This window comes from Aquarana catesbeiana, linkage group LG02 (assembly GCF_042186555.1).
Source record: "Aquarana catesbeiana isolate 2022-GZ linkage group LG02, ASM4218655v1, whole genome shotgun sequence".
Classification (NCBI taxonomy): Eukaryota; Metazoa; Chordata; class Amphibia; order Anura; family Ranidae; genus Aquarana; species Aquarana catesbeiana.
In genome coordinates, this window is record NC_133325.1 from 136,539,219 (window position 1) to 136,646,102 (window position 106,884).

A 106,884-nucleotide genomic window follows, 5' to 3' on the forward strand; every position below is an offset into this window, starting at 1 on the left:
CAAAATCAAGATTTTTTTTCTTTTTCTTTTTTTTAAAAAACTGTCATATTAGCAGGTTATTTCTCACACACAGCATATGCATAGCACATATTACACCCCAAAAAACATTCTACTATTCCTCCTGAGTATGGTGATAGCACGTGTGTGAGACTTTTACACAGCGTGGCCACATACAGAGGCCCAACATGCAGAGAGCGCCATCAGGCGTTCTTGGAGCATAAATTACACACATAATTTCTTGACTACCTCTTACATTTTTGAAGGCCCTGCAGAACCAGGACAATGGAAATGCCCCAAAAATGACCCCATTTTGGAAAGAAAACAACCCAATGTATAATCTATGAGGCATATCGAGTCTTTTGAACATGTCATTTTTTTCTACAAGTTTTTGGAAAATGTGTAGAGAAAATGAAAACGCATTTTTTTTTTTTTTTTTTAACACAACGTTGTCCATTTACACAATGTTTCTAATACATAGCATGTACATACCAAAAATTACACCCCAAAATAGATTCTCCTACTCCTCCTGAGTACGGCGATACCATGTGTGAGACTTTTCCACAGCGTGGCCACATAGAGGGGACCAACATGCAGGGAGCACCATCAGGTGTTCTAGGGACATAAGTTTCAAATCTAATTTGACAACCTATTACACTTTTGTGAGGCACTGTAGTGGCAAAAATGTGTCATGGATGATAACTGATGTGGCATGGATGAGCATGAATGGGGATGGCTGAGCATGGCCGGGTACGGCTGAGTACGGATGGGTACGGCTGAGTATGGCTGGGTATAGATGGGATGGCTGGGTATGGCTGAGTACGGATGGGTATGGCTAATTATGGATGGGGGTGGATGGGATGGCTGAGCATGGATGGATAGATGAGTATTGCTGAGGATTGATGGATGGCTGAGCATGGATGGATGGATGAGTATGCGGAGTATGGATGGCTGAGCATGGATGGATGGATGAGTATGCTCAGTATGAATAGCTGAGCATGGATGGATGAGTATGCTCAGTATGGATGGCTGATCATGGATGGGTGAGCACGGATGGGTGAGCACGGATGGGTGGATGGATGAGTATGCTGAGTTTGGATGAGGAAGGATGGATGAATGAGTATGCTGAGTATGCAGGTATGCTGAGCATGGATGGCTGAGTATGCTGAGTATGGACGGGTGAGCATGCTGAGTATGGACGGGTGAGCATGCTGAGTATGGATGGGTGAGCATAGATGGATGAGTATGCTGAGTATGGATGGGTGAGCATGGATGGATGAGTATGCTGAGTATGGATGGATGAGTATGCTGAGTATGGATGAGTATGCGGAGTATGGATGGCTGAGTATGCCGAGTATGGATGGGTATGCTGAGCATGGAAGGCTAAGTATGCCGAGTATGGACGGGTGAGGATGGATGGATGAGTATACTGAGTATGGACGGATGAGCATGGATGAGTATGCTGAGCATGGACGGATGGATGGGTGTGTATGCTGAGTATGGATGGGTGAGCATAGATGGATGAGTATGCTGAGTATGGATGGGTGAGCATGGATGGATGAGTATGCTGAGTATGGATGGATGAGTATGCTGAGTATGGATGAGTATGCGGAGTATGGATGGCTGAGTATGCCGAGTATGGATGGGTATGCTGAGCATGGAAGGCTAAGTATGCCGAGTATGGACGGGTGAGGATGGATGGATGAGTATACTGAGTATGGACGGATGAGCATGGATGAGTATGCTGAGCATGGACGGATGGATGGGTGTGTATGCTGAGTATGGATGGGTGAGCATGGATGGATGGGTATGCTGAGCATGGATGGGTATGGATGGCTGGAATGGGCACTGAGCAGCGCTGTGGGCACTACACATCCAGGCCACAGCGCTGCTGCCACCGATCTCTCCCCTCTCCCCTCGCACTGTACCAATAGGTACGGGGAGGGGAGAGAGGAACCGGACGTGATGGCGGTTTGTTTACAAGTGATCGCTCCGTCATTTGACGGAGCGATCACGTAGTAAACCGCCGCTATCAGCGGTCGTTTACCGTGATGCGCCAGGTCCACGGATGTTCTTGGGTTCGCACCCCAGGGTGCGCGCGAGTGGGATTCTGGGAGGACGTCATAGTACGCCATCCCAGAGTTATCCGACCGTGCTGCAGCCGTCATTCGGCTATAGCGCGGTCGGCAAGTGGTTAAATGCAAAATCAAAAATGTATTGCAAATTGTCAATCATTAGTTGTGGTGGCTGCATTCATTTTCTTTTTTAGGCTTTTTCCCCTGGTGATCTTGCCAGTAACACACTTCCTGTATTAGCGTGCCCCCACTCTGGATGTAGGAAAACGTGGGCACAGCAGACAGCAGCATTGCTAATCTGGAGGGGGAAGGGGATTTTAGATGTACTAGCAGATTTACATACACAAACCAATTGAAGTGTTTCACTTCACAGCCTTGTGGCTACATAGAGGGAAAATCACTCCAAATTCTATGCTCTCTTCACACAGTTAAAAAAAATTAGAAAGCTTTTGTTGGCGTTGGGCTTTAGGGTCAATTCAAACTATGTGCTTTGGGTTGCATTGCTCAACACAGATCAAATGCAAATCGCAATCCCTTGTTTTCCAACTAACCCAGTTTACACTAATGAGCTGCAATGGTGTGTGATGCAGAAGAATAGAACGTGCAACATTTAAACCTGTTACAGCGCATTACATCAATGCATTAAGATAAAAAACAGTTAAAAAAACACTTTAAAAAACGCATGTCAACACAAATGTGTTTAATGTGCATCGACATGTGCTAAACACAAAACAATTGGTTTGAATCCACTTTTTAAGAGGCAGAATAGTCCAGGAAGTGGGATATGGTCCCAAGAAAGCGACAGGTTGGAGCTATAAACAAGTATTCTGGATTAGGAGTCCTGACACTTTACGCTAAAGTCAGTGAATCGAGGAAGACCGTTCCAAAATGTGTATGCTCAGTATGGATGACTGAGCATGGATGGATGAGTATGTATGGATGAGTATGGATGGGTGAGCATGGATGGATGGGTATGCTGAGTATGGATGGGTGAGCATGGAAGGATGGGTATGCTGAGTATGGATGGATGGATGGATGAGCATGGATGGATGGATGAGTATGCTCAGTATGATTGGGTGAGCATGGATGGATGAGCATGGATGGATGGATAAGTATGCTGAGTATGGATGGGTATGCTGAGCATGGATGGATGGATGGATGAGTGTGCTGAGTAGGGATGGATAAGTATGCTGAGTGTGGACAGGTGAGCATGGATGGATGGATGAGTATGCTGAGTGTGGATGGGTATGCTGAGCATGGATGGATGGATTAGTATGCCGAGTATGGATGAGTATGCTGAGCATGGATGGGTGAGCATGGATGGGTGAATGAGTATGCTGAGTATGGATGAGTATGCTGAGCATGGATGAGTATGCTGAGCATGGATGGGTGAGCATGCTGAGCATGGATGGGTGAGCATGCTGAGCATGGATGGATGAGTATGCTGAGCATGGATGTATGGATGAGTATGCTGAGCATGGATGGGTGAGCATGGATGGATGGCTGAGTATGCTGAGCATGGATGGGTATGGATGGCTGGAATGGGCACAGAGCAGTGCTGTGGGCACTACAAATCCAGGCCACAGCGCTGCTGCCACCGATCTCTCCCCTCGCACTGTACCAATAGGTACGGGGAGGGGAGAGAGGAACCAGACGTGATGCCGGTTTTTTTAAAAGTGATCCCTCCATCATTTGACGGAGCGATCACGTTTACCGTGATCCGTGATGCGCCGGATCCTCTGGACCCACCAGTCACAGATGTTCTCAAGTGCGGAATGAGCATCAGAGGCAGTTCAATTGGTAACATGTTACTGTAACAGTGGGTGGAGGAATCCTCTCCCCGCACCTGCTGTCACATTTTGAAAACAGCGCGGCTGTGCGAAGCTCCGTGTCATTCACTCACAGAGTTCTGCAGACATGCTTGTAGTTTGAATGGGCTGCAAAGATGTTAATCAGCAAGCTTGTAGTTCATTAATTCTTTGTAACAGAAAACCCAATGGGAATACGGGCACAAAACTAGAGGAAGACTGTGCCAGAGCCTGACACTCCACCTACGATCTGCTGAACGCAAGCACAGTGCTCTGCAGGCTCCTTTACAAAAAAAAAAAAAACAAGCAAATAAATAAATAATAAATGCACATTTTTTTACCTGCAAAATCATGTGTATTTAATATTTTTTTTAAAGGTGGAGGATCTATTGTAGGTTTGCCTACTCCATATAAAAGGAATTGCATTATGCCTATAACCAAAAATAATAACACAAGCATGAGTCCGTCCCAGTGCAGTCTGGGTAACAGAGCAAGGCGGAGAGATTCCACACTCCTGGATGGGTCCCAAATACAGTTCACACTCCCACAATAGAAACACTTCATGTTAACATTGATAAATGTGGCTCTAAAAGGGTTCTTGTCCTTCTGCTTATTCCAGTTCATACCGCATTTTCACACAGCTCAAATTAACAAAACAACAACCAATCACAGCATGGAAGAAAATCTTACAAATTACATTAACCCAAACTCTAGGACCCCAAATTAGTAAGTGAGATCTGATCTTCATTCTACTTAAAATCTAAGTCCGGTTTTAACAAAATAGCAATGCTGGTACCAAAAGATGAAAATTAGTTGCCTAAAAAAAAAAAAAAAAAATACCTCTGTAAAAGTGTGTGGTGACCAGGGTGGATACAAATCAATGATTTAAAAAAAATAGAATGTTTTTTATTTAAATCTTATTTTTTTGATTTTTTATCAAAATTTAATAAAAATGCATTTGGAGTAAAAAAAAAAAAAAAAAAAAAAAAAAACTAAGAAGGTTTCCATTTAAGATACATTAAAAATTTAGTTTATTCAGCATGATATGGAGCTTAGTTATGTAGCATGAGGCTGTATATTCTGTAATATTTACATTTTTGGTAAACTCATTCAATGAATCCAAGCTCTGCAAGCTGAGATAACATGCACTGCATTGATGCATTCACACAATTTCACAGTAACCATGAGATAAAACAAAGTTCAGCAATATTCCTTTAACCCATTGTTTTGCAAATCTATGTACACTACAAATTGTATGATTTAATCAGTTCTGCTATTGCTGTTTTACTAACCTGACCGCTTATTATTCTAAATAGGAAACCTTCATTTTGTTTGCAAATATTAAAGATTCTAACTACCAGCAAGAATAAGTCCTTACATTTAAAGAGCACCTGTCAGTCATTTCAGATCCATCATGGCAGTGCCTGTTGGCAGTAGCAGGTGAGTGAATGCCCGCCTTGTCCCTCAACTTGTGTCACTGCCTCATCACCAGCCATCCCATTAAAGTGAATGGGTCTGTCGGTGAGTCAACAGCGGGGTCAGAGGAGGATCTTCTGTGGGACTGAGATGACAGTTCCTCATTACAAATTATGATTTAACTCAAGCCTTTTTATTAGTGATTTAAATCAAATCCACCCTGGTGGTGACGCCTCACTTTAAGGTCTTCAAGAGATATGGTGGCTAATGCATCTTCTAAAAACTTGAATAAGAGAAAATGGGAAGCAGCTGTTACTGACCTATGCTTGGCTGTCAGGCAAATTCAAAGCATGAGTACTTCAAAGTTCATGTCCTGGGAGAAGTTTGCACATTCAGGGCTTCTGACTTTTCCTGATCTGCATCTTTATTCTAGGAGGGTGAGCTCAAAGTATTTCTATTCTAGGAGGGTGAGCTCAAACTATTTCATCTAGTAGGCCAGCAATGGACGCCCCCATCCTAAAGTGTCTCACAAGAGTTTCACTTTACTGAGGAATCTGACTTCCTGACTGACTGGCCAAACCGTAGGCATTACTGCAGTGAAAATAGAGAGGAGTGAACTGACAAAATAAAACACATGAGGGTTTCTGACACTTTAAAAACAAAAACAGATTTACATAGTTAGTGATAGGGCTGAAACAACTAATCGATTATGAAAATAATCGATTACTATTTTCATAATCGATTAATCGGCCAGTAACATAATGGGGTTAAAAAAAAAAAAAAAACTAAAATTAACCCTTTATAGTACAAAAAGAGAAAATAATCGCTACTGTAAATATTACTTTCACAGTTCTACAGTAAAAAAAATAAACCCTTTAGGAGTAGTGATTGTTTTTTTTGTACTATAAAGGGCTAATTTTATTTTTTTTAACCCCATTATTTTACTATAGTCTTAGACCTGGTTCATATCTACAGTATGTGTGTTTTTTGGTGCTTTTTGCAGAAACGCACTACATTTCATTTACATGATTTCCTATGGGACACATTCACATCTATGCTTTTTTCAGCCACTGCATGTTTGGAAAGGGTCAGGGACTTTTTTTTTTAACGCAAAACTGTGATTTTTTGGTTCAATATACTTCAATGGAGAAGCTGCAGAAAAGCATGTAATGCGTTTTTGCAGCAATTTGTTTTTTAATCTGCCCAACAACAAATTGTCCAAAAAGATGCAAAAATGCAAATTGCAGCAAAATCACGTGTGCAAAAATCAAAACGCACTGCAGAAACAGATCACAAGCAAACTGCATAGGTTTGTACCAAGCCTTATGCTGGCCTCACGGATCAATTTTCAGACGAGAATATTCATATGAAAAATCTTTGTACATTCGCTGAATGAAAGAATGTTGTTTGAAATTTTCACTTGCTTTTAACATTTCTGTTTAAAACAAATGTAATCTCTGAACGAAAACCTCATACACTGTCTGAAAATTCCTTTGACCAAGAAGTTTTCTATTATTTCCAAATGTTCCCGTCACTGTGGTTGAAAATGAACATCGATTTGACCCCACTAATGATTAGAAAATCGAAAACGAACGTTCTTAAATTTACATTTTTTTTTTTTGAAGGAAGACATTGTTTGTTTGTTTCTTTTAATACAAAAATTTGATCTCGGAGTCTGATATTTACCAGATTCACTCTTTAATAGTATATACAGTATATCTCTTTTTTTTAGCAGCTGAATTAATAACAGCAGTGGTTCTTAATCTCAGTCCTCAAGCACCTCCAACAGGCCATGTTTTGGGAACTTCCCTTAGATTAAATACCTCTTATCAATACCATGTCATTGATATTGATTTAAAGCAGCTGTGCAAAGTTAAGGAAAACCTGAAAACATGGCCCGTTATGCAGCGTACACACGGTCGGACTTTCCACGGACTTTTGACAGACTTACGGATTCGTACGTGATGACGTACACCGGTTTTTGTCCGTCGGACTAGCATACAGAGGAGCGGATTTCTGGGTCCGGCGTAAAGATTTGAAACATGTTCCAAATCTAAAGTCAGTCAGATTTTCGTCTGGAAAAGGCCGCTGAAGGTCAGATGAAGCCCACACACGATCGGATTGTCCGTCGGACCAGTCCGGTCGAAAAGTCTGCCCGTGTGTACGCGGCTTTAGGGATACTTGAGGACTGAGGTTGAGAACCACTGACTTACAGAGTATGCATCTTCAACGTCTGGTATTCCTTGCCTATTTTCTAGTTTAAAGTTGGTGCCATGGCTGCTGCCCCAGGTTTCCTGTTTCAGGGTGGCTCCTTTCTCTTGCAACATACTATGAAGACACCCTTGCATGTAGCACTAGAGCTGTGTCTCCCTACACTGTGTGCATCAATAGACACACACAACCCCCCTGCCTAGGATAGCAAGACACTGCAAAGAAAAAACTACTGACACCAGCAGTGGAACTACCAGGGTCACAAAGGTCACACTTGCAATCGGGCCCTGGCAGTTCGCCAACGTGCTTTGAGAGAAGGACCCCTTCATGATTTCTTGCGCCGGTGCCCCAAAAGTTCTAGTTATCCACTGCTATAATCTCCAAAAATGCTTAGGTAAGAATCTTAACAAATAGTTTATTAAGGAATGTTTATTTTATTGTGTTCAGAATGTTAAACTAAAAAACAAGAGGGTTTTCATAGATGGAAAGTTGAAAAATATACTGAAGGTCCACTTTAAAGACTGCAGCAATAAAATGTACTAATATTTTCTATTTATTTCAGCTTTTTATATAGCGATGACATTAGTGATGCCAGTCAGTGCTGGCTATCACTGCTGCACATCAATGCCACCCATCTGTGCCCACCAGTGCTGCCCATCCGTGCCCACCAGTGCCGCCCATCCGTGCCACCTATCAGTGCCCATAAGTGCGGTATATTCGTGCCTCCTCATCAGTGCCACCTAATCAGTGCCGCCTCATCAGCGCCCATCAGTGAAGGAGAAAAATTACTTATTTACAAAATTTACTGCCAGAAACTAAGAAAAACTTTTTTTTTTTTTCCAAAATTTTGGTCTTTTATTTTTGGAGCGATTAATTACCACCAAAAGAAAGCTCTATTTGTGTGAAGAAAATGATACAAATTTCACATGGTTACAGTGTTGCATGACGGCGCAATTCCCATTCAAAGTGTGACAGCTCTGAAAGCTGAAAAATGGCCTGGGCAGGAAGGGGGTGAAAGTGCCTGGTATTGAGGTGGTTAAAGACCTATCCTGAACCCCATATCCTATAACTATCCCTCCTGTACAACTTCTATAGAGGTTTCACCTTGTGATAGCCAAGACACCCCACCCCCTCGCTTCCCGGGCTTACTTGGATGATCGGTAGCCCCGAGAACCAATCCGGCAGTTGCAGCGGCTTGTAACAGAGATGAGCGGAGGAAAGATGGCCTCTGCTCGTTTCTATGATCTAGGAGGACCAGAGCAACGTCATGATGTCACTTCCTGTTCCAGCCCAATGTAAACAAGGCTATTTATTTTTAAGCATTAGATGTTTTTTTTTTTTTGGAATGAATGCTTTACATTGTAGAGGAGAGAGAGTGGGGTCTTATTTTTATTATTGACCACCAGATTTCTCCACAAAGAGGACCTGTCACTGATCATTTCTGTCACAAGGGATGTTTACATTCCTTGTGATAGGAATAAATGGGATCAATTTTTTTTTTTTTTTTTTAAAGGGACAGTGTAAAAATAAAAACATAATAAAATAAATAATAAAAAAAATTAAATAAAAATGTAAAGCACCCCTGTCCCCCCCGTGCTTGCGCACAGTAGTGAATGCATCCGTAGGCCACACCCATATATTTAAATAGTATTCAAACCACACATGTGAGGAATCACCACACGTCAGAAAGAGAGCAATGATTCGAGCACTAGATCTCCTCTGTAACTCTAAACTGGTATCCTGCAGACGTTTTTAAAGTGTCGTCTATGGAGATTTTTAAGTACCGTAGTTTGCCAACATTCCACGAGCATGTTCAATTTTTTTAAGCATAACATGCTAGGTATCTATTTACTGGGCGTAACATCGTCTTTCTTATTTTACAAAAAAAATTGGGTTAAATATTGTGTTTTTTTCATTTTTGTGTGACATAAAAAATTGAAACAAACAATCTCCATTTTATTCTCTAGGGTCTCTACTAAAAAAATATACATATAATATTTGGGGTTTCTAAGTAATTCTCTAGGAAAAAAAAACAGATTTTTAAAATATATGAGAGACGTGTCAGAATTGGTCGGGTAAGCGAGTGGTTAAACTCTCCTATCCTTTACAGCCAAGGAAGCTGCTTCTGTTTGATCTGCAAATGCCATGGTACTGCACATGTGACCAGTTATGTATGACACCAGACATTTGAAAGTTTGACAGCTTGGTTAAAGAAATAAGCGAATGTGACAGTTAGCAATCCTGGCATTCCAGGAATGTAACTTTTTTGAAACTGTTAAATTGATGGGTTTAGTTATGCTTTATGACTTAGTGCTGTTCAGGCAGAAGAAACAGAACAGGAGCAATGCTGGAGACAATTTACAGCACACACTCATTTTGAGAGCATATTTATTAATGTGGAATGTATGTTCCTTTCTAAAGAACTTTATTTTATTTTTTATCAAGTTGTTATGCGTAAAATTCCACTTTAAGGCTGCATTCACACCTGAGCGTATCGTTTTCAGGCTTTTTGCGGGGCTTTTTTTTAAGCTTTTTTTTTTTTTTTTGCAGCTTTTTTACAAGCTTTTTCAAAGCATTTTTGCAGTGTATTACAAGTGATTTCACAGCTTCAGGTTTTTTTTTTGCCAATTTAAGCACTAGGGGAAGGAGAGAGAGAGGAAATTAGGGGTGGAGAGATGCTATTTGAGCATTTTTCAGATCGTTTTTCTGCTCAAGTCAGGCGTTTCTATTGAAGTCTATGGGTCCAAAAACACTTGTAACCTGCCAAAAAACTAAGCTCACGTACTTTTTTTTAGCTTCAGGCGTTTTGCTTCAGGCGACAAAACACTCATATGTGAACAGGTGCCATTGAAATAAATGGGATTTTGCTTGTTGGGCATTTTGGAACTTTTGAGATGAGCGTTTTACAAGCTGAAGGCGTGAATGCAGCCTAAAACATAGCGCTTTTGGAGCCTGTGTGCAATATATCAAAATAGGGACCACAACTAAAAGCAAATAAAAAACAAACAAGCAAAAAAATAGGTCCTGCTTGTACTTTAAAGCTGGTCACACACTGGAAGATTTTTGAACAAACGTTTGTGGAAAAAGTCTCATAAGTATATGTGATAATGGCAGCAGAGACATGACAGATGCCATCTGAAAGTACTTCAAACTTCTGACTGCTCTAAGGCCCCTTTCACACTGGGGGCGCCAGCAGTAAAACGCCACTATTTTTAGCGGCGGTATTCGGCCGCTAGCGGGGGGAAAAAGGGTTAAAAACGCCCATAAGTACGGCTACAGCTGCGCTATGCCGGCGGTATAGCCACGCTGCCCCATTAATTTCAATGGGCAGGAGCGGTGATACACCGCTCCAAGGATGCTGTTTGCAGTTTTTTTTTCCTCCTGCCAGCGCACCGCTCCAGTGTGAAAGCCCTCAGGCTTTCATACTGGAGACACACCAGCAGCAGTTCCAGGTCAGTTCGCAGGCGCTATTTTTAGCACAATAGCGCTTGCAAACCTCCCCAGTGTGAAAGGGGCCTTAAAGTGGAGCTCCACCAAAAAAGGGAAGTGCCGCTTGTTTGCACCCTTTCCCTCTCCACTCTCACATTTAGCACTTTTGGGGGGGGGGGGGGGGGGTGAGCGGTTTTGACAGGTACCCACTCCCACTTCTGGGTCAAATTGCTGCTGCGATCTGTCAGGGCCCTCCTCTTTCCCCCCTGCAGACTTTTTACACTATGAGCGCTGCACTATTATTTATATTTTACATGTTTACACAATTTGTATAGTGAGTGTCAGCTGCTTTCTATTATCTCAGAGCGCAATTTTCTATTTTCTTTTATGTAATTGTATTGCCAAAATTAAGATTTTTACATGTATACAAAAAACGAAAAAAATTCCCCTGAAGCCGAACAGGCTAAGATGCCCGGCGCCTGCACCCAAAGACGCTTGAAGAATCGGCTTGGGTGCAGACATTGCTGGATCCCTAGACAGGCAAGTGTCCTCACATTAAGTCAGCACCTATGGTATTTGTAGCTGTTGACTTTTAAATTTTTTTTTTTTTTTGGAGCTTCTCTTTAACCACTGGCCGCCCACCGTGAAATGACGGAGAAGTGGTGCGGCTCTCGTTCTGGGTGGATGCCATAGGTCGCACCCCAGAATGGCAGCTGCCGTGCACCGATCGTGGCCGCGGCAAGTTGCTAGGACACAGCGCAACCCCAGATTTCTGTAAAGAGCCGATGGCGCAGCTCTTTAACCATGTGATCGGCTGTGTCCAATCAAATGCGTTAGTGCCTTTAATCGGCTATCCTCGCCTCACACTGGCAGAGTGTGTGGCAAAGAATGCCAATCAGCGGTATCTCCTGGCAGGGGTAACCAGGGCAGGTAATCAGGGCACTGATCATCAGTGCCCTGATTACAGGAAAGCCCCAGCAGTGCCACCAATCAGTGCCCACAAGTGACGCCAGTCAGTGCAGCCTTTCAGTGCATGCTCATCAGTGCCACCTATAAGTGTGGCAATTATAGATAGTGCCTCCTCATCAGCGCACATCAGTGAAGGAGAAAAATTACTTATTTACAAAATTTACTGACAGAAACATTTCAGCATTTTCGGTCTTTTTTCTTTTTTTTTTCTGTAAAAAAATTAAAAACCCAGCAGTGATTAAATACCACCAAAAGAAATCTCTATTTGTGTGAAGAAAATGATTCAAAATTAATTTGGGTACAGTGTAGCATGACCGTGCAATTGTCATTAAAAGTATGACAGCGCTGAAAGCTGAAAAATGGCCTGGGCAGGAAGGGGGTGAAAGTGCCCTGTATTGAAGTGGTTAACCTCCAAATCGAGGGGAGTGTTAGGTGGGCTATCAGACTTTTGATATAATAACAAACTGAAGCCAAACTCCAGCTGACACTTTTTAAGTTTTTTAAAATTGTTACAGCAATTTTATTTCCTTTTGGGATAAAGATTTTACATAAATAAGTAAAAGTTGATCATTGTAAAGGACCCCTGTCAGTAGTAAATGGTTTGTCTCAACCCTCTAACTGCTATATTAGCAGGACAGCTTGTTCTTTTAAAAAACAACAGACGTACTGCCTGGATCCCCAGGTGCAAATAAAAGAAAGAAAGCCTAAAAAAAATAAATCTAATGCAGCCATCATAAGCTGCAATATAATACATGTTTACTGGAGTCAAGCCATCAGACAGCTGTAAATCAGTGGTCTTGCTATCAGACAAGTTTCTTTGGTTGAATATTCAAAACTAAAAACTAAATATAACATCATGTAATATATAAAATAATGATTACACAGAGTTGTCACACATACATCACCCTCTGTAACATTTACAATCCGGTATGATTTTACTGTGCAAATTTAAAGATACAGAGCCCTAAATACCAACCCATTGGTTACACAATGACATTTTTCCAATACTTCTAAATGGGTCAAAAACAAAATCTCCCATTGGACCAATACGTTTACAATGCAGATGTGTCATACACACCCCCCTCTATGATATCTTACAATACGGTATGATTTTACTATGGAAATTTAAAGATACAGAGCCCCAAATACCAACCTATTAGTTATAAAAGCAACACTTTTCAAAAGTTATAAATACTTCAAAAATCCCATTGGAGCAACATATTTACATTTACACCCCTTCATACATAAGTCTAATGCCGCGTACACACGGTCGGACTTTTCGTCTACAAAAGTCCAACGGACGCCGACGGACTAAAGCTGGCTGGTAATCCGATCGTGTGTGGGCTTCTCCGGACTTTCAGCAGACTTTTTCAGCCTCAAATCCGACGGACTTTAGATTTGAAACATGCTTCAAATCTTTACGTCGTAACTACGACGGACCCCGAAATCCGCTCGTCTGTGTGCTAGTCCGACGGACAAAAACCCATGCTAGGGCAGCTATTGGCTACTGGCTATGAACTTCCTTATTTTAGTCCGGTGTACGTCATCACATACGAATCCGTCGGACTTTTGTGTGGTCGTGTGTAGGCAAGTCCGTTCGTTAGAAAGTCTGCTGCAAGTCCGCCGAAAGTCCGCCGGAAGTCTGTCGGACAGGCTGTCGGACTTTTGTAGACGAAAAGTCCGACCGTGTGTACGCGGCATTAAGGTTTTATGCCCCCCCTAAACAGGGAGTGGATTGTTCAGGGATGATGTGGCTGAACTTATTCTGTTGAATATAACTGTTGAATTTCTGTAGAATTGGCTGATTTACTGCTTACGAAAATGTTACCCTTTGTTTTTCTTGCCTTTTTTTTTTAAATAAATTTTTTTACATTTTTCAATACCAGTGTTAATTTTGACCACAAATTTTGATCTAGTTTTAGTTTTGACTAAAATGCCATTTCATTTTAGTCATCTGAATTGTTTTAGTTTTAGTCTAGTTTTAGTTAACTAAATAACATAAGATTTTAGTGGACTAAATCTATAGTAGATTTTATCAACTAAAATGTAATGACCGAGATTACATACCTGTAGGGTTGCCACCCTTCCGGGTTTTCCCCCCCGACAGCCCAGGTTTGGAGTCGGGTGCCCTGAAAGCTGGGACCGGATAGCAACCTTTAACCAGCGCATGCCGATGTACGTCGGCAGAATGGCACTGGCAGGCAAAAGGGCGTACAGGTACGTCCCCTTTAAGAAGCGGTGTCACGAGCGCAACACCGGAGGACTCGCTATCCGCCGGGTACCCGCGATCATGTCATGGAGAGGAAGAACGGGGAGATACTTATGTAAACAAAACATTCCCCGTTCTGCCTAGTGACAGGACAGTGATCTACTGCTCTCTTTGATCAAGAGCAGTGATCACTGTCCTGTGTGTTCAAGCCCAGCCCCCTCACAGTTAGAATCACTCCCTAGGAAACACTTAACCCCTTCACTGCCCCCTAGTAGTTACCCCTTCACTGCCAGTGTCATTTACACAGTAATCAATGCATTTTTAATCGCACTGATCGCTGTATAAATGACAATGGTCCCAAAAATGTGTCAAAAATGTCTGATGTGTCCGCCATAACGTCGCAGTCGCCACCATTACTAATAAAAAAAAGTTAAAAAAAAAAAAAAAAAAGTCATAAACCTATACCCTATTTTGTAGACGCTATAAATTTTACGCAAACCAATCAATATACGCTTATTGCGATTTTTTTTTTTTTTTTACCAAAAATATGTAGAAGAATACATATCGGCCTAAACTGAGGAAAAAAATATCGTTTTTTTAATATATTTTTGGGGGATATTTATTATAGCAAAAAGTAAAAAATACTGTGTTTTTTTCAAAATTGGCGCTATTTTTTTTATTTATAGCGCAAAAAATAAAAACCGCAGAGGCAATCAAATACCACCAAAAGAAAGGAGAACCGGCAGCGGAAGAAGACATCGGTGAAGGGAGATGAACCGGAGAATGAAGTCATCGCCAATGGGAGAAGAAATCGAAAGGAGAAGAGACGCCGGCGCTGCTTCAATAAATTACTTTGTCAAAAACCTGAGTACTGTTTTTTTAATTTTGACTCTTTTTTGGGGTGAATGAGTAGGTGTACAATGTACCCCATACTCATTCACATAGGGTGGGGGACTGGGATCTGGGGGCCCCCTTGTTAAAGGGGCTGCTTCCAGATTTCGATAAGCCCCCCGCTCGCAGACTCTGAGAACCACCGGGCCATGGTTGTCTGGAAGAGGCCCTTCCCCCCATTAACATGGGAACAAGGTGCTTTGGGGTGGAGGGGCGCAGGCACATGGCCTAGTATGGTCCGGGGGGGGGCGCTCGCCATCCCCCCTCCCCTTTCATGACCTGCCGGGCTGCGTGCTCGGATAAGGGTCTGGTATGGATTTCAGGGGGTACCCTAGAAACGTTTTTTTTTTTTTTCATTTTGGCGAGGGTTCCCCTTCAAGATCCTCAGCGCACAAGCCGCAACATCATGATCCGATTTCTGGTGCAACTTCTATTCAAATTAATGGGTTCTCATAGGGAACCATTGATTTTTGACATGTCAAAAAAAACGCTTGACGAGGCTTAACGCAGCTGTATCCAGAGTTAAGCCGCATTTAGCAGCTTTTACCAGCGTCAGACATTTTTACAGCTCTAACGCCAGTCCTCAGAACGCGCTGGCCCTGGGTTTTTTTTTTGCAGCTTGAAAACAACTATGCCACTTACAGCTCCTAAAAGCCTGTGTGCGCATGAGGCCACAGAACAACATGGAGTGGCGTTTTTAGGCTGCAAAAAAAAAAAAGTCTGACACTGCTAAAAGCAGCTGTAAAAACGCCCTGTGTGTATGAGGCCTTATGCGTGAAGGGGTGTAAATGTAAATATGTTGCTCCAATTGGAGATGATATTTTTAGGTATTTAGAACATTTGAAAAGTGTCGCTTTCTAAACAATAGGTTGGTATTTGAGGCTCTGTATCTTGAAACCACCATAGTAAAATCATACCGTAATGTAAGATATCATAGAGGGAGGGGTGTGTATGACATATTTGCATTGTAAACGTATTGGTCCAATGGGAGATTTTGTTTTTGACCTATTTAAAAGTATTGGAAAAATGTCATTGTGTAACCAATGGGTTGATATTTGGGGCTCTTTATCTTTAAATTTCCACAGTAAAATCATACCGTATTCTAGGATATCATAGAGGGGGGTGTGTATGACACATCTGCATTGTAAATGTATTGGTCCAATGGGAGATTTTGTTTCTGACTCATTTTGAAGTACTGCGAAAATGTCAGTTTGTAGCCAATGGGTTCGTATTTGGGGCTCTGTATCTTTAGATTTCCACAATAAAATCATACCGTATTGAAAGATATCATAGAGGGGGGTGTGTACGACACATTTGCACTGTAAATGTATTGGTCCAATGGGAGATTTTGTTTTTGACCCATTTAAAGTATTGGAAAAATGTAATTGTGTAACCAATGGGTTGGCATTTGGGGCTCTGTATCTTTAAATTTGCACAGTAAAATCATACCATACTGTATGCCTCGTACACACGTTCCGAATATCATACGACCGATCGTACGACCACCCTCGCTTAATAGTCGCAAGCAGAAATTGAATAGCTAAATAAAGTCACGAAAATTCTTGTACGACAGACAAAAAAAAAAAAAAAAAAAAATCAGAAGTGATGTCATGTGTTTTAATGTGTTGTACTGGATTTTATTTTCGGACGACAACTATACTGACTAAATGAAAATCGTACAATCTGGAATCGTATGAGGAAAATTTTCGTGTATGTCCGATCGAATAATATCGGATGAACGGTCATGATCGGCTGTCGAAAGTAGTGTACACACAATCCAAATATCGTACGATCGTTCCTCGGATGACTGTTTTCATACGATATTTGGATGGTGTGTACGGGCCATTAGAGAGGGCGACGTATGTGTGATAACTCTGTGTAATCATTATTTTATATATTACATGATGTTATATTTAGTTTTTCTGTGTTGAAAATTCAACCAAAAAAACTTGTCTGATAGCAAGACCACTGATTTGCAACTGATGGCTGGACTCCACTCCAGTTTGTTTGCCTTTGGGTTTAATACCACAATAATGCATGTGAGTAGAAAACATTGAATAGTATATGAAGAATGATACAGATGTGCTCTGCATACAATCCAGTATACAGCCCCGTCAGTCACTGTGTTGTAGGCCATCAAATCCATGCTATCACTGAGCTCTCTTTATTTCTGCAGGCGGATCTCTCCAGTCATATCATTACTGCCCCCTGTACTCCCTCACTGCACTCCTCTGATATTCCTCCAATACACTGACAGCGCTCATTGCCCATCACAGCCCCTCCGTTATGTCATTACCGCCTCTAGTTCTCCCCGGTGCTCCCTCCGTTATGTCATTACCGCCTCCAGTATAAACACTACTCTGCTCACCTCCTTGTTGGTCCCCCTGGCTCCTCCACGCTGTCTGCGGTGTCACACTCTTTTCCTTCCGCAGCACTTTCTCTTTCAGTTCCGCATAGACTCACAGTGCCCAAATCCCGCCTTCCTGGTTATAAACATAAACACTCCTCAGCTCTGTGCTCCTTCCCTGTCATGGCCATGTCTGTGCTTCCCTGAGACTGACAAGTTCTATTCTACGAAAACTAAAAGAAACATTTATCTGAGGGCAAATAAGAGATATATTTTCATTAAAAAAAATAAATAAATGTGCACATGCATGTCTGAAACGTGTATACATAGTGGACACAGTAGAATATGTCACCTATGGATTTAAGAAGTGTATTTCTGTTTCCAGGGTCCTCCATTTGCAGGAACAAAACTTCAAAACATATGATTAAAGTTAGGTTCACGCTGTGTTTGCATAGTTGCCAACATTGCAAAAAAAAAATATGTGGGCGGATAATAATAATTGGGGGGGGGGGGGGGGGCATGCGTTTGTAGGCGTGGTTTACGTGGAATAGTGGGTGTGGCTTAAATGGGCGTGGCTCGAAGGGTGTGTGGTTAGAGTCAGAGATGAATAAGGGATGGAAAGGGGGAGAGAGGAATGAAGGGACAGCAGCCCCAGATCCTACATAACAATAGAAATGTGTGTATTCTAGAAAGTTTAACAATCAGCAGATAAAGATACTCCAAACACCTGGTGTTAGCGCTTCAATCATCCCGGCACCATTATTGTATTTATTTCTATTATTACATTGTAATATAAAATCAAATCATTCAACTCACCATAATGCCGAATCAGTGGGATCCCTGAGCGTGTCACTAGCCACGTTTCCTGCCACCAGCAGAGTCCGTCCTTGCATCAGGGGACCCCAGCAGAGTCCGTCCTTGCATCAGGTGCCCCCAGCAGAGTCAGTATAGACCCCCTCAGTGCAGACCCCCCTCCATCAGTGCAGACCCCCTCAGTGCAGACCCCCCTCCATCAATGCAGACCCCCTCAGTGCAGACCCCCCCAGTGCAGACCCCCCTCCATCAATGCAGACCCCCTCAGTGCAGACCCCCCTCCATCAATGCAGACGCCCTCAGTGCAGACCCCCCTCCATCAATGCAGACGCCCTCAGTGCAGACCCCCCTCCATCAATGCAGACGCCCTCAGTGCAGACCCTCCTCCATCAATGCAGACGCCCTCAGTGCAGACCCTCCTCCATCAATGCAGACGCCCTCAGTGCAGACCCCCCTCCATCAATGCAGACGCCCTCAGTGCAGACCCCCCTCCATCAATGCAGACGCCCTCAGTGCAGACCCTCCTCCATCAATGCAGACACCCTAAGTGCAGACCCCCCTCCATCAATGCAGACCCCCTCAGTGCAGACCCCCCTCCATCAGTGCAGACTCCCTCAGTGCAGACCCCTCTCCATCAGTGCAGACCCCCTCAGTGCAATCCCCCCCTTCATCAATGCAGACCCCTCAGTGCAGACCCCCCCTCCACCAATGCAGACCCCCTCAGTGCAGACGCCCTCAGCAGACCCCCCTCAGTGCAGACCCTCCCTTAACGCCCCCCAGGCCCCAGCAGTGCATATGTCCATTACAGAGGCCACCGGTGTTCGTTTGTCCTCCGTACTGCGCCTGCGCAGTACAGGGCGGACACTATCCGATGGGGACAGTATTCGACAAGACACAGGCGCCGTGTGTTCAGTGGAGAGGGGAGGGGCCGATCCGTGCGAGAGGAGAAGCCGATTCATTGGCTGCACGAGCCCCCTTCCTCTCTATACTGAACACAAGGGGGAGCGATCTAGCTGCGGTGGCGGAAGTGGCCGCCATTTTACTGAAGCCTGCTTGCCAAAAAATGTAAAATGCAAACATTCCCGATTTCCCTGGGCAAATCCCGATTCGGGACAGCCTCCGATCGGGACGAGGGTCCCAAAAATCGGGATTGTCCCGGGAAAACTATGTGTTTGCCCTGTGTTTGTGTGGGCACAGCAGCCCAAATGGCCGCTGTACCTGCAGGGAATGTGAGGAAAAATTCCAGATCCTTTTTCTAAAATGCAGACGCAGAGAACCGCATGGTGCAGCATGTGAGGAAATGAGGGCTGATCAGTGAGGGGCACAGTAAGTACATTATTTACACTGATAATCAGTGCCACCTATCAGTGCCCATCAGTGCTACCTCATCAGCACAGCCTCATCAGTGTCCATAAGAGCTCATCAGTGCCCGTGGACTCGATGTCCACCGGCGACCCACGATCGCGGTGAGGAGAGGCAGAACACAAGGGGGAGCGATCTAGCTGCGGTGGCGGAAGTGGCCGCCATTTTACTGAAGCCTGCTTGCCAAAAAATGTAAAATGCAAACATTCCCGATTTCCCTGGGCAAATCCCGATTCGGGACAGCCTCCGATCGGGACGAGGGTCCCAAAAATCGGGATTGTCCCGGGAAAACTATGTGTTTGCCCTGTGTTTGTGTGGGCACAGCAGCCCAAATGGCCGCTGTACCTGCAGGGAATGTGAGGAAAAATTCCAGATCCTTTTTCTAAAATGCAGACGCAGAGAACCGCATGGTGCAGCATGTGAGGAAATGAGGGCTGATCAGTGAGGGGCACAGTAAGTACATTATTTACACTGATAATCAGTGCCTCATCAGTGTCCATAAGAGCTCATCAGTGCCCGTGGACTCGATGTCCACCGGCGACCCACGATCGCGGTGAGGAGAGGCAGAACACATCAGAACACATCAGCTCATCAGTGCCCGTGGACTCGATGTCCACCGGCGACCCACGATCGCGGTGAGGAGAGGCAGAACACAAGGGGGAGCGATCTAGCTGCGGTGGCGGAAGTGGCCGCCATTTTACTGAAGCCTGCTTGCCAAAAAATGTAAAATGCAAACATTCCCGATTTCCCTGGGCAAATCCCGATTCGGGACAGCCTCCGATCGGGACGAGGGTCCCAAAAATCGGGATTGTCCCGGGAAAACTATGTGTTTGCCCTGTGTTTGTGTGGGCACAGCAGCCCAAATGGCCGGGAAAACTATGTGTTTGCCCTGTGTTTGTGTGGGCACAGCAGCCCAAATGGCCGCTGTACCTGCAGGGAATGTGAGGAAAAATTCCAGATCCTTTTTCTAAAATGCAGACGCAGAGAACCGCATGGTGCAGCATGTGAGGAAATGAGGGCTGATCAGTGAGGGGCACAGTAAGTACATTATTTACACTGATAATCAGTGCCTCATCAGTGTCCATAAGAGCTCATCAGTGCCCGTGGACTCGATGTCCACCGGCGACCCACGATCGCGGTGAGGAGAGGCAGAACACATCAGAACACATCAGCTCATCAGTGCCCGTGGACTCGATGTCCACCGGCGACCCACGATCGCGGTGAGGAGAGGCAGAACACAAGGGGGAGCGATCTAGCTGCGGTGGCGGAAGTGGCCGCCATTTTACTGAAGCCTGCTTGCCAAAAAATGTAAAATGCAAACATTCCCGATTTCCCTGGGCAAATCCCGATTCGGGACAGCCTCCGATCGGGACGAGGGTCCCAAAAATCGGGATTGTCCCGGGAAAACTATGTGTTTGCCCTGTGTTTGTGTGGGCACAGCAGCCCAAATGGCCGCTGTACCTGCAGGGAATGTGAGGAAAAATTCCAGATCCTTTTTCTAAAATGCAGACGCAGAGAACCGCATGGTGCAGCATGTGAGGAAATGAGGGCTGATCAGTGAGGGGCACAGTAAGTACATTATTTACACTGATAATCAGTGCCTCATCAGTGTCCATAAGAGCTCATCAGTGCCCGTGGACTCGATGTCCACCGGCGACCCACGATCGCGGTGAGGAGAGGCAGAACACAAGGGGGAGCGATCTAGCTGCGGTGGCGGAAGTGGCCGCCATTTTACTGAAGCCTGCTTGCCAAAAAATGTAAAATGCAAACATTCCCGATTTCCCTGGGCAAATCCCGATTCGGGACAGCCTCCGATCGGGACGAGGGTCCCAAAAATCGGGATTGTCCCGGGAAAACTATGTGTTTGCCCTGTGTTTGTGTGGGCACAGCAGCCCAAATGGCCGCTGTACCTGCAGGGAATGTGAGGAAAAATTCCAGATCCTTTTTCTAAAATGCAGACGCAGAGAACCGCATGGTGCAGCATGTGAGGAAATGAGGGCTGATCAGTGAGGGGCACAGTAAGTACATTATTTACACTGATAATCAGTGCCACCTATCAGTGCCCATCAGTGCTACCTCATCAGCACAGCCTCATCAGTGTCCATAAGAGCTCATCAGTGCCCGTGGACTCGATGTCCACCGGCGACCCACGATCGCGGTGAGGAGAGGCAGAACGGGGAACTATGTAAACAAGACAATTCCCCGTTCTGCCAGATGACATGACAGAGATCTACTGTTCCCAATGATTGGGAACAATGATCTCAGTTATGTCCCTGGTAGCCCATCCCCCTACAGTTAAAAACACACTTAACCCCTTGATTGCCTCCTAGTGTTAATCCCTTCCCTGCCAGTGTCATTTTTACATTGATCGGTGCATTTTTTTAGCACTGATCAATGTAATAATGTCACTGGTCCTCAAAAAGTGTCATTTGGGGTCAAATTTGTCAATGTCGCAGTCCGTTAAAAATTGCAGATCGCCTCAATTACCAGTGAAAACAATAAAAAATATAAAAGTCCCTAAATCTATCCTGTAGTTTAAGTATATATATTCAATTAATATACGCCTATTGCGATTTTTTAAAATTTTTTTTTACCAAAAATATGTAGAAGAATATATATCGGCCTAAACTGCTGAATAAATTGGTGTTTTTTTTATATTTTTTGGGGTATATGTAATATAGTAGATAGTAAAAAAAAAAAAAAAAAGTTTTTTTTTTTTCAAATTGTTGGTCTTTTTTTGTTTATAGCACAAAAAATAAAAACCGCAGAGGTGATCAAATACCACCAAAAGAAAGCTCTATTTGTGGGTAAAAAAAGGATGTCAATTTTGTTTCGGTACAGCGTCGCAAGACTGCACAATTTTAGTTAAAGCGACGCAGTGCCATATCGCAAAAAATGGCCTGGTCATTAAGGGGGTAAATCCTTCCAGAGCTGAAGTGGTTAAATCGGAACGGAACTCAATGATTTAACAGTTTCCCAAAACAATTACATTCAAGGCATGGTGTTGATAACTGTCACGTTTGTTTGTACTGTCAGTCAAACTGTCAAACCATCATATTGCTGGTGTCATAACTGATCACATGTGCAGCACTATGACAACTGCAGATTAACAGAGGCCAAGATGGCAGCTTCCTTGGCTGTAAAGGAGAGGAGGGTTTCGTTCTGATTTAGAGCCAGTTCACACCTTGGCTGCACATGAATCACACCAGAACGTGTTGTGTGTTCTTGTGTGATTAAGACCTCATGCAAAACACACTCCATTTGTGATCTGCAGTGGGTGTCAATAGAAAGTTAATGACACCCCAAACGCAGGTCGTAAACGCAGTGCGTTTACCTGCACCTGCTTGCAATGGATCGCATGGTACTTTTGCACCATGCAATCTGATTACAGTGCATTTTAAAAAATAGTACATATACTACTTTTGGTGCGGTGCAATTTTAGCCCATTCAAAATAAATGGGGTAAAATCACAATGCACAGAACCGCATGTGAATTGCACAGGAATGCCAAGCATGTTCCTGTACGATTCATGTGTGGGGTTGGTGTCAACCAGCCCTTAAAGCTGAACTCCAGGTATGATATGTATTGCATAGTTAAAGCGGAGCTCCACCTAAAAGGGAAAGCTCCGCTTGTCTGCCTCCTCCACCCCTCCGCTGCCACATTTGCCACCTTTTTGAGTTCGGCCCCCCTCCTCCTTCGTGCAGCCCGACCATTCACAGAGCTCAGCGCGCTTCGCGCATGCGCAGTAAGAAACCGACTGTGTAGCCGCAAGGCTTTACTGCTGGTTTCCCTTAGTGGAGATGGCGGCAGCAGGAGCCCATTGAAAAATCGGCTCGGGTGAGGACACCACTGGATTCCTGGACAGGTAAGTGTCCTAATATTAGAAGTCAGCAACTACAGAGCCTGGAGCTCCTTTTGAAAGTGATGGATCACTTGCTCCTGTGAGGGTGAACAGCAGCTGCTAGAAGTCTCTTAGCAACCTCCTAGCAACAGGGCAAGATGAGATGATGCAATCTCTGGGGGTTTCATTTTCCCAAAGAGAGACCTCCCCCGAGGCAGGGAGGGAAGGAATCTAATGGCCACACATCCACTCCCTAGACTTTAGGGTAGGCTCACCATCCTCAGCGAAAAAGGAAACACATTTTTAAGTGCAGGGTGACACATGTGGAGAGAAAACAAATGAGCCAAATAGAAAAAGTGTCAGTGCAGGTTCATTGGCAAGGCCTTGTGGCATGGTAGCAGAAATTGCCCCAGTCTTGGCCAAATAACTAACCCATGAGATGTAGTGCAGAAGAAAGCTTACCGCGTTTCCCTGAAAAGACCGGGTCTTATATTAATTTTGGCAACAAAAGACACAGAAGGGCTTATTTTGGTCTTTCCATTTAATGTGCTGTCTTCCCTCCCTTCCTTCCTGTCAGGAATCCCCAGTGTGAACCAAGTTAAAATGCTTTTAAAATCCTTTAATCCACTCTATTACAGTAGTATATAGTTTACAAGGTGTGTGTTTCTGTAATATAATTGTGCCAAATATCTTCATTATAGCGCTGCTCGGCACTTCCGTGACCCGCTGGACCTCTCTTCCCCATTCTGAGCACTGCAGAGGGGGGCCAAGATCCCCTGCTGACAGCTGGAGAAGAGGAGGAGAACAGCGGGAGGTCAGCTGAGCACCGAGCGGCACTGCAACGAAGGTACTTGGCACAATTATATTACAGAAACACACACATTGTACATTACATACTACTGTAATAGAGTGGATTATAGGATTCTACAAGCATTTTAACCGATTCAGCCCCGGAAGATTTTACCCCGTTCCTGACCAGAGTACTTTTAGCGATTCGGCACTGCTTCGCTTTAACTGACAATTGCGCGGTCGTGCGACGTTGTCCTTTTTTTTCCCACAAATAGAGCTTTCTTTTGGTGGTATTTGATCACCACTGCGGTTTTTATTTTTTGCGTTATAAACAAAAAAAAAAAAAAAAAAGCGACAATTTTGAAAAAAAAAAAACACAATATTTTTTACTTTTTGCTATAATAAATATCCCCCAAAATATATAAAAAAAACCTATTTTTTTCCTCAGTTTAGGCCGATATGTATTCTTCTACATATTGTTGGTAAAAAAAAGCGTATATTGATTGGTTTGCGCAAAAGTTATAGCGTCTACAAAATAGGGGATAGTTTTATGGCATTTTTATTATTCCTTTTTTTTTAATTCACTAGTAATGGTGGCGATCTGCGATTTTTATCGGGACTGCGAAATTATGACAGACACGTCGGACAATTTTGACACATTTTTGGGACCATTGGCATTTTTACAGCGATCAGTGCTAAAAAAATGCATTGATTACTGTAAAAATGTCACTGGCAGGGAAGGGGTTAACCACTAGGGGCGATCAAGGGGTTAATGTGTTCCCTGGTGTGTGTTCTAACTGAAGGGGGGAGGGGACTGTGTAGGGTAAGAGATAGATCGCTGTTCATACTCTGTATAAACAGACGATCTGTCACTTCTCCTCTCAGAGAACCGGAAACTGTGTTTACACACACAGATCCCGGTTTCTCCGTCTTCCCCGAGCGATCGCAGGAGCCCAGCGGTGATCGCGACTGCCGGGCACTAACACTGGCTCCGTGGGCGAGCAGTAGGCGCGCGTCCCTAGTGGCCAAAGAAGGAAGCGACGTAAGATAACGGCGATTCGTGCAGCCGAGCCATGTTGCCGCAGTACAACTGCGGTGGGTGATCGGCAAGCGGTTAAACTAGGGCTTATTTTTGGGGTAAGGCTTATGTTGCAGCCCTCCTGGAAAATAACAGTAGGTCTTTTCAGAGTAGGTCTTATTTTTGGGGAAACAGGGTAGTTGCTGTGGCATTATACAATTTCGCACAGTGTTGTCCCAAACCTAAAGTGCTACTCCGGCATTCCCGGGACACTTGACACCACTGCCTGGGGCCCTCTGCCTTCCCAGCCCCTGACCAGACAAGGGAGCACAGTCTGCTAAACGTTGGCTTCATAAGAGTCAGATACAGTTTTTTAGTTTTTTTCTTTATAAATAATCATTTGAACTTCAGTGGAAGCCATATGAAAGTAGATACAGTAGTGCTGTCTCAAACCAGGAAGCACTGGGCTCCTGAGAACGCTCCACGTCAGGGAAATACTACTGACTTATGTGGGGCACGTTCCCTCAGGACCCCCATCATACACTTGACACCAGAACAAGTGACCCCATTGGAAGATTTCTCCTCTATTTCTTTTCTGGGGGCAGCTCAACATTTGGGATTGTCTAGTCTGAAGCAAACAAATTCACACCGCTCCAGGCATGCGATCCCATAACAACCTACACCACGCTAAATCATACAGGTGCTGGTTCTGCAGACGTGATTAGCAATCAAGAAAATGCTGGCGGCCGCTCTCTGATGCAACGCCTAGTGCAGAATCAATAAAATCCAAACTGTCAATCCACAGATCACAGGGGTACAGGAACAAACAGCTGACACTTAAAGGGGTTGTAAACCCTCGTGTTTTTTCACCTTAATGCATCCTATGCATTAAAGTGAAAAAACACCTGGCAGTCCCAAGCCCCCCCCCGTTTTACTTACCTGAGCCCTGGAATTTCACCCGGCGGAGATGCGCTCTTCCTTTCCCCCCGGAGTCCCGGCTCTTGATTGGATATATTGATAGCAGCGCAGCCATTGGCTTCCGCTGCTGTCAATCAAATCCAATGACGCGGGTGCTGGGGGGGACGCCAACTGCTGGACTCTGGGGGTGAGCCCACAAGGTAACCCCCCCTGGGAGAGCACTTCTCCTAGGGGGGGTTAACTGATGCGGGGAAGAGCCGCAAGAGCCGTTGAGGGAACCCCAGAAGACGAGGTTTGGGGCCACTCTGTGCAAAACGAGCTGCACAGTGGAGGCAAGTATGACATGTTTGTTATTTAAAAAATAATAAAACTCGAACCTTTACAATCACTTTAAGCCATGATTAAGCACCTTTTAAAGGTGTGAAATGCGTCAGTGATTCGTTTCTGTACCCCTGTGATCTATGGATTGACAGTTTGGAATTTATTGATTCTGCACTAGGTGTTGCATTAGAGAGCGGCCGTCCAGCATTTTCTTGATTGCTAATTTGGGATTGTCTCTCACAAAGGTGACAAAGATCACCGGGACAAATACAGAGACCGAATTTCACGGGGCAATTTTCTCTCGCTACTATATACACACACGCATTTACAAAAAAGAGAATGTTGTTTTTTTTAGATATATGTTGATGTAGTTTCTACTTTTAATTCTGACCAATCACACAGTGGGGGTTATTTACTAAAGGCAAATCCACTTTGGTGCACTGAAAGTAGAGCTTCCCCTCATTTCAGATCTACCCCTCAGATTTACAGTGACTGCACTTCCAAGGGCACTTGTAGTGCAAAGTGGATTTGCCTTTGTAAATAACCCCCAGTGTCACATGCCTCCCAACTTTTTCAGGTGGGAATGAGGGACACCTATCGGCAAAAGTATTCAGGCATAGGACACACCCCTTGTCACGCCCCCTTAAAGGGGAATTCAACAAAAAAATAAGATTGGTTAAACCCACAAGTGCTTTTTTTACCACTACTATTCCTTTATTTTGGTTTTTGGAATTTACAAATACAGCAATTTAGAAATCAGATGAAAGATTTAGTGCTGGAAAACACTTTTTGATAGATAAAAAGTGCATTTTATATAAATCTATATAGATCAGACCAAAATGAGGGACAAATGAGGAGGAATGAGGGACATTGCTCCAAATCAGGGACAGTTGGGAGCTGTGGTCATACAGCACTGTGAGGGTGGCAATGGCTGCACTCCCAGGCAGTACTGGAGCTGGGTGACCTGTATGTGTCAGGGGTGCGGAACTGAAGAGCGCAGCCGTGGTAGAAGGGGGGAAGAATTAGAGTGTGCACCGCCGTGCAGCGCGGGAGAGCAGCGGAGGGTGTAGCGGTTGTTGGGGTCCTCGGCTGTTCTCTGGATGACAGTCTCTGTCCGGGCACAGCCATGCTGCTCCCTTCAGATGTGGCCAGGCTAGTGCTGGGTGAGTGTGTGTTCTGAGGGGGTCCTCCCCGCCGCCATAGTGTATAGTTGGGTCATGTAGCCGCAGCAGGCCCTGCTTTTCGAGGGACAGGCTGAGCTGCTATGGGCTTGTCCCTGGAAATGTCCCCTAGATTAGTGTCATTGGAATATAAGGGGCTTCCTCCAGCTCTTCCCATCCATTTACAATGTAAATATCACAATATTAGGGTGACTGTGTCACTGGGTAAAGTTTTCTAGAATCCCAGAATGGAGTGACACTTACCTGGACCGCCACCTTCCCTCTGTGGAAGAACGGTCTTCTGCATCTGACACTTCTGGGAGTGTCGTGTTCCTGGTCCGCCACCATGATTCCTTCCATGACCCCCCATATCACTACAGGGGACAATAATGACGCAGGGACTGGATATTGGAACTGCACCGCCGGGGACCAAGCATCTGACCCTAGCAGAAGTGTCCAATGACAAAGGGTCTTCAGCCACTGCAGAGCAAAGAGTGGCAGTGGGGAAGGTAAGTACACATCATTCCTGTTACAGGCTGATCGATTTTAAAGTGAAAATAAATGCACATTTTTTATTCGAAAAAAATCTGCATTTTCTTCATCTTTCTCCTAAGGAGCCTGCAGAGCGTTGTACCTGCAATCAGCAGATCGGGGCTGCAGTGCTGGACTCCCAGGATAGCTGTACCTCTGATACGGTCAAGAGGATCAATAAACCATGAGAGTAATCACCAGCACCCTCACAGCTCATTGAGAACCATCAGCCTCAGCAACTTGTAGTCCATTCACAGGAAACTGTCACTGAATGACGAGGCGGTGTGGGTGGAGCCCTGGCCAACCAGGCTTTTTTTTTCAAATTGTGACAGCGGATGCAGGGAGAGGATCCCCCACCAGCTGTCACAGGGAAGGAGAGGGGTGCACACTGAACATGTTACACATTAAGCCTGGGTTCGCACACATGCGAGGCGGGAACCAACGCTATTCCAGTGCGGGTAAAAAGGTTCCTGCGCCTTTTTGTGCAAATCCAATGCAAGTTCAGCCATACAAACTGACTTGCAAAGACATTGCATGTGATCGACACATTAATGCGGGTGCCAATCACATGCCATGTCTGTGTTCGCATATGTGTGAACCCAGGCTTGGGGTCCTTTCACACAGGTATTCTATTCGTTTTATCAGTATAGTCACCTTTTTCAAAGAAAAATGGATTCAGTTTTTCTCTTTTTTTTGTATCCACTACCAATACAAAAACGTACCGTTTGTCCGTTTACATCAGTTTTTCATTTGTTCTGCTTTTTTTCTGGTACAAAAATAGGGCTTTGATTCTTTTAAAAAAACGGATGTGGACGAATGCAGATGTTAAAAGATGATCAATACAAATGCATTAATGTCCGTTTTTTAAATCTGTCAATGGATAGATGAAAAATGGACAAATGGAATGCCGTGTGTAAGGGGCCTTAGAGTTCTTCTGTAAGCAGGTAGATGTTTTATTGCAGAAGAGCTATGTAATGTGTCTTCTGCAGTAAAGTACACCTACCTCCCTGCTCACAGCAATCTCAGTAATGGAAACTGAACTGTGCATGTGCGGCTTAACTTACAGCAGTCATATCCCTGTGTTCTGGGATGACTTATTCCCGCCCCTGTGTAGGAATGACGTCATCCAATGAAGGTGGCCAAAACCGGCACACAAATGCCAACAAAGGAGCATTGGAGGTGAGTATTGACTCCTTTAGACCCCTTTCACACTGCCAAGCGTTTTTCAGGCACTACAGCGCTAAAAATAGCACCTGAAAAAAGCGGCTCCATTCACTCCAGTGTGAAAGCCCGAGGGCTTTCACACTGGAGCGTGCGCTGGCAGGGCGTCAGAAAAAGTCTTGCCAGCAGCTTCTTTGGAGCAGTGAAGGAGTGGTGAACTCACCGCTCCTCCACCGCTGCTCCCCATTAAAATCAATGGGGAAGCGCTGCGATACCACCGGCAAAACGCTGCTCCGGTGTTTTGCGGGCGGATTTAACCCACTTTCGTCCGCTAGTGGGGTGTTAAAACCGCCCCGCCAGCGGCCCAACAGTAAAAAAAAGCTCTGCTTTACCGCTGATGCCCCCCCGCGGCTCGGTGTGAAAGCCCTCTTTGTTTTTTTTTTCCAGCAACAGTTTAAAGTGTATTTTTTTTTTTTTCCCAGCCACAGACACTTTGCGGAATAATGCCCCGTACACACGGTCGGACTTTGTTCGGACATTCCGACAACAAAATCCTAGGATTTTTTCCGACGGATGTTGGCTCAAACTTGTCTTGTATACACACGGTCACACAAAGTTGTCGGAAAATCCAATCGTTCTAAACACGGTGATGTAAAACACGTACGTCGGGACTATAAACGGGGCAGTGGCCAATAGCTTTCATCTCTTTATTTATTCTGAGCATGCGTGGCACTTTGTCCGTCGGATTTGTGTACACATGATCGGAATTTCCGACAACGGATTTTGTTGTGGGAAAATTTTATAGCAAGCTCTCAAACTTTGTGTGTCGGAAAATCCGATGGAAAATGTGTGATGGAGCCCACACACGGTCGGAATTTCCGACAACAAGGTCCTATCACACATTTTCCATTGGAAAATCCGACCAAGTGTACGGGGCATAACTGTCATTTTTTTTCAGCAATTTAAAGCGGAACTAAACCATCAATTTAAAAGTTAAAAAAAAAAACAGTTACATTCCCAGCACACCAGGATTACTAACTGTCACATTTGCTCTCAACCAAACTCAAATAGCTCCTTACCTTTTCAGCCAAGGAAGCTGCCATCTTAGCTACCCTCTGTTTGATCTGCAACTGCCATGATGTTGCACATGTGATCACTTATGACAGCAGCCATTTGATGGTTTAACAGTTGGGATGAGAACACAGTCAAATGTGACAGTTAGCATTCCAGGAATGTAAATGTTTTTTGAAACAGTTAAATCGATGGGTTTAGTTCTGCTTTAAAAGGCTCTCCTTTCCCCTTTAGGGCTCATGCACACAGGCATATGTATATTTTCTCGAGGGACTGTAGGTTCTTACTGGCAGAGCTATCAGAAGATCCTGCGTAAAATATGCACCTAAAGTACTCGTGTTTTGATGCATTTAGACACTTTTGTGTGTAAAATATGCAGGTCTGTGTGGCTCTGGATGTAGCTGTGTACTTTTTTGTGTGCAGCTAAACTCCGCACACATTTTCACATGTAGGGCTGATACACAGGGCATACATGTAGTTTCTGCATGAAAGAGGTTTATTGCTATATGTTCTTGCCTTTGATTATGTTGTCTGATGGAATTGTTGATGTCTGTGTTGTCCACTATAGATGGACATGACTTGTCTTGACCTAAATAAAGAATTTCAAGAAAGGTTTTTGCTGGCAGAGCTAGAAGATCCTGCATAAAATACTCATAAAATCTGCCAATCTATGCATGTAAAATCTGCAATCTGTCCTACTTTTTTGTGCGCAACTAAACGCAGCGCACATTTTAGTATGTAGAAGCAACTGTGTGTATGGGCTCATTGATTATTATAGTGCTGTGTTTAGATGTATACAACACTAAAACACTGTCCACATCTAAATACAGCGTTTTTTTTTTTTGTCTGAGCGTTTGAATGAGCGCTTGCAGACAAGGAAGCTGTCATCTTGGCCTTTGTTTGAACTGCACCTGTAGATATGATCAGTTGTGACACCAGCCATTTAATGACTCGACAGTTGAGAGCACAGGCAGCTCTGACAGTTCTCATTTTCGGGATGACTAGAGTGTACCTCTTTTGGGAAATAGTTAAAGCAGAACTATACTCACCTTCAGTCCAGCTAAAGGACCTTTCGGAGCTTCCTGCTGGCTGCTGACATCTTTGGGCGACAGGTTTCTGGATCTCGATCGCCGGCCGCTGTCATTGGCATGTAAAATGACGTCGCTCCCGTGAATGTGCGGGAGTTAATTCAGCTTAGACATTGCTGAATTTGTACAAAGAGTTGCACTGCACAGGGTCAGTCAAGCATGCAAGTAACTTTTATGCTAATGTGACAAAGCATGTCTCTTCTGCATTAAAAATTCTGCCTGTTTGCCCATTTTTAATTTTTTCCCATAAAGTTCCACTCCTAAATTGATGGATTTAGTTCCGCTTTTAATGGCTAGTCTCATAACTAGTCACATATGCACCATGGCAACTGCAGATCAGGCAGAGGCTAAAGTCTCGTACACACGGTACGATTGTTGGCCAACCGAGCGTCTGATTTTTGTCAAAAGGGAGTGTGCCAGGATATTGTCTTGCATACTAACGGTACACAATTGTCATGCCACAATCACGAACGTAGTGACGTACTACGAGGAATTTCACCTCTTGTGCGACACCCTTTGAGCCCCTTCTGCTAATTTCATGTTTGGTGAGCATTGATTCCGAACGTGCTTGTTTGTACTTTCGACTTTTGTGTGATGGATTTTTGTACTGACAACACGAAAATCTGACGCTGTCTGACGAAAATTTACTAGCCTGTCATCCAACGTTTGTAGGCCGAACATTGGACAACAATTGTCAAAAAGAGCGTACTAACAATAAGATTTTAGGACAACAGTCTGTTGACAGACAATCAACTGCCAACAATCGTACCATGTGTACGAGGCTTTAGCACCTTCCTTGGCTGTAAGGCTGGGTTCACACTGGTCCGACAAACGCTCCGACATTGGGAGCTCATGTCGCATGACGTGTGAAATTTAATGTTTCCCTATGGGAGCCGTCCTAACTGGTCCGACACAAGTCGTTCCGACTTTAGAAATGCTCCCTGTACTACTTTGGTCCGACTTTGATCCTACTTCAGTCTATTGACTATCATTGAAGTCGGATCAAAGTCGGATTGCCGTCTTGCATGATCCGACTTTGGCACGCGACTTGTGCTCAGATGTTCTTGAGGGGGAACTCCGCGCCAAATTTTAAATAAAAACCCGGCATGGGTTCCCCCTCCAAGAGCATACCAGGCCCTTGGGTCTGGTATGGACCTTGAGGGGAACCCCCTACGCCGATAAAAACGGCGTGGGGGTCCCCCCCAATCCATACCAGACCCTTATCCGAGCACGCAGCCCGGCCGGACAGGAATGGGGGTGGGGACGAGCGAGCGCCCCCCCCCCTCCTGAGCCGTACCAGGCCGCATGCCCTCAACATGGGGGGTTGGTGCTTTGGGGGAGGGGGCGCGCTGCGGCCCCCCACCCCAAAGCACCTTGTCCCCATGTCGATGAGGACAAGGGCCTCTTCCCGACAACCCTGGCCGTTGGTTGTCGGGGTCTGCGGGCGGGGGGCTTATCGGAATCCGGGAGCCCCCTTTAATAAGGGAGCCCCCAGATCCCGGCCCCCCACCCTATGTGAATGAGTATGGGGTACAGCGTACCCCTACCCATTCACCTAGGAAAAAAGTGTCAATTTAAAAAAAAAACACTACACAGATTTTTAAAGCATTTTATTAGACAGCTCCGGGGGTCTTCTTCCGACTTCGGGGGTCTCTCCGGTTCTTCTCCACGCTCTCCGGATCTTCTGCCGGGCTCCTCCGCTCTCTTCTGCTCTTTTGCCGCTCTTTTGCTAAAGCGGAGGAGCCCGGTCTTCGGTCTTCTGCCTTCTGCCTTCTGCCTTCTGCCTTCTGCCTTCTGCCTTCTGCCCTCTTCTCCTGATGTTGACACGACGCTCTCCCCGGCTGGAATGCTCTCTGTGCGCTCTGCTCTGACTTATATAGGCGGTGACCCCGCCCCCTTATGCCGTCACAGTCCCTGGGCATGCTGGGACTGTGACGGCATAAGGGGGCGTGGTCATCGGGTGATGACCACGCCCCCTAAAACGTCACAGTCCCAGCATGCCCAGGGACTGTGACGGCATAAGGGGGCGGGGTCACCGCCTATATAAGTCAGAGCAGAGCGCACAGAGAGCATTCCAGCCGGGGAGAGCGTCGTGTCAACATCAGGAGAAGAGGGCAGAAGGCAGAAGGCAGAAGGCAGAAGATTGAAGATTGAAGACCAGGCTCCTCCGCTTTAGCAAAAGAGCGGCAAAAGAGCAGAAGAGAGCGGAGGAGCCCGGCAGAAGATCCGGAGAGCGTGGAGAAGAACCGGAGAGACCCCCGAAGTCGGAAGAAGACCCCCGGAGCTGTCTAATAAAATGCTTTAAAAATCTGTGTAGTGTTTTTTTTTAAATTGACACTTTTTTCCTAGGTGAATGGGTAGGGGTACGCTGTACCCCATACTCATTCACATAGGGTGGGGGGCCGGGATCTGGGGGCTCCCTTATTAAAGGGGGCTCCCGGATTCCGATAAGCCCCCCGCCCGCAGACCCCGACAACCAACGGCCAGGGTTGTCGGGAAGAGGCCCTTGTCCTCATCAACATGGGGACAAGGTGCTTTGGGGTGGGGGGGCCGCAGCGCGCCCCCTCCCCCAAGGCACCACCCCCCATGTTGAGGGCATGCGGCCTGGTACGGTTCAGGAGGGGGGGGGGCGCTCGCTCGTCCCCACCCCCATTCCTGTCCGGCCGGGCTGCGTGCTCGGATAAGGGTCTGGTATGGATTGGGGGCGACCCCCCACGCCGTTTTTTCGGCGTAGGGGGTTCCCCTCAAGGTCCATACCAGACCCAAGGGCCTGGTATGCCTCTGGAGGGGGAACCCATGCCGGTTTTTCATTTAAAATTTGGCGCGGAGTTCCCCCCTAAAGATTCATACCAAACACAGTGCCGGCATTGGCGGGGATCCAAGTCGGATCCCCGTTCATTGAAAGTCGGACACATGCCGGCTTCATGTCGCAGGGCAAAGTCGGATCCAAAGTAGGACGGCTGTCGTGTCGCACCAGTGTGAACCCAGCCTAAAGGATAGAGTTATGCTTTAAGGATTTGTTTACACTTTGCAATGACCTGGATAGATCAGATCACCAATTGTTTTCTATGTGCCTTGTTTACACCACAATGCTGAGGTGAAGTGTGGTGTGCAGACAATCATGCTGCATTTTTCTACTCTGCACTGGATGTCACTGCAAAGCAGCGCAAAACGCCATGCTGCTGTGCAGTGACACTTAAGAAATGTCTCTATCTGACACTTCAAGTAAAGTTGAAAAAAAAAACATACAGTGTGCTGAAATGTGCATCGCTCTGCTCCCTGCCCAAGCTAATGCTGCCCCAGCCTGGACAGAAAAATGCTGCATTTTACTGCATTTTACTGTGCAGGCTATTGTGAACATAGCTTAAGCTCACCCCCTTTGTTACAATCTGATTTCCTTTAGATCTAACAAGTATGTAGTGCAAGAACTTGCCTGATTGCATACAGATGGATTGGATAGTTTAGGTAGTTATTCATATTACATAAATTTGATAGATCTGAGGTTGATTGTATAGAAGATATAGGGGCAGATTGTAACCTGTATGGTTATAGAGGCCATAAAATTGTTATTTGGAGCAGTAACAATTGTAGTGTTTTACCTTTACTTTAGACCTAGGCATGGAGGAGTGGACAGCCTGTACAGATGGGGAGTCCTTGTTTACGTTCCCAATCTCTGGTCACTTGTGCCTTTTTTCCTTCAGTTGGTATATGGGGCAGTGTGCTGTGGCTCTAGGTCAGTGGCTTTCCACTACCAAAGAATAGGTGGCTGTGAACTGTGGTCCCTGATATTGGCACATATCAGTGTTTAAAGTCAGGAAGCCAGATCAATGCTGACTACAAGCAAGTGCATGTAGACAGGAAGTGGTGGAAAGGGTTTGAAGGAGATCAGCAGCATTGTCGTAAAAAAAAAAAAAAAAAAAAAGTGATCTCCTTAATGGTACACATTGCTTTAGCAAACTTAAAGGCATAATCTAGCTAGGTGAGCAAAACAGTCTAAGCAGACAAGGGGCAGCAGTATATTACAATGCATCTGCTGGCATCCCCGAAACCTGCCTAATATACTCCCCATATTGTTTACTTTCGCTTGTCCCTAATAGCTTCTGGGACACAAGAGGGCATGGCTGTTCATTCTCAATGTTATGTGCGTCCTCCCCTTCTCTGGTGTATAGGCACCCCGTGCTCTCCAGCAGCTCAGCATTACATTACTGGCATAGGGAATGTGTGCACATGCCCATTTTCTCAGCAGGGCGTATCTAAGGCCAAAGAAATTGGTTACCTCTGTTCACTGGCAGGTCCCCTCCAGTCCTTGTGACGACTTATGTTTCTGCATGTGATTTGAGTACCATTTGCGATGTCAGGAACACTGTTCAGCTGAAGTTGGTGCAGAGCTTTGTAAACTCAGTGTTTCTACTCTGCTTTTACCTGGCCATGCCCCATGCATTTTTTTTTTTTCATCATACATCACAGGACACAGAGCAGCTTTAGTAATTACTGTCAGGTATGCGCTACCTACACTTGATTAGACAATGACAAGAAAAGACAGAAGACCCCCTCCTAGGCAAAACCCCTCCCTTGTAATAATCTTTCATTTTTGTTTTGTTTTTTGCCAATGTCTGAAGGTGATGGTCAGTGCATTCCAGCTCTGCTCAATTTACCAGATTCTCAGCGGTTCCAACAGGGAGCAGGAGACAGCTTTTACTATATCTGGATCCATTCCTACAACTTCCCTGCTCAGAAGAATGGTATCTGGACCCCGCCTGGACAGAATCATTGTGGTCGATGGTGGCCTCTCTATAGCCATGTGCTTTCTAGGCATCGGTGGACATAAAGGATGCCTACCTACATGTCCTGATCTTTCCTCCTCATCAGAGATTTGTGGCCCTGCCATTTGGCCTGTCGGATATCCCCAGAGTGTTCACCAAGGTCTTGGCTTTGATTTTAGGCCATCTGCAGACCCAAGGGCTATCTATTCTGGAGTATCTGGATGACTTGCTTCGGAGGGAGCAATCCGCTCTTCTTTTGGAATGCAAAGTTTCTCTCAGTTTGTACTCTGGAGAGGTTTGGCTGAGTTCTCAACCTCCAAAAATCTGCATTTATCTTGGTTCAGTGATTGGAATATCTGGGTCTGATCCTAGATATTGCCCAGGCAAGCATGGTTCTCTCTCCAAAAAAATGCCTTGTGTTACGGACTCTGTATTCTCTCAGGACACTCCCTCGGTACATTTTTTTGCATGCATTATTGGGGAAACATGGTTGACTCATTCGAGGTGGTTCCTTTTGCTCAGTTCTATTCCAGACCCCTGCTAAGTAAAGTTCTGCTGCTGTGGGACAGGAGAATGTTGTCATTGGACTCTCAAATGCTCTGTGTGGGGGGGAGGGAGCTGGCGGGAGTACTGGTTGGGGGACTCCAGAAGAGGAGGTTCAGGGCCACTCTGTTCTAAACGATTGCACAGAGGAGATAAGTATAGAATTTTTTTTATTACAACAAAAACAAGAAAAACTAATCTTTAACCGCTTGCTTACTGGGCAGTGGGCACTTAAAACCCCCTCCTGCCCAGACCAATTTTTAGCTTTCAGTGCTGTCACACTTTGAATGACAATTGTGTGGTCATGCTGCACTGTACTCAAGCTAAATTTTTTCATTTTTTTTCACACAAATGGAGCTTTCTTTTGATAGTATTTAATATCACTGGGTTTTTATTTTTTTGCTAAACAAACAAAAAAGTCAAAAATTTTTGAAAAAAAAAGAAAACGTGTTTTAATAGTTATGAAATTTTGCAAATGGGTAATTTTTCTCCTTCATTGATATTCACTGATGAGGCTGCACTGATGGGCACTGATAAGAAGGCACTGATGGGTGGCACTGATGGATGTCACTGATGGGCACTTGTAGGTGGCACTGATGGGCACTTGTAGGTGGCACTAGTAGGTGATACTGATAGGCAGCACTGGTGATGACACACTGTGGGCACTGATGGGTGGCACTGTGGGCATTGATGGGTGGCACTGGTGGGTACTTGTAGGTGGAGCTGGTGGGCACTGGTAGGGGAGGCTAGTGGGCACAGAAGCCTCTCCATGATCGGGACCGATGTCCCTCTCGCAGCCACCAGTGATCGGCTTATTTATTTATTTTTTTTCTCACGCTATCAGTGTGAGGAGAAGAAATAGCCGATTACCGGCTCTGTTTAGGTCATATGATCAGCTGTCATTGGCTGACAGCTGATCACATGGTAAGGGGTCGGGATCGACCCCCTTACTCAGATCTGTAATCAGGCGAGGCTCATAGGCGCGGCTCATAGGCGCAGGCCGCTCAAGCATGGGAGGACGTCCATGGACGCCCTCCCGGCAAATTAAATCCGCGCTGTAGCCGTCTTTCGGCTATAGCTCAGACGGCAAGTGGTTAAGGCTTGTACACACGATAAGAAAATCGGGTGAATATTTTCGTCCAAATAATTTACATACGATTTTCGTATAGTGTATACACAACTTTCTACAGCTGATTCAGACTTTTCGTACAAAAATTCCAGAAGGGACAAACTCCAAAATGTTTTTTGTTTGGGAACAGAACGAACAATTTTTTATTAATGTGTACTAGAGCTGCACGATTCTGGCCAAAATGAGAATCACGATTTTTTTGCTTAGAATAAAAAGATCACGATTCTCTCAGGATTCTCGCAACGTAAAATCTTTCACATTATACAAAGAAAAAAAAAAAAGGGCTAACTTTACTGGTTAGGTTTTTTTTTTTAATTCATTAAAGTAATTTTTTCCAAAAAAATTGCATTTGAAAGACCGCTGCGCAAATACAGTGTGACATAAAATATTGCAACAACCACCATTTTATTCTCTAGGGTGTCTACTAAAAAAAAATATATGTTTTTTTTTTTCTACCAAAAAAAAATTATTTAAACTTGAATCCAACAAATGTCAGAAAAAGGTTTAGTGTTTAAGTGGTTAAACTTTTCACTTACACAGGAAGTCTATTCCTTTGACAAATTGTTACAATGTTTATACTTAAGTTCAACTGATTAAGAATGTTATGTTTCTTGGCAGACTGTTTTTCTCTTTCTTTCTTTTGAGCACTGTGGCTTCAGAAGAGCAGAGAGAATTCTTTGCATAGAAGAATTGTGAAATACTTTAGTCAAGATCGCGATAACGATTCTTGACGATTAATTGTGCAGCTCTAATGTGTACTGTTTTCGTACAAGAAAAGTCATAAAAGAAAGACTGCGTATGATCATAAGCAATAAACAACAGAAAAAAGAATGCCTTTTATCTTTCATCGGTTTTGATTTTCTGTGAAACAACGAGGAAAATCGGATGATTGTTTGCCCGATTTTCTTAGTGTGTGCCCCACTTTACAATCACTTTAAAGAATAAGTTCACCTTTTAGATGATGCACTGTCACATTTGGAAAATGGCTTGGCTGTGCAGTGCTCCACAGCCGTGTATTTAGTTCATAGGAATCTGTGTGAATGAAGAAACTACGAGTCCTGTCTTCCACGGCGGCCGACGGACTTCTAGTAAAATGAAGTGCGAGCACGCTCCTAGTTTATTCATACTGCCTACAGCTCTTAAAATGACACTCCATACAGAGGTAGGGCCACAGAGGTGAAGGCAGTGTGTGCAGGAGCCTGACATTGCGTCCACGATCTGCTGATCATGGGTGCAATACTTTCCTGGCTCTGTTTTAAAAAAAATAATAAATGCACATTTATTTTTTTTTAAGGTGTTTTTTTTTTTTTTTTTTAACTGCAAAAATGTGTACCGAGTTTTTTAGCACATTTTTTTGACTGAAAAACCCACCCTCGGCTTATATTAGAGTGAATGTCCCACTTAAGAAAAAAATGTCCCGAAAATGGAGCCGAAAAGGGGGTGGGGCCATCCCGCTGGGTGCCGCACATGTATCCGCCTGGCGCCCCTGTCAGTTTCCCCTCCCTCCCATGCTGTGTGTCAGATCTGAATCGCCATGCAGCCACTGAAACGATGTCCTGCCTCTTGTGATAGACGGCACACTGATCCAATGCTAGGAATCATTGTGCCGTGTGTCGTAGGAGGCGGGACATCGTTACCGCGCCTGCACGGCGATTTAGATCCAGCTTTGACACACAGCATGACATCTCATTACCAGGCACTGGTAGGCTGTACCTGATGGGCACTGGTAGGCTGCTTGTCATGGGCACTGATAGGCTTTACATGATGGGCACTGGTAGGCTGTACATGATGGGCACTGGCAGGCTGCATTTCATGTGCACTGATAGGCTGTAAATGATGGGCACTGGTAGGCTGTAAATGATGGGCACTGGTAGGCTGTAAATGATGGGCACTGGTAGGCTGTAAATGATGGGCACTGGCAGGCTGCATTTCTCACCCTAGGCTTATACTCGAGTCAATATGTTTTCCCAGTTTTTTGTGGTAAAGGTGCCTCGGCTTATATTCGGGTCGGCCTATACTCGAGTATATACGGTATGTGTTTATTTTTTAATGAACTCCTGGCTCTTTTAAGTGGATCTAAATGTCGGAAAGGCGGAAGCAGGCATTCTGATCATGTGACCACTGTGTTTAGCAGTCGCAGCGTGGAGAAAAACTCTGGTTAGTGTTAAAGCCAACCTGCTGGGAGGCCGCAATTATGCGCCAGGTCAGCAGGAAGTGATTACTTAGCCTTTAATCTTTAATGTGTTTTGTCATGTTAGAATCAGCTTTGCTGTACAATCACTAAAGATATATATATTTTTTTTAGACCTCATACATATGCTGTGGAAATGCCCCAAACTCATTAGATATTGGAATAATGTTTTCATGACCATCAATACTATCTATCAGATTCAGGTGTCTATGGATCGCTTGCTGTGATGAGGTCTGGACAAGGACTTGTACTCCCCTTCTGTATACATTGCTCCTATTAGACTTCTTTATTTGGCCAGAAAGCTTATAGCGAGGTATTGGTTGTCTACCCAGATTCCGGCGAGCAAGCAATGGATCCAAGCAGTTAACAACATTCTTTTTTGTGAAAAGAATACCTATTATTATCATAGAAAACCACCTAAGAAGTTAGAAAAAATATAGCAATGTTGGTTTGGGTGCCCCAGAATTAGCTCCTCCACAACTGGTCCTCACTGGACTACTACAATGTTGATAGCCCAGTGCAGATGTTCTTACAGTTTAAAAAGGCATGCAATGGTGGACACACGTTATGGCAAGACGCAGTGGACAAGCTGCTTTCACGGTAGAAGGTATATAGCTATAGGGTCATATATCTGAAGAAGAATACACTGGTATAGTCAGGTTGAAATTATTTACCTTTTTGTTTCTGCAAAAGCCAATATGGAAGATATACTGTGCATTTATATAAGATACAATATAAAGTCAAAATGAATATTCCCTGTATATGTAAAGTTGTTTCTTGGATGGACTGTATATATGCATATCTGTATTGGAAGTGCCTTTTGCTTTTGTCGCAATAAAAGCCTTTTGATTTAAAAAAAAAAAAAAAAAAAATTTTTTTTTTTTTATCTGATTTTTAGGTTACTTGCAGCAAGAAAAGCTGTCATCCACCTGCAGAGCCTACATTGCAGAGTCACCCCACCTCAAAGAATATGCAGACCATCACACGGATGATGGGGCCATCCCAGGATGTCTGCTGGTAAAAGCTAGCTCAATATAATGCTTGACAGTCTCTTAGACTTTTTAAAATGTATTGTATATTTCATCAGAAGTTTTTTGTTTTACTGTAATGAGCAAAATATGGACTCATTTGTAATTTAATCTTTACATGTGTCTACTAGAGTTTATATTGCATATGGTATATAATTGATCTATTCATATCAGATTTACTATCGTTTCTCTGTTGACGATCATGTAGCTTAGCTGCTGCAGCATAGAGCACACCAATAACACTAAATGGCCATTTATAGACACTCTGGAGTCTGTAGTGCATGGTGAGAAATAAGAAGCATACTTGGGGTTTATCGAGGCTTTTGGGAAATAGCAAATCACTCTTATTCCATAAAAAGAGAGAAGTGCAGCGCCCTTGTCAATCAGATTATATTTTTATTAATTTCGTATTGCAAATCTTTGCTTTATTATACAATCCCATGATATCATGGTCTAGTAGTTTACTCTCGTAAAATCAAGAGTTAGGGCTGCAGTTTTACCGCCCCCTCCTAACACAGTGGCTGCAGGGGGTTATACACATGCTGTAGGCAGTACCTCTCCTGAATGCAGCTCATTCAGGTGAATTGGACTGCGCTGCAACTGTGGTGTGGTGGTGCAAGATTTCTGGGTTAAGGCCCCTTTCACACGGACGGACCGTCTATCCGTTTTTCTTCCATCCGTCGACGGACGACAATGCATTCCTATGGGCAAACGGATGACCATCCGTTACCATCAGTTAACCTCCGCTTCCGTTTTTATCCGTTTTTTTTAACGTACAAAGCTACGTCCAGATCCGTCAAAACGGATATTAACTGACGTTAACTGACAATGTCCGTCAACGTCCGATCAGTTAAGATCCATTTTGAAGAAATTATTCAAAGTTCATACTTTGACAAATAAAAAAACAAAGTGAAAAAACTTTATTTTAAAAGGGTTATGCAGAATAATAAAACTAAAACTGTTTTGAACATATCATGTGCTTTTGTGTCTTTTTATGCTATCAAAACACAATGAAATACCCAAATTAATGAATTAATAAATTTAAATTTGCACTGCATTATATATATATATATATATACTGCCATGAAACTTCTCCTGATGGAGATAGAAAGTAGTCAGCAAATTGTTCACGCATGGCAATGTAGGATGGGTGGAGCAAGGCTTTCTGGGTAATTTCCTTAAATGCAAAGAAACTGCTGTAAATGGATGAAAACGGATACAAAAACGGATGAAAAAACGGATGTAAACGTATACCTTAACGGATGAAAACGGATATTAACGGAACAGAAGACGGATGAAAACGGAGATTAACGGAACGGATGAAGACGGATGAAGCAACGGATAAGAACTGATACGTTTTTAACGTGGCTAAACTGATGGTGCCTGTGTGAAAGGGGCCTAAAACAGGTGGCAAGGAGGCAACAAATCAGCCTTGCAGCTGCTTGGTAAATGTCCTTTGAAAAGTGATCTACCTTGATCGCTCTACAGAGGGCAGCACAACTATAAACTACATCCATTACTGGCTGCGTGTTTGTTTTAGATCATATAGTTCATCCACTCCACAGTTTCTGTGTTAGGGTGACACGATTTATCTTCTGTACCTATTGGTCTGATTTTCATAAATATTCACTGTTGTTGGAAACGCGTAAGAGTTATCACCTAGGATATTCAGGTGGAATTTGTCTCTAAATACATCTGGAGTCTGTAGAGCTGCTGGAATGTAGCATATAGTGGGCTTATTCAATATAACACCGCAAAGTCCTTGGTATCTTGTAAGAATCCATTTTCAATAAAATAATGTATGATGTACATTAAACATCAGTTGAAATACACTCTGGAGTTATCGTTGCAAACGTTAAAATGAGAGCAATACATCTATGGCCATATAATTCATGGTTAACTCTAAAGTAATAACCTGTAAAGGTTTTTAAAGTGTTGTCTATGGAGAATTTTAGTTACCATAGTTTTTTTGCAATTCCACAGGCGTAAACAATTTTAAGACTTTACATGTTTGGTATCTCTCTAGATGCAGACTAGAATACTGCAATCACTGAGCAGCAAATGATATCACCTGAGCAGCAAATTATATCACCTGTTACGTATTTCAGTTATCTTGCAAACCTGGCCTATTAGTGGGCCCTCAGAACAGGGTTGATGACCGCTGTTTTAGATTACCTCTCTCTATGGGGTTGGTTTACTAAAGGCAAATAAACGGTGCACTCTGAAGGTGCAGTTGCCCCAGAGCTTGGTAAATGAGGTAAAGTTTCACTTTGTAAAGAATACTCAATCATATGCAAGGAAAATAAAAAAACAGCAATTTTTTCTTGCACATGATCGGATGATGGAAGTCAGCAGAGCTTCCTCTCATTTACAAAGCTTTGGAGCAATTGTTCTTGCAAAGTGTACAGTCCTATTTGCCTTTAGAAAATCATCCCCTATGTGTCCTGTTGACAATAGTCTCATCAACACAAAGAATGGGTGAAAGTTGAAACTTTTGAGTTGCCACTGGAACAGAAATACAGGGAAGTCTTTTAATTGGGAGACTTGTTGCAGTGACAACTGTCTAAGAGGGAATTTCACTCACTTTAGAGAAATATTGTCTCCTTCCTGTTTTGTATATACAGGACAGAATGTTAAAGGAAGCCTCCCCAAGGGGACTAAAACTTTAACAGTGTTTTTATCCATGCTATACTGGATCCAGAGCAAAAAAAAAAAAGAAGTGGCTTTAGATGTATGTTAACAAAGTGTCATTGATTCAATTTTAAATTATTTTAGAAATGACGTGAAAAGTGCATGTCAGCAAAACTTAAAGGGTAAGTTCACCTTTACAGAAAAATCTGTAAGGTGAACTTACACTAGACCCCCTCCCCATCGCCCTTGGTCCCGCAGTACCTGAAGCTGGCGATCTCCCGCACTGACACATCGTAAAGCCGCTTTACTGATCCGGGGATCAGAAATCCCCCCCACGGCTTAATCTCCTAAATGTACCTCGTAAAGGTACAGATAGGAGGCATTCTAATTTGTCAGCACCGTCACATGGGCGGCGCCCACCAATCAGAACCTGTGTAGCCTGTCCTGTCAGTGCTGGAGAAGAGGAGAGAAAGCCGAGGGGATTTCATATCCCCGGATCAGTAAAGCGGCTTTACGATGTGTCAGAGCGGATGATCACTGGCTTCAGGTACTGCGGGACCGGGTGTGATGGGGAAAGCGGGTCCAGTGTGTGGTCGCCTTACAGATTTTCTGTAAAGGTGAACTTGCATGTTAAACACCTGTGTGCACAAACAATGAGCTGATTTGTTAATTAGGTGCATGGATAAAACTAGGCATTTAAAGTACCATAGTGAATGCTGTGCCAAAGCCCCAATGCATTTTTCCCAAGTTCTTTCTGACCAAATATGCATCTCTGTGCATTATCTTGTTTTCTAGTCCGTCTTTGGGAAAAATCTCACCACAATCTTGAATGAATATATAACAATGAAAGCTAAGGGTGAGTAGTAAATGTTTAAATTGTCAAATTGTGTGTGTGTGTGTGTGTGTGTGTGTGTGTGTGTCTATATATATATATATATATATATATATATATATATATATATATATATATATATATATAATTACAGAGCCAAAGAACAAAAAACAATGAAGCTTTCAGAGGTTTAAACTCTGAGAACCATTCAACCAGCTGTAAAATGTATTTTCTACTATATAAATAGGAGATGTCTTGCTGTGTGGCATTCTTGGGTTTAGTGGATAATATTTTGACAAAATTAAGTCCATTCATGTCATACTTATTCAGATTTTTTTGGGTGTCGTCTGTCTTTGTTAATCTGCACATTGGTAGGATTGCATTAATTATCTGAATTCTAATTCCTATGTAGAAGAAAAGCTGTTCCGGAAATGTTATAGTATCACATTCACACTTGATTTCATCAGCTCTATGTATAGTGCATAGCCATTCATTGTGAATGGTACCCCAGTACACTGTACAGTAGAGGGTGACGCAATGCACCACAATACACATATCTTGCTTTGTGTTCTGCTACATTACTAATAGAGGGTCATGTGTGGTTTCTTGTCAGTTGCAGTGTGTTAGCAGCCTATTCTTAAAGTGGAACTTCATTCTCTCAATCAGCATTAACTATTTTGAATCTTTATGCTGCTAGCATTTGTAAATAGATTAAAAAAAAAAAAAAAAAATATCACATTTAGTTGTTTTAAACTTTATTTTTTTTTTTTTTACATTTCTTCAGTTACTTCCTGGTTTCCATGCCTAGACATGTGATTGCATACTTCCCTGGAATATTCAGGAGGGATTCTTACAGCTAAGCACATTCTCCTGCCTGCATGTTTGAGCTAAGGGTAGTTGGATTCCAGGAAGTAAATTCTACAGGAATCATCTACATGAAGTCCTGCCACACTTCCCTGCTGTCCACAGTGGTTCTTATTCATGTGATAAAAACATTCAGTCTGCTGCTCTTCCTGGCATTCCCCTGGTCAACTTTCTGGTTCACACTATGACCTGCAAGTGAATCGCACAGGAACTGCACTGCATTCCTGTGCAAGTTGCATGCGATTCAGTGGAGTGTGACTTGAGCCCATTTGCTTTTTGAATGGGCCCAAATCACACCGCATCACACCTTAGAAGTGCAGGCACCTCTTTTGGAGCCACACCATAACCGCATTGCATGGTAATTTTTTTTCTACCAATACGATCCGGCACAGGCAAATCGCACTGCGTTTAGGTTGGTGTTCACTTTGTATTGACAGCCACAGCGAATCGCAAACCCAGTGTGATTGCAATGCGGTGCAGGAAACGCATATGTGTGAACCTAGGCTGAAAAAAATAGTATTTCTTTCTTTTTCAAATGAAAATGATAAGCTGGCATTTACCAGGTTTTGTTATTAACATATATCACAATGTACTATAATGTATCATTTTATTTTTGAAAGAGTAAAAACAAGTAAAAGAAGAAGTTAGGAGCGGTCATTCTTTACTGTAAACTGCATGTAGAGTACTATTTTTCTTCAAGTAGTGCTGAACCATTAGGTTCTGTTAAAGTGTATCAAGTTTTTACTGCTCGCTGCATCTTTTCTAGTTAAGTTCAGTCTTCCATATGTTCTCGTGACCATTATCGTCACAAGTGAAAGTGAGGGAAAATCCTACATTTTAATTCTCACCAGAACAAGAATGGAGGGGAAATTTTCCAATGACATCGGTTTGACAGGAGACTTCCCTCACTTTGGAGATATTCTTTTTCGCTCCCTTTTTGTTTTACAGGACATAAAGTGAAGGGAAATCTCCTCCAATAAGACAAGTTTTGAAATAATAAAAAAAAAAATACTTGACAGGGGTTTTATCCATTCCCTCCTGTGTCCAAAATGGAAAAAGTTGTGGCTAGAAATATTCTTTAACCTTTTAATAATGACATTTAGTGGGCAGCAGCTATTTCATTGTGTGGTGGGTGTAGTTTTTTAGTTTTTAATTTTCTTTTTCTTTTTTTTTTACATTTTATTATAACTTCTGATTTATCTTTTAATAGAGAATGAAGCAGATATACCATTCATGATGTCCTCTCTGTGGAAAAAACTTGACCTCACTTTGTCTCAAATCAGGTATAAATGTATTAAAGTGTTTTAAAAGGATATTTTTTTTTTTTTGTATGGGCTGAGTATATTGGTGGCACTATGACCTATTCATACAACAGAGATGTGTCAGCCTTGATTCACACTTGTGCGGTGCAGGCCATTGCATGTGATTTGCACAGGAATTGCTCCGCATTCCTGTTCAAATCACATGGATGTCTGTGCAGTGCAATTTGAGCCATTCGTTTTGTATAGCTCACATTGCATCACATTTGCACAAATGGTGCAGGTCCCTTTCTTTTTGGTGTGCCTGAATCGCATCACATGGATGTGAACACCCATGAGATCTGATTCTGGCAATCGCACTGCATTTTGTGACCTGTTTCAGGATGTCGTTAACACCCGCAGCAGATCGCATGCAGTGCAGTAAACGCACAGGATTCGCTGCGTTTCCTGCATCTCATCAGTGTGAACTGAGGCTAAATAATAATCTGTATAGTTGTTGCAATTGTAAAAGAAATAAAGCCTATAGCTATGTTTTTTTTTTTTTTTTGTAGATATTCAGCAATTTAATGACTAAACATATATTGTGTAACTTGGGCCAGGCAAATCCGTACGTCAAGCAGTGTTAAACCCAAAAGCAAACATTTATTATGTTGCAACTTAACGATTCTTACATTCTTACATGTCTGAAGAAAATTAGACAGAGTGAGCAGACTTTACTGGTACCAGGGAAGGACAAACACTACGTAATAATACTAAATCTCTTTATTACAAAAAAATATTTGTACCTTCAATTAAAAACAAGAAAAATAGAGCTCTCATCAATTTGACCACTTAGTTGATAACATAATGGATCTCTGTTGCTACTAGGTCAAAGAGGTCAACGTTTCGCTTTTATGCTTCCTCAGGACCTTATATCATTGACTATAGACCGAGATCCTGTACTAGAGAGAAACCAGGAGGGATTTGTCATATTTTTGAACAGAAGACAAGTGCAGCATAGCATTTTATCAATAGATAGAATGTATGAAGAGTGGCACTTACAAAAAGACCTCTTTGACCTAGTAGCAACAGAGGTCCATTATGATATTAACTAAGTGGTCAAATTGATGAGAGCTCAGAGATTGAGATTTTTCTTGTTTTTTTTAGAATGTACAAATATTTTTTAACCATTTTTTTGTAATAAAGAAATTTAGTAGTATTACATATTGTTTGTCCTTCTCTGGTACCAGTAAAGTCCACTCAGTGTTTCCAATTTTTCTTCAAACAATCTTTTTATATATATTCTTACGTGTGATAGCTGAATTAGTTTTTTCTTTTTTAGGTTTTATTGCCTTTAGTTTCATCTGGTGATCCAGCCAGTAAGTCTGGACAAAGGAAGGACTCTTCCTGAGATATCAGTGTACTGAGATGAATCAAGCCATTTAGTACTAGTGGGGGCTTACAATGATCAGCTTTTATTTATTTATGTAAAATCCTTATCTTAAAAGGAAAAAAAACTGTTTGCTGTAATGGATTATAATGCGTGAGCTGGAGTTTGGTATCAGTTTTAAATCTGATTTAACACTACCCTCCCCTGAGACTAACAATGCTGCTGTCCAAAGTTGCCCTCTGTGCTCATTCATTCAGAGAGATGGCACTGTAAAGCCTCGTACACACGGTACGATTGTTGGCCAACCGAACGTCTGAATTTTGTCAAAAGGACGTGTGCCTGGATCTTGTCTTGCATACTAACAGTACACAATTGTCATGCCACAAACACAAATGTAGTGACGTACTACGAGGAATTTCAGCTCTTGAGCGCCACACTTTGGGCCCTTTCTGCTAAATTCGTGTTTGGTTAGCATTGATTCCGAACATGCGTATTTGTACTTTTGACTTTTGTGTGACGGATTTCTGTACTGACCATACGAAAATATGACGTCGAGCCGTTGTCCGCCGAAAATTTACTAGCCTGTCCTCCAACATTTGTCGGCTGAAAGTTGGACAACAATTGTCAAAAGGAGCGTACTAACGGTAAGATTTTAGGACAACAGTCTGGCGACAGACAATCCCCTGCCAACAATTGTACCGTGTGTACGAGGCTTTATACAGAGATGTGTTACTGGCCAGATCACCAGGTGAAAATAGGAGGGGGGAGCCTAGGAAAGAAAACAAATGCAGCCACCACATCTAATGATTGGTAAGCTGCAATATTCAGTATGACATTTTTTTGGGTTTAATACCGCCTTCAGTTTCAAATGAGCACTGGTAGGATTAAAATTAACCATTTGCATGTTTAGTGTTGCAAAACTAGAACCATGGATCCTGGGTTGCTCTAGAGTTCTGCCCCTACTAAAATGTGTTTATGAATATACAATGCATTGGACAGTGTTGGAGAATTCCAGAGCTTTACAATTGGAGCGAAGGCCTAGCTATACATGCTTATATGCCTCTCGTTGAGCTTTGTGAGCTGAATGAGAGGAATCCCTCAATTCACTCTGAACGTCGTGGATGGAAGTATCTACACAGCCAGATATTGTACTGAGACAGCCACAGCACCTGTGCCTGCTTGAATACCTGAACAGTGACTGCATCTGATTGTATAAGAAAATAAATAAAGAACACTGCGCTCTATAAAAAAAAAAATGGATAAGCAGCAGCATACGTTGTGACAAACAACTGAGGATAAAATTAAAAAATGCAGCGCTAAACAATAGTGTAACTGAGAAAATTAAAACATACATAAGTCATAAATCCATGTATAGGGTATTGGTTAAACAATGTGATAAAGAAACATGAGTCCAAAATGAAAAAATAGTGAGTGAATAAAGTGTTAACTCATGTCCATACATTGGAAACAGGATGGAAATGGATGGTTGGAGACCAAAAGAACTGGTGAGTATAATGTAGATCCATAGGGCTGGGCTAGCATCGATGATATTATACATCAAATAAGTAAAAGAGATGGGTACTCTTACCAAAAGAGGTGGACTCCCCTGTCAGCGACATGGAGTCAATCAGGCAATGAGCCCCATCGGGCTGGAAGAGAAAATCCAGAATGTTGAAACAGGCGGGATAAACTTCCGGCAACAGGAACACCAAGGAACTCACGATGGGTGCCAAGGATGGAGATTTCCAAGTGTAGAGTGGCAAAGCAGCACTGGTCATCCAGAAGGAAGATACTCTTGTCCGGAGATTATGTAAAAGAAAAAAATCACCGCTTCCGCATAGTGCAGGTAAAAACGGGGATTTTTATTGCTAAAAAACCACGAACAATAAAATGGTGATCACAATATTAATAACAAAAGCAGCATGGAGAAAGGGTACCGTCCGACGGGTTTCGACCCAATGGTCTTCAACTGGGGCATGGACAACCCACTCCATACTGCTCATATTTATAAATAATGATAAGTTACACAATTCATGGGGAGGGCGGACAAGAGTGTGTCTTGTCAGGTGATCGGGACGGAGGCGGCGTCACGTGGCCACGCGTCAGAGCCAAGGACGCGCTGACGTCCAAAGTGTAAACAAAAGAAGCCACGTGGAGCCGTGCGGCTCACCGCGTCCGCATCGTAGTCACCTGATCCTAAGGGGAGGTTTCTCTGGGCGGCTGAAAGGAAGGAACATCGCAATGCATTGCGCATCCTCATTTGTTTTAATGAATAAATCTCTGGCAATAACGGCAAAAATAAACGCAACATCATGTCATAAATAGAGCAAAACGAACCCTAAACAAGTGATAACAATCATGCAAAACGAAGAACTCATAATAATTCTGGCATCTTAGCACCTTCCATTCAGGTGTTCAAAAACCTAGTTTTGGAAGACTTAGAAAAATTGTCTCATCAAAAGAAAAGGGTCTATATTAAACCTGACATTAAGACAGGTCTTAAAGCTTTGTGTGAAAGAAAAAATTTGATAATCCGTCCCGCCTACAAAGGCAGCGGGATTGTTGTTTTAGATAAAACAGATTATTTGAAAGAGATGGGCAAAATTTTGAGTGATACGGACACTTATAGTCCCATCCCCAATGACCCCACTACCACTTATAGAAAAGCTTTGCTACAATTAGTCGATGAAGGTTTTTCCCTGGGAATCATTAATAAGAAAGAAAATAATTTTTTAGTTCCTCATGTTCCACGGATTCCAGCTATTTACTATCTTCCCAAGGTCCATAAGGACCCAGTCAATCTCCCTGGCCGACCCATCGTCAGCGGGATTGACTCGGTCACAGCCCGTATCGGGAAATATGTGGACTTTTATTTACAGCCCCTGGTCTGGTCTACCCCTTCTTTCCTCAAGAATACTAGGGATACTATTAAACTTCTGGAATCGGGGGCGTGGCTTGGACGTTCATGTAGGCAGACGTGCTTCACTTCAGCTCCTGCATCCTGGACTACAAATCCTGTAAAGAGCCACATATACCGCCGAAATAGACCGCATACTTCGCTCCCGGAGTGGAGCTACCCCCTCTAAGACACCCGGTCAACAGAAAGGTAAAGCAGGGATGCCTAAAAATAAACCGGAGAGCGAACCCGCCGGCGGAGCGGCCCAGCATGGCGGACCTCCGCTCCAGCAACGTGGGGGGAAGGGATCCTACGCCGCCGCAGCAGCTAAACTGGGTCAATATGCCCACGACAGCAGCGCAAAAACCGGACATTATTTACAGTCATCCAGCGCTGGAAACTCTGCTAAGCATGGCTCTCCTGAGAAATCCACCCCTGCTAAACAACATGTACCTGACAAGATGGCGCCGGCGGCCCAGGGGGACACAGTGAGTACACCAAACTCTCCTATTACCACATCTGACCTAGCTAGACGCTCTGATATGGACTCCTCAGAACCCTCCTTGCAGGACATTCTTACAGCAGTGCATTCATATGGCTCTTCTATTACTGAACTGTCAGCAGATATTAAAAGTGTGAAAGAGGGCCTGTTGCATATAAGGCAGGATATGCAGAAGCTCAGGGAGAGAACCACTGCTTTGGAGGGAAGAGTAAGCTCTTTAGAGGATGAATTACCCCCCATGGCACTTGATTTGCATAAAATATCTACAAAACATAAGGAAACAGCAGAAAGAGTGGAAGATATGGAGAATAGGCTGCGAAGATCAAACATACGCATAGTTGGCATGCCTGAAAAAGCTGAAGGGAAAAATCCCACTGATTTCATTGAAGCATGGCTGGCTGATACCTTTGGGAAAAATAACCTAACTCCATTCTTCTCAGTGGAAAGAGCTCACAGGGTGCCATCTAGACCACCGCCACCAGGGGGCCAAGACAGACCATTCCTGTTGAAACTCCTACATTATAAGGACAGGGACATTATACTTCGTCTAGCCAGACAAAAAGTAGATATGGAGATACAGGGAGCTAAGATCTCTATTTACCCGGACTTTTCAGCTGCTGTACAAAAACAGAGAGCAAAATTTACGGAAGTTAAAAGAAGAATGAGAGCCATACCATTGATGTACTCAATGTTATACCCTGCTAAGCTGAGGGTGGTGGCGGATGGAGCAGTTCATTTCTTTGATAGCCCAAATATGGCTGTGAATTGGCTAGATCGACACGAAAGACGCCTAAGAGGAGAACCTCGAGGTCAATCACCCGCCTGATGATTTTCTGGAGGGAGAAAATATTTACCTTCAATCCTTTGCTCACGACTGTTTTCATATAGGAGCATTAAGAAGAGGAGTATCTGAGTTTAATTGTTAACTTTTACTTTACGCCGACTACGTCTTGTGCCTTAAAAAAAAGATCGCAGGGCCCTGGCCCTCACTACTACCCCCTGTGCAGCCCTGCGGGGCAATTACAAAAGTTCTTTTTCAAGAATGCCTAAGTTCACGGGCAACATGTTTTTTGGTTTTTATGGTTTTTACGTTTGGCTTTTTTGTATTGATTACACTGTTTTTCAATCTGGATTACTCGGATCGCACCTCTGCAAGTGCCCAAGCTGCATGCTTCTGTCTCACTCTGACATAGCTGGAAATAACACATCTCTACACATAGATGATCTCTGTCCACCACCAAGTAATGACTCAAGTAACCTTTGGTCATGGTCGAGGAGGTATTTTGTCTGGGCGGTGAACACCTATAGGCATGACCATCCGGTGTTGTACCCCCCAGGATTCAATGAGTAACAAGAGAGACACAATTTTTTCGTGGAACATTAGAGGTTTACATGATCCTACCAAAAGAACTGCATTACTTACCTATCTCAACAGAATCCCACTGTAATTTTTTTGCAGGAATCACATCTTACCAGTGACAGTATACATTTATTACGTATGTCTAAATTTCAGCAGCAATACCACTCTACCCATACTAGATACTCTAGGGGAGTGAGTATTCTTTTTTCTAGGTTCACAGCATTTAATAAGCAAGACGCAGAAATAGATGCTGAGGGCAGATATATCTTCTTGATGGGTGTGTGGGAATCTCAAAAATGTATTTTTGCCAATATATATATTCCTCCACCTTTTACACTAACAGTACTGCAATGTTTTGCTAGATTTTTGTCTAAATACCCCCAGTTGCCGGTGTACGTTCTGGGGGATTTTAACAGTGCAATGGATTTATCTTTGGATGTACGTAAAAAATACTGTCCCCAGGGACCTAGAATATACACCCCGCTGGCTAAGTTTCTGGGAGAACTTGGACTGATAGATATATGGCGACGCTCATCTCCTCTGCAGGCCCAGTTCTCCTGTCACTCGCCGACACATTCAACTCTATCTAGAATAGACTACGCTTTTGGGAATGAGTTAATTTGTCGATATGATCCAAAAGTGATATATTTGGCTAGGGGGTTGTCTGACCACTCTCCGGTGCAGCTTAGTCTAAACCTCCAAAAAACTAGTATGCCTGTACACTGGAAACTAAATCCATTTTGGCTCCAATTGTTCACAAACACTGAATATATGCAAATGAGCATTAGCAATTTTCTAGAGGATAATAAACATTCGGCTGCACCTGGGATGGTCTGGGACGCCCTGAAGGCATTTATCAGAGGGATGTGTGTAAGGGAAATGAGTACAATCAAGACCAGGAGCAAACAATGGGCTGAGGATGTGGCTAAAGGGGTAGAAAGAGCAGAGGAGGTATTTCTGAAGGATCCTAACTCTGATAATGAACGGCAGTGGATAAATGCGCAGAAATTATCCCGCTCTGTACACCTGCAACAAGCTAATAACAAAAGATTTTTTACAACCCAAACATATTTTGAGGAAGGAGAGAAAACTGGGCACATGCTGGCAGTGATAGCTAGATCACAAAACCCCTCTCAAATTATACATAACATAAAAACTAAATCGGCATTGCTAGTGTCTGATACACCGTCCATACTGCAAGAATTTTCATTCTTTTATCAGGATTTATATTCCTCAAAAGTTTCTTACCTAGAGGAAGAGCTGACACAGTTTTTGGAATCCATTACACTACCCAAACTCCAGAGTTTAGATAAAAAACTTCTAAATGCACCTCTCTCCCTAGAAGAAATACAACTTGCTATGGCCACGTTCCCCAATTCAAAAGCTCCAGGTAGCGACGGTATACCGATCGAACTATATAAAAAGTTTGGAGGAATACTCTTGCCAGAATTACTACACACACTCACAGAAACAATTAAAGCTGATTCTTTGCCGGGATCTATGTATGAGGCGGTGGTAGTGGTAATTTTAAAACCGGGGAAAGAACCGGATCAACCAGAATCATACAGACCCATTTCACTTTTGAATACGGATCTGAAACTTTTTACAAAAATTATTGCCATGAGGATTTCCAAAGTGGTGTCTAAACTGGTACACCCGGATCAGGCCGGTTTCATACCAAATAGGTCCACGGCAAATAATCTAAGACGTCTATTTCTTAACATGCAAATACCCACAGATAATCAGGGACAAAGAGCTATACTATCGTTAGATGCCGCTAAGGCATTTGATAGTGTGGAGTGGGAGTACCTATGGAAAGTATTGGCGAAGTTCGATCTTGGGGACACCATAATCTCTTGGATCAAGCTGCTATATAAATCACCTAGGGCCTGTATCAGAATTAATAACACCTTATCATCATCATTTGATTTATACAGGGGAACCCGACAGGGCTGCCCTCTGTCGCCTTTACTTTTCGCTCTGGCTGTTGAACCACTGGCGGCGGCTATAAGGGGAAACACAGAAATAGTAGGCTTTAGGCGGGGAGAAACGGAAGAAAAAATTGCATTATATGCAGATGATGCCCTCTTATTCTTAGGTGACACATCCATTTCTCTGATTAAAATTATGGAACTGATTGGGAGGTTCGGAAAATTCTCCGGATTTAAAATAAATTGGGATAAATCGACAATACTGCCCCTAGACCCATTAGTAGGACCCCTTCCTCAAATAGCCGAACAAATTAAAGTGGTGAATAAATTTAAATATTTAGGCATAATCATACACCCTAATTTGAATCAATATATAAAACTAAATATAGACCCACTCCTCAAAAAATTCAAAGAAAAGCTTGTCAGCTGGACCCGGCTTCCCCTCTCTGTAGTTGGTAGGTGCAATCTAATCAAGATGATTTGGAGCCCACAACTACTTTATGCACTGCACAATGCCCCTATTTGGATCCCTATCCATGTGTTCCGCAGATGTAATACTCTATTCCGAGCACTGATTTGGAGGGGACAAGTCCCAAGAATTAAACTAGAAACATTACAGGAGATGAGGGACTCGGGTGGATTGGCGGTCCCAAACCCATTTTATTATTTTATAGCGGCTCAATTGCAACATTTAATGGGCTGGCTCCACCCTGAGTCTTCTGATCCTATTCGGAACATAGTGAGTACACAACTATCTTGTGATGGTCTTGTGGAGTGCATAGAGGCAGGCGAGTTAGGAGCGCTGATACAGCTCCCCACGCTAATACTCATTGACAAAGTTTGGAACAAAACAAAGCAACATCTCCAATATGACGGATATACAAACTGGTCACGAATATGGAATAATCGTAATTACCCGGAACTTGGCAAGTTGGAGAATTTCTCTAACTGGGGGAAAAAGGGAATTCAATACATTCCACAATTGTATTATAGGGGGGTTTTACGAGATTTCCAATCAATACGCTCAGAATTTAATTTGCCAAACACCTCATTTTATCAGTATTTACAACTTAGACATGCCATAGCAGCACAAAGCAAAACATCCAAATGGGAACTGGTTAAAACTGGGGTGCTTACACAACTAGTTACGTCATCATCCCGGAAGGGACAAATATCCGCTATATATGGTTCCCTTATTGACCATGTATCTAGGGCTATGACTTTGGGCTGTAGAGGGGGCTGGAGAGAGGACATAGGGGAAATCTCAGACGAGGAATGGAGTAACATTCTAGAGAATGTACTTAAGGTGTCCCTGTGCCCCTCTCAAAAGCTCACTCAATTATTTATTATTCACCGTACATATCACACACCTGAAAAACTACATAAATGGCACAGGAGAGATGATCCACTATGTCCTCGCTGTCTTATTGACAACGGTACACTTATTCATATGTTGTGGAAATGTCCGAAGTTGCAGAGGTATTGGACCTCAGTGATAAACACTATTAACAGTATATGGAATATCAAACTTATAAATGACCCTAAACTTTGTTTACTAGGATGGTTGGATGAAGAACAGTACACTCCTCATACGTACACAGCCATTTTGAGGGCACTATTCTTAGCTAGGAAGCTTATTGCCAGAAAATGGCTATCCACAATGAGCCCTACAGTAACGGAATGGACTGTGGCAGTAAATGATGCTCTAATTAGAGAACAACTCACATATAAGCATAGAGGCTGTCCAAACAAATTTGAAAATATATGGGATCCCTGGCTAGACACACCTGGACTAGCACCATTGAGCTTGGTCCATAATAGAATTTTGGGTGGCAGAGTCCATACAGTAGGAACACCAACATAGAAAATAATATGGAACAAGATACAATGATATTGATCTAGAGATGGAAAATCTTATATTGTACGTGTGATGTCTGTAACTGAAACAAATGTGAGGTGGCAGATGGGCAGTGCAGAGGCCAATATGTACATAGTTTGCCTAATCTAATAATAGGTATTGTTGACCCCGTTGGGTCCAGCGGAAAGTAAAAGAAGGAAAGGGAACAATACAAAAAGTAATTGGAAAATGAATAATAGAAGTTATATAGAGCAAATAATGATCTGCAAAAATCATAATTATAACAAATGCATCGCACAAATGTATCTAACTCAGAGATAACGATTGATAAGTGCATTTATGAGGAATGTCATGATGTATTTGGTCATGTAACATTAATATTGGTTGTTCCTATGTACTATGACATTGAATTTAAACTATGTGCTGAAATGTAACAATTTGATTTACTGTATTCAATGGAATCTTATTTTCAATAAAAAAAAAAGATCTGATTTAAAAAAAACTTCTGGAATCGGTCCAATTCAGGGAAGGAATGATTCTCGCCACAGCGGACGTGGCAGCATTATATACATGCATACCCCATTATTTGGGTTTTGAGGCTGTTGAAAACTTTCTGTCTAGAGATGTTCGACTCCCCCTCCAACGCTATTTCATTATACAACTTTTGAAATTTGCCATGAGGCATAATTATTTCTGGTTCCAGGACCAGTTTTATTTGCAGAAGAGAGGCGTGGCAAAAATTCGCGCCCAGCCTCGCCAACCTCCTCATGGCGCAGTGGGAGGAGGATGTCGTCTATGTTGACCGAAGGCCCGAGTTAGTTCTTTGGGCCAGGTACATAGACGACATCCTCCTGTGGGATGGTGACCGCGCCTCATTGGATGATTTCATGACTACCCTCAATCAGAACGACTGGGGAATCTCTTTGAGCTATGAGGCCAGTTCTCCAAGATCCATTTTTTAGATCTTGAAGTCCTGGCGATAGATGACCATTTGGAATTTAGAACATATTTCAAACCAACCGACCGGAATGGTTACATTCCGGTCGACAGTTGTCACCAGGAACAATGGCTCAGAGCGATCCCACAAGGTCTATTTTTGAGGTTACGGCGTAATTGCACCAGAACATCTGATTTTTTTTTTGTCCCAGTCCCAATTGCTCAAGAACAGGTTCTTGGAAAAAGGTTATAGCTTGGATCTTCTTGATGGGGAGATTAATGCCATTTTGTCCTTGGAGAGTAGTTCCACTTTGATTGAACGTCCTAAGACCACCGTGGATTCCAGGTTCAAATGGGCTTTTACCACCACCCATTCCCTCCAATCAAAACAAGTTAAAAATATAAGAAACACTGGAAAGTGCTCTTAAATGACAGATTGTTAGGCCCAGCCCTTCCTGAGCAAGCTGCAGTCATCTTTAGGGGAGCAAGATCTATTCAGGGGCAGATGGCCCCAAACATTATAGACCCTCCCAAGAAGGTTTCTTTTTTCCAGGACTGCAATGGATATTATCCATGTCGCAAGTGCAATGTGTGTCACCATAATATAGGGGGCAGCAGAGGATGTTAACATTTACGTCTACTGTCACGTCCTATATATACCACATGAAACAATTTGCAACATGTTCTTCACGATACATTGTTTATTTACTGACTTGCCCTTGTCACAAGCAGTATGTAGGTCGTACCATTAGGACCTTCACTATCCGGGTTAATGAACACATAGCTGGAATCAAAGGTGGCAAAAGCAAACACACTGTGCCACCACACTATTTACAGTACCACAATAAAGACCCTTCAGGTACCCTCTTCCAGGTTATCGATAGATTCGTTCCCCATTGGAGGGGGGAATCACCTCTCAGAGGTGTTTCCCGCCTCGAAACGTATTGGATCCATGAGTCGACTGTTACTGTATTTTTTCTCATTGTTGCTCTGGGGTTGCCCTGTTTTTTCTCATCTTTTTCATCTTTTTTTCCTTTTCCCTTCCTTTCCCTGGCTTTATATAGTCGTAGCCTATTTCAACCTACAGGTTTCAGTTTATATGAAGTTTTTTTTTTTCCTTATTGTTACAAGATGTGACTGGAACAGCCCTTATGTGCACTATACATATCTTTCATGTATTTGTACATTGTTTTTCACTTATCAGGGTTTACATATTGGACATTTTATGTTGGATAGTGTACATCACATTATGAATATTGTTTTAGGTAATTTACTGGTCATTTTATAGTACTTATTGTTTATGGAATATTCACTTATTCATAGAACATGTGTTCGATATTCTCCTTTATTGTTTATGGTTTACATAAGGAATTATGAGTTCTTCGTTTTGCATGATTGTTATCACTTGTTTAGGGTTCATTTTGCTCTTTTTATGACATGATGTTGCATTTATTTTTGCCGTTATTGCCAGAGATTTATTCATTAAAACAAATGAGGACGCGCAATGCATTGCGATGTTCCTTCCTTTCAGCCGCCCAGAGAAACCTCCCCTTAGGATCAGGTGACTACGATGCGGACGCGGTGAGCCGCACGGCTCCACGTGGCTTCTTTTGTTTACACTTTGGACGTCAGCGCGTCCTTGGCTCTGACGCGTGGCCACGTGATGCCGCCTCCGCCCCGATCACCTGACAAGACACACTCTTTGGCGGGCTTCTCACCGCTACGTCATGTCCTTTGTTTGACATGCGGGTGGAGGATCCCAGGGAGCAGCTCTCTTCCTGTTATTCATCCATTGGAGAATATACCTGCCTGTCTTTCAACCATGCTGTTCGGTAGGCCATTTCCGATTTGATTATAAATTTCCGGTGTTGTAGGTTGCCATTCATCCAATGAGAAGTGATTTGACCGCCCTCCCCATTAATTGTGTAACTTATCATTATTTATAAATATGAGCAGTATGGAGTGGGTTGTCCATGCCCCAGTTGAAGACCATTGGGTCAAAACGCGTCGGGCAGGACCCTTTCACCATGCTGCTTTTGTTATTAATCTTGTGATCACCATTTTATTGTTCGTGTTTTTTTAGCAATAAAAATCCCCCTGTTTTTACCTGCACTATGCGAAAGCGGTGATTTTTTTTCTTTTACGTAATCTCCGGGCATATCTTCCTTCTGGATGACCAGTGCTGCTTTGCCACTCTACACTTGGAAATCTCCATCTTTGGCACCCATCGTGAGTTCCTTGGTGTTCCTGTTGCCGCAAGTTTATCCCGCCTGTATCAACATTATGGATTTTCTCTTCCAGCCCGATGGGGCTCATTGCCTGATTGACTCCATGTCGCTGACAGGGGAGTCCACCTCTTTTGGTAAGAGTACCCATCTCTTTTACTTATTTGATGTATAATATCATCGATGCTAGCCTAGCCCTACGGATCTACATTATACTCACCAGTTCTTTTGGTCTCCAACCATCCATTTCCGTCCTGGTTTCCAATGTATGGACATGAGTTAACACTTTATTCACTCACTATTTTTTCATTTTGGACTCATGTTTCTTTATCACATTGTTTAACCAATACCCTATACATGGACTTATGTATGTTTTAATTTTCTCAGTCACATCTGATTGTATAGCCAGCTTAAACTGCTATAGCGACAAGATAACTGCCTCGGGGGTTTCTGGTGTAGTCTGGTAAAGGAAGATATACAGTGCCTTGAAAACGTATTCATACCCCTTGAAATTCTCCTAATTTTGTCATGTTACAACCAGAAACTTAAATGTATTTTATGTGATAGACCAACACAAAGTGGTACATAATTGTGAAGTGGAAGACAAATGATAAATGGTTTTCAACATTTTTTACAAATGACTATCTGAAAAATGTGGTGCGCATTTGTATTCAGCCCCCTTTTACTCTTATACCCCTAACTAAAATCTAGTGGAACTAATTGCCTTCAGAGATCACCTTATTAGTCCGTCTGTGTGTAATTTAATCTCAGTATAAATACAGCTGTTCTGTGAAGCCCTCAGGGGTTTGTTAGAGAACCTTAGTGAACAAGCAGCATCATGAAGGCCAAGGAACACACCAGACAAGTTGGGGATGAAGTTGTGTAGAAGTTTAAAGCTGGGTCAGGTTATAAAAAAAATACCCCAAGCTTTGAACATCTCACGGAGCACTGTTCAATGCATCGTCCGAAAATGGAAAGTGTATGGCACAACTGCAATTACCAAGACATGGCCGTCCACCTAAACTGACAGGCCGGGCAAGAAGAGCATTGATCAGAGAAGCAGCAAAGAGGTCCATTGTAACTGAAGGATCTGCAGAGAACCACAGCTCAGGTGGGAGAATCTGTCCACAGGACATCTATTAGTCGTGCACTCCACAAATCTGACCTTTATGGAAGAGTGACAAGAAGAAAGCCATAAGAAGTCCCGTTTGTAGTTTGCAAGAAGCAAGGTGCTCTGGTCAGATGAGGCCAAAATTGAACTTTTTGGCCTTAAAGCAAAACGTGTGGCAAAAAACTAACACTGCACATCACCCTAAACACAACATCCTCACCGTGAAACATGGTGGTGGCAGCATCATGTTGTGGGGATGCTTTTCTTCAGCAGGGACAGGGAAGCTGGTCAAAGTTGATGGGAAGATGGATGGAGCCAAATACAGGGCAATCTTAGAAGAAAACATGTTAGAGTCTGCAAAAGACTTGAAACTGGGGTGGAGGTTCACCTTCCAGCAGGACAACGACCCTAAACATACAGCCAGAGCTACAATGGAATGGTTTAGATCAAAGCATATTCATGTGTTTGAATGGCCCAGTCAAAGTCCAGACCTAAATCCAACTGAGAATCTGTGGCAAGACTAGTCTAGTCTATCACATAAAATACATTTAAGTTTCTGGTTGTAACATGACAAAATGTGAAAAATTTCAAGGGGTATGAATACTTTTTCAAGGCACTGTATAAGGTTCCTGATTTGAACTTTATTGGTGTGCAAGCCTCTCCTGTCAGGAGAAAAGCTCCAGAACTGAAATTGTATTTTTTTTTTTTAAATCTATTTAGAAGATCAGCGTATGATACTACATTATACACCAATGATTTTTTGTGTTGATATCTTTGAAAACTCACCCTACTTGAGTATTGTGAGTTCTGTCCCTATTTGACCAGCTTAGTGAGGTACCTTAGTCACTCCTACAACTTATCCAAAATTTTAAGAAAGGGGATAGCATAGAAAGGGCTGCCATGCTTCTCTTTATGTGGAGGATGAAGATTGATTGCATAAAACTATAGTAAATAAAGAAAGCACCCTTAAAACTGAGAATGTTAATTGGCATACCTGACTGATGCAGTACAAGTAGTGACAATTGGAGGTAATTTCAGTGAAGTAATGCAGACTTTTGAGTGTTTTCTTTTTTTTTTTTGTTTGTCAGGTGCATGCAGGAGTCTGCAGCATTTCGAACTAATCAGAGAGGTATGTGACCATCCTAACTTTGCTGAATGCCTAAATTGTGCAAATAGGCAGCAATCTGTGTGTCGGAAAATATTGCCTGCTGCTATACCACAGTCCTAATTTATTTATTTATTTTTTTCCTCTGATAACTTGGCAAACAAATTGTAGACATGAATCTAGTCGACAACCATTTTGTTAGTGGGAATTCAAAATTAAACTGGACAGCACTGAATGACCCAACAAAGGAATGATTTATAGGTATCCTTAGGGAAAGGCAGGAATATAATGTTTTGCCCATCCATGGTTAATCACAGGTAGCATTAGAACACATTCAGCTCAATTTAAACTGTATGCTACTCATGTACTACAAAGTAGAGCCTAAGGGGTTGATTTACTAAAACTGGAAAGTGAAAAATCTATGCCAGCTCTGCATAGAAACCAATCAGCTTCCATATTTTTTAATTTATCTTTTTGTCGAAGCTTAATCGAACAAGCTGAAGTTAGAAGCTGATTGGCTACGATGCAGAGCAGTACCAGGTATTGCACTCTCCAGTTTTAGTAAATCTACTCCTAAATGTCAGAGCGAGAGGCCAGTATTATTAGATTGTAATCAAGTAACAGTAAATCTAATAGTTTTTAAAGTAACTCTGAGGTTGTGCCTCATCACTTCAGTGAGCTGCAACTTAAAGGGGAGTTCCACCCAGGGGGCCGTCAAAAAAAAAAAAAAAATTAAAAGTCAGCAGCTACAAATACTGCAGCTGCTGACTTTTAATTGGGTACTCACCTGTCCCTGGGTCCAGCGATGCGGGGGATCGAGGCCCCGCTCGTCCCCCCCCCCTCCGCTCGTCGGCGCCGGCATTTCAACTGTGGGCGCCGGGCTGTGGCTTCACAGCCTGGCACCCACTGCGCATGCGCGAGCAGCGCCGCGCGCCGTGATTGCCCGCTCAATCACCTGGGACCTGTAATGGGTCCCAGATGATTGACAGGAGGGAGGGAGCAGAGCGGAGCCCTTCCTATGCCTGGGGGGAAATGATGTCACCAGCCCAGGCAAAGGAACAGGCAGACTACGAGGGACCACCTAGCAACAGGCATTTAGAGGTAAGTGAAAAAAAAAAAAATATCCAAATGTTTTTTTGTTTTTTTTTTTAGATTTTTTCCAGGTATTTTTGTTTTTTGGGTGGAACCCCACTTTAAGAGGTTGGTGCCATTTGAAGCCGTTTACAACAGCCTGTTCCATTTCTTACTAACAGATGCCATTTGTTCTAAGCTCAAACAACTAATCTTATCAAACTATTAAGCACAGAGTCTACGGTTCATTCTATCATATATGAAGCTTCTAAAGCAATGAGAAACAATAAGAGTGCTTTCACACTGCCTGGCGCCTGGGCGTTGGCGGTAAAGCGGCGCTATTGTTAGCGGCGCTTTACCGTTGTTCTAGTGGCGCTATTCGGCCGCTAGCGGGGCAGTTTTAACCCCCGCTAGTGGCCGAAAAGGGGGTTAAATCCGCCTGAAAAACGCTGCTGCAGCAGCGCCGCCCATTAATTTCAGTGGGCAGGCGTGGTTTAGGAGCAGTGTATTCACCGCTCCTACAGCGCTGCAAAGAAGCTGCTTGCAGGACTTTTTGTGACGTCCTGCCAGTGCAGCGCCCCAGTGTGAAAGCACTTGGGCTTTCACACTGGGATTGCAGCTGAGGCTTTTTTCAGGCGCTATTTTTGGGGCTAAAGCGCCTGAAAAACACCTCCAGTGTGAAAGGGGTCTTGCAGATAAAATCTGGCAGGGTTAAAAAAAAAAAGTAGGTACAATTTTTATATATATATAATTACACACACACACACACACACACACACACACACACACACACACACACACACACACACACACACACACACACACACACACACACACACACACACACACACACACACACACACACACCCTATGTCCCAACCCTTACAGCAGTGTTTACCCTTTTCCACTCTAATTTAGAATAAAATACATTTTATTACTGTCTGTGCCTCAGAAGAAATTTTTGCTCACTTGTGGTACAATCTCCCTAATAGTTTCTGCAACAGTAAAATAATAAATAAAATACAAAAAATTACAGCTTTAGACTTTAAAGGAGAAGTCCAGCCTAAACTTGTTTGGCTGGGCTTCTCCTATGGATTACGTGAGTGCAATTAGTTTTGCACTCCTCTGACCCGTTTTCAGCAGAGAGTGGACTGAAGTCCACTCTCTGCTGACGTCACCGATATCGGTCAAGGCACAGCCTCATCGCGACAAAGTCTGGATCCGCCAGGTGCCTGGACTGACACCCGTCTCAGCTTCTCAGCGAGCTCCCCGCCCCTCCTCAACGCTGCTCGGGGAGCTGTGAGAACCGAGCCATCGGCGATGTTAAATCGCTCAGTTCTCAGTGTAGAGTCGCCGGGGGACGGATGCAGCATTGGACCGATGCTGCATTCACCTTGGTAAGTATATCGGAAGGAAAAAACCCCAAATCCATACTTCTCTTTTAATAGAAATAAAATGGTGCTCCCCAAATATTCTATGCAAATACAGACTCCTTGAAAGGTACAGGGCTCATCTTCAATATTAGAATTTAAGTACTATGAATAGTATAATATTTCCCAGTCAACTAATAACCATTTTTTTCCATTTTATATCCTTTTCATATTTTGTTTGTCTGCAGCCCGCACAAGAGAAGGGATTAATCAACGCATGCGTCAGAATATGTTGACCTCCCCTCTGGCTGTTTCAGGTTCATCAGTGTCGCATCCTGTGGCACAACAGATCTCTACACCTGTATTGGCTACACAATATATCCTGTGCCCTATAAATACCCCAGTTACCCCACAGTCATGCAGCAGTATGGCAACCACTGTGCAATCTGCTTTGCCAAGCAGTATACCTACTACCACCACCACCAGTGAGTATTTTATTTTAACTGTGTTACAACTGTATTAAAGTGGTTGTAAAACTGAACATGTACCCAGTGCGGGGATTATCCAATATCCTCAGGTGATACACTGATGAAACAAATTCTCCCACATAAGTTATATTTGTCTATCTGCAGTTTTCACTCTACATCCATTTAAAGTGCTGAATTTATAAGCTTGTCTGAGAGCTCAGAAAAAAGAGGGAGGAGAGCTATAGTTACACTCTGCAGAGCTCACTGAGGAGAGCTCTGAGAGCTGATTGGAGGGAAGAGACACGCCCTCCTTCACACAGAATCGGAGGTAAGGCTGTCAATATGCTGGACGTCCCTCCCCTGTCATCGTTTTTCTCTTGGTGTCAGGAAAATTTGTCAGAAGTGACTCATGCAGATAGCAGAGGAACAAAGACAGGTACAGTGCCTTGCAAAAGTATTCACCCCCCTTGGCATTTTTCGTGTTTTGTTGCCTCACAACCTGGAATTAACATGGATTGTTTGAGGATTTGCATCACTTAACCACTTTAAGACCAGCCTCGTTTTGGATTTTAGGTGTTTACATGTTTAAAACAGGTTTTTCTGCTAGAAAATTACTTAGAACCCCCAAACATTATATATGGTTTTTCTTCTAACACCCTAGAGAATAAAATGGCGGTCATTGCAATACTTTTTTTTGCACCGTATTTGCGCAGCGGTCTTATAAGCACACTTTTTTTGGAAAAAATTCACTTTTTTGAATAAAAAAATAAAACAACAGTAAAGTTATCCCATTTTTTTTTATATTGTGAAATATAATGTTACACCAAGTAAATTGATACCCAACATGTCATGCTTGAAAATTGCGCCCGCTCGTGGAATAGCGTCAAACTTTTACCCTCAAAAATCTCCATAGGCGACGTTTAAAAAATTCTACAGGTTGCATATTTTGCGCTACAGAGGAGGTCTAGGGCTAGAATTATTGCTCTCGCTCTACCGGTCGCGGCGATACCTCACATGTATGGTTTGACCACCGTTTTCATATGCGGGTGCTACTCGCGTATGCGTTCGCTTCTGCGCGCAAGCTCGTCGGGACAGGGGGGTTTTAAAAATTTTTTTTTTTTTTATTATTTATTTTACAATATTTTATTTATTTTTACACTGTTTAAAAAAAAAAATAAATTGTGTCACTTTTATTTCTATTACAAGGAATGTAAACATCCCTTGTAATAGAAAAAAGCATGGCAGGACCTCTTAAATATGAGATCTGGGGTCAAAAAGACCTCAGATCTCATATTTACACTAAAATGCAATAAAAAAAAAAAAAAAAAAAAAAAGTCATTTAGAAAAATGACATTTGAAAAAATATGCCTTTAAGAGGCGTGGACGGAAGTGACGTTTTGACGTCGCTTCCGCCCAGCAGTGTCATGGAGACGAGTGAGCGCCATCTTGGCCTCGCTCGTCTCCAGACACACAACGGCACAGGACGCGATCGCCTCCGCTGCTACCGACGGCTCCGGTAAGCGGCGGAGGGCACCGGATCGCGGCGGGAGGGGGGGGGCCCTCTCCCGCCACCGATAAAAGTGATCTCGCGGCGAATCCGCCGCAGGGACCACTTTTATCTGAAAGTCGGCCGCCGCACGAAAAAGCTAGCTGCTGCCATAACGATATACCCCTTCAAACTTAGGACGTACATAGTCGTGCGGCGGTCGGGAAGTGGTTAATTTACAGAACGTGTCCACAACTTTGAAGATTTTTTTTTTTACTGTGAAGCAAACAACAAATAGGACAAAATAACAGAAAAAGTCAATGTGCATAACTATTCACCCCCCCTAAAGTCAATACTTTGTAGAGCCACCTTTTGCAGATATTACAGCTCCAACCACTGGGATTTTTGCCCATTCCTTCTTGCAAAACTGTTCCAGCTCCTTCAAGTTGGATGGTTTGCGCTTGTGAACAGCAGTGTTAAGAATTAGCAGGCTGTCTTCTCAGCCTTCGTAGCCTTTCACCCAGAGGTGCTCACAGAGATTTAATTATTGTAAACAAGAGCTGCGCTTACCCTTGCCTACTAGCTGTTATGAAAGTGCAAATGTGTGCAACCAATACAAATAAAGTGCATATAAACATTTAAGTGCGCAAAGTTGCTAATTCCAAAGTGACTGTGCAGCTCTTTATATTCTTGTGAAGATGCCTTTAAACAAAAGGGCTCCATGCATCAACACCAGTCCATTGTCTGTACCCAAACCAGGGTATGCACTTGTAATTATCTGCCGATTAACAGAGGGAGCACCGCTGCTCCATTCCTCCCAGAAGCTAGTGTGCGTTCCAATAGGTAGAAGTGCTGTGATACTGAAAGTCTCCGCCGCAGAGATTTATCTGCGGTGCAGATGCCAGATGTTGATCTCTTGGCTTCCAGAAGGATCAACAAACTGGACAGGTTTGTGTCTCGGACCAGGTTTCTAAAGGTATTTGTGGTGGATTCCCTAAAAGACTCCTTGGGATCAGTTTTCCCTGCTCTGTGCCTTTCCATCACTGAAGCTTCTTCCATGCCTGTTTCACTGGATAAATGTCTAGGGCATTCCAGTGATTCTGTTCACACCTGTTTGGCCAAGGATTATGTGGTATATGGAGATTGTAAATCTCTTGGAAGCTAACTGTGGATCTTCCAAATTTGTTGACGCAGGGTCCGATCTTCCTGCTTTACCATTGCTGGCTATCCTGACAGATAGGGGTACTTCTGACTCTTATGCCTACATTCCTCAAAGCAAAAAGGTCAACCTCCAGGAAGGTGTACCATGGTAAATGGAAGGCTTATTTTGTCTGGTGTGAGGCTCTTTAGTTTTATCCCTGTCATGTCTCTGGCACTTCATGGCTTTTCTGGCTTAAAAGTTTTACTAAACAAGGAGTCTACATTCGTATATCTGGTCTCCCACAGTACACAGAACATGGAAATGCAATTTTTTTTTTTTTGTAAATATAAACTGCTAAATACCTTTTCTCATCAGCAGTATATAGCAATCTTGTGGCTTCTATTAGTTCCTGGTAAAGCTTGTAGAGTTTTGATACTGCACGGAGCTGTCCTATCAGGATCCAGGACCTCTTGATCCTCTGTCTGGACAGTGCTGATTGGCCCTGTGCGGATCACATGCACTCTCCCAAGAAAAAAAAAAACCTCTCTAGCAATACACAGCAAACTGAGCATGTGCAGTGCAGCCTGACTCCAAAGGCTCTGTCTTAAATCTGGACATGTTTTGGAGTCGGTGGAAGTTCTGTGCATACAAGATCACACAGCCTTTTTACAAAATGCAGAGGATTAACCCCTTAGGTTCCATTGTGAGCATAACAAGCCTGCTTTATTGTATTTACAGACTGATTTTCCTGTTGTGGGTTCAGTAACACTTTACTATCACGGGGCAGATCTTAGCCATTCTGTTTCAGAGACCTATTGCGTTTCATTGCTTGGTAAAGGTCTCATGTGGATTGTACATACTTTGAGGTCCCTTTCATCTCCGTGGGACCTAAATTCGGTCTTGTCTGTTTTACAGACTTCTCCATTTGATCCTCTCGGAGAGATTTCCTTGTTGCTTTTTATGCGCAAGATAGTCTTTTTAGTTGCCTTACTTTGGCCTGCAGGGTCTTGGACTGGCAGCGCTTTTCTGCAAGGGACTATTCCTGGTTCTGCACCAGGAGAAGATGGTGTTGAGGTCTCAAATTCTTTATTCAACCTAAATCAGTGTTGTGATTATATTTTCCTAATTGTAAACATTCTAAGGAGAAGATGCTTCACTCTAAATTTTGTTCTTAATGTTAAAATTTATCTGAAGTCTAAAGCTTTTTAAACCGTTTGATTCCTCTACCTGAGGATTCCTTGCAAGGATCAAGCTGCTTCTCATTTATTGCTAGGTAGATTCATCAGCTTATTTCTCAGGCTTATGGGTTCAATGGTAAGATTCCTCATTTCCCACTAAAGGCCCATTCCACCAAGAGTGAATTTTTTTTTTTTTATGGTGATTAGGCATCAAGCTGCTGCTCAGGTTTGTGAGGATGCTATCTGGTCACTTCACATGTTTTTATTGAGTTCCAACGAGTAAATATTCATGTACTAGTTTTGTATGAAAAGGTCTTGCAGGTCAGGTCACCTAGTCACCTGGGTTTTTTTTCTTGTTTTTGGTTTTTTTTGGCACTGTGTTCCGTGCTTTGGGACATCCCAAGTAGTCATGAATATGAAGAGGTCTGTGTCTTGTGATGTAAAATGAAAGTGATAAATGCTATTTTTTTTTTTTTTTTGTTTAAAAAGAGGTTATACCTGCCTGCTCTGTGCATTCTGTCCCCTGCCGGTGCTCTCCTCCTTCTCCAAGTGCCCCTCACAGCAAGCCGTATGCTTTGGGGGCATATTTGTCGATAGACACACACAACGCAGGTAAGCCATGCCCCTGCTCCCTTCTCAGAGGAGTTTGACAACAGCAGGAGCATATGTCTCCCACTGCTGTCTGTGTCTCCTGTGAGAGCAGCAAGTGAAGCTCTGATTGTAGACCGGACAGTGCTGGAGTGGTGAGAGGAGTCTGGCAAGTGTTTAGGGGTGGAATGGCTAGGACAGGGAGTGGAGCAATTTATTTAATTAACCCTAATGCATTAAGATAAAAACTGTTTAGACTTTAGAACCACTTAAAAAAAATTAGGATTTTTGGTTTACTAAAACGTAGACTACATTGGCAAAAGCATTGGCGCCTGTGGGGATAAGTCACTTCTCTAGGAATTCAGTGCTCTTGTTGGCTTTCACCAGTTTACTCAGACTGGAGCTTTGCGAACATGTGACCATTAGGTAAAAGATTTAATAAAAAAAATGTATGGTTTGCCGGTAAAATACATTTCTTGGAGTTCATCAGAGGGACCTCCCGCTTTCCCTTTGTCTGTGTTCCTCATTGCTTGCTACAAAACTGAGGGTAAGCTGATCTGGAAGGGTTATAACTGACCTTTGCTATTTTTCTTGTTTAGTTGTAGAAACTACTCAGACTGTTTCTGTAGCTTCAGCTCCAAAAAAGTTGTCAACTACAGCTACTTCATCTCCAATGAGACGCAAACCGTGAGTTTATTCTGTTTACAATATTTGCATATTATTGTATTTCATTTCAATTATGTTCGTTATCAATGATGTTAAGATTTTTCAAAGACAAGAAAGAAATACAATTGACAGTGCATGGTAGCGACACATGGATTCTATGCCACTGATCCACGCCCACACAAAAAACTTTAACATTGTAAACAAACGCATAATAAGAGGTACTAATGACAGATTATTGCAATATAATGAAACCAGGAGATAAGATGGCTTTCAAGTTGCAAATATTTTGATTAATGCAATACGATGCCAACCGTTATCCCATTTAGAAATATAGTAATCTGACGAAAACCAAAGGAATTGCGCCAGGAATCAGATTTGAGCCAAGTATCTTGACTCTCCTAGTATGCGCTTCAGTATACATAACCTCCTAATTGAGGGAGCGTAATCCCATATTTCAAATAGAAAAATCTGACATTGGTCTCTCCCTAAATCATTTCAACTGTTAAATAATTAACGTATTGAACTGTTGCAGAGACACTCAGAGGAGGAGAAGAATGCCACCCATAAGCAACTCGGCAGCGGAAAAAGAAACCTCTTTAGATATTGATTCCATTCAAGGGCTTATTGATGACGACTTTCCAGTAAGTACATGGGTACTGAAGGTGTGTGTTTGCATGGCTATACTAATAATGGGACTAATATTAAATAGATAGGAGAAAAGTTGCAACAAACAACTAAAAATCTATTTATTTTTTTTAGCAACTAGTTATAGAAAATGCCCGGGAAAAGATCTTGAGTAACAAAAGTCTTCAAGAGAAGTTGGCAGAGAACATTAATAAGATCCTTGCAAGGTAAGTTGGATTCAATATGTGTACTTGTAGATATCAGTGAATGGTCATAGTTGAGTGTATGTTCTGAGAGCATTGTCCGTTTTATAAAGTATACTAAAATACTAGCACATAGTTGCTGTATACCTGTTGCTAATATGCATAGATGAGACTAGACATTTTAGCACTACACTAATATGCATAGATGAGACTAGACATTTTAGCACTACACTAATATGCATAGATGAGACTAGACATTTTAGCACTACAAGTGAAGATGGTGACCTTGGCAGAGTCTTTAGGAACAGTAGTGTTAAGGATGTCACTGCTTTGGGCCATGAAAACTGTGTTTCGCCCAGAGCATGTGTAAGGAAGCAACAAAGATTTGTATAGTTTGGTAAAGAAACCTACCAGTATGTTTTTACTTGTGTGTATGTTCTTAAATACAAAATCAGTTTTTTTTTGTTTTGTTTTTTTTTTAAGTGATTCTGCTGCACAAACCTCCAAACAAGGGGATGGTACAGCTGCTGATCAAGATGCCTCTATTGATGAAATCCTCGGGCTCCAGGTAATAATTGTGTGCATTATAGCTGGACTGTGGGTTAGACAAATATTGCACATTGGTGTGTTTTTGTTTGTTTCTTGAAGATCTGAGCAGTAACCCAGCATTAAACTTTGCTTCTGTGCAGAAGCTTTCTAATAAAGACCAGTCTTACTGCTTCTCTGTCTCCTTGTGCAGGGTGATTGGTCTTCTATTGCCACCTCCTGTAGTTTTCTGCTTGCAACCTGTAGTGGGTGGAGCCTGCTGGGCCCCTCCTACAGCTCTGCTCTCTGCACAAATGATGTGCAGCCCAGTGATTATGTCACCACTACTTTTACACAGTAATATCTGGGTTTGCAAAGGCATTTGGTGCAGACAAAATATATATACATTATCTCACAAAAAATGAGTACAACACTAACATTTATGTAAATATTTTATTAATCTTTTCATGTGACACCACTGAAGAAATGACACTTTGCTACAATATAAAGTAGTGAGTGTACAGCTTATATAACAGTGTAAATTTGCTGTTCCCTCAAAATAACTCAACACAGCCATTAATGTCTAAGTCGCTGGCAACAAAAGTGAGTATAACCCTAATTAGCCCCCCCCCTCCGGTGTCATGTGACTCGTTAGTGTTATAAAGTCTCAGGTGTGAAATAATTTGGTGTTATCGCTCTCACTCTCTCATACTGGTCACTGGGAGTTTAACATGGCACCTCATGGCGAAGAACTCACTGAGATCTGAAAAAAAGAATTGTTGCTCTACATAAAGATGGCCTAGGCTATAAGAAGATTGCCAAGACCCTAAAACTGAGCTGCAGCACAGTGGCCAAAACCATGCAGCGGTTTAACAGGACAGGTTCCACTCAGAACAGGCCTCGCCATGGTCGACCAAAGAAGTTGAGTGCACGTGCACAACATAATATCCAAAGGTTGTGTTTGGGAAATAGACTTATGAGTGCTGCCAGCATTGCTGCAGAGGTTGATGGGGTGGGGGGTCAGCCTGTCAGTGCTTAGACCATACACCACACACTGCATCAAATTGGTCTGCATGGCTGTTGTCCCAGAAGGAAGCCTCTTTTAAAGACGATGCACAAGAAAGCCCGCAAACAGTTTGCTGAAGACAAGGAGAGTTAAGGCAGTGCTGGAAAATAATAGTGGCCACACAAAATATTGACATTTTCACTTAGGGGTGTACTCACTTTTGTTGCCAATGATTTAGACATTAATGGCTGTGTGAGTTATTTTGAGGGGACAGCAAATTTGCACTGGCTAAACAACAAGCTGTACACTCACTACTTTATATTGTAGCAAAGTGTCATTTCTCCAGTGTTGTCACATTAAAATATACAATAAAATATTTACAAAAATGTGAGGGGTGTACGCACTTTTGTGAGATACTGTATATTAACCGCTTCAGCCCCGGAAGATTTTACCCCCTTCCCGACCGGAGCACTTTTTGCGATTCGGCACTGCATCGCTTTAACTGACAATTGCGCGTTCGTGCGACATTGCACCCAAACAAAATTTACGTCCTTTTTTCCCCACAAATAGAGCTTTCTTTTGGTGGTATTTGATCACTTTTTGCTATAAAAAAATGTATAAAAAAAACTTTTTTTTCCCTCCGTTTAGGCAGATATGTATTCTTCGACATATTTTTGGTGAAAAAATCGCAAGCGTATATTGATTGGATTGTGCAAAAGTTATAGCGTCTGCAAAATAGGGAATAGTTTTATGGCATTTTTATTATTTTTTTTTTTTACTAGTAATGATGATCTGCGATATTATTTTTTTTTTTTTTTTTTTTTTTTATATCGGGGCTGCGACATTATGGCGGACACGTTTTTGGGACAATTGGCATTTTTTTGCTATAAAATTGCATTGATTACTGTAAAAATGTCACTGGCAGTGAAGGGGTTTAGTGTGTGTTCTAACTGAAGGGGGGATGGGACTTTGTAGGGGAGATGATAGATTGCTGTTCAGACGATCTGTCTGTTCTCCCCTCAGAAAACCAGAAACAGTGTGTTTACACACACAGATCCCGGTTTTCCGTGTGCCCTGAGCAATCGCGGCCGCCAGGCGCTCGCACCCACTCCGTGGGCGAGCAGGGGGCACACGCGCCCCCCTAGTGGAGATATATATACACACACACACGTCATCACCAGCTCAGCCATTTATATCACCGAAGCCCACCAACCCGAAAGGAGTACCGGGTGAAGATGGGAAGTGCCTTCAGCGGTGACAGCGTGCCACTGAAGGGCTTAGTTTTCAGCATCGCATACTAGCACATTATGACTTTAACTTTTTTTTTGTGCCAGGAGTTCAGCTTTAAGCCTGCATATTCATTATTTTTTATTTTATTTTTTATAATTATTATATGGTAGCTCTGTCTAACGCTGATATATTGCAGGGGGGGTTCAAGTCTTAACACGCTATGCCATAGCAGTTTGCACACAGGTTTTGTAAAAGTGATAAATGGTTCTTTTATTTAAAACACTTGCTCCTTCTATCCATTGCAACGTTTCAAGCCTTCAGTGGCATTTTTGCTGTTTTAACAATATTTTAATAAAAATGTGTTTTACTTCTGCAAGACCTGTGTGCAAACTATAATTTATTACTGCCGATATTGTTTAACCCCTGCTTGCCAAAAGGGGCAGCAGTGTGTCACTACTGGGCAACTCCACTTTTGTTGAGAGCAAAACATCCCCTTTGGGTAATCTATGTACATTTCAGGGTTTTTAACTAACTTTGTAGATTCCCACTTTTTGTTATTCTGAAGAAATAGCGGTTTGTCTGTCTGTGTCCATGTGCATGGGAGTGATTTTCATATTCATCAATCAGTTGCTACACTCTGAGGAAAGTTGCAGGGTCTGCATCCCTTTAGACGTGATTTCACTTTGGGACTATCTCACCAAAATTAACATTTTTGTTGCAGGGGATGCCCAAAATCTGTCTTGTATCTTAGTACAGACTTCTGGGAAAATCAGTGAGCCAATCACACAAGCAGGAAATTACATATCTGGGGGTGTCCTGTACACCATCTATGTACACAACACCTCTAGGTAGCCATATTGCATCTTTCATAAAATTACAGCACTGCAGATTGAAAAGGAAAGGTCTTTTTTTTTTCTTTTCTATAATTTTCAATTACAATATGATTTCTGTGCCAATTGTATATGCGTTATTATTATTTATTTTGCTATGTTTTTTTCCAAAGAAAGTGGAGTTGATCTTTAAAAGGTGTGCGCTTTCCACTTTTGGAATAAAATGGCAGTCATAAGAAGCTCCCCTATTCTCCCTGTTGGATTTTTAACTCTATTTTTAAACCTATTTTCTGGAGAATGCAACAGGAGGACTGGAAATGGTTTTGGTTAAGGGAAAGTTTGCTACTTTGAGAAGTCAGAAAAGCTCTGCACACTGTGGTGGGGAAATCTATAAGAAGCCATATTTTTACTTAAACTATATGTAAACCCAATAACTAAAATCTCATATTAGCTTTAAACATGTTCAAATAAATTTTAAAAAAGCGAATTTTTAGATCTGCAGCTTCCATTGGACTAATTAGTGATCTTTCCCTGAAGGCTCTTGTTCAGACACGCCCTGTTTTAAAGTGATAGTATTCTGTACCTCTCTTCTAATTGTACTCCTGTGTTGTCACCCTGTTGCATGAGTTCCAGGGGAGGAATGTTCGCTGATTATTTTTTAATAAGTCCATGCAATCATCACTGTAGTGTATATAGACAAAGTGGCTGCAAAGAGGCTGCAGGAGATCAGATTGTCCCACCAGACACCACTGTAAATGAAGCATCTCCTTTGGGTGAACTGAACGTTTAAACCAGTCTTTTTGAATTCTTGGCATTGCTTTTATATGTGATATGTTATAAGTTGTCTTTTATGAGGTGAGAGGTTATCTCTTCATTTCGTATGTCATCTCCCAACAGGGAGGAGAGATTCACATGAGTGAGGAGGCTATACAGGATATCTTGGTTCAGACTGAACTTGACCCAGACTTCCAGGGGCTCTATGATCTGTTTGCTTGTGGTAAGTATTGGGCAGATATGGCCAAAACCATGTTGACTCTGGAGCTTGAACATCAGAATTTGATTTTTTTTTTTTTTTTTTTTTTAATGCCAACTTCAGGCTGAGTTATTTTTTTCTTTATGAATATCCCCATGAAGGATTTTTGAAAAGAAAATCTCACCTCTGACTACTAGTTAAAGGCATTGTACACTTGCAAATATTTTTTTTGTTTTAACTAGATATTCGTGTATTTATGTTCCAAAAAGGAAGAGAAGCTGAACTCAGCTTCTCAAAAAGCGTATTTTATAGGCACAGCATGAGACGGTATGTATATAAAATAATATATTTTATTGGATATACATTAAAATACAACAGTCATAAAAAAAAGCGGGGAATGATAATAAATCGCCCTCCATCTAAAAAGAAGTCAACAGATACCCAATCCTATGGTGTGGAGACAGAAAATCACGGTATAGTGCATAGGTATCCACCAGTAAGGTTAACATTCAATCGGATACATAAGTATGCTGCTGGTGTGTTGCTCCATACTCAAACGTCAATGCGTTTCGCAAGATATGCTTGCTTCTTCAGGACTGATTGGGTGGGTGCTACTTACAAATTCAAAAATACACACAACATTACGCCTAAATCCAATTTACACATGTAACATATTATCACTTGTACATTGTATCTAGGAATATTATATACACATATCACAGTGTGTGCGGACATACATATATAAAAAAAAAAGCTTTCTGAATGACTTTGGATGCAGAGGAGAGGACGGTAACGACCAGAAAGGAGGGATGACACACATGGGGCATCAACAAGGGAAGGAGACACGGGAGAGTGGAAATCCCCAAATAAAGGGGAAGACCCTCTAAATATAGCAACAGTAGCCAGCAATATATATCTCAAGGTGTGCTAAAAAGCAAAGAGATTATATATGCATATGTATGAATATATACAAGATTGTCACAATATATAACAAAGGGACAGCCCAAAAAGATACATGGATGCATATGTTAAAAGGGATCGTACCAAGAATATTGCTGCATTATATATCGGGTACCAATATCTGACTAAAGGAGGATAGGTGTAGCACAAAACAAAAGCAATGCTGAAAACTTTTAAATGGAGTCACTTGATAACAGAGGCAGGTCGCTCCACAAGTAAAAATACATCGTGGTGACTACCTTTTGTATTCTAGAAGATAGAATAAAATATCAGACAAATATGTATTTTTATTTCATGTGTATGCCTTACCTTGTAATGATGGGCTCACATTTTTAGGCTGCAGTTTGTGGTGTCATGACTGATTGATTCCACTGTCCATGGTTTGCTACAGCTAACCTGTCCCTATTTACTAGAGAGACAATACCGCTTCCTGTTCTGAGTCTCACAACGTGCAGTGCATGCATGGCCATCCACTCTGTCTCACATCACATACATGGACATTCTAATGTAATTTAAAAAAACATTGTCCTGCTGCATCAGTGAGCTCTCTGTGTGTCGGGGAATGCTGTGCCTGCTTGTGGTTGTCAGATCTAATTTTAAGTTTACTGGGGAATGTGTATTTTATTGTGCTCAATATGTTAAGCTTATTGAATGCTAAGGGTTTAATAATACTTTATTTAATGGAAAAAGGGTATTTCTTTCTACTCCCTAGAGGGACACAGGAAGTCATTAACTGTTAGGTCACACCACTGGCAAACAAAAAATAAAATATAATTGTAAGCCAGCCTAAGATAACCTCTTCTACTACCAGCATACCTCAGTTTTGCTAGCTTTCTAGGAGTTTGAATATGGCCTTTTTTAATATCCCAGGGGGCAAAGTCTAACCCGATTGTATTTATTTTTTGCCTGCAATTTTTCTTCAGTCAAGACTTACTACATCGCTGCTTACGCTGGTCTATACGGTGACAGCTGTCTGAATTGACTCTTCCTCAGCCTAGGTTTGCAGTGCCTTCACTGAACCCTGCTGGATGTTGCCGAGCTTGCCTGGACATAACCTTCAGGCAATGGGTTCCATGTTAGGTGCTTTTCATACCCTGTTCTGATGACACATTGGCCTCAAACTGCTTTCAAGGTCCAGGTTCCAGTCGTTGGCAATGCCTCAGTCCTTGCCCTGTCTCTGAAACTCACTCTGCAAGTAGACTTGCTGGGCTGAGCACCAGGAACTAATGGTTCCGTTCCCTGGCCATCTCTAAATCTCCACCTTTTGGAGGGACTCGGCGCAGATGTAATCCACTGGGTATCCTATCTTAACAAACACACACAGGTCCTACAGTATTGTAAATCCTACAAGTCGGCTTTCAGGTGAGGGCTATCTAGTGGCTTTACAGCTGCCTTATTTCTTCCAAAGACCCTCGGTACATTCGTAAACCCTTAATGTCTTATCAAAGAGAACCTGTCACAGTAAAAATGCTATCATATTGGGGCGCTATTGGTCCCCTATGTGATTGCAGGAAAGTTAAGTGAAAAAAAAGTGTAAAAAATGAAAGGTGCACCTTAGCAAAAAACAAAACACTTACATTTTCGAGCCTGTCCACCTCCCAGGTATGTGCACATACATATGTAAACTCACACATCATGTTTGCTTTTGTACAAAAACTTCAATTGCGCTACACGATCCTCCTGCGCACGCCAGAGTGAGAGCAATAAATCTAGGGCCATTATTCGCAGTTAGTAATTGTAAAGCTAAATTTAAAAAAACAAACACATGTCTCTATACTTCCCTCCTCTGTGCAGTGATTTTGCACAGAGTGGCCCGATCCTCCTCTTCTGGGGTCCCCCCCCCGCGGTGTTCCTGGCTTCTCCTCTTCTCAAGTGCCCCACAGAAAGCCACTCTCCCTGGGGGCACTCGTGTGGGCAGGCTCCCGCGTCCATTGACACAGACAGCAGGACTTGGCCCCGTCCCCTGGCTCCCGTGTCCCTGGATTTGATTGACAGCAGTGGGAGCCAATGGCTCGAGCTGCTATCAATCTATCCAATGAGGTCCCGAGACGGCGGCTGGAGCTGCTGTGCTCGTCCCCATCCCTGGAATGATTGGGTTCAGGTAAGTAAAAGGGAGGCTCTGGGGGGCAGCTGCATCACGAAAGGTTTTTCACCTTGATGCATAGAATGCATTAAGGTGAAAACCCTGAGGGTTTACAACCCCTTTATCTCTAAACTGATGACCTGTAAGGGTTTTTAAGTGTCAACTATGGAAAATGTGGGTAGTGAAGTTCATTGTCATTTCATATGTGCACACAATTCTAAAGCTTGACACGTTTAGTATCTATTTACTTGGAGCACCCTTCTCCTTTTTTGTATATACCAAAAAAATGGGTAATATATATGTTATATATTCGACCATCAGGCTGACTGAAACATTAAGAAGTTTAATTTTTACAAGCATACTTTGTAATGTTTTTGCTGCTAATCCTTAATTTCTTTCCAGTTTCATCCAAAGCACCAAAAAGTACTCCTCGTGACCCTCCATCATCCCTAAATGTAGAAACTAAGGCAAGTGGCAGTGAGAAAAGTAAACAGAATGTTGTGGAAGATGGTGAGTAATTGTTTTTTCCACAGCCCTCATTTCAGGAGAAACCTTGTTCAATTTTTTTTTATTTTACGTTTTCTGAGGAACTGTTCTATGAAGAGCAGGTTTGGAATGCATACATGGCTCACCTTTGTACCATAATTTGTGCACTTATGCAGGTTCTCGGTCTGTGTTTTGTTCCAAAATAGAATTTGTGATTGGCTGTTAACTACATCACACCCAGGCCAATTCTGACATTTCTCTCCTACATGTTTATTTTTTTAGCAGAGGCACTAGAAAATAAAATGCTGGGTCTTACAAATTTTTTTTTATGTCACATGGTATTTGCGCAACATTTTTTTGAATGAAATTTTTTTTAGAAAAAGTACACTAATGAATTCTAGTGTAGACAAACACTATGTAATACCCATTTTTTTGGTAGAATATAAAAGATGATGTTATGCCGATAAATAGATGCCTAACATGTCACTCTTTAAAATTGCGTACACCTGTTGATTGGGGCCAAGCTACCTAAAAATAAAAAAAAATCTCTGTAGGCGATGCTTTAAAAGCCTTTACAGGTTACCAGTATAGAGTGGAACTTCTGAATGTGTTTGAGGGCAAGAGGCACTTTAAATAAATTTTCATTTCATTTTATTTTCCTACACTGTCGCTTTAATTTTTTTTGGAATCAACTTTATTGCTATCACAAGGGATGAACAACATCCCTTGTGATATCATGGGCAGTGATAGGTTCTCTTCTTGCTGAGACATCGAGGGTCCATTAGGGCCCAGATCTCTCCTCTGCCCTTAAATGCGTCTGGTTTCTTAGGCCATAGAAATGATCATGGACGTTCAGGTAAAAGAAAAAAGATCCTGGGATGATATTTGTAGTTGCAGACATCATCCTTGTATTGCCACTCAAAGTCCAGGGCGTCATATGATGTCCCACAGGAAGGAAGTGGTTAATCTGATCTTTGCTCGGGGCAGAGGAACGCAAAGGATGATGGGTACTGAATGTGTGTAGATTGGTAGAAGTGTTGTACTGAAATGAGTGTTGTGTAGGCAATACACCATAGCCCTTATGGGGGTGGATATAAATCAATTATTTTTGTAAAAAATCAGATTTTTTTTTTAATTTAAATTCTGCTTTTTTTTTTTTTTGGATTTTAAAACTATTTTTTTGATTTTTAGCAAATTTATTTTAATAAAATGCTTCTGGGGTAAAAATCTATCTAAAGATAGTTTTCTATTTAGGATACATTAATAATTTAATAATTTAGTTTATTCAGCATGAAATTGAGCTTAGTTATGTAGCATGGGGTTGTATATTCTGCAATATTTACATTTTTGGTAAACTCATTCATTGAATCCAAACTCTGCAAGCTGAGATAACATGCACTGCATTGATGCATTCACAAAATGTCACAGTAACCATGAGATAAAACAAAATTCAGGAATATTCCTTTATCCCATTGTTTTGCAAATCTATGTACACTACAAACTGTATGATTTTAATTGGTTCTGATATCGCTGTTTTACTAACCTGACAGCTTATTATTCTAAATGGGAAACATTCATTTTGTTTGCAAATATTAACGATTCTAACTACCAGCAAGAAGTCCTTATATTTAAAGAGCACCTGTCATTTCAGATCCATCATGGCAGCGCCTGTTAGCGGAAATCCACTCGCCTGCTGCCACCACGTCCCTCACCTTGTTGTGTCACTGCCGCATCACCAGCCATCGCATTAAAGTGAATGGGACTGTCTGTGAATCAACAGCGGGTCAGAGATGACAGTTGCTCTTTAAAAATTATGATTTAAATCAAGCCTTTCTACTAGTAATTTAAATCAAATCCACCCTGCCCTTAAATCTGTTCTAATAATGGAGATTTTCTTTAAAGTGTATGTAAACTCTACAATTTTTTCAGTAGGTTTGGTTTGGCATCATGCCTCACTGTATACAGTTTTTCTTGAGCAAATCATTTTTTTGTAAAGCAGTTAGCTTACTTACCTGAAGATCCTTCCTTTGGCCTTTGGGCTGTCTCTTAGGTCTGTACTTGCCTCCTGCAGACCTGATGCATAGCCCAGTGGCCAACTGAAACAACATGCTGCAGGCTGACATCACTAATTGTAAGGCAATAGGTTAGTGCTGTCTGCCTGAAACAGAAAGTGCTGTTACTGGAAGGATCTCCAGATAAGAAACTTGGCAGCAGATGCCCCCGAAAAAAGTACAATGAGGCATGATGCAACAGATTTAGTGTTTACATACATTTTGAAAATCTGATCTCTTAAAATCCATATTATCTAGTTATTTAAGTGTTGTCAGATACGTGCTAATTTAATTTCAACGCACCACAAATATCTGCAGAAAACATTACTGAGCTTCACCCACAGACAAATACAATGTATTCTCCTAATTTATTGTATTATCATGTAGAACAGGGGTGTCCAACCTGCGGCTCAAGACTGATATGAATGCGGCCCAACAAAAATCCATAAATTTACTTAAAAATGTTTTTGTTTTTTTTTTTTTGTTTTTTTTTAATATAAAAATGTATTTACACTTGGCAAACACATGTGGCCGAAGGAAAATTTCACAGTGTCTGTTTACTGGACTTTTATAAGTTTTATCCTCCCAAAGAAAAATATCTCACTCTTTTTATAATCCGGCCATATCTATGTCATCAGTTTTCGGCAGCACCTAGATTTGAGAGCAACTATTTTCAAGGATGAAAGAGGAGCTCCAGGCTCCTTCAGAAAAACAAAAAAAAAAATACTGTAGCTGCTGACTTTAATATTAGGACACTTACCTTTCCAGGAATCCAGCGCTGCCCTCACCCAAGCCAATTTTTCAATCTTTCGGGTGCTGCCACCATTTCCACTAAGGGAAACCGGCAGTGAAGCCTTGTGGCTTCACAGCCGGTTTTCTACCACACATGCGCGAAGCTAGCTGCGCTCTGTAAATGGGCCGGCTGCAGGAACTCAGCTGGAAGTGGGAGCAGGTACCTGTCAATAACAGTTACCTGCTACCCCCCCAAAAAGGTCCCAAATGTGGCAGCGGAGGGGGGGAGGAGGCAGACAAGCGGAGCTTCCCTTTTGGGTGGAGCTCCGATTGAAGCACGAGAAGGGCAAAATTAGAATCAAAATATTTGATGAGCACCTTGAAAATTCACTGAGAATTGCTGCTACATTCATCGAACCAGATATTGATGTGTTAGTTTATCAAAAATAGTGTCAAATATTGCACTAGTTTTATGTTGACCTATTTTTGCTTTTATAATAAAAAAAAACTACAAAATAAATTAAGTTTAATTACTCGGGTACATTCTCTTTGTCGGTGATTTGTTAACTTGTGGTCTACCTGACTTTTTTTGCTCATCTGCTATTATTGATGTATTTTACGTGTGGCTCTTCTTCCAATGTGGCCCAGGAAGGTCGGAAGGTTGGACACCCCTGAGAATATAATAAAATTACATGATATTATAGAAATAGACCCTAAATAGGCAAAGGGAGAGTTTAAGACATTGGCTGCTGTGTAATTTAGTTGAGACACTTTGTTGAATAGCTGCAGTTTTTGATGCAGGGGATTCTCTTTTATTTTGTTGAGTTTTTGAAACTAAAAGGTACGCAGCATTTAAAAAAAATATACATATTTATACTTGAATATATTTCATGAAAGTATCATTCCTTATCTGAAATCTTTTACAGCAAATTCCAGAGAGCGGGCCGGAAATAAGATGGATGGTTGCCTAAGGGAGAGTGAGACGGATAACTCCTTGTTAAACAAGTCTGATGCAGGGACACCTTTAAAGGACAAAGCAGATAGCAGCAGCACTATGCAACAAACATGTGTAAATGAGTCCACCCCTTCAGGGAGTCCAAAGGTTCAAACACAGTCTTCTGAGTTAGTCATCTGCATAGAGAGTTCTGATAGTGAGGTAGTAATTGAGAGCAGCAAGGACTCGCATCGGACTGTATTGGAGACCTACACACAACCCCAGGATGTTGAAATGGAGAATATTTCTCTAACAAATGAAGGTACTGAGGATTGCTGCTTCATTGTAGAGGACATCTTACCACAGGCCCCAATAAGTGCAGACAAATCTGAACCATCAAATATGTGTTCAAAGGATTCAGAAAATGAGGAACCATCAGAAGGGGCCACCAATGAGAAGCTGTTAGATAAGTCACAAGAAGAACAAGAAGGTAATAAGAGCTTAGCAGCTTCACAGACATCTACAATTGCTCTCCAGGGCAACACCTTGTTGGTTCCAGCTCCAGCGCTCAATTGTTCTGGTGCACAGAACGAGAGGGATCATCAACCAACTGAGGCTTCAAAAAAAAGTCCTTTGAATAAACTTTGTATTGATGCGAAAGATAAGCAAGAGAGAGAAAATGACTCTGGAAAATCTATTGAAAAGAACACTAAATTGCAAAAGCCCACTGTGAATGCTGCCCCTTCGTCATGCCATGAACAGAACAGCCTGGGTTCTGAGATGGAACCTTGCAGTGCTGAAATTACTGTACCTAGTAGCAGCCAGGCAGCTGTAGATCCCTCCACTATTGTTACACTTAACCTAATTGCCGAAGATCTTGCAGAAGAGGGAGAATTACATAATGCTGTCAGAAGCATTCATGAAGAAAATTTTCCAACTATTATATTGTCACCATTAGTAAAAAGTCAAGAAATTAGAAGGGCTGGTCCGTCACAAAATGGTTCTGGAGATTTTATGGAGTCTTCTGTTGGTGAACAATGTCAGCTGCTGGCTACATCTAGTGATGGTTCAATTAACACCATTAATATTCCAAATGGAGATGGTACTGTTTATGCTGTCTCTGGGACTTCTACTACCACAGATGGGAGTGTCATACAGCTGATGCCAACCTCAGGTTCAACGTTCACACCCTCCAATAGTCTTTTTATAAGTTCATGTGTTGCAAGTAATGTTCCAGCCAAACAGCCCAACATCATGAGGGTGTCAAATAGTTCAGCTCCAAATAGCAGCCAGAAACAAGCAGGTCTTTTCCAAACTCCTCCTCGACCTGGCAGCATGTACACCATTGGACAGGCCATATCGCCAAAGCTTTCTCAAGGTAAGTTTCTCCACTGCACAATTAACTGCATAATTCCTTTTGCAGAGCTGGACAAGTGGTAGGACTCCAAAACACAGGGGCAGTGTTCAAAAAAAAAAAGTGTATGATGGGAATTTAAACCCCAGCTCTGGGGACCTTCATTTTTTTTTTTTAGCTTAACCACTTAGTAACCGAGGGTAAAACAAATCTTGATTTCTGAATACAATTTTGCAACTTTGACGTAAAAGTTTGTAAAACTGTACATATCATTGCAACTACTTTTTTCAGGACAAATTGGGCTTTTCAATTTAATTTTGGGGGGGGGGGCAAATGGTAACAAATATCTCCTGATTTCTTTGTTTTTTCAGATCAAAGAAAAGCTAGCCCAAAATATATAAAAAAAAAGTTATTTTATTTTTTCAATTTAGCCGTATATTTCTTGCTATTACCATAATTTACCAACAATGAAAAACCCAAAATAAATTGTCCTGTTCTTAACGATTGCAGCAATACCACTTACGTGTATGTTTGTTGTTGTTTGTACCCAGTAGGGCCCAGAAACAATGGTGCGCATTTTGCTTTTTTTTTTTTTTTTTTTTTTTGTATCCTACCTAAAACACACTAAGGCTCGGTTCACACAGCCACGACTTCTCATGCGACTTGAGAGTTCAAGGTCGCATGACAAGTCGCACCCCATTAACTGCAACTTATAAAAAGGTTTCTGCACTTCTTTGGGGCGACTTCATCACGACTTACAGTGACTCGTGCAACTTTCCGGTTGCGGCAGTGTGAACTGAGCCTAATTCTTTTATAAAAGAAAAAAAAAATCCTTCCAAAAATATACTGATCCTGACCTTAAAATTTTGGCCGTACTTTGAAGTGAACACTAACCTTGCCACTGCACTGACCTAGATCAAACCTTGATAGCTATTTTTTTTTTCTTTTATTTTTATTAATAATTTTTTCATTTTTTTACCCACTTCTGTTTGTTTACATCTTCCTATGCTGCAATGAAGAGGACTGTATCTTTCTTTCCATTCAGAAAAAAAATAAACACATGGGTGGGCTGCATAGTTGACTAATCACTGTGATAGCCAATCAGAGGCTATCGCAGCGATAAGGTGACTTGGAACCGGGAGTCCCGGATCCGGATCGTTAGTACAGGGCCCTGGCTCTGTGCTGGGAGCACACTGTGCAGCTCGCTACCAGCACAAAACATGTATACAGATATGTGGCCCCCGCAGATAAAGGCCCTCCTCGGGCCGCATATGCGATGCAAACTAGCATGTTATGCCAATTGCCTAGCAGGGAGAAGTGTTTTTTTTTTTTTTCTCCTGCAAAAGCTTACTTTTAACCATTGCAGTGACTTTCACAGCCTGCATCTCCCTACCAGTCACAGTGGTGGAATACATCAGCTAGGTAGGAAACTGAAGCCTCACTGCAGAGCTAGATCAGATCTTGTCCTGGGCCGAACTTCACGCTTCCTCTCTCATCTCACGCCTTGTCCCAATGTACATCGTAAATATAGACATTTGCTAGGCAAACTTCCTTAGCCTTGAGTCGGGAGAGTTGACTTTACACTAGGATGTGTTCCAGGGTCTATGTCCCAGGTGGGGAACACCAGATATGAACCTCTTGGCTTCCAGGTTCAACAACAAACTAGACAGGCTTGTCTTCAGGTACAGGTATCCTCTAGAGCAGGGGTCTCCAAACTACGGCCCTTCAGTTGTTCAGGAACTACCATTCCCATCATGCCTAGTCATGTCTGAATATCAGAGTTTTACAATGCCTCATGGGATGTGTAGTTCTGCAACAGCTGGAGAGTCGTAGTTTGGAGATCCCTGCTCTTGTGGATGGTGACTCAGTGAGATCAGTATACTCTGATTTGTGCCTGTCCTTCCCTTAAACTACTACTACCACTTCTTTTTCGCAGGATTGAGATGAAGGGCAATCCTGTTATCCGTATTGCTCTAGACTGGCGCATGCGGATGTGGTAAGCTGACCTAGTAAGACTCCTGTTAGATACTGTATTTATCGGCGTATAACACGCACTTTTTTTCCCCTTAAAATCAGGGGAAAATCATGGGTGCGTGTTATACGCCGATCCCCCGCCGATTGTGAGCCTTTTGGCGGCTCTCGGCGGCTTTCGGGAGCCGCCGAAAGCCGAGTGCGTCCGAAAGCTGCTGAGAGCCACCGAGAATGGCCGAGAGCTGCCGAGAACGGCGGCGCCATTTTCAAACGACACAGGGCAAGGCAACAGATGGACACTGACAAGGCTGCAATGGGGACAAGGCTACAGGAGGACACTGACAAGGCTGCAGATGGACACTGATAAGGCTGCAATGGAGGACAAGGCTGCATTGATGGGCATTTAAATGTAAGTTTTTTTCCTTAAACTTCCCTCCTAAAAGTTTTTTTCCTTAAAATTCCCTCCTAAACTTGGGGTGCGTGTTATACGCCGATAAATACGGTACTTTGTGGGCTCAACCAGATTGTCAGGATTTGCTTTCTTTTGTGTGTGTGTGTGTGTGTGTGTGTGTGTGTGTGTGTGTGTGTATATATATAAATAAAATTTTTTTTTTTTTAAACAGCCAAAAATGAAAAACGCCTGTAAACAAAATGCGGCTAAACGCGAGTTACTGCATCTAGCAGCTGAAATGCCTGTAAACTCTGCTTCTGAATGCATTTTTTTTTGTTTAAAAAAATGCCTCTAAACGCAACAGCATAGAAACAACTGTAAACGACCCTGTGTACATGAACAGATAAGATAACATGGAGAAGAGTTCAGAGGCAGTGAAAAAAAAACTCCCAACTGCTCCTAAATGTCCCTTTACCAGTAGCAGTGTACATGAGGCCTAAATCTTCTGCCTTGTTGTTTTAACTTTGAATTGTAAAACATTTTTTTTTTTTCTGCCAGTAAATACCTTATACAGCCCACTTCCTGTTTCTTGTCTTGTAAAAAGCCTAGGCTTATGACATCGTGCACAGCTCTCTCTCACTCTTGTGAGAGTTTGCCAGGAAGGGAGGGGGGATGAGTCATAAGAGGGCCAATAAGAGCTGCAGAGCTGGATGTGTCTGTGTAAATCCAGGAAGTAAACAGGCAGCAGCTTCAGCTGCCTACAGTTAAAATGATTGCAGCCAGGCTTAGTGGAAGGAGATTTCTGCAGCATATTTGGCAAGTACAGAATCACAGTATATATCAAATAATATGCAAGTGGTTGGAGGGAAGCTTCAAAATGTCAAGGATGTTTTTATTACAAATTATGTGAGCAGACTGCAGTTGCTCTTTAAGTATAGGCCCAGGCTGCCTGCAGTCAAGGTCAATCTGTCTTTTAATAGGTCTGCTGGGGTCAGTAGGATGGCTCTGAGGCCTGCATCTTCAAAAGAAATTGATCTTGGCTGCTCCTTTATTCGATTTGGTCAGTGCATAGATTTTAATAGATTTAAAAAAAATGCAAAATGACATTTAAAGAAAATGAGAGTTTAGTCCTTAGAATGTTGTTATTCAGTTTTTAGTCATTAGTCATCTAGATGTTCATTTATGTTTCCTTTTTCCTAGGCTCTACAATCATCCTCGCTTCCCCTGTTCAGCCAATGTTACAGGGGGTTATGAGCATGTTCCCGGTCTCGTTGGTTGGTCAGAGTGGCAGCACTTTTACCACACAGCCACATCAGGTAATATAATCCAACAGCTGCCATTTTAAACTCTTCCTTGTGAAAGAAGGCATTAGTGTGTTGGTGTTTATCGGCTGCAAGGACATTTTGTAGTTGTAATGTAATCTGGTTAATTGAAATATACTATATATAGTTTTGTGTGTGCGCTGTTAGTAGTTTAGACTAGAGCTGCACGATTCTGGCTAAAATGAGAATCTCTATTTTTTTTGCTTAGAAGATAGATCACGATTCTCGTGGCGTAACATCATCTTTCACATTAAACAAAATAATTGGGCTAACTTTACTGTTTCGTTTTTTTTTTATTCATTGAAGTGTATTTTTCCCAAAGAATTGCATTTGAAAGACCACTGTGCAAATACAGTGTGACATAAAATATTGAAACAATCCCCATTTTATTCTCTAGGGTCTCTGCTAAAAATATATATATAATGTTTGGGAGTTCCAAGTAATTTTCTAGCAAAAAAAATTCTAATTTTAACTGTAAGGACTCTTTCACACGGTGCGGATCAGTGATGATCCGCCCCGTGAACACCCGCTTGCTCAGCGGGGATCGCTCTGCCGATGAGCAGAAAGATGACAGGTCCATCGCTGCACACTGTGCAGCTACGGACCTGTCAGAGCGTCGCTCTCCCCTATGGGGATCGGATGATGACGGACCGTAGTGTCCGTCGTCACCCGATCCGAAAACGGATGGAAAAGTAGGGTTTTCCTCCGTTACACTTTTCGGATTGGAGCGGATCGGATGTCAGCGGACATGTCACCGCTGACATCCGACGCTCCATATGGATACATGTATGTCCGTTTTTCATCCGAAAACGAAAGGATGAAAAACGGACATACGGATCCCTCGTGTGAAAGAGGCCTAAGAAACAAGTGTCAGAAAAAGGTTTAGACTTTAAGTGGTTAAACTTCCTGCATATTCACACAGAAGTTTTATCCCTTTGATCTAAGAAGAGTTACAATGTTGTTAAAATCTTGGCAGAATGCCAGAGTAAGCAGAGAACTCTACTTGTAACATGAAAGAATGGAGACACTCCACAACATAGATCATCAGAGGGGGTGAATCCAGATCATGATCTTTTAACGATTAATTGTGCAGCTCTAGTTTAGACAGAATTTCAGTTTAGAATTTCATGTGACGTACCTTACATATTCAAGGCAAAGTGACCATATGTAAAGCCTACTACCCGACCAATTTATACTCGCCTCTTCAGATGTCCCCAGCCACTTCTTGCTTTGTTGATGTTGCCATCAACATACCAGTTGTCAGATAGAGTTAGAGCTCAGAGAAAGCAGTGACCATGCTAGAGCCATGCAAATGGCTGTTAGACCCAGGAACAGCATTATGGGAGGAGGTCACGGCTCCCTCTAAAGCCTAATACTCATAGGCTGAAATGCCAGGTGACATCTGCCAGTTCAATAAAAAACGTCCGACATTCGGCCTGTGTGTACGGCAGCTGATCCGACAGAAGCTTGCCGTTCGGCAGACTTCCATCAGACAGGCCACTGACCTGTGTGTTCTGGTGGGGGCGAGATTGTGGGGTGTCCCCCTGTGAGAACACAATAGCTCAGCGGGAGATTGCTGTACTAACATTGGATTGTTAGTACACTGACCGGAGCAGTTTTTGTTTTTTCCCAGCGGGTTGAACCAAAGAAACTTCATGGTGTGTACTAGGCTTTACCTGCAAGCATGGGTTAGTTAGCAGTGGTGGCCACAGGAGAATGAGCTGTGGGTGAGCAATGGAGAGGGAAGAATAAAGATGTAGTTGGGTGGGCTGTTGTATACACTCTGTACTTTTGCTCTAAACGGGCAAGGTGACTGTGTCTATTTAGGCAAACCTTCACTGGAAACTACATCAAAAGGATCATTGGATCCAATGATATGGGTGGCTGAAATCAATTGCTCATTTTTTAGGGTAAAATTTGAGCATGGCCCTACTTTTTTTAATGTCTTGACCTTTCTATTGGTCCTGTAATAGATGACCTCACAGATAAAGTGGCTTGCATGCATTCTATGCATGAAGGTAAAAAACCTTTAGTGCGCAGCTTTCCCCCCCAGCCCCCCTAATACTTTACATGAGCCCCATCTCAATCCAGCGCTGCACACGAGAGCAGCTGCACTCCCGGGTCTCTCCCTCCTTATTGGCTGAGACAAAGCAACAGCAGCCATTGGCAACTGCTGTCAATCACAGCCAGTACGGAGGGGGTGGGACTGAGCCACGCTCTGTGCATCCCATAGACACTCAAAGGTGCCCTCAGAACAAGCAGCTTACTATGGGGGCACTTGGCAAGGGGGAGGGTCCAGAAGCACCAGCAGGGGACCCAAGAAGAGGAAGATCGGGGCTGCCCTGTGCAAAACCACTGCGCAGAGAAGGCAAGTATGATGTGTTTATGGTTTTAAAGGTCGGAAAAAAACAACCTTTTAGATCCACTTTAAAGGCCAAGTTCACCTTTTTTTTCTTCTAAATTCCAGCTACCGTATGTACCGATATAGCATTTATGCACTTTTTTTGCAAAAATATCAAAGCTTTCCAAAAAATCTACAGACACGTACCTTACTGTCCTACATCAATGATTCCAAACGTATCTATTTTTTTCTGGTTTACGTCCTTACAGACTTTAGGTCATGACACAGGAAGGAGTTGACCAGCTGATCTCATTAGCACACACCCTGCATCATCCACCCTCCCACTCCCAGCTGCACATTTTTTAAATGAAATGCAATCAGTGATCACCCTTCTCACTAAATACACAATATACAATCAGCTTGCATAGTGTATGGCCATATTTATACAAGTACATAGAAGGGAGTGGACAGAAACACTCAGCTGTCAAGCCCTGTTCACATCTCTGCATAGCGAGAACTCGCATTCCCACATGCGTTTGTTTTTTTTGGTTTTTTTTTGCGAGGTGGAGGAGGTGTTTTGGAGCATTTTCACTCATCACACATAGGGCAGCCCATCCACCTGAATGCACAACTTTTTTTAATAAAGATAATGGCATGATTTTTGTGTTATCTGCTTTTAGACAGGATAATGATTTTGACTGACTGTCATTTCATTGTTTTTGGAATCGTTTAGTAAACACTGGATTGTAATTAGAAATATGTGGTTGACTGGTCCCGAATACCTTTGGCAAATTTATAGCGGTGAGGGAGAGTGTTGGCGAGACTGAAGTTTCTCTTTATGGAATGGTTATTAAATTATTTAACTCTGCAAGAATTAGCAACTTGTACTGTTTTGTGTGGGGTTTTTTTTTTTCTGTCTAAATATTGTTCACATCACCTGTCAAAAATGTATATTTCTTGGCCTTCTAGATTTTGCACGTTCCGGTTTCTAAACCCGTGGTTCCTAAACTTCCTCTGCCTCCAAAGTTTCAGAAGTCTCTACCAAAACCTTCAGCAAACACAGGTACAAACAAGATAAATTTGGCAGAATATCTTTGTTGATGAATGTAGCCTGAAAATGACAGTGTATTGAATGAAGCCATATTTAAAGAAGTTAGTAAAGCGAATCTAAACGCTTCATACCAATGCTTAGATGTGTTGGCTGTGCTTCTTTGTTTAGGCTTTTTCCCTGTATTTTTACCTGGAGATCTTACTAGTAACACTAGTGAGTGGCTACACTCACTCCTCCACTGTATCTAAAGAGGAACAGCCTAGCCACCCTTGGACAGCAACATTGTGAAAAGGGTAGTGTAAGATGGATCTAAATCGACTTTATATAAGTGACTAACAAAATAAAGCCCAACTCCAGCTAACACTTTTTAAAGGGCAACTCCACTTTCGTGGGGAAAAAAGTGGAAAAAAATATATATAATATATACATACACACAGTATCTCACAAAAGTGAGTACACCCCTCACATTTTTGTAAATATTTTATTATATCTTTTCATGTGACAACACTGAAGAAATGACACTTTGCTACAATGTAAAGTAGTGAGTGTACAGCTTGTATAACAATGTAAATTTGCTGTCCCCTTGAAATGACTCAACACACAGTCATGGTGGATGTTAGAGACCTTGCACTCCTCCATCTTCCATTTGAGGATTGCCCACAGATGCTCAATAGGGTTTAGGTCTGGAGACATGGTTGGCCAGTCCATCACCTTTACCCTCAGCTTCTTTAGCAAGGCAGTGGTCATCTTGGAGGTGTGTTTGGAGACGTTATCATGTTGGAATACTGGCCTGCAGCCCAGTCACTGAAGGGAGGGGATCATGCTCTGCTTCAGTATGTCACAGTACATGTTGGCATTCATGGTTCCCTCAATGAACTGTAGCTCCCCAGTGCCAGCAGCACTCATGCAGCCCCAGACAATGACACTCCCACCACCATGCTTGACTGTAGGCAAGACACTCTTTTTGTATGCCTCCCCTGGTTGCCGCCACACATTCTTGACACCATCTGAACCAAATACGTTTATCTTGGTCTCATCAGACCACAGGACATTGTTCCAGTAATCCATTTCCTTAGTCTGCTTGCCTTCAACAAACTGTTTGCGGGCTTTCTTGTGCATCATCTTTAGAAGAGGCTTCCTTCTGGAACGGCAGCCATGCAGACCAATTTGATGCAGTGTGCGGCGTATGGTCTGAGCACTGACAGGCTGACCCCCCACCCCTTCGACCTCTGCAGCAGTGCTGGCAGCACTCAAAAGTCTATTTCCCAAAGACCAACTCTGGATATGACGCTGAGCATGTGGACTCAACTTCTTTGGTCGACCATGGTGAGGCCTGTTCTGAGTGGAACCTGTCCTGTGAAACCGCTGTATGGTCTTGGCCACCATGCTGCAGCTCAGTTTCAAGGTCTTGGCAATCTTCTTATAGCCTAGGCCATCTTTATGTAGAGCAACAATTCTTTTTTTCAGATCCTCAGAGTTCTTTGCCATGAGCTGCCATGTTGAACTTTCAGTGTCCAGTATGAGAGAGTGAGAGCGAGAGCGATAACACCAAATTTAAAACACCTGCTCCCCATTCACACCTGAGACCTTGTAACACTAACGAGTCACATGACACAGAGGAGAGAAAATGGCTAATTGGGCTCAATTCAGACATTTTCACTTAAGTCCCTTTCACATTGGGGTGGTGGGTGCGTTGGCGATAAAGCGCCGCTAATTTTAGTGGCGCTTTACCATCAATTTTGCGGCTATTGAGCTGCTAGCGGGGTGCTTTTACCCCCCCCCCCGCCGCTAGCAGCCTTGAAAGGGTTAAAACCAACGCCAAGCGCTGCTGCAGCAGCACTATGCCGGCGGTATAGCTGCACTGCCCCATTGATTTCAATGGGCAGGAGCGGTGTATACACCGCTCCAAAGATGCTACTAGCAGGACTTTTTTTAGCGTCCTGCCAGCGCACCGCTCCAGTGTGAAAGCCCTCGGGACTTTCACATTGGAGAGACAGCAGCAGCTCTTTCAGGGTACTTTGCAGGCACTATTTTTCGAGCTGTAGTGCCTCCAAAGCGCCCCAGTGTGAAAGGGGCCTTAGCGGTGTACTCACTTTTGTTGCCAGCGGTTTAGACATTAATGGCTGTGTGTTGAGTTATTTTGAGGGGACAGCAAATTTACACTGCTATACAAGCTGTATACTCACTACTTTATATTGTAGCAAAGTGTCATTTCTTCAATGTTGTCACATGAAAATATATATAAAAAATGTGAGGGATGTACTTATTTTTGTGAGATACTGTATAGCATATACAATTGCGACACAAGTCATATTGTAATTGAATACTACTAAAAAATAATCTTTCCTTTTCAATCTGCAGCTCTGTAATTTTGTGTAAAATGCAATGCGGCTACCTGGAGGTGTTCGGTACACAGATTGTGTACTGAACACCCCCCAGAAACATAATTTCCTGCTTGTGTGATTGGTTCACTGATTTTCCCAGAAGTATGCACTAAGATAGAAGTCAGATATCAGGCATCCATTGCAACAAAAATGTAATTTTCCCAATAGGAAATGTCTCTAAAGGGATGCAGACCCTGCAATTTTCCTCATTAGAGGCCTGCAGGTGAAGCAGCTGTTTATAAATTGAAGTGGTTGTAAAGACACAAGGTTTTTTTACTTTCATGCATTCTATGCATGAAGGTAAAATACCTTCTGTGTGCAGTAGCCCCCTAATATTTACCTGAGCCCCCTCTCGATCCATCGATGTCCAGGAGAGCCTGGTCTCTGATTGCACTCCTGGATTGACTTTTGGCAGCAGCGGGAGCCATTGGCTCTTGCTGCTGTCAATCACAGCCAATGAGCCAATCAGGAGATGGAGGGGGCAGAACTGAGCCGTGGCTGTGTGCGTGAATGGACACACAGAGCAGCGGCTCAGCTCGAGTGCCCACATGGCAAGCTTCTTGCTGTAGTGGCACCCAGCAGGAGGGAGGGCCCAGGAGTGCCGACTTGGTACCCGAGAAGGGGAAGATCGGGGCTGCTCTGTGCAAAACCACTACACAGGGTAAGTAAGTATAACATGTTTGTTATGTTTTTTAATCACTTACGGACCGCCCACTGTGGATATACATCAGCTGTTGAAGAGGAATACCGTTGTTATGGCAGCAGATAGCTGCTCTAACTCAGGTATGCTCTTCTTCAGCAGGCGGTCTGCTTTCAGATAAAAGTGGTCTCTGTGGCGGATTAGGCGCAAGATCACTTTTATCAGTGGTGGGAGAGGCCCTCCCCCCTCGCAGCATTTCCGGTGGACTCCACCGCTTATCAGAGCCGTTGGTAGCGGCGGAGACCATCGCGTCCTCTCCCCTGTTTGGCTGGCTGCCGAGTGAGGGGAAGATGGCCCCCACTCGGCTCCATAGCATTGACTGGAGGAAGCGATGTCAAATGTCCCTTCCGCCCAATGCTCTTAAAGGAGAAATTTCAAATGATTTTTTTATTTTATTTTATTGCATTTTAGTGTAAATATGAGATCTGAGGTCTTTTTGACCCCAGATCTCATATTTAAGAGGTCCTGTCATGCTTTTTTACTATTGCAAAGAATGTTTACATTCCTTGTAATAGGAATAAAAGTGACAAAATGTTTTTCTTTTTAAAGAACAGTGTCAAAATAATAAAGTAAAATTAAATAAGAAGAAAAAAAATAAAATTCAAAGCGCCCCGTCCTGACGAGCTCGCATGCAGAAGTGAAGGCATACATGAGTAGCGCCCTCATATGAAAACGGTATTCAAACCACACATGTGAGGTATCGCTGTGATCGTTAGAGAGAGAGAGCGATAATTCTAGCTCTAGACCTCCTCTGTAACTCAAAACTGGTAACCTGTAGAAATTTTTAAACACTGCCTATGGAGATTTTGAAGGGTAAAAGTTTGTCGCCATTCCACCTAATATCCCTATTGTGCGGGCACAATTTTGAAGCGTGACATGTTGGGTATCAGTTTACTTGGTGTAACATTATCTTTCACAATATAAAAAAAAAAAAATTAGGCTAACTTTACTGTTGTCTTATTTTTTTTTTTAATTAAAAAATGTTTTTTTTCCAAAAAAAGTGCGCTTGTAAGACCGCTACGCAAATACGGTGTGACAGAAAGTATTGCAGCGACCGCGACTTTATTCTCTAGAGTGTTAGAAAATAATATATATAATGCTTGGGGGTTCTAAATAAATTTCTAGCAAACAAAAAAGATTTTAACTTGTAAACGCGAAGTCTGAAAAATAGGCCCGGTCCTTAAGTGGTTAGATGAAAAACAAGACTTTTTAATATCACTTTAAGAAACCACTTCCATTAACCGCTTCAGCCCCGGAAGATTTTACCCCCTTCCTGACCAGAGTGTTTTTTGCGATTCAGCACTGCGTCGCTTTAACTGACAATTGCGTGGTCGTGTGACGTGGCTCCCAAACAAAATTGACGTCCTTTTTTTCCCACAAATAGAGCTTTCTTTTGGTGGTATTTGATCACCTCTGCGATTTTTATTTTTTGCGCTATAAACAAAATAAGAGCGACAATTTTGAAAAAAAAACACATTATTTTTTACATTTTGCTAGAATAAATATCCCCCAAAAATATATAAAAAAAAACATTTTTTTTCCCTCAGTTTAGGCCGATCGTATTCTTCTACATATTTTTGGTAAAAAAAAAATCGCAATAAGCGTTTATTGATTGGTTTGCGCAAAAGTTATAGCATTTACTAAATAGGGGATAGTTTTATGGCATTTTTATTAATAATTTTTTTTTACTAGTAATGGTGGCGATCATCGATTTTTATTGTGACTGCGACGTTATGGCGGACGTCGGACATTTTTGGGACCAATTTTCATTTATACAGCGATCAGTGCGATTAAAAATGCACTGATTACTGTGTAAATGACGCTGGCAGTGAAGGGGTTAACCACTAGGGGGCGGGGAGGGATTAAGTATGTCCTAGGGGAGTGATTCTAACTGTCAGGGGGATGGGCTGTGTGTGTCATTACTCTGATCACAGCTCCCGATGACAGGGAGCTGTGATCAGTGACATTTGTCACTAGCCAGAACGGGGAGATGCTGTTAACATCAGCATCTCCCCGTTCGTCCTCTCCGTGAGGCGATCGCGGGTATCCCCGCGGTGATCGAGTCCACGGGACCCACGACCCGACTCACGGAGCTCCCGGCCGGCGCGCGCACAATGGCACGGCGGGGAATTCAAATGGGCGTACAGGTACGCCCATTTGCCCAGCCGTGCCATTCTGCCGACGTACATCGGCGTGCGCCGGTCAGGAACTGGTTAAATTCACTTTCCCACATGGGCACACCCAAACATACAGTGATTTCTTCAGTGTAAAAAAAAGGTACGAATCTGCAACAAAGTTTGGTAAAATCTTTGTAATTTACATAGATCTCCCAGAGAGGAATGTTATTTTCTAAACAAAAGTGGAGTTACTCTTTTAAGCAGTTACAGAAACAGTTCTTGCTTAATTGTACCGTTACAGAACACAGGCTTTCATTAATCAAGACTATTGGATATATGCTATCACCTTCAGGTAATGACGCTGACAAAGCAGTTAGGGCGGCCCATAAAACTCTGATACTCCCACAATCAGTTGTTTTGCTAGTGTCCTTAGGTGACTGATAACTTCTGTCTACCGAGAGCAGGTTTCTGGTTTATAACGAAACTAATTTTACTTGGAAGACTAAGAAGATTCATTGCTGATCTTTGCACTGAAAAATTACTTTCTGAATCCAGCAGTATCTACAGTATGATGTTTTCGGATCAGTACCCCTCAGCAGAAGCCTTGGGGACCGTACACTGACCCCACCATTTGAAGATGCTGGGCCGGCCTGTCAAGTTGCCTCTGGCCCCTGCGTCTGCACTTGCCCTTTTGTACAGTTGTACAACGAGGGGCAGTTAGGCTCAGGGTGCTCTAAAGCTTTCTATGATTGGACGAGGTGGAGAGGCAGGGCAGAGATGTCATATTCTCCACCTTGTCCAATCAGAGAATGCTTTGCATGTATTCAGAAGATGCAAAAAAAATTCTCTGAATGGCACCCATACTGAGTGGTGAACCTCCTGTGTTCACAAGGCATTGGGCCAACTGTTTATCACATGACTCGGAAGCAAGTGGAGATCACTGACAAAAGCAGTGTCTGGCTTTAGTGATTTCCAGCAGTATCTGCTAGACATGTCATATACCAAGCTAGACCAATGTAACTATGTATAACATGCCAATACCTGGAATTATTCTTTAATGAACTCCAATAAACTGAATTTATGGTAAGTACAAAAATCCTATTTTCTTTTTTCCCTTGGGCTGAATTGATTGGCTTGGTGGAGCGCAAGAAAGGGATTTGTGTTGCTGGGATGGGCAGCATTAATATGAACCTCTTGCATTGCTCTGCATTTAAAAAATACTCTTTTGATATAAGTGATTGAAAACTTTTGAAATTACATAAAAGTACATAAACTTATTAAATTCTGGGTGACTGGGTTTATAGTGCATAAGCAGATTAACAGACACGGCTAAGAAAAATATATCTGTCCTCTGTGTTAACCTCTTTCTATCTGCTGAGCATTTTAAAAAGATCCGTTTTAAAGATTTTAATTTATGTAACATTTCCCCTAATATAGGTAAAACATTGTCCAACCCAGCAGCTGATTCCATAAGCCGACCCTCCAGCTTAGTGCAGAGGTCAGTGATCTGGAAATTCTTTATAGATTCCCCTTTATTCTTAGCAGAAAACAGCCTTTCTGTAAAATCAGTGTTCCTTTTCATTTTTTTTACAGAGAAAATGAGGAAAAGAATTCCACCTCTGAGATTCAGCAAAAAGCTGAGGAAAGGTCCGTACCAGAAACGTTAAATACTGTGTCCAAGTCCGTGGAAGCCCATAGGAGAGTGCTTTGCTTTGATGGGTCTTCAACACTGCTTATATCTAATTCTTCATCTTCGTCAAATGAAAAAAGCAGAAAGGACAAGAATGACACTATACAAAATGATTTGGCCTCCACAGAAGCTGTATCTTCTAAAATTAGCGTGTCCAAAGAAACTAAAAAGAATGAAAGATCAGCTCCTTCATTGGGGAAGAGTTCCAGGGTGGATCAGGCAACTGCACAAGCAAAAGATCAACCTGGGGAAAAAAGGCCCACAAGTTTAGGTGGTGCATATGGCGTCAACAAGGAGAATGTGTTGAAGGTAGGAACACAAATTCACCCAGCAGGCCAAATAGACAAAAAAACTACGTCAAGTCAAGATAATTTACGCACAGAGAAAAATATAAAACCACCTCAGGATCCTGTAAGAAAACAGACTTCACTACCTAATATTCTGAGGAGGACACCTCAAAAAATGTCCTCAGAAAGGGTATGTTCTACCAGCCCTCTAGCAAAACAAGCTAGTCAGCTCTTGCAGGACATGCAGTTTCATAGTCCAAATACAAAGACACTGTCTACTGGAGATGTACCACCACGAACGCCAGGAACAGGATTTGAGGACAAGTTCACAGATAATTCTGACCACACACGAACTCCAACGTGTCGGCGTTACAATGAGGATGGAGGGACACCCAAACCCATGATGCCTCCTGCAACGCCAGACATGCCTACGTGCAGTCCTGCCAGTGAAGCTGGTAGTGAGAACAGTGTCAATATGGCTGCCCACACGCTAATGATACTGTCTAGGGCCTCCATTGCTAAGACTAGCAGTAGCACACCACTGAAGGACAACACCCATCAATCAAAACCATCCAAAAGTACTGCAAAGAAAAGAAAGCTTGAGGATTCTAATGAACATGAACGGCGATCACATAGAAAAGAGCATCTAAGCCCTTCTAGCTCTCAGAAAAAGAAAAAAACGAAGGTGGGTAATTACTCTAATTGGCTAATATTTTAAAGTCTACATACTATATTTTCTTTGCAGAGTGCTGTACATTATGGGCTTTGTTTCCACTGTCTGTGAAATACCCTGTAAGTATATAAACCTGTTCACATCATTGTATTGTGGTAATGCGTGTTGGTACAATGCAGCATGATTTTGGGTACATTTAGCTAGGGCTGTAACTAACTATTTATTTTCCTAATCAATTAGTTGGGCAATTTATTGTTTCGATTAATCGGATAAAATCATAAAAAAACGTAATATGTTCGTTTATTTAAAGTAATAATGAAAATTATGGGGCACTATTCCTCCCGGGAACACCAATGATGGGGCAGGACTATTCCTCCCGGGAACACCAGTGATGGGGCAGCACTATTCCTCCCGGGAACACCAATGGTGGGGCACTATTCCTCCCGGGAACACCAACGATGGGGCACTATTCCTCCCGGGAGCACCAACGATGGGGCACTATTCCTCCCGGGAGCACCAACGATGGGGCACTATTCCTCCCGGGAGCACCAACGATGGGGCACTATTCCTCCCGGGAGCACCAACGATGGGGCACTATTCCTCCCGGGAGCACCAACGATGGGGGGCACTATTCCTCCCGGGAGCACCAACGATGGGGGGCACTATTCCTCCCGGGAACACCAACGATGGGGGGCACTATTCCTCCCGGGAACACCAACGATGGGGGGGGCACTATTCCTCCCGGGAACACCAACGATGGGGGGGGCACTATTCCTCCCGGGAACACCAACGATGGGGGGCACTATTCCTCCCGGGAACACCAACGATGGGGGGCACTATTCCTCCCGGGAACACCAACGATGGGGGGCACTATTCCTCCCGGGAACACCAACGATGGGGGGCACTATTCCTCCCGGGAACACCAACGATGGGGGGCACTATTCCTCCCGGGAACACCAACGATGGGGGGCACTATTCCTCCCGGGAACACCAACGATGGGGGGCACTATTCCTCCCGGGAACACCAACGATGGGGGGGGCACTATTCCTCCCGGGAACACCAACGATGGGGGGCACTATTCCTCCCGGGAACACCAACGATGGGGGGCACTATTCCTCCCGGGAACACCAACGATGGGGGGCACTATTCCTCCCGGGAACACCAACGATGGGGGGCACTATTCCTCCCGGGAACACCAACGATGGGGGGCACTATTCCTCCCGGGAACACCAACGATGGGGGGGGCACTATTCCTCCCGGGGAACACCAACGATGGGGGGGGGGCACTATTCCTCCCGGGAACACCAACGATGGGGGGGGGCACTATTCCTCCCGGGAACACCAACGATGGGGGGGGCACTATTCCTCCGGGAACACCAACGATGGGGGGGGCACTATTCCTCCCGGGAACACCAACGATGGGGGGGGCACTATTCCTCCCGGGAACACCAACGATGGGGGGGGCACTATTCCTCCCGGGAACACCAACGATGGGGGGGGCACTATTCCTCCCGGGAACACCAACGATGGGGGGGGCACTATTCCTCCCGGGAACACCAACGATGGGGGGGGCACTATTCCTCCCGGGAACACCAACGATGGGGGGGGCACTATTCCTCCCGGGAACACCAACGATGGGGGGGGCACTATTCCTCCCGGGAACACCAACGATGGGGGGCACTATTCCTCCCGGGAACACCACGATGGGGGGGCACTATTCCTCCCGGGAACACCAACGATGGGGGGCACTATTCCTCCCGGGAACACCAACGATGGGGGGCACTATTCCTCCCGGGAACACCAACGATGGGGGGCACTATTCCTCCCGGGAACACCAACGATGGGGGGCACTATTCCTCCCGGGAACACCAACGATGGGGGGCACTATTCCTCCCGGGAACACCAACGATGGGGGGCACTATTCCTCCCGGGAACACCAACGATGGGGGCACTATTCCTCCCGGGAACACCAATGATGGGGCACTATTCCTCCCGGGAACACCAATGGGGCACTATTTTTCCCCCCCAGCAACACCAATGGGGCACTATACCCCCACCCTCCCAGCAACACCAATGGGGCACTATTCCCCCCCCCCCCCAGCAACACCAATGGGGCACTATTCCCCCCCCCAGCAACACCAATGGGGCACTATTCCCCCCCCCCCCCCAGCAACACCAATGGGGCACTATTTCCCCCCCCCCCCCAGCAACACCAATGGGACACTATTCCCCCCGGGAACACCAATGATGGGGCACTACCCCCCCTCCCAGCAACACCAATGGGGCACTATCTCTGCGCCCCTCAGCAACACCAATGGGGCACTATTCCCCCCCCCTAGCAACACTAATGGGGCACTATTTCCCTCCCAGCAACACTAATGGGGCACTATTTCCCTCCCAGCAACACTAATGGGGCACTATTTCCCTCCCAGCAACACAAATGGGGCACTATTTCCCTCCCAGCAACACCAATGGGGCACTATTTCCCTCCCAGCAACACCAATGGGGCACTATTTCCCTCCCAGCAACACCAATGGGGCACTATTTCCCTCCCAGCAACACCAATGGGGCACTATTTCCCTCCCAGCAACACCAATGGGGCACTATTTCCCTCCCAGCAACACCAATGGGGCACTATTTCCCTCCCAGCAACACCAATGGGGCACTATCCCCCCCCCCCCCCAGGAAAACCAATGGGGCACTATCCCCCCCCCCAGGAAAACCAATGATGGGGCACTATTCCACGACCCCCTGGAACACCAATGATGGGGAGCTAGAAACACCCCCCCCCCCCCAGAAATACTTATGATCAAGTCAAGCACTTGTCATCACAATGTGTGTACTAGTGTTATTGTATACAGCCGCAGTGCTGCTACCTTATATCACGGCTGCTTCTCGCCTCTCTCTCTCTATTCCCTCAAGGCAGCAATGGGCGGGGCTGAGGGGGGAGCTGACGTCAGTGAGGAGGAGAGAGGCGGATGTGCTTGATTTTATTGATTAATCGTTGCAGCCCTACATTTAGCCTGTGCTTGAAATGCCTTTTGAGGTGCTTCAGTCACAGTTCACCAATAGGTGACATTGGACTGCAGTTGACCTCCATTTGACATTCTTATAAGCTGCATGGACCTGTTTCACACTGCTCTCGCATTCCCATAGACTTTTAGGGTAGGAAAGCCATTCTGGTGTGATTAAGGCCCAAGGGTAAAGGTTCGATTTTGGGAACGAGTTAATCCAGTTTGAGAGCTTGTGCAGGATTGGGGCTTGATTTTTCAAGAGTTTTTGTATTAAGTTAAAATTTATAGTAGTTGGAACCATTTAGTGCCTGCAGAGCTCTGTCATGAAATAGAATCTATAACTTTACCTACCCATTCAGGGCAAAGTGTCTGGTATTGAGTGGTCAGTTGCAAAGGTGGAGGAAGAAATGAATCTGGTTAAAGCTCAGATATCATCTTGATTGAAGCTCACAGAGGAATAGGATGATGGGAGTGGGTAGGTGTCTCCTTTCTCAGAACCTGCCACTTTGCCCTAAATGGCATAGTGACCGTGTCTTTAACTTCAAAGTGTTTCTACTGTATAACTAAAAACTTAAGTGCAGCCGGCAAGGTTGCATCACTGGTGACGGCAGCAATGACTGTGTGTTGATGTCACTCGTAGGGTTACTATGGGGCATCCATTGTTGGCTGTCTCGCCACTCCCCGGTAGCCAATCACGTGATAGGACCAGTGTGCCCTTAGAATAGGTAAGTATTAGCAGCTTCCTTTTAGAGTGTAATTAGAATAGGTCATAGAAAGGGGGTGGCAGCGGGTTTATACATCAGCCCTTATAAAGGTGGTAGTGCATGCCACTGTTGGAGGAATGGTTAATAATACTGTCCTCTCCTTGTTTGCACAGAAGCAGCGGAAGAAGAGCGCAGACAATTTCCCAACTGGAATGGATGTGGAAAAATTCTTAATGACCCTTCATTATGACGAGTAATTTTGGACTCGGACTTCATCCTGCACAAAGTACCTTATAGCAGCAGTCATGCTAAACATTATGTGTAGATATGTATGTAAATAAACTTGTGACTTCTATAGGGTCACGTGTTTTGTAATATGTAAAATGAAGGCACTTGCTTTGTTGCTGCCATGTTTGTTTGAGCTGTATATATTGTAAACCTGTGACAGGCAGTTGAAAAAACACAAAAGTACTAGAGTGTATATATAGCCAATGTTTTTCAGTTTTGGATAGGATTAAAACCCGTTGTCTATTTTTTTTTTTTTCCTGTCTGTGTTGTGGAAATTTACATTCATTTCCGTGCCTGGAGATGCAACAAGAAAGTAGAAAGAGGAGAATCTCCCCAAAATAGAAGGAATTCCCCTCTTAGAAGACTTTTCATCAACTCTCACTTTCATGACAACCCTAAAGATTTCCATTTTCTGTCTTGTAATGGTCACCAGGACAAATAGAGAGGGCAAGTTTCTCCAGCTAGGGCACAGATTTCGATGATAACTTGGCAGAGGGTCTAATCTTTTGCCTGCTCTATCCAAAACAACAAAAAAATTTTGCCTTTACATACACATTAAATATAACACAGAAAAAAGATATGATAAATTGCTTCGTGGCGCCTTCTTAGCTGAAATTATACAACTATAGTCCTCCTCCTCCTTGTGTTGTGTCATTGCCGAAGCGCTTTGGCAGCACTGCCCATTTCATTTCAATGGGCAGGGCGTATACACCACTCCCGCACCGCCTCAAAGATCCAGCAAGCGCACCCCCCCAGTGTGAAAGCACTCGGGCTTTCACATTGGGGAGGCATGAGATGCTCTTTTCAGGTGTTATTTTTTGGCGTAAAAGCGCCTCCGTGTGAATGTAGCCTTATATTAAGTTGCAAAAAACGACTTCCTGGTTCAGAAACACTCTAATGTCCCAAACTCTACACATATCTCTCCAAAACACTTCCTCCTCACGTTTACCCAGCTATGTCTGTTACTGCAAGGACCAAACTCTACTACTTCTGGGCTGTCGATTCATTATCCAACTATTCAAAAGAATAAGAACTGAAACAGTACTTCTATGTAGTAGTTTGGTCTATCTAATAAACTTATTAGAAAATATATCTACAAGGTAATTTCTTGATACTTAGTATATTACATAAAAAACCATCAGCAATCATCACTACTAGGTTTCCTTTCCCCCTCAGTTCTGCCAGCACACCCCATCATCCCTGGCAACCACGCTCAATTCAGATGCGATAAACAAATCTAAAGCACCAAATTTGCTGCATTTCAAGCCCAACCTGCACTCTTTTCAGAAAGCTGATCTATAAAGCGAAGGCCTCTCACAGGTAGCAGTTCAGATCAAATTCTATATTAGGACCTCTTGGGTATTATATATGTATTCTGTGTATCCCCTGACCCTCTTTTTAAAGAAAGGGATCATATAGTGTCACTAACTCTCCATTCCTTCATTACCCGTTCAATGTCCATAAACATCAGATGGTTTGGATTGCTGGAATGTTTCTCAGCAAAATGGGCTGATACACGGGGAGATTTACTATGGGGACTCTCGCACCTAGCAGCGTCGGGTGTCGGCGGTAAAAACACCGCTATTTTTTAGCGGCGCTTTACTGCTGTTTTTGCGGCTCTTTTCAGCCACTAACAGCTGAAAAAGGGTTAAAAGCGCCAATTTGGTGGCGTTGCCCATTGATTACAATGGGCAGGGGCGCTTTAGGAGCGGTGTATACACTGCTCCTACAGTGCCCCAACGATGCTGCTTGCAGGACTTTTTTGAGCGTCCTGCCAGCGCACCGCTCCAGTGTGAAAGCCCTTGGGCTTTCTCATTGGAGTGAGAGGATTATTTTTAGCGATATAGCGACTCAGTGTGAAAGGGGTCTAAGGCCGGTGTACTCAGAATCTGGTGCAGCTGTGCATGGTAGCCACTCAGCTTGTGACTTCAGCTTGTTCAATTAAGCTTTAACAAGCAGAGTGGTTTCTATGCAGAGCTGCATCCGATTTTGTGCACTCCAGTTTTTGTAAATGAACCCCTATGACTTTTCAATTCTGCTTATGTTTCTCATGTGTTCCTTAATGTGAACATGTAACCTTCTCTTTGTTCTCCCTATAATCCTGTAGGGGATAGCTACATGCTAGAAGTCATACGACTCTGAGTTACAAGTTATGCACTGATTAATACACATTAACTACTTAATCCTCCCCTGTTCAGAAACCCACATTAATAAGTATTTCTGTAACAAATTCCTGGCTATTTTTTAAATGGCCCAGCAGTTCTGTTTTGTTAATGACTTTGTATTAAAAGAAAAATCTTTAGTTTTTTATCTGAGTTTTTTTTTTTTCCTCTGACAATACTTTGCTTCTTATCTGTGTAAACGGTATTGGCTTGCTCTGTCTGTCTTTTGTATAATAATGAATCAAGTATCATTGTGCAGTTCTTCCGTAAGTCAAATTTCTTTATCTTTTAGTAAGGGACACAGGAATTTAGAAACTGTTGAGTTATACTGCTGACTACAGGAGGCTTTTGGACACTGGCAAAACAAAAACATGGGTCAGTTCAGTGTGGCCCCTTCTACTCCCAGCATGCTTCAGTTTTTGCTTGGCCTTTCCTCTGCTTTATTTTGGAGTGCCTTACCCAGACCCCACTGGCCTCTGGATTAGCGAAAAAATTATATCTGGTGCTCTTCTAACAGGGAAAATAAATGTATCATAGAGGGGGATAAAATGACAGCTGAGAAAAGTAACTCCTTGAAAGTTAACTAGTATCATTCAACTGTAAACATAGGGGTTGATTGACTAAAGGCAAATCCACTCTGCACTACAAGTAAGTGCAGTCACTGTAGATCTGAGGGGAAGCTCTGCTGATTTTATCATCCAATCATGTGCAAGCAAAATGCTGCGTTTTTTTTTTTTTTTTTTTTCCTTGCATGTCCCCCTCAGATCTACAGCGACTTTACTTCCAAGTGCACTTGTAGTGCAAAGTGGATTTGCTTAGTAAATAACCCCCATAGTATCTATCGAATGTGGATAGCATAAGTAAACCGTGAAACAATTGACAACTCAGAAGCTATAATCTGGAGGCTGTGGGAATCTATTAACAGGCAACTAACTAAAGGCTGTGCAAAGCTGCACATTTGTAAAATGTGAAAAGGGGGGACTTGCCTATAGGTGGTGGTTTGTTCTTTTCTGCCTTGTGTTCTACTGCTGTAGGTGGCAATATAAAACCCTATGGTCCACCTTGTCCACTGTTTATATCCCAGGCATAGACAATAGGCAACATTTGGAGTCAGGGGAATGGTCCCTTCACCCAGAGATGTTTCAGAACATTGGTCACAGCAGGGGTATGTGGACCCTTCTGACCTCCAGGTTCAGCAACAAACTGGACAGGTTTGACTCCAGGTATTCTGTAGCGAAAGCAGTGGATGCTCTGGTGATTTCAATCAAGATGAAGGGCATATGGGTGATTGTCATAGCTCCCAGGTAGATTATGTTCTCTGACCTGATCAGACTTCTGGCTTGTACACCATGCCTTCTTCCAGATCATACACATCTTCTGCCTCAGGGACCAATTTATTATCCTGCTTCAAAATCACTAGCTTTTAACAGCTTTAATATCTCAATTTCTGAAAGTGAGACAGACTTCTCTGAATCCATAATACCCACAATGTTAAAAGCTAGGAAATCTACTTCCCAAAAGGTATACCATTGGACGTGAAAGGCTTAAGCTGCTTTTTGGAAGACAAGAAACATTCATGCCAGTAAAATTTTAGTTGGATATGTTCTGGTCTTTTTGCAGTTGGCCCTGCACACTATCAAGGAAAAAAGATTTTGTTTAACTACTTCCCACCCCGCCATATAGCAAAATGACGGGTGCAAAATGGTTGTATTATCCTGATTGGACGTCATATGAAATTCAGCAGGATACGCTGCTAGCGTGCTTGCAGTGGTGTGTCAATCTGACACACCGCATCTCCAATCCTGGTTAAGGGCCTCTGATGTAGGCTCTTTATCATGTGATCAGCTATGTCTAATCGCAGCATAAACAGGA

The 106,884-nt window shown here is 43.0% G+C and overlaps 2 protein-coding genes across 4 annotated transcripts in view; one reads left to right on the top strand and one right to left on the bottom strand.

Annotated features, from left to right (window-relative positions):
* ATM (ATM serine/threonine kinase) overlaps window positions 1–17,458 on the bottom strand; it is a 283,336-nt gene extending 265,878 nt beyond the window's left edge. Inside the window, exon 1 of one of the 2 annotated variants that reach the window (XM_073613497.1) lies at window positions 17,374–17,458. The gene's annotated coding sequence lies outside the window, so the exon portion shown is untranslated. Of the gene's footprint in view, window positions 1–17,301 lie in introns of both variants that reach the window. The other variant, XM_073613498.1, reaches the window with a different exon arrangement.
* A 9,950-nt stretch (window positions 17,459–27,408) lies between these two features.
* On the top strand, window positions 27,409–105,160 carry NPAT (nuclear protein, coactivator of histone transcription). 2 transcript variants are annotated; one of them, XM_073613499.1, is made up of 18 exons: window positions 27,409–27,577; window positions 40,950–41,068; window positions 44,506–44,566; window positions 46,617–46,689; window positions 61,942–61,982; window positions 64,648–64,884; window positions 69,859–69,946; window positions 70,458–70,566; window positions 70,685–70,776; window positions 71,236–71,320; window positions 75,241–75,340; window positions 78,762–78,869; window positions 82,555–83,940; window positions 87,479–87,594; window positions 90,911–91,004; window positions 97,631–97,691; window positions 97,787–98,855; window positions 102,736–105,160. In XM_073613499.1, exons 1-18 carry the CDS (start codon window positions 27,541–27,543, stop codon window positions 102,817–102,819), a joined length of 3,960 nt encoding a protein of 1,319 aa, XP_073469600.1. In that variant the 5' UTR covers window positions 27,409–27,540; the 3' UTR covers window positions 102,820–105,160. The 2 variants fall into 2 exon arrangements, with proteins under 2 accessions (XP_073469600.1, XP_073469601.1); XM_073613500.1 differs by having other exon boundaries at window positions 102,739–105,160.
* Window positions 105,161–106,884: the final 1,724 nt, after the last annotated feature.

What these genes read in the sequence shown, in the direction of transcription:
- NPAT (XM_073613499.1), top strand. Translation starts at nt 27,541, where the DNA reads ATGCTGCTCCCTTCAGATGTGGCCAGGCTAGTGCTGG. An exon ending in TCTCCAATGAGACGCAAACC is followed by an intron (nt 69,947 to 70,457) that starts GTGAGTTTATTC and finishes GAACTGTTGCAG; the next exon opens with AGACACTCAGAGGAGGAGAA. An exon ending in ACAGAATGTTGTGGAAGATG is followed by an intron (nt 78,870 to 82,554) that starts GTGAGTAATTGT and finishes AATCTTTTACAG; the next exon opens with CAAATTCCAGAGAGCGGGCC.